General features: G+C 30.3%; 1 protein-coding gene across 1 annotated transcript; it reads right to left on the reverse strand.

Moving 5' to 3' along the window:
• Positions 1–22,545: 22,545 nt before the first annotated feature.
• Positions 22,546–103,851, reverse strand: LOC107436533 (Kruppel-like factor 3). Its single transcript, XM_016048295.3, has 2 exons — positions 103,507–103,851; positions 22,546–26,100 (listed from the first exon to the last, which is right to left on the reverse strand). Exons 1-2 carry the CDS (start codon positions 103,606–103,608, stop codon positions 24,901–24,903), a joined length of 1,302 nt encoding a protein of 433 aa, XP_015903781.1. The 5' UTR covers positions 103,609–103,851; the 3' UTR covers positions 22,546–24,900.
• Positions 103,852–144,179: the final 40,328 nt, after the last annotated feature.

Here is a 144,179-nt window from a genome sequence, read left to right on the forward strand (position 1 = left end):
TAGGATATGAAATCCAGAAAACAGCGTCACTTAGAAATAAACTAAATACAAACAAACATAACAAAGAAAATAAACTATCAACCAGTATTTATGACTACTAATAATGAACTCCGCAGTCTTGTAATTTTGAACCCAATCCTGAAGACAAGGGATCTCCTGTATCAAGTATTGGGAAGAATTTACCTTCGTGGAGGACTTTTTGATGGAACTAAAGCACATTTGCGTTACATGGAGAGGAAAACCACGAAACTCTCCCACGGTTAGCCTGATGACGAGGGGACTCCAATCCATGATCCGTCTACCGCTGAGGATATTTCACATCCGCACTGTGGTCGGAGCGAGCCGAGTGTGGAATTCATATCGACTACCAATCGTTGGGATTTGAACCAGTTTCACCTCTTTGGAAAGCGAACACACTATCCCCTGAGCCACCACTACTCCAAAACATTTATTCAGTAAATGCATTAAACCAGGGATACATTTCCTTACGTTGCAGGGTGGGGGTTGACATTGTATTTTGTAGCGAGCATTATGGGTCGCACTCATATCATGAAGACGCATTTTGGTAAGAGGTCGTTCATGAGTGACGTCATGCTTGAAAGGGGGGAAAGCTTAACAAAAAGTGTAACATCCCACATTTTGTTTAGAATAAAAATGTTTAAAAACAGCAGAAAAAATGTCTTTATACCTATTGTTTCTTCTGTATGTTTTTTTCCTTCATTTTCAACAAAATAAAGTATACATCTAATAACTTTTGTTATATCGTAGTTATAGATAATGTTTTGAATTTATATTTAAACTTCCTCGTGTGTTTTTCTGAACTGTTTATATGTGTTTATATAATATAGCGTGGCATGTGACAAAGGGAGGTAGGGGATGTGGTGCCGTATGACACTTAGTGACAAAGAGGAGTTAAGGAGATAAAAAAATATTGAAAAAACAGCATGAATTATAGACATCTTTAAATTGCTATGAAATTCATAATGTTGCTTACAGCCGCCTTTGACATTCATATTTCAATAATTCTTGTCAATAACAAATTAAATATAAGTATATGCAATTATGGTTTCTCAAATTCATACATAAGCAAGTAGAACAGTAATTATTACATTCCCTTCCAAGTTCCACCAAGGAATCAAATTAGTTACAGGTTTCTCACGCCTTCCTCACTAGTGATAAGATAGATTTCGATAGCACTTTTTATTTTTTTTCCTTCGACAAGACATTAATTTGCTCTCTTTGAGAATAAGGATTTGATATAACCGTTGTTCAACAGCCGACCCAATTTTTGGGTTAACGACCAATAATGTTCAACTCCTTAGCCGTGTAATTTTGAACCCAATCTAGAAGACAAATGGAGCTTCTTTATCAAGTATTGGGAGACCTTCTTGGAAGACTTTTTGATGGAACTAGCAAGCATTTGCGTTACATCGAGAGAAAAACTTTCCAAGTATAGCCTGACTGCAAGGGGGCTCTTATGATTCGTCTAACACTCATATTCTGCATCACTGATACTACTATCTATGGTATTTACGTCAGCACTGTGGTCAGTGCAAGCCGGCTGCGGAATTCGAATCAACCAACCATCACTGGGATACAACCCGGGTCACCTCACTGGGAGGCGAGCGCTCTATCATCTGAGCCACCACTGCTCTGAGAATAAGGATTCTAAAAACATAAATCTTATAGATTGTAATTACGGAACACCTTGCATATTTTTTTCACGAATCCTTATAGGCGTTATATTGAGATAAATTAGCGTTTTTATGCATTCGAGATGGCCATATTATATAGATGACCATATATCGTGAGAGCATATGACATAACACCTTACATTGAAGAAACTGTCGGATATATAGCATAAAGCAAAGTGTACATTTATTGTCAGAAGGTCAATAAACTGTCATTTAAAAATAAGCCTTGGTTAGAATTTTTAATTAAAATGTAAACAATTTTAAAAATTTACGATAGCATTTCTCTACCTGGATTGATGAAATATTCAGCCAATTATCAAATTAAAATGGAAAAAAAAAAGTCAAATCTATAAATATTCAATTAATTCAAATCAAGTCACTGGAAAAGTACTATCCCCAATCGCTAACTGTCAACTTCAGAACTGTCGGTCATTTTTTTTAATTTTCTTATCTGAGGAATATGCCCGAAGCCGTTGATTGCTCACAGATAAGGTTACGAATTTAAGTGGACACGTCAAATTCCTTTCACTTGAGCATATATTTTTTCTCTCGCCAACTGAGCCAACACTTATCCTGCAATTAATGAGACAAAATTGGAAAAATAAATAAAATTACCTCAATCACTACTAGTCAGTACAAGCAATCAGCAGCGGAAAAGACACATGTCTCAAATTTGATCTAGAACACGATTGATTAATTGCTTTTTCGGAAGAATCTGGGTAGAACTCAACCCCCCTGGGGGTGAACATCGTTCAAGTAATTTAGGAAAGTAAATTCATTAAATCTCGAAAAAAAATTTCAGCTCTGTGCTAATACATCTAAACTAATACATTATTAAGATATTTGATGTTGCAAAACAGTTGGATCCTCTAATTTCATTTTTTTGCGAATTGGGTACTTGCACTTCATGAAGACCTTCCCATACCCACACATGTGACCTATGACGTCAGTACCAGCTAATCTTTATCAGTAAAATGGCGTATTGAAGTTGAGCTAAGTTTGTCTACATAAGTTAGAATGTTAATTGACGATAAGTTAATTAAATATAAAGCCGTATCGCACATAGAATTAGTTGAGATACAATTCTTTCTCGTCTGCTTCCTTTAGACAACTTAGATTTATCATTTCTTTTTGTATTTTATTGTAATCGTGATATACTTTTGTTTTGTGTACCTGGCAACTTTGATGCATAATCAGTTTGCTTATGCTCCCCATGGCTTCGTGTATGTCTTGGTGTTAAGTCTCTGCTTAAATATATAGTGAAAGAATATAGAATGTGTCACTTAAGAGAATTTATGGGTTTGGCTTACTCGAAATAGAATGGAAAGAACAGTTGCTAACGTAAACAAATACCACGCTTCAACAACCAATCAGGATCGAGATACCCACACTACGTCACTTGCAGGTAGCCCATTCTTAGTCCCGAGTACTTTAATTTCATATAATACGGTAAAATGAAATTTCGTTTTGCTTATTCGATGTTATTTTCACCTGGGTTTACAAGCTACGTTTTTAGCTAATGCTAAGCATCTAAAGCATATGGAAATGAAAAATAGAATGGAAAAAACAGTTGCTAACGTAAACAAATGCCTCGTTGCAACAACCAATCAGGATCGAGATACCCACGCTACATCACTTGCAGGTTTATGTAACAAGGTAGTTGTAGTTGTAGTTAACTACAAAAATAAAGTAGTTTTTCCGATCACTGTATATATCTTAGTCAAAATAGCTTTATCTTCATAGAAACTGTTATCTCATCAAAAATGTTTAATCTCTACATATCCTAACTTACAGCTCACTCTTATTTGTTGATTAACATTAAAACATCTCAAATAGAACTACGAGATTTTTCTGCATACGAAATCTTCCATTTCCTTCGTATTTATATGGCTTTTTTTATTCTTATTAGAATATTTCTCTATTAATTCATCTTTCCTATTTTCTGTATGAACATTAAAAAATTTCCAAACTGAAAGCATTACTCTTAAATAAAATTTTACCCTAACTAGAACAATTGGGTACTTGCATTTCAAGAAGATCACGATACCCACACACGTGTCCTATGACGTCAATGTCAGCTGAGCGCTTATAAACAAAATGGCGTGTTAAAGTTGAGCTAAGTTTCTACACATAACTAAGAAAGTTAATTAACATGAAGTTAATTAAATACAGCTCCGTATCACACATAGAATTTGTTGAAATATAATTCTTTCTAGTTTTCTTTTTATTTTTATTTTACATCGATTTATTTAGCCCATTGTGCAGCTCTAGTGCGACGTAAATAAACAACAACAACATACTTCGATTTATTATCTGTTTATGTATTTTATTATAACCGTAATATATTTTTGTTTTATGTACCTGGCAACTTCGATGCATAATTAGTTTGTTTATGTTCAACATGGCTTCGTGCCTGTCGTTGTCGTCTCTGTGTAAATATATAGTGAAAGAATTGAAATCTTTGAGAAAGAATCTTTGTGAAAGAATTTAGAATGTGTCACTTAAGGGAATTTATACTTGACGTTCTTTGTTTGCTCGAAATAGAATGGAAAGAGCAGTTGCTTACGTAAACAAATGCTACGTTTCAACAACCAATAGCCTAATATATTGTGTGATTAAAATCACTTCAAAAATATACGGAAAGGAAACAACAGTCGACATGTTTCAAGAGCTTCATAGGTAGGTGCCCATTTTCAAGACATTGCCAGACGTGATTACATTTTCGAGCACTTGTCAGCCATTCATATCTGACAAGTCTTGAAAATGGGTGCCTGTTTTTGAAGCCATCCTCAATTCCGTTATGTTCTATGAAGTTTCTAATCAGGTAATATCTTATCGCTTCAATTTCTTGGAATTAATTATTTAATAACTTAATTTAGTATGAAAATATTAAACGTATCATTTTCAGTTCTATTTTACCACCTTAAAACACCAGTTTTTTCTTGTGGAAAAACGGGGGGGAAATTATAGATTTTTAAAAAAAATTTTTTTTACAGAAAATGAATAAAACAGAAAAGGAATATATAGGTATAGTGTAAGTTATTTTTACTAGAACGGATCTTATTATGGGCATTAGAGATAAAATAACAAGGCAAATTTGCACATGACCGTTGTTTCACACGAGCATGTGCAAGTTTGCCGGTAACTTTAGCCAGCGTCAGATGCGGGCAAATCCATTATGGTGTTGATATCTACTTAACCTAATTTACTATAAATATACTGCTTTAGTCTTTTTTTTTTTTTTTTTTTTTTTTTTTTTTTNTTTTTTTTTTTTTTTTGGAAAAGATACATAACAGTATTTAGGGCCGTGATGGCTCAGGGGATAGAGCGTTCGCCATCCAATGAGGTGAACCGGGTTCGAATCCCTGCGATGGCTGGTCGATATGCATTCCGCATCCGGTTTGCACCGACCACAGTGCTGATATAAATATCCTCCGTGGTAGACGGATCATGGGTTAAAGTCTCCTGGCCGTTTGGCTAACCCGTGGGAGATATTCGTTGTTTTCTTCATCATGTGACGCAAATGCGGGTTAGTTCCATCAAAAAGTCCTCCACGAAAGCAAATTTCTTCCAATACAGGAGTTCCCTTGTCTTCTGAATTGAGTTCTTGGTTACAAGGCTGCGGAGTTGAACATTAGTAGTCGTAAACACAAAAAATTGGGGAGATTGTTCAATGACGGGTAAAAAATAAAATAAGAAATTGTTTTATATCTACGCAACCAAATTTAGTATGAATATACTGCTTTATGTATTTATTAACCTCTTTTGGAGTAGCTACGAAACAGTATTTAGTATGAATGTACTGTTTCACTTACTTATTAGCCTTATTTTTGGAATAGCTGCAGAACAGTATTTAGTATGAATATACTTCTTTATGTACTGATTAGCCTTTTTTGGAATAGCTACAAAACAATATTTAGTATGAATATACTGTTTCACTTGCTTATTAACATTTTTTTGGAATAGCAGCAGAACAGTATTTAGTATGAATATACTTCTTTATGTACTGATTAGCCTTTTTTGGAATAGTTGCAAAACAGAATTTAGTATGAATATACTGCTTTATGTACTTATTAGCCTTTTTTTTGGAATAGCAGCAGAACAGTATTTAGTCTGAATATTGCTGTATGTTTAATTTCATCTTGTTTTTTATTAAAATGGAAGCTTCAGCCTCGAAGCATGAGCCAAGAAAATCAATTTTTAATGTTGAAAATTGAAGCCAATAACAACGAAGCAAAAGGAGCCACCGGCACAAAGATGTCTAATAGAAGGAGGTAGTCAAGGGAGGTAGTAAATTGGAAACCTGGTCACCCTTCAATCTTTTTCTCGACATTCGGTGAGGCTGCTTGATTAATTGCGTGTGCCGTGATTGATCTATATTTCAACTCAGATGCAACCAAAAAAAAAATATGTATATAATGAGTTGAGAGACACAAGTCACTTTCTAAGCGAATTGTTAAACGAATAACAGGCCATTTTCTTAAATGGGTGCAATGAAAAATGGTCGCTTAGTGAGAGATAATTTGGTGTGTTTTTCAACGATACATTGTAGATCGCTTTCTAAGCTATTTTTCTTTAAGTTTGTAATGTAGTAGTTTTTTTTTAAAGTTTTTTTAGCTTTTTTGTTATTAGTGTTTAGAGTAATTGAGTCATATAAATTGAATAATAACTCTTGCTTCTGTCTGACTCGAAAATTGAATCTGGATGATAAATGAGAATTTTACGATCTGCATTGTAATATTACGATCTGCATAAGTACAGCATAGCTGTTTCGTTAATTTGATAAAGTCTTGTAAGCATTTTTTTCTTCTTCTAGTTGAAAAAACGTCCACCATTTTTTAATACTAACTGCTCCGTAATGACTACTCTCAATATATTTATAGAATCTTTGGAAACCAAAATTTTCAATAAGGAAGTCAAATATAAATTTCGTATACTACTTGGAAACTTCGGCTTTCTAAGAATTGTCGATGTCGATTTTTAGGCTTACTGACATGGACCTTGAGATGTCAACAAAGCCGAATTTTTAGATTAGCCTACGGCATAAACATTAGATGTTGAAAATTCATATTTAAGAAAGAAAAAAGTTTTTGTTTTTGTTTTTTAAAAATCTAACTGATGTGTACTCAAGAAGGCCGAGTGAAAAACCCCAAAACCTGTTTGATCGCTGGAGGAAATAGAAAAATTGAAAGGCAATTTTTAAACACACCAAATTTCATCAAACACCTTTCGTCTCACCTTTCTCACTAGTGATTTGATAGATTTCGATATCCTTTTTTGCTTAAAGCTTAGATATTAGTTTGAGAATTTCCCGTCCGTTTTCATACCGCTAATTATTAACATATAAACATTGCCCTTCTATGTAAAAAGTTAATGATTCTAGCAGAAGGATAACAATCAACTGATCTTACCATCTTAGTTTAAAAAAATTCTGGAAGTTAGGTTTAGAAGTAGGTTTTGGGAATTCTGGAAGTTTATATGCAAAACTAGTTTCCTTTTCTTTTCAAAAACAAATAATAATAAATAAATGAAGTAAATAAATAAATACATAAAACAAAACTAAAAAAATAGTGGGAAAAAAAATTGCAGCTATAAAATGAAAATTGCGAGCGAATAGCTAAGTTATATAGATATTCTTTTTGAAAGATATTCTTTTTATATGGATATTTTATTCAATTTCATGTAAATATTCTATTCTATATAGAGTTCCATTTTCTATTCTATATAGATTTCTATATTCTATTCAATATAGATCTATATAGATATTTATATAGATATTCTATAATATAGATATTCTATTCTATTGCGAAGCTCTGTTTTGTTAGTACGATGGAGATTGTTTAAGCAAAATATTTTTTTCAGATTTTAATGACTGAATTCTTTTTCTGTATTTAAATAAATATCTTCTGTACAGAAATGAAAACAGTTTATAATGGGATTTCCAAACAAAATATTTTCAATCATTGTAATTTTTATAATCGCTTCAAATTATTCTTCTACTCTAATCACAATACAACAAAAATGGTAAACTAAACTATTCTGTACTGCGTAATCAAGTAAGCATTCAAATAAACACGCAGTCAAGTAATGTTTTATAATAAAAGAAAGAAAAAAAGGACGTTAGCTACGGGGTAATTGCTTTCAAATAAAACGATCTAAATTTGTTAAAAATCGTGCAATTTGTCACGATCTGAATTTTTTTTTATTCGATCCAGATTGCTAAACAACAGCGAGTTAAAATAAATGAGCATAAATTCCAAAATGTAAAATGAAATTTATAAAAAAAAAATTGATTAATGTAATCTATCATTAATTCGCTCTTCTTTTACGCTAGATATTCAAAAGCGATTGAAATGATTACGATTTTATGATAACACAAAACCGGTTTCCTTTCAACTGCAACAATAGCTTTTCTACATGGATTTTCTAGATTTTTTTTAATATTTTTCCTATTATTATTTCAGAACTCTTTCGAAAGATAAGAAATCTTACATATTTTGAGAAATAATTATTTAAGATAAAATATGTTAGTCTATCAGTCTTTTTTAAGATTTATTTTTTAAATGAATGCCTATTAAATTCCTGAAATTTCTCTAATCTGTTTCTATCACAAACTTCTTAACACCGTGATCTTCCATTTTCAATATTGTTAGATCCGCATTCCTCTCCAATATTCTAAAACTCAAAAATTCTAAATAATTATAAACATAGAATGATTTTTTTATTTATTGGATGATTTAAAATGTTAACAGCAAAAGAAAATATTGATGAAGTTGATTTTTTTTTAATGTTCACCAACTCAATATTTTGCTTGAAATTTGGGTTTACGACTATTAATCTTTAACTCCATAGCCTTGTAATTTTGAACCCGATCCAGAAGACAAGGGGGAATTCGCCTTCGTGGAGGACTTTTTGAAGGAACTAACCCACATTTGCGTTACATGGAGAGGAAAACCACGAAAATCTCACACGTCCAATTAAAATTTGCTTGAACAAATAGAGACAAGTCTTAGTTTTACAGCAAAACCAGAGTGTATTCAGTAAAAAAAATTTCTCAAAGCGTTACCGGGGATTGTTTTTTTCTTTCGCCAATTTTTCGATGCATAGAATAACGCTGAAAATTTTCCACTCTGGTCATCTTTCACGAACCCGAAAGGCCGGATTCGAAAATATAATTCAAAACGAAAGAAGAGAAATAAACCTAATAACATTTTCTGAAACTCTTTGCACTTTAAAAACCCAACTTCTGCAACTGATTTCTGTTCAGTTGTCTGTAGCTTGAAGATCTATTTCTTCAAAAAATCCTTTTGCAATCCATTTGGAACTTTTCCAACTAAAATAGTCTCATTGTTGGATTTCATACTGTATATCTAACTCTTTATTAGGAAATTCAGGAAAATATTACACTCTCTATACGATACGGAAGCGAGAAGTTGAAAGAAGCAATAGACCAAGTTTCAATAAGGTGACGCGGTGGCTTCGCTTTATTGAAACACGTCATTTCTCCATGTCATATTCGGACAAAGTGCGCCATGCCTCTACAGACATACTGTATTTGGCAAAAATATGGATTATAGCGATCGAAAAACGATTAAAACATGCATCATCAAGAGGATTGCTTCCGTTGAGATTTGAGTACCCCGGATAATTGGAAAGTGGTTGGAATCTTGATTAACCATAAATTTTACTTGACCATAATATTGCGATAAATTGGGTTCCTGGAGAAGACGATCACTGATACACTGACGCGTGACCTATGAGCCAGCTGATCGTTTATAAACGAAATGGCGAGTTAAAGTCGAGCTAAGTTTTTCCACAAGTTAAGTAACGTGAAGTTAATTAACTACAACACTCATATATTTTTTCAGAACTAAATTCATTATTAATGTATTTTATTGCAACCACGATATATTTTTGCTTTTTGTACCTGGCAACTTCGATGCATAATTAGAGTGTTTATGTTCTACATGGCTTCGTGTCAGTCTTTGTGTTAAGTAAGATAGGTATAGTATAAGAGTTAAAAATCTTTGTAAGAGAATATAGAATGTGTCATTTAGGAGAATTGACACCTAACGGGCTTAACTTACTCGAAATAGAATGGAAAAAATAGTTTCTATCATAAACAAATACCACGTTTCAACAACCAATCAGGATCGAGTTACCCACACTACGTCACTTGCAGGTATCACGTGATGCTTGGGGACGATAAGGGAAGATTTGAAACTTGTGGTGTTATGCAGCACACATCACCAATTAATATGTAAGTGCTTCGGTTAGTCAGAAAATTCTCTATACACCAAATTGGCGATATAGGTTCAACTTTTAGGTTTCACTAAACGCTGATACTTTGTAACAACTCATCAATCAAAGTGCTTCATTAGAGATTTCGGCGATGTATCATGAACGAACAGGTCAGACACTATAAAGCGAGATAATAGGAAGGTATTAGTAACATTGTATAGCTACAGGACAGTTTAAGAGAGCTCATTTCGAATAATTGAATCTACAAGAAATCTAAAGAAAATGACTCTCGAAATTCTCACTCTTATGTCAGCGGGCGCACAGTGGAAAGAAATGCGTTTAAACGACTTTTGCCAAAATGTCAATAAAATTGACGATGTTAGATACTAAAGTTATCTTTTTATTATCTTTTGATCTATTGCTATCATTTTTATTATGGCAATTTGTTTTTTTAACTACGTAAGTTAATTATTTTTTGTGGATTAAAATTTGATTTTTAAACAAATTTAATGAAGAAAAATTAGATTTTTGAAATTTAATCATTCTTTGCATTTTAGGAAAAATTAAATAATTACCGTGAATGACAGAAATCAACTTTCACCGGTGAATGTCAACAATCAGATCGCTTTGGTGAATGTCCGAAATATTTGTTATATCCGATTTGATATTAATTTATTCGTTGATATTATTATGTTTATTCGATATTTAAATAACTGCTGAGGATAGATTAGTTATATACATCAGTGTTTGAAGTACAGCTTAAATGCATTCTGGGCGCTGGCACTTGACCTTAAAAAAAAAACTTTGAAGGGTATACCGAGCAGTGGCACTGAGCCTTAAAAAACATCAGTGTAAGGCATACCGGGCAATTTATAACGGAAAAAGGCACATAACTAGACCAGTGGCACATAACCGGTACTTTCCTATCTATCCTCAGCAGTTATTCAAATATCGAATAAATATAATAATATCAACGAATAAATTAATATCAAATCGGATATAACAAATATTTCGGACATTCACCAAAGCGATCTGATAGATGACATTCACCTGTGAAAGTCGACATTCTCTGGATTACGGTTATTCCCGGTAGCATATATAAACTGGAGGGGGCTCCTCCTTCTGAACCCTGACCCTCCCCAATCCACAAAGATTTCTATGCATTCTTATATGGTTTACCTAAGCAAACCCTTTTGTTGGCTACTAAATTAAACCTATTTCAAATGTGTTCGATCGTAAAATCATAAAAATCTAAATCTTTTATTAAAATGTTTAAAACTAATTCCTTTGTGAAAAATTAAAATTTTTAGCTTTTTTTCTGAGTTATTAAAATGAAATAAGTAATTGCGAAGTTAATATTTTTGTGCTTTCACGTGGGTGCGAAGGAAAGAAGATATTTACATTAAAAATGAAATAAGAAATTGTTACGTTGCTTTTTTCGTGCTTTCACGTGGGTGCAAAGGAAAGAAGATATTTACATTCATATTAGTATTCAAAAATGCAAATTTCTTATTTTGTAACCTTAAGGAACGCAGCTTTTGAGATTTTTTTTTTTAAGTTAATCTTATTTTAAACGCAATCCAACGAACTTAAAATGAGTTATTTCTAGATTTTACAGAAACATAACATTCATTTCTTTCATTACTTGAGAGAAAAAAAAAAAAAGAACAGTTCTATTTCTCGAAATAGCGAAACAGTACAAAGGAATTTTTCCTGTTGATGGGCATATCGATCGAATGTAATGAATCGATACATGAATTACGTGCTGGCTGCCCTTAGTTACGACTACGCGACCGATCATTGTAGCGCATGCGTAGATTTTAATATGATAAACACAAGCTGCCTGGTGTGTTCAGTGGTTTGCGTGAACAACTAATCGATAATGCAATGAACCATTTATACCTGTACGTTAAACTTCTCCTTTGATTCGCTGCTCGTTTCTGCGGCGCTCGTCGGAGGCCATTCACAGGTCGCGAGACAAGCGAGAAATTTTCTGAGACGGTTCCTGTTATTGGCTGTTTGTGTTTTCTTTTCCAGGAGAAACTGGGATTAAGGGAATTGCGTGATTACAGTAAAAGCTTTTCCTGAAATCTTAATTTTCTAACAGATAGAACGAAAATTGCGCAAACTATACGAAATTTTCGGTTATGAGTTGTTTTTCCATTCCTTCAATTTGAATCGTAGAAAATAAAAACTTCTTGCGTAAAACATTTAAATGCTTAAGTAATATTTAATGTTGAAATAGATAAAATTAAAATTCCAGCGTTGGTGAATGGGACGTCATTAACATTTGTATAACACGTTAATCTTTTTCAGTTTTATTTCATTGTTATAATTCGGATGAATGGATTTAAACAAAATGCATTATTATGCATAGAATATACAGAAGTTTAATAAATATATAACTTTTAAGCCGAAGTTGGAAATCTACTTCTACCAGGGTAATGGGAAAAAATTAGAAAAATAGAAAAGGAAAGAAAATAAATAATACCGGACAAAATGGAATAAATTATAAACAACCCATACGCAAGTTGAGTGATAAATATTATGAGATTTGTTAGAATGGCAACAAATGAAATTTAATACTGTACCAGAAAGTTAAATTTTTTAAGTCCATTTAAAAAAAAAAAAAACTATTTTCAAATCAGTCTTTAAATGATGCATGCACAATAAATAGTTTATAATAAGACTGCTTTTCTGATAAATTTATTTGTGTTCGTTTTACTAACATATACCTATTATTAGATCATATACACCATATCCATGCTAATATGCTATTATAGTGTGTCTATATTATTGCACTAATTCTATGTTATAACGAAGCTCAGGCATTCGGATGGACTAACGAACGCATACTCTCTGAGCACTTTTATTCTCTTATTCTACGTTATAAAGAGAGAGAAAATTTAATGTAAATAAAACTAAAATAAAATCATTCATTAGTTTTTTCAAGGAAACTAAATATAAGTATAAAGAAATTAATCTTAAAAAGTGCAAAAGATGAAAAATTGCAGACAGAAATATTCGCTTTCGCCATTTTTATTTCCTTAGTTTTTGCCTTTAATGGAGAGAAAAAAAAATGTACTAATTTTTATTTAATCAATATTTTTGAAATTTTTTTCCCTGTGCAATTTCCAGTTTATAACTTTTTAAAAATGCTGTAATTTGTTTCAGATTATTGCAGCAATATTCCTATCTTAATAAAAATAAATAAAATAATACAAAATCTCAAAACTTCATGAACGAAAGGAAATCAAGATTCATTGAAAAAGAAACGGAAAACTTCCTGTTGAAGTTAAAATAAAATATTTCAACTTTCTAGTGTTACCCAATTTTATTTCCGGAACAAAACTTTCCTTTCGCAAGAAATCACAAAGAGGTCTCCGAACTCGCTTAAATTCTGTAAACAAAAACTATTTTATTAGTTTACAATTTCTTTCGTTTTATTTCGCCGTTCGGTTTCAACGGAATTAAGTTTCTGGGCATTCTCGTGTTTCTCAGTTTTGAAAAATTTGAACTGAGAGTGTGTCGTTCGTATTGTCTGCACAGTAAAACTGGTATAAGGAAACATTTTTTTTATTTATTTAGAGAGAAATGGGATTAAATGAATAAGACGATAACAAAGGAATAAATAGAGTTAACTTTTGTTACGAGTTTTCATGAAATTAATTATAAATAATATTTATGTTTCTTTTATTTTTGATATAATTAAAAGTAAAGCATTAAGTAAATAAATAAAAGCAAGTAAATTTGTTAATCAGGCAGTCAAACATACATTTTATTCTATTTATTTATTTATTTAGTTTACCAGACTTTTGACACATCTATAATTTTTTCCCCTCATGAATATGATCAAACTTAATTTGAAACAGTAATTGAAGACTGTTATATATTAACAAAATGCTATCAAACTATGGGTTTTTTGTTTTCCGATTATTCTTCTAGGCAACTTTCTTGGTTTAAAAAAAAACTTGTACTTAAATGGCATTAGGAGTACCTATAATCATTTGAATTATCTCTTTTCGGTAAAAGCTTGGGCTTTACTTTTTAAAAGTCCGAAGAACTCGAGACCGGTGGTCAGAAAAACTGCGTTATTTTTGTAGTTTACTACAATTATTTTGTTACAAATGTAGTTAACTGTAACTATTACTTTTTTAAAAGTAGTGACTACAAACTAACTACTATTACACTGCTCTAAAGAGACAAACTTTGCTGGAGATCTCAATTTACAATAGTTTTGAATAAGAAATTGGCTTACATTAAATACAACGGAATAATTTTTTAAAAAAAATTCATGTTTACATGAACCAATTTGTTAATCCAAAACATTTTTTTTCCAATTTGTTAATTGAACCTTTAACTTTTTATGCCTTTTTTAACAGCGAACGTATAATTTAAGAAATGCGAAATTATCAAATGATTGCAATTTTTTTTAATCGTTTATTGCTCTTTTATTTCCTCTAAGAAATTAAGTACATGGAAATTACCTTCCATTTCTATGAAATAATATCGATTTTTCAAGAGTTGTGCATTCGCGTGTGAAAGTGTGACCAAAGTGATTATGTATTTGTTGTAATGGCTAGTTTAAATATTAGTTATACGCGATTCTAGATACATAATTTCTGTTAAGGAACAGCTGCAGCCACAGCGTCGTTTTCATTGCATCCATTGACGAACTTGCGAAGATTTGTACCCGTCAACACTAAACATGCCAACACTTAATCTATACTTATTTCTACCATAGCCGTCAAATGACCGAACTTTATATTTCTTGATTGAATGTATGAAATATGGATGTTAGGAAGGAAATAAACTTTAAAAAAAACTTCATTATATTTTAAAAAAATTGTGTATTGCCAATTTTTATGTATTACAAACACAAAGAATACGTACTTTTTACATGTACTGAGTTTTTCCATTGTACATTTTCAGCAAACATATTTCTTCTAATTATTATTTACATAATTCTTATAATTATTCTAATAATTATAAGAATAATATAAGAATTATAATTATTCTTATAATTATTATTTCTTCTAACAGCTTGTGCTGTCTTGATTGTTTCGACATTTTTCTGGGTAAAAATCAACGATTAGTTAGGAATGAAGTAAAGCTATCGAAATAAATAAAAGCTACTAACCAAAACAATTAATTTTTGTCTCTTTTTCTGACACAAAAAAGCCAATCTAAAACTTTAGATACTTTCATGAAATTTGAATTTACAGTTATTCTGATTGAACTCACTACTCAACAGTCTTTGCAGAAATGTGCAACTCATCGAATGCAATGCGTTGAACATGCATTACATCGTCATTTCTGATCTGATAACCTTATAAAGCAATAAATTGTTGTTCCGGTCAAATGACAGATTGTGTAAGAACTGGGTATTGTTAGAAAAAGTCTTGAAGTCAAATGTGCATAAACGATAAGATGATTTGCGCATTTTCGATGCAAAAGTTCTTAAACGGCCATTTGACCTGTGGTTATGGTATGTTGAGTGTTAAATTTGAAAAATGTGTTGTATTAGAACAGTGATTCTTTTCTAAACTAACGTAAAAAGTAGTTGTTCGGATTCGCTACTAACTATTATTCTTTTTTTTCTTCTACACTACAAACTACGAAAAAAAGTAGCGAGTACAGTAGTTTCACTATTTGTAGATCGCTGCTTTCTCGAAATGTATGAAGGCTTTAAAAAAGAGGCGAGATCAAAATGCGGAGTTACATTATTTGAGATTACCTATTTTCGGATCATGAGATGTGTAATTTTCGCATCTGTTTCGATGAAACTTGCAATTAACTGTATCGGAATCGTCAATAGTATTAGGAGCATCCATATTCATTTGAGTTTTCTCTTTGAGAAAAATTCGGTTTAACTATTTTAGAGTGCAAGCTCGATGACCTTTAACATAAGGCCACTCGAGTCTGCGATTTAATAATATGTAAATGTCAGGATTCTTAAAAGATATCAGGCTGAAAATTCGCAGAAATATAAATTTCACGAAATTACATAGGTTCTGGGTTCGAATCCCAGGCAAGGCATTCTTTCATTCTCTGTATTTGCCCTTACAGTGGGAGCTACGTTGGCCCACTTAATAGTGCTCCTGAAAGAGTAGCCAACAAATCTGCTCTGTAAATGCCAGAATTGACAAAATGTTACTACAGGTGGGTATTGGAAATATTAAAAAAAAAAACTATTTTCTGAAAACAACATTAATTCTGTATCATCTTTAATCTCTATGAAATCCAGACAACCCAGCTTACATATCGAAATTAAATGAACTTTATAGGTCTTAAATTGATCGAAAAAACCTTAATAATATTTTAAGAAATAATAAAATTTATTAAAAACGTAAATTCTGAGGTGCCTTTTCTTAAAGTGACACCTAAATAAGCCACTTAATATTGCCAACTTATTATTGTTCTTATGTTTCTGTAATATTTTTTCTCGTTTGCTCTAACCAACTATCATTTTAGAATTAACCCGACTAATGACTAGCTTATGTAAGCGAGCTTACTCAAACATTTAGAGCTTAATCGTGATATTATTTCAAACCCAAACTTCCGATAGAAAATACTTAAGAAAAGAAAAAATCAGTATATTACGGTAGGATTGTTAAGTATCATTCATTCGATTCCATACCAAAAAAAAGAAAACTTGTGGGTCAACAATCTTATAAATGTCATCTTCAACATCTGACACACGACAGTAGTCAGCAAAAAGCTTTAAATTGATCTCAATGTCCCGCGTGAAATGACAAGTTCAAAGACCAACAAATCTTCAACAGGAGTGACAAAAAGAATCCAAACGATTTTATTTCTCCTTCCGAGCGCATTGAAACGGAATGGAAACGGTCTTTGTTAGTTAAATAGAGATGAAGCCATTTTCTTTTACAGGTATAAGAAGAAGGAAAAAAAACACAAGCAAGAAAGCATTTTCCATTGTTTGAAAAACAGCAAACGATAAGTGGGGCGTGGCGGGTGCTCATCCGATGTAACTGCTTCAGATTGCCCAAGTGCAAGGATGGTAAGTGAAGCATGCACTGGCATAACACTTCCCTCGCTTTCAGCCACGTGCCATTTTTCGAATTCTAAATCTTGTAAATTATTTTCAAATTATGTTTTTAATGTTGATGATACTGATGGGTTTCTATTGAATCTTTGACATTTTGTTTCATTAAATGTCAACCTTAATTGGGTAGTTAACTAAACGTCCCCCAAAATTGGGTATAAAAAAAAAGAAGAAAAAAAGCATTCGAATTAGAATTTATTTTGGAAATAGATAATAACTTTCATTTTTTAATGGAAACAAAATCTGTTTTGAATAATACATATTTTTAATAATTAAAATATGTAAATGCATACAAGGAATGAGGAATAGTGAAGTACTGTCTCCTAACCCCTTTACAATGATTTATTGTTACCATTCTTAGCAAAAACGAATTTAATTCTGTTGAATCTTTGATATTTTGCTTCACTTAGTGATTGAAACGTCCCCCATAATTGGTTACCAAAAAAAAAAAAGCATTCGAATTAGTATTTATTATGGAAGTTTATAGTAACACCTATAATTTTTAAATGGAAATAAAATCTGTTTTAAATAATACAAATTTTCAATAATTAAAATATGCATACATGGAATGAGGAATGGTGAAGTATTGTCTCCTAACCCCTCTACAATTATTCAGTTATCATTTATGCTTACTTCGCAAAAACGAATTGAATTCTATTGAATCTTTTGACATTTTATTTCACTAAAGGATTATAACCTCCCCCTTAATTAGTTACCAAAAAAAGCATTCGAATTAGTATTTATTATGGAAATACCTTTTATTTGTGAATGAAACAAAATCTGTCTTAAATAATACAGACTTTCAATAATCAAAATATGCATGCATGGAATGAGGAATAGCAAAGTATCTCCTAACCCCTTTACAAGGATTCCCTGTTATCACCTATAGATACTTCGAAAAAACACAATTAAAATTCCTCGATTTTTTGTCTACCTGCCATGGCTAATTGAATAATCTGGCAATTTGCAAACTACAGCCATTGTTATTTTGCTATAACCAGAGTTAATTGCAAAACTCCAGCCATTGTTATTTTGCTATAACCAGGGTTAATTGCAAAACTCCAGCATTTTCTAATCAGCCGGACTCTTTTTCTTCCTTATTGCAGTGAGCCTACATATATTCAGGCTGATTAAAAAAAAACATATCAAACGCGAAATTAGCCAGATTTATTTCAGGCTGCTTCGAGTAATTCCATCAGAGTAGTAAAGGTTTATTGCAAATAAGATTCGTAAAAGACTTATTGCGCTGAGTTTCATTCTCTAATTAGACTAAAGGCATAGAAACTTATTGTAATAAGCCTAATAATATCAGAAATTAAATGAAGACTGATTGCATAATATCAGTGCCCTCTGCCAAGAGCTTGATTTTTTTTCTCCAGTCATTCGACAACGTCTATTTAAGTAAAGAGCAGGAACAACATTTTTCCCAATTAATCGATCTATTACATCTTGTTTATAATTTCTTACAAGACACGCATCATTACTTCTTGGCTAGTTGAGGAAGAAAAAAAAAACTTTCTCTCTTATTTTGTCAACGTGGTTACACAGCTTCCTGCAAATGGCGTAATTTTTAGGTTCTTTTTATAAACGGTAATTGATCTTTAAGTAACATCAAGACAGAAGTAAATATCTTCTTTCCAATCTTTATTCGGAAAAAGAATGCCAAAATGAAAAGTTGGCGAGAATTAGAGCGAAAAATAATGTCTCAATGGTAAAATGCTTTCTTCTTTCCATAATACTCGCCATTTTTATTTTCTTTATTGACTCTAGAAGTTCACGTGGGTCAGTGTTTTTTTAGGATCTTTTTGAAAATTGGGCGTCTGTCAGATAACCATTGTTTGCTTTTAAAGGAAGTTCCAGATGAACTTTACAGTAAAAATAGAGGGTAGTCTACTTTTTTTCTTCATAAAGTTCATTTGTATAAGTTTTCTATAATTTTAATCAAGCTACTGAATTTTATTTTTTCTATACCTTTATGCATACAGCCAAATTATTAGACGAACTATAAAATTCTATGTAAAATCTTAATTATCAGGTAATATTATACAGCTTTGTTTTTAAAAGACTGAAAAAGGTTTGCACTTGTTTACTTTCGTGTATCAATTGATTAACATTGTAATGCAATACGTTAAAAATAAATACAAATAGGAAGTAGGTAAAAAAATCTTCTGACTAAACACCCATTATATGTATGTTTGAATATAAAAGTTTTGCATTTTAACTCGTTCAAAACATGTAATTATTAAAACACAACAGTGTGCCTTATTATTTCGCATAATTATTATAATATACTAATATATTACCTGATATAACAAATATTCTATATTCATATAATATCCAATCGTCGACATTATATGATTTATCGTTTAATTTAACCAATTGATACACGAACGTAAATAAGTACAAACCGGTTTCAGTCGCATAAAAACAATAAAGCTGCATAGTATCACCTGATAATTAAGATTTAAAATAAAATCTTATAGAATGTCTAATAATTTAGCCAGGGACTGTATTTGATTAATTAATAGTATCGCAATAAATTAATAGTGATGAATTTAATAAATTTTATGCTTATGGCTTCCAATGATATTATAAATCTTCTATGTTTAATTATTATGACTTATGATTTCTCTGTTCCGAAAGAATTATTCGAGAAAAATGAACGTTTTTTGACCACTCGTAGAGAAATAAATTTGACATTTTTTATTGCATATTTTGTATTAAAAAAAAATTGTTTATCATTTAACCTTTTTCGGACTTGTTAAAATTTACATAGTTGTTATAGTGATCGGGATTGTTCTAGGACTAACAAGTTATGCAAGATAATGAAAAGCAAAATGTTATTCTTTTTTTAAGAAGGAAAACGACTATTAAATTTAAAATATTACACTGTTTGTGAAACCTTAGTTTGAATTTTATGTATACCCAAAGAGTATCAATTTAAGGTAATAGTAAAATGCAATATGCAAATAGGGTGCTGAAAGTAGACAGGATAATAACTGGAACGGTGAAGAAAGAACACTTTGATAAGACAGATGACTTTAGCAATAAAAAAAGCTTCCGTGGCTGAGAGCAGACACGCGACAGTACAGTAAAAACGATTTGGCTGAGAGTAGACAGATGAACAGAACAACGGTAATAAAGCGTTGTTGAATAGGAGACGACTGGAACAGCTAAAAGAAAGTTTCTGTGGCTGAGAGCAGACACACGCCTGGAACGTTTGAGACGATTTGACTGAGAGTAGACACATGAACAGAACTGTAATAAAGCTTTGTTGAGTAGAAGACAAACGACTGGAACTGTTATAAAAAAAAAAAGCTTTTGTGGCTGAGAGCAGACGCACGACTGGAACGTTTAAAACGATTTGTCTGAGTAGACATATGACCAAAACGGTATTGAATATTAGTTGAATAGGAAAAGGTGGACGATTGGAACAGTTACAGAAAAGTTTTGAGGCTGAGAGCTGGCATATTACTGGAAAGGTAGAAAATATTTTACCGTTGAGCGTAGACACGTGATCGAAACGGTAAGAAAACTCTCTTGGCTGACGATTGAGATCGAAACAGCTGGAGAAAAACGGCTGAAAGCAAATATAGAACGTGATATGAGTGATGATCACAAACACAAAAATGAACACACCAGATAGTTTTTACATAATTCATAATTTATAGATAACGTTTGTTTCTACAGCTGTTGAACACATAAGCGAGGACACTATTATTACTTAATACCGTTACATTCAGTTTTTAAACATATATTGACACCAATTTTTTTTTATACACATTCATAAAAACACTGAACAAGTTTACAAGATTTCATGTTTAGTACAATTATACAATGAATATAAATTTTCCGAATTTTTTCGAGTAAAATAAATTGGAACAATAATATACATTTCTATTTTTTTAAAGACTTCATTCATTAGTACTTTGAAAAATTACTATAAGCTGCTTTGTTCTGACACATAATACTATTCAAGTTTATTTTCCTTTTCTTTAAATTAATTTAATTATAAATGTAAAAAAAAGTGTTTTTTAAAGTTCAATGCTGAGCGAGGAAAACCTTCAATTTAATGGAAATTATTAAAATCAATTCTTTTATTAGAATCTGCATAAAGTAGATTACATTTTTTGAAGAGAAATTACTACAGGATTTATGATTTTTTATTTAGATAAAACATATGAACTCATTAGTGCCAAAGTCACAATTTGTATATTAAGAAAACGATCGAAATCAGCTAGAAATTACTTCCCAATAACTGCATTTGTGAAAAGTAACAATTTCGTAATATTTTGAAATTTTAGAAAAACAATACTACCAAAACTAAAATAACATTTAGCATAAAAATATTATCACAGTTATATTTTCTAGGATATTCGGAATTGAAATGTACATTCATTACAAATGTGTGAATTGTATATTGCAATTGAATATAGGCCCTAATGGCTGAATATAAAAATCCCAAACCCTTTACTTTAATTTAATTTTTTAAAAATGAGTCATTATTATCTATCGATATTATTTCGTCATTTACTTTAAAATATATTTTTTTCTTAAATTTTGTCGTCGCCAGTAATGATTAAGCATAGATATGATAATGTAGCAGAGATTTTTTTTCCCTTAGTATTACGTTGATAAAATATATAACGCTGATAAATTATTGATATATTATGTAACGTTGATAAATAGATGTTGAAAAATTGCAACTTTGGCTTTAATGGAGTCATAGAAAATTTATTAGAACTTATCGAGTTAAGCTGAAGTGAACGTATAAGGTTTGAATATAAAATAACAATATTAATACATCTTTCCCTCCTTCCACACCTGCTATAATTTACTTTTTTCTAGAAGATTTAGTTTAAAATTTCTTACAATAATTCTTTTATCTAACTAATGGACCATAAATCAAAATCGCATTTGAAAATTAAGGATCCACATTTAAATAGTAAAAAACATCTTAAGCATGAATAAAATAGTTAAGTTTCTCGATAGTCATTAAAACAATTTTAGTTTCACATTTTTAGCCAGAAAGTTTGTATCGACTCAAAATCTTCTTTTAGTTGTTAAATGAATACAAAAAATCAATAACTCAAAATGATCTATTGCATGCATAATATAAGAAAAAAATACATTGCAAATATAATTGAAATACTCATACAAGTATGGAATACAATTTCAAAAAAAAAAAAAGTCATTATCATTTTCTATTTTATTCGTTTACTCTTAGGGGAATAACCAAAATTTCATACTCTTCAATTCTAAATATATTTACAAAAAACTATGTAAAAAAATTAAAATATTTTTAGATTATAAAACATAATATTTCATTTTTTTTACCTATACATAAAATAACACAAAATATATAAAATCTCTCTTAAAATTTATAATATACAAAAAATATTTTCCATTTACACTCAAAATAATTATAATAAATTTGTAAAAATCTTTATATAAATCTCTTTTATAATTTCTTTATTTTCTTAGGAATGATATTTGGATTGGACTAGACAGTTGACCATCATATAATTCATAAAATAAACATTTTTCTTTTTTTTTTCTTATTTAAATTGACAGACTGTCAGATTTCAGTCAAAAAGTTAAGACATAAAAAAGGAGAACACAATATAGAAGATTTGTCGAGAAGTAATTTTCTTTCTGCATTTTTTATAGAACATCCATTTTGCTTTATACTAATAAAACATTTTAATTTACATTAACATTATTTTTACATTATTTTTATTATTTTTACATTATTTTTATCACCGTGAAGGACGCCTTTATCAATAATTAGGCATAATCATTATTTTTTCAACTTTCTTTAATAATTAGAAAAACCACCGTTTTATATTGTTACAATATTCTCTTCATATTTTTTTAATTTTCGTTTAAAATGTTCAGTATTTAAAAGTTTAAGGAGCATGACGAACAAATATCAGATTATAATTCTTAAGATTATTATTTCTTTAAAAATTTAAGATAATTTTCAAATACGTAAAAACAAAAATATTTTTTTTTTATCTTGAGAATGTGAGATATAATTTTGTTTTGCCCCCCCCCCTCTTCCAAACAAAATGCAACTGGTGCTGATATTTTGAAAGCTGTTTTTGAAAAACTTTTTCACGTTTTTGCTATTTTCCAAAAAATAATGTTAAAACCATGTGATATTTAACATGCATCTTAAATTGTAAACTTCACAAAATCAGGAATTTATAAATACTATTGACAATACAGAATGCTTCAGTTTTTTTCATAAATTAAAAAAAAAATTGACGTTTTGTTCAATTTATTTAGGAAAGGTACTGTAAACAACTATTTTTAACATACATCTTTTTTTAAATGTTAGTAGTAAAAAAGTCTGAAAATGAATAATATTATTTAAGTATAGTTTTCTTTGTAATAAATTTACATTTGTTTAATAAAACATGTTTTCGATTATATCAAAAATTAGTTAAATTTATTTTAAATTTTTTTAATGCTTCATGAAATATACCTGAACTTTTAATACATACTCATGCAAAAAAAAACATCTTCAATAAAGATTAAAAATGCGAAATGAATCCTCTTTAACTTAAAATAAATATATTTTTAATTAAAATAAAAAAAATAATGTACTATATCATTTCTTATCGGGGGTTAAACTGTATGATAAATTTAAATAGTTTTTTTGGTAATGCAATAAAAAATGTGAAAATAGTCTAAATTTCAAAAACGCAATTTATTCAAATGAGCCTTGCATTCAAACAGAAATAAAATTAATATGGTTACAGTAGCGTGAGTGCAGCGTAAAATAATTTAAGAAAAAAGCTGTGAAAAACTTAAACCAAATGAAAATTATGATATTTTTATAATATTTTTTTTATCTATATATGACACTAAATCACCAGCACTAACGTTTGGCTAAATTTGATTTTTAAAAAATATTCAAGGAACTGATAATTACAAATACTTTTTTCTTTCAAATTAGTATCATATTAGCCTTAAACACATATTTCAACCGGAATTTAAAATTTCTCATTTTATTACAAATATTATTGTGTAGTACTTTTATTTTTCTGCTTTCTATTAAAAATATGATTTTATGAGACATTCGGTTTTTATTAATTATTAAAATATGATTTTAAAAGGTATTTCATTAACTAACAGTCTTTACCCAAAAAAAATATTTAATCGAAAACATTAAATAAATAGCTAAGAGAAATAGCGTTATCAAGGAGCTGAAGAGTATAGGGCTTAAATTAAGGCTGTTTTTAGAAAGCAGTTTCACCACGGCAAATAAATGTCAAAATTAGAGCTCATGAAAATCGAATTAAAGCATTACTTTTATTCCACGAATTCTATTTGTATAAAAGAGTCAACTCAACTATTAAAAGACAAAAGTAATAAACTTTGCAGTAACAGAGTAATTTCGCGAAAATATTAGAAAATTAGAACGCAAATGCTTTGCATTTTTCAATTGAAATTTTGGGCAATTTTCAATTAAAAACTGAATTGTCTTCAAATTAAAGTTTTGCACCATTTTCATTAACTGTAAAAGATTCTTTCGATTCTTCGAAAAGTTTAGAAGAGAACAAAACATAACAGAAATTCTTAACTGTTACGAACTCAGCAGTAACGGAGCAATTTCGAAAATATTAGAAAATTAGAACGCGAATACTTTGTTTTTTAAGACATTGTTTTTTTTTAATAGAAATTTTGGGCCATTTTCAATTAGAAGAAACTGAATTTTCTTTAAATTAAAGTTTTGCACCATTTTACTTAACTGTAAAAGATTCTTTCGTTGGAAGTGGACAAAACCTAACAGCAATTCATAACTGTTAACGAACAATTAAAAAAAAAGAAGAAATGCTTTTAAAAAAACAGCCTTAAGTATTGGGAGAGATTCATGTGTAATGGAATTTATACAGCTGTGTGCCTCTTCATGTGTAAAGAGAGATGGTCAGAGCGAGAAAATGCTCTCTCACATAGTCTGCACTGGAAAGGACGGTCACCAGTGTGTTTTCTGTAATGTCGTGTAAGTTCATCCGATCGAGCAAACTTCCACCCGCAACCTTTCCAGTTGCACTGATAAGGTTTCTCACCTGTGTGAGTGCGCAAATGGGCTTTGAGGTGCGAACTTTTAGTATAAGTCTTTGAACAACCTGGATGCGAGCAAGTGTGCGTCGTTATCTTCTTTCTGCCGAAACCTCTTCTGCCCCTCTTGGGTTTGGCCACCATGCTCCCCGGCTGTTGCTGCGACTGCTGATCTCGCATTTCGGGCATACTAGCAAATACAGTCTGATGCGTCGCTGTGAAACCAGTGGGAACCGCAGTGGTGGCACGATTGTTGTTGAGTAACTCCGCTAAATGGGGCGAAGATGGCGGCGTCACCATCCTCAGATGTGGCTGTTGAGGTTGCTGGTGCTGACCGGGATGGGACACCAATGGAGGCCCAAACTGCGTTTGGACTGGGTTTATGAGGTTCGGCGGCGGTACAAAGTTGTCCATCAGCAGGCCATTGGTAGATTTCATGACCAACTGCTGACCCGTCCGCTCGGGCGACGCAGGGGGTGACATTTGACTCGCAATCACAGCATTGGCGCTTGTATTGTATGTCACCCACATGTTGGGGTTCAGTGTTGACGTGTAAGGAGATACTATATGATTTGTGGGAGGTTGGTGTTGGGTAAGTTGCTGTGGAATACAGTTACTTAGTTGGGAGAACCTTTCCTTGCTCTGTTCCATGGGTTCTAGATTAGGCAAAATCGGCTCCATTGGCGAATCAGTTTCATTCACAGTCAAACTATTATTAATTTCTTGCTTTACACTTTCGTCGAAGTCGACGTTGTCGTCGTAAATCACAGTCGATTGCGCGTTATTGCTGGAGGAACCACAGAGTACGAAGTCCATGTAAGCACCGATATCCTCATACCTTCCGGAGGAATTGTTGTCTTCCGGAAGAGGATTGAGAGAGGGTGACGTAATTCGTTTCTGGACATTGTCCAACATGGATAGCTGGTTATTGGGCGGATGGAATTTCATTGCATTCATGGACACTTTCATTTGGTGCTCCTGGGGATGAAGGTCTCCTAAGAGAACACTTTCAATGTCCTGCCACATCTGAAAAATAAATAGAGCAATCAGTATTTATAGAAAATCTGCAAAAACTAAATGTTGACATGGAGGGGGGAAAATATTGATTTCTCAAGTAAAAACTATTTACAATTCGTTTTATATGCCGACCAGATGGCCGAGCGGTCAGCGTACGTGGTTGTAAAGCCAATGGTCGCGGGTTCGAATTCCGCTCAGGGAATGAATGTTTCTCTCTTTGTGTTGTGTGACTAAGGCCCACCCTATAAACAGGTATCTGTAGCAGTGTGGCGTAGTATTTTTGTTCGCCTCTGTGACTTAGATTCACAGGTGCCGACCGGGAAACGTTAAACGAGCAACACTTCCGACATCTTCTGAAATTCAGAGCCTGCCATTAAAAAAGAATTCTTTTTATATCTGGCGACATTCGAGTCTGAGGCACCAATGATTGCAATTTCGTACCAAATGTTTGTGTACGAAAATACTTTTGTATGATATACAACCATAGAAAATTATGCAATGTGAGAATTTAAACCTGTATTTTATTCCTTTGGGAAAGAACAAAAACATTATTTGCAAAATTTGAGTCCCTAGAAATTTGAAAGCCCTAAATCCGGCCTCTTCGGCCTTTGGTTAAATCTAATAAATATCAGGTACCTGTAGATATTTATTGTAAGAAGCTGATATTTAAATAATTCTGTTGTGATAAATGTGAGATAAATGCAGAAAAAAATGTGCATAAAACTCATAGGTTTCATTTATCCTAAAGCAAATCGCAAATCATGTTAAATAAAATATACGAATTTCATACATTCTTTTGTGTCGGTCTTAGATCTTCAACTCGGAATACACTAAAGCAGTTTAATAGTAATCACAAGATATAAATTTAATGACTATTTTGGCATAGATTATACAATTTCAAAACTACACCAAGTAAGTTTTTGAATTTGCGCTAACTAAAAGACAAACATATCCAGGGCAACAACAACAAAAAAAAAGATATTCTAAAGAATATAAAGAAAGGAAGTCTTCAAAGTGTTCTACATATTCAAAATTACATTTATTCTTTTTGAGATATTTGAAGGAATTTGCAACAGAATGGCAAAAAAGTACTGGTGTTCAAAAGATGAGAACTGATAGCAAAAGTCTACTTGCATTCCGTTCTCTTTCATTTGTTCAAAGATTTTCCGATAAAGAATGACAATGCTGTCATAGTTTATAATTCAATGTATATATTAAATCGGATTAAAAGAGATTTAAGTGTCGAAGGTCACAGTTCACCAATTTAATATATGTTCCGTTTTTTTCTTTTTTTTTTCTTTCTTGATCTGGTACCACTTTTACAATCTGACCGCATTACTTTTGCTTGCTAAAAAGATTTGGAGTACTTTCTTGATTGCTTACAAGACGTTGAGTTGAACTATACATTACAATATTAATTACGTTGAGCAAGTTTAATGGGAACAACAATATAAATTAAAATGGTTAGAAAAAATGTCTGTAATTAATGAAGTTGAAATTAATCAAAAGATAGTGAACATTTATAATCCTTCGACTAATTACAATCTTATATGTAATTTAATTTTTTTTTTTCAGGGGAATATATTTTTAATAATTGTTCCCCAAAGATTTAACATTGTATCTAGTTTTTCCTCGTGTAACAAAGAGTATGCAAAGAAACCTGTGCTGTATTCTTTTATCTAGAACAGCAATAGAAAACTCTAAGAGAATTATATGACTTTATTAAGCAAAGTTGAACAATTAAAAAATATTTACATGAAGAATACTCCTGGTACCCGATGTTGCTGATTTAATATCGGAGGTGTTTATTTTTACTTAAGAAAGCTTAAAAGGAAGTATACTCATATATACGATAAAATGAAAACACTATTATAATTCATTATTATTTTAGATATAATAATTTAATTTGTAACTGTTAATTAAACTAATTTTTAATTTTATTAACTTAAATTTTAACTGTTAATTAAAAAATTTTAAATTTTAATAAAAAAATGTTAATGAAATAATTCATTAGACTCAAATAATATGTTTATTTGCCATGGAATTATCCAAAAAGTTGCGCGGATCAAATCACTCAACTTCCTTAAAATTCTTCAATCTAATTAAAATCTCCTTAGATAGGGTATAGATAACGTAAATTGTCACATAAACAATCGCTTTATAAAAGCATGCAAACAGAAACAAAAATATTTTATTTTTTAAGGTATAGTGAATGCTGCTATATATATTGGGGTTTCAGGAGGCTCAATAAAAATTTGATACATATTTTAAATATTTGAAGTAAAATCATTCTTAACTTACAGCCTAAAACAATTTAATCATTGAAAACAGTGACTGATATAAAAGAATTGGTCAGTTACTGAGATCCGTTTTTTGAATCAGACGCAAATTTCCTGCAACCTACAGAAGGTGTTAAATTGTACCCTCAGTTTTCGTTCAAATTTAATCTTGTAGTTAAGATGTATGATGATGTGGTTCAACTATAAGGTTTCTTCAGATTTGAAAGATATTGCGGTTCAGTATGCTCCAAAAATTAAACCAGCGTGAAGCGAAAAATTCCGTTTTTATAAAGAGCATTTTCGAAAGGATTTTCTGTACACAAAATATGTAATTGAACACAAAACTTTATGAATATAATCTTCGCAGTTATTATTATGTGAAAAACAAACCAAATAACTAAATTTTTTGTCATATTTTTTTGGAACAGGATAAAATGGTACAGAAGCTAAAACCGAGAACATCTCTGGAATAGAGTATACAATGCTTAACAAAACATGTTTTCATGAAACTGAACAATTTAAAAAAAATCGAAATAAAGTGACTCCACAAACTTATTATTAAAATTTTGTACTTAAAATAGCCCTCAGATATCGTGTTTTAAAACATGAAATAATTTTATTATCAAATTACTACTATTATTACTTATTCAATAATTTGTAAAGATAATTATTATGTAATTATTGATTACGATTACTTTTAATCACGGATTCAAGTAACTGATCACTTTAAAAAAAATTACGTATGTGCCCGACGATGGTGGTTGTATTCGTCCTTAAAAGGACGCTATACCGTGGAACATACCTTTCATTGCAAATTCTTTTTCACCTACATATGTCATTTAAAAGTATAGGAAAAAAAGCGAGTTAAGGTAAACCAGGATGTTTCATATGCTGAAAATTTTTTTTAAATATATTGAAATAAAATTGCGTTATTTGGAAGAATGAGGCAGAATTGTAATAATCTTTACAAGTAATCTAAAGTTGCATACTTTTATCTCGTTAGGAAATGAAACTCTGTGCAATTATTACAACTGCTCTCTAAACATATTTTGTCAGCGAAAACAATTACGTTATTTCGAAGAATGAGGCAGAATTTGCCAGAATCGTAATAATCTTCACAAGTAATCTAAGCTCCTTTATATTGTGATCTTGTTTGAAAATGAAACTCAGTTCAATTATTAGTACTACTCTCTAAACATATTTTGCAGAAAAATTAATTGCGTTATTTGGAAGAATGAGGCAGAATTTGCCAGAGTTGTAATAATCTTTACAAGTAATCTAAAGTTGTATATTGTCAATTATCTTGTTTGGAAATGAAGCTCGGTTCAATTATTACAACTAGTCTCTAAACATATTTTGCGAGCGTAAGTGATTAATTTATTTTGGAAGAATAAGGCAGAATTTGCCAGAATTGTAATAATCTTTAATAGTAATCTAATGTTGTATATTGTGATCTTGTTAGGAAATTAAACTCAATGCAATTATCACAACTACTCTCTAAACATATTTTGTCAGCGTAAACGATTACTTTAATTGGAAGAATGAGGCAGAATTTGCCAGATTATCATTCATTCAATGAATAATTTAAGGGAATTAATTTTTGTTAATCCCCTCCGCAGAGGATCAAAATTGTGAGAGCATGTCTTCGGATCATCCTCCGGGATGTTTCCCAGACCGTCGCCAATAGCCCATTGTGAAGCTCTAGTGCGACGTAAATTAACAACAACAACAACAACAATTTTTGCTAATCATTAATTTTTTTAATTGAAAAATCAAAAATAACGCGACCTGAAATCTTAAGAAAAAAGTGATGGTAATTAAATTTTGGAAAGAAAACATACCAGCTTCATTAACTATTTATTTTATTCATTTTAAACGCATGTTGTACATTGAACTGCATTAAAATACAGTTCTCGAACAACAGGAAAACTATTTTGCTCTCTCCATTATTACTTCATGAATTTCTACGGTAAAGACAGCATAAATCATAGAGAGGTGTCATGTTTGTTGTTCCAACAATTATTGCCAAAGATATAGCAAATACGATTTTTATTCATGAGATCGTTAGGTACGTCTCATTCTATCGATTCAAGAACAAAAACTAGAGCTCAATCGTAGTCTCCAGTTTATCGAAAGTAGTTATGTTTACGTCCTCATCCTTGTTTAAGATCGGATCATTATTCATTGTGATAAGTTAATGAGTTCTTTTTCAAGTGTTTTTGAAATGAGATAAGTCTGTGATCTTGTTTACTTATACATTTTCCGGGTACTTTCGTTATACAAGTGTCGCTCACTTTTCTTGAAGAATCGGTTTTTTAAATGATTTAAATATTACACTGATTGGGTATTTCGTAGCAGCATTTAACACTAAACATACCAAAAACCGTCAAATGACCGTTTAGAAATTTTGCATCGAAAAAGCGTTTATTATCTTATCGTTTTTGCGCATTTGACTTCATGATTTTTTCTAACAATAATATAAAGTAAATCTTCTATTTTTTTCTCTTTTTTTGTATTTTGTTTGTTTCGAATAATACTTGTTGTATACCTATATCTACCATAATCGGTCATTTGACAGGGAGAACAATTTATTGCTTCTTAAGGTTATCGGTTCAGAAATTAGGATGTAATTGGTGTTCAACGTATTGCAGTTGCACATTTCTGCAAAGACTGTTTCATAGTATGAGTTCAAACTGAATAACTGTGAATTCAAATTTCAAAAAACTACCTAAAATTTTAGATTGGCTTTTTTGTGTCAGAAAAAGTGACAAAAACTAAATGTTTTAGTAAGTAGCTTATATGATTATTTCGATAGCTTTACTTCATTTCTAACTAACTGTTAGTTTGTACCCAGAAAAATGTCGAAACAATCAAGAGAGCACAAGTTCTTAGCAGAAATAATATTAATTATAATAATAATTATACGAATTAGAATTGTTATATATTCTTATAATTACAAGAATAATTATAAGAATTTTAGAAATAATAATAATTAAAAGAAATATGTTTGCGGAAAATGTACAATGGAAATGCACGTTGAGCAATGAATTAAAAATTCTTATTCTTTGTGTTTGCAATACATAAAAACTGGCATATACAATTTTGTTTAATAATAAAGTTTTTTTAGTTTATTTCCTTCCTAACATTCATATTTCATATATTCAATCAAGAAACATAAAGTCCTGCCATTTGACCGGCTATGTTAGAAATAGGTATATGTTAAGTGTTGATATGTTTATTGTTAAATATTACACTGATTGAGTATTTCGTAGCAGTATTTAAGGTATCTTACTAGTGCAAAAACAGGATTTTGGACAAAATTTTCGAAATTGAGTTTATTATAAATGTAAAATTCCTGTAGTCGTAGCTTTATAAAAATACTTTATTTTTGTTTATACTCCATTTGTTTCCAAAATTATAGCAGTTTTTGTGCAAGGTGGTAACATTTTATAGACTTCTGATTTTAAGTCTTTAAATGCGTTAATCTCCACTCAGGCTAAGAGAAAAAAAAAGTAGAGATTCATTTTTTATGCACGTTTTTTAGCAAGTGCGGAGATTTTTAAAAATTTAACAACATTGATCCCTAATTTAGTAGTATATGCATTTGCTTTTAGGATAAAAGTTCAAAACATAGTTGATAGCCTTCTAAATAAAATCCTCAAAGGATTTTTTGTTTAGGGCGATAGAATATTATTACAGTGTTTAACGTATATGCGAAAAATACCTAATTTTTACATAAAAATGGCCATTTTAAAATTTTTTTTTGCTTGTTTTATAAGTTTTTGCTCATAATTAAACATATACACTAATTTTTTTGAAATTTTATATTAATGTTTAAAAAAAATTGTCGAAACTAGTCGAATACCTTAAATTGTGATTAAAGAAGTAATTTTAATTTATGTTAGTTAACCAGTGTTGGAACTATGAGAAACAGAAATTTCAATAGACGAAAAAAAATATTGGCATAACTACCAGAAAATGGTAAAATGTACTGTTTCTCCTGTAGAGATGAGACAGACTCATCCCGAGCCCAAATAATACCCGGGCCTGACGCAGGCTCGTTTACAGAAAAACTTCTTCAGGCGGGATAAAATTTTCATTAAATTTTTTACTACTTTTAAACAAACATTTGATACAACTACTAAGCATAATAAAATCAAAATTTATATTTGGTATAAAAATTCGCAGCGATCTGTTCTTTTGCTTTGTGAGTGTGAGGTTAGCGCTAACTGTAACTGCACTCATTATTTTCTTTTTAAATTTTTCTTTTAGTCATCCTAAATTTCAGATGGTTTAATTTTTGTTTTCGCTTTTCCTTTCACTGGTTAGGGATAGAAAAGTTTTTAATTTACTAATTCCCTTGCTTACACATCAAAAGCCAAGTGACGAGAACATATAATTGGGCTTTTATCCGATGTGTATCTCGGGCTCTGGCTCTAAGCAATCCTATGTATCCCGGACACGGGTGGGCTCTAATTAAAATTCTTTGGGCTCGGACTTCCAAAAGCGAACCCGAGCTCATCTCTAGTCTCTAGCTCTCTGGGAACTTCAAAAAGCTTGGTAATTTTTATCGAAGAGATTTTGTCGTGAATTTAGTAAAATTAACTATAAAATATGTTTTTTTTTTAATTATGTGATAAAATTGGGTCAATGTGGCAATTTTATCATTATACCATAGAGCATGGCATAAGAACCATTTATTCTGTTTAAATTTACTTTTCAGTTTTTTTATTTTTTACTAAATGCGTGGTAATAGGAACCATAATATTGAAAATCAGAATTTAAAGTAAACAGTTACCATGTGAACGGAAAAATTACCAAATCAATGGTTAAGAACCTTATATTTTGGTTTTATATTGCCAGAATTTTTTTTAACATAAAGGTCATTAACATATGTATGGTAATTTTTACTAAAATTTTTTTCCGTGTGCAACGGTATGTGGTAGAAATTTTCATAAAAGTGTGAGCAATGAAGAGTAAAAAATATTAATAGATCCTGGCAAAGTTAGGGGCAGGAATATAAATATATGGTGAAACGGAAATGTTAACATATATTGAAACGGAAATGTTAAGATACATTGGAGAAGAATTGTTAATATATCATGGAGTATTTTGGAGCGAAAAATGTAACTGATGTAAGTGCAGTGTGGAATAGAAATTTCAATATATGTTCCAGGAATTTAGAGCATATAGTATATCAAATGATGTTAGATCTATTAGGAGAAGCATGTCTGATTAATATTAGATTAGGTATTGTAACTGATTGTGGCCTATTTTTCCCCTTTTTAAAAATTACCAACTTTTACAATGTTTATTTTTCTAAATCTGAAGCAAATTTAAATAAATCCTGTGTCTATGACAGGTTGAGGTAGATTTAGCAAAACTTTAAGAAAAATACTTCGTTTGGAAAAGTTTTGAACTCTGCTAAAATGATTTGCTGACGACTGAACAAGTTTGAAGCAATTTTGTACAGATTTGCGCGTTTGTGAGTAAGCTATGTTTTCGTATTACGCAATTTAGTGCTCAATCTTTTTCTTAAAGCTTATAAAAAGCACATAAGCAAATAAAATTCTTGATTCCGGATTTTGCAGTATTTCTTTTTCTATACTTTTTTTAAAAAAAATCTGCTGCAAATTTAAATAAATCATGTGTTTATGACAGGTTGAGGCAGATTAAGCAAATCTTAAAAATAAAAAAAATTATTTCGCCTGGAAAAGTTTTGAACACAGCTCAAATGATTCGATGACGATTGAACAGGCTTGGAGTAATTTTGTACACATTTGTACAGATTTGTGAGTGAGCAGTGCTTCATATTGCACAATTTAGCGTCCAATCTTTTTCTTGAAAGTTATAAAAAAGCGCATAAGCTAACAAAAATTATTTTTTAAACTGATTCAAAATTCTTTTTTGCAAATAATTTGTTTCCCTTAAAAAAATTATCGTTTATTTTTTTGACGTGTTGTTCCATTTTTTTTCTTTAAATGAAATCCTTCAAGCTTTGTTAATAACCGCTTACGATTAATTTTTTTTTTTTAATTTTCTTTAAATCCATTGGGAACTTTTGAGTATTCGGAATACCCTGCATCTCCTATAAGTCCACATGGAACCTCATTTCTTATCGGAAGCATTCATTTAAAAACAAAATGGTTCTCTTAGTCATGTGACATTGAGGACAAGAAGGAATGAAAATGAATGGAAGTGGTTAGAGGAAATGATGACGGGACAGTTATTAAGGTATAATCGATATGAATAAAAGGAAATCGTGACAGTTCTTCCAATTAAATATTTCTTTTTTGTCATAACCTTGGTCTAATTTCATCGGCATTATCAGTTAAACGAATATCCATTTGTATACAAACCTCGTATGTCTTACTAATATTTATGTACAAAAATAATTTGACTGTCACTAATCAACGAACGGAATTAGGCTTAAGATTTCAACAAGATTTTATAGATAAAATTTAAGAAATCCTCTCTGGAATAAATAATAGTCCGTCATCCTAATGGTTATTTAGATGTTAGTTGCAAATGCTTAGTTTAAACTTGAAGGCTGTTTTTTGAAGCTCCATTCGCGGAAGTTAAAGAATTTAGTAGAGAACTTTAAAAGAGAATGAAAAAATTAATTTTTACCTCACAGGTACACCATCTGGTCAGGAAAATTTAACAAGGTATAAAAAAAAAATTTCAAAATATTATAAGCTTTTTCTATAAAAACCAATGAATTTGCAATGTCTTTTTTTTCATCGAGATTTAAATTATTAAAATCCATTAACAATTGGATACTTGCACTTCAAGAAGAAGATCACATATACCCACATTTGTAACCTATGACGTCAGCACCAGCTGATCGTTCGTACGCCAAACGACTTGTTAAAATTGAACTAAGTTTCTCCATTTAAGTTAAATGTTAATTAAAGTAAAGTTAATTAAATACAGCTCCGTATTGCACATCGAATTTATTGAATTATAATTCTTTCTCTTCTACATCTTTAACTTATCTCAAATGTATTATTTGTTTATGCATTTTATCGCAACAGTGATATATTTTTGTTTTGTACACCTGGCAACTTCGATGTTTCGATTCTACATGGCTTCGTGGCTGTTTTTATGTTAAGTTAGAAATATAGGGTGAAAGAAAATAGATTAATGTCACTTAAGAGAATTGATACTTGACGGGCTTGGCTTACTCGAAGTAGAATGTTAAGAACAGTTGCTAGCGTATACAAATGCCGCGTTACAACAACCAATCAGGGTCGAGATACCCCACACTACGTCACTTGCAGATATCTCATTCTCAATTGTAGAATTTTTTTTTCAAGTTTAAACTGTGCAACGTTTGCATACTTCTAAAATTGTCACAACTGCCCAACTTTAAAATTAATAAAACAATTATTGCATATTTTTAAAGATGCCAACCTGCTCCGATTTGCAGATCAATATTTTCTAGTGGTAACAAAATTTATTCTTCTGTGCATGATTCTTGGTTTAGTAAATTCGATTTGGTTTAGTAATTTATCGGGTTTTTGTCCTCCACTACTTTGAAATTATTTAAAGGCTAATATAAAATACCCCTTTGTTGCTGTTATCTCCGACTGAGCTTTTAAAAAGTACGTATAGAACCCGTTATCCGGAAATCAGAAAACCGGAAAACCAAAAAACCGGAAAGAAATTCGATAAATTTTCCCGCCATTTAAAAAAAAAAAATTTTTTTTTCCTCATAAGATTTTAGGATTTTTCTTTCTTTTTTGAAAGATGTTTACCTTACCATCATTTTGGAAATAATCATTAGTGTATTACTCCATCGTTTTTTCTTCTTTTTAAGATTATTTCCAAAAAAATTAATTTTTTCAGTTGGGTTTAACAACGAAAAAAACGGCTTTTTGTAGCGATTCAGAAAACCGGAAAAATCAGTTATCCGGAATAGCGATGGTCCCGATCGTTCCGGATAATCGGTTCCCTACTGTAATAGCAAAACAGAAAATCTACAAATTTTAGTTTATAGAAGCTCTTCATCGTTTTTTTTTTAAATATTTTCTGGAAACTACAACAGTTGGCATCTCTGTATTTTCCTTTTACATTATTTATATATATGTATTTTTTATAGTAATCATAATATAAATGAGCTATCGAAAAACATATTTAAGTAGCCTGAATATAAAGAACAAGAATTTAGTTAGTAATGAAAAAAGAAATTGTGAAGCAATTCAGGAAAGGCTTCGCGTCAATTAAAATAGTAATGAAATGAAACACGTTGATATTCGGTTTTCCCAAATTTAAATTGGGTTTGTTATTTCATTTCATAACCGGTGCTAAAAAGCCGTCCCATTTTTGATTACTAATGCGGAACAATAAATTTATAATTTATTCTCTTTAAACTAACAGTTATTTCACACGTATGTTTCGAAATTATATGGTGTCATTATGAGGTTACTTTCTGATTTGCCACAGTAATGATCTCGAGAAGAAGAAAAAAAATGAAAAGAGTTGCCATGAAGTTTTCAGATCATTGTTATTTACGTTGAATTAAGAAACCGGCTTAAAATACTGTATATATAATCAACAACAACAACAACAGAAAAGTTTATTATAAATCCGTTTGACTCAACGAGCTAACCTGAAATTATACCTCCAAATGACTTATTAATTATTATTTTCCTGTTATTCAAGTATTTGGTTTGATTGACGCACCGGACGTCGTTCGCATATTTTAAACAATTCCCACGCTGATTGGCGAACTTTTTTGAAGTTTTTTGGGGAAATGTATATCAGCTGAAATTGCTGACATTTAATTAAAATTAAAGAAGGAAAAATGCGTCATTGGTTATTGGAAACAGTTTCCTATTGTTCAAACCTCACTGAAAGAAACTGTGTCATTTCATTACGGTTTGCTTGACCTTGCCTGTAGGTAAATGAATAGGTAAATAAATATCTGGTGCGATTATGGAATACCGCTTTCTCACGCCTAAAAAATTACACCAAAAATTAAAAAAAAAAAAACATTTTCATTTTACTGAGAAAGATTGCTAAAACAAGGAAAAAAATTATTATTTTTTGAGAATTTTTTTTTGAAAATTATTATAGAATAGGCCTAATGTGACCAAAAAAAGTATAGGTATAGGGAAAAAAAAAAGAAATGAGAGTCAAGTACTAATAATATAATATACCTTAATATACCTTTTTTCAAGATAATAATAAACAATTTGCTTTTACAAATGCAACAATTAGTTTTTACAGTAAAAGAACATAATTAAAATTTAGAATGACAGATGGAAATGTCGTTATATTGAGCTTGTCGTTATAAACAAATGCACGCAAATGTCGTTATAAACAAATTCACACAAACGTCGTTATAAACAATGTTAAAACAGCAAATAAACAAGTAATATATTAAATTCAATTTTTACTTAGGTCAACAACGAAAAATTTTATTTCAGTTACTTTTTATCAAATAATTAAAACATTTTCTCCCTGATAAGACTAGAATTAATTAATCAAATTTAATTAATGAATTAATGTTTGAAAAAAACTTTATTAACATCACGTGTCATCCACCACAAGTTTAAAAGAATGTAATTGAGCTTAAACGGATGAATAAAAAGTATTTTATTAACGATTGAAAATTTGAACAAGATGTATAAATATATATAGGGAGAATGTGAACTAATTCACTGGACAATACAATATAATTCACTGGATGATGAATTTTACAATATCGGGTTCTTTTAAAATCCTCTGAAGTTCTAAATTATTTCTTATCAATGAACCATTTACCTGTATCCCAACCAAGTATGGGCTCATTGTAAAAAGTTTAAAAAAAATATCTAAAGTAAAATTTTTTAAATTTTTTTTTCTCCAAACCATAAAAAACCGCTCCTGCATTGCATTAGAACTAACTCTTTGTTTATTTTTATGATTATTATAGGATTTATGTGGCGATAGCGAATCAAATTTGACTCTGTAATTTTATTTTCCTTTTATTAAATTCTATCGAAATGTTTAAAATTAATTATCTTGTAAAAACATTTTCACTAATTATTATCTTATCTTATGCTTTCAACTATAAAATATGAAATATCTATAATGTATCAACTATAAAGTGTTTTGTGCTTTCAGCTATTAAGTATGAAATATCTATAATGCATCAAATATAAAGTATCTTATGCTTTCAACTTTTACTTTTTACTATAAAGTATGTTTTTTAAATGAAAATTTTTAACAAGTGTATTCAAATAACAGAATTGTTTTAAATTTTGCATCAGCTATTAATATTTTTAATATCTGTATCAAATTTTTCGACGTGATTTAACACGATTCCATTTTTTTTTATCGGGAACACTGCGCTGAAACGGTTAAGAAAGTGTCAGTGTTTTTATGTACGAATAAAATTTTGGTCTTATTACCTACGCACAAACTAATTGCAGAAAAATAACTGTCTTTATTTATTTATTTTTATCCATCGTTGAACAGCCGACCCAATTTTAGGTTTACGACTACTAATGTTCAACTCAGTAGTCTTGTAATTTTGAACCAATCCAGGAGACAAGGAAACTCCTGGATCAGTATTGATTTGGTATTGATTTGTTATGGGAACATGGGGGACTTTGCGACTTGACAGATTTTATGTGCATCAGTCACCATTTACTACACAGGGAGTTTTCGGCCGGCTGGGATCGAACCCACGAACTCTTGGACATGAGCCCAGAGCCCTACCAACCAGGCTATCCCGGCCAAATAACTGTCTTTGAAGAATTTCCATATCAGTCGACCTGTCAATAGATCAACATTGAAATGGACAAAGTCGAAGGGTAAAACAAGTAGCCACCCCTAAGCCAACCATATTTGTTATTAATTTTGCTTAATTTTTGAAAAAAAAAATTTCTTTTTTAATTTTTGGAAAAAAAAGTAAACAAATCGCCGTCTGGACAATGTTATTTAGGGCGAACAGGTACCGATACGGAGTTCAAAAATAATGAAAAAAAGAGAGAAGATATTGTTATTTTCGAAAAAAATTTCTGGATCGTAAAACACAAACGAAAATGAATAAAAGAAGAAAAAAATTCATATTATTCAAGAAACAACGATGTTACTACAAGAAAATAAGAAAAGTTCGAATTTCAAACATTGGATAAATTACAAATAGAGAGAAAGAAAAAAAAAATAAACCGGATGTAGCAAAGTAGGATAGTTTCGTAATTCTTACAACAATAAAAGGTTTGTCGTCCGATGCGCTACACTGACTACGAAAGTAAATAGCTTCTCAATGACCTTTTGTTTTGGGAGATGGATTCGGTGACAAAAGACCGTAATTAACAGTTGATTTTTGACCAGATAGACTGCTTTACACAAAACGGTAACACGTTTCATAACTTTTTCTTATCTTACATGCGGAGCTCTTTTAAACTACATTAAGTTTGATATCGGTAGATTTTTGTTTTAACAGTCCTACATTTAAAATTTGGTATCTCGAAAACTATTTGTCCGATTTCATTCAAATTTTGTATTTCGCCATTTAAAAGTATGTTTTTTTTTTTTTTTTTTTTTTNTTTTTTTTTTTTTTTTTTTTTTTTTTTTTTTTTTTTTTTTTTTTAATGACGTGAAAATGATTTTTGTTTTGGAAGATGGATTCCGTGACAAGGAGCGTAATTAACAGTTTACTTTAACGAGATGGACTGCTTACACAAAACAGCAGCAACACGTTTCATAACATTTTCTTATCTTACATGCAGATGTTTTACAAGTTTGATATCAGTTGATTTCTTTTTTTTTTGATTGACGCANTTTTTTTTTTTTTTTTTTTTTTTTGTATAGCCGTACATTTAAAATTTGGTATCTCGAAAACTATTTGTCCGATTTTGTTCAAATTTTGTATTTTGCCATTTAGAATTATGTTTTTTGAAAGTGAAGTAAAAATTTGTTTGTTTTACTACTCAAATTTTTTTCACCTAGCATTTAATGTAATGAAGAATAATAAATATTTATTACGAAATATTTTTTGCCCGAAATTATTTTTGGATGAACGAATATTATAACTATTAACTTTACAAATTTTTTTCGATACGGAATTTAAGCATTGTATTTAAAATTTGTTTTTTAAAAAAAATATAAAATTTTCAAGAATTTTGTATTTTGGAACCTTATTGTATTTAGAACCAATGTAAATAAAAAAAAATTGTATTACGAATGTGAATTTTATAAAATATTCTTACTAGCATTAAATATTAGTATTTCAAATAAGTTCAATAAGGTCTTTTTTTGTATTTTTCATGTTGAGAATTTTTTCAGTTTAATAAGCTAGCCTTGTACTAGCATTTTTTTTAAAATTAGGAAGACTGTAAAAGGTACCTCTAAGTACGCTACAACCGATAAGTACGAGTTTTAATAACTTGATGTATAGTAAAAAAAATATGTTTGACAATATCCTGCAATATTTTTCCAATTTAACTAATTTATATTATTTTTACGTTGGACAATATTTCCGTATTCCAAAAGAAACTTATCGTCGCTCTCAATAATAATTATATTCATAAATTATAGTCATGTATAATATTTCCATTATTTTTTAGACGAGTTATGTTACGATTTACGATGATAATCGTGATATTATCGTATATTGTATATTATAATATCGTATACGATTTGTGTTGTTATCGTTCATGATATCGTCAACACAATCGGAATTCGAAATAATCTAATATTAACTCGATCGTTTCAGTAAGGAAAGAGGGAAACTTTTACTAAAATTACAATCTCTGGCCAAATTATTAAACGCACTATAAGATTCTAAGTAAAATCTTTATCATCAGGTGATACTATACAGGTTTATTGGTTTTAAGTGACTGAAACCGGTTTGCAGTTGTTTGCGTTCGTGTATCAATTAATAAAATTAGACTATATATAATATAAATTCGATATCTGGATAAATTAGATAATATATTGCATAAATACAGAATATTTATTATATCAAGCATTATACTAGTATATTATATTAATTAGATCAAATTATTACACGCACTGTAGTGTTTTAATAATGACATGTTTTGCACGAGTTTATAGGCAATACTTTTGTATTCAAACATACATTTAAAGGGTTTTTATTCAGGAGATGTTTTATATACTTCCTATTTGTATTTATGTTTAACGAATTGCATTACAATGTTAATCAATTGATACACGAACGTAAACAAATGCAAACCGGTTTTAGCCGCTCCGAAATAACAAAGCTGTATAGTATTACCTGATAATTATAATTTTACATAGAATCTTATAGTGCGTCTGATAATCTGGCGAGAGACTGTATCTTAATATTTAAAATTAACGAATGATCGCTTCATTTAATGTTCCTATCAATTAAAAATCTTAATGGCATTTTTTGATTGATCTCCCTTGTCGTTTTCTTCTTTTTCGATTGACTCAAAACCAGGGCAACGGAAATGCGACCTACAACTACAGATTGAATGAAAACAGCCACTGACTTCATTTTGCTTTTTTCCTCTTTCTAAAATGTCTTTCAGAGAGAAATAACTTTCACTTCCCTTTTCAAATCTATTATTTCGATAACTTTTTTAACATGTAAAAAATTGGTTTAAAAAGGTTTGAAATTTATGACGAAAATTAATTTTGGAAATATATACTACAGTCGAATGCCGTTAACGTGAAATTAGAGGGACTCTAATAATTATTTCATGTTAACCGGGTTTCTTCATATTTATCATAAAAACCAATTATGGCGCACTATTAATACCGTTTAAGAACTACAGATAGAACGTTCGCCTTCCAATGAGGTAAACCGGGTTCGAATCCCAGCTATGGCTGGCCGATACGATATCCGCATCCGGCTTGCACCGACCACAGTGGTAGACGGATCATGGGTTGATGCCCCCTTGCGGTCAGGCTAACCGTGGGAGGTTCTCCTTTTCTTCCTCTCCATGTAACGCAAATGTGAGTTAGTTCCATCAAAAATTCCTCCGCGAAGGCAAATTCTCCCAACACTTGATCCAGGAGTTCCCTTGTCTCCTGAATTCGTTTTAGAATTGCAAGACTACGGAGTTGAACATTAGTAATCGAAAACCCGAAACATTAGGTCGGCTTTTATAATATTATGTACTACAATAATGAATGTAAACAACATTAAGTATGAAAAAAAATTAAACTACAAAATTTTATCTACTTTATATAACTATTTTATTTTAACTATTTTATTCCTTTGTCCATCTGCTACTTCTAACAAGGGGGGATGAAAAAGCATTCCTCCAATTGAATAATTAGGGGCACTTCAGTCGCATGCTCATTATCTGTGCCCTGAACAGTTTCCTTTCAAGTTAAGTGATAATCAGCTTGAAAATTCCATGTTAAACATGTAAAATACTACGGTAATTGATTACTGGCTCACGGGACTAAACATGCGTAATGTGATATTTCATGTTTAGCGATTTCGAGTTATTGAGGTTCAACTATATTTTAAGAATACTACTTTCGATTGTTAAATTGTATTTGAACTTTGAAATTTGTAAAATCACTTTTAATCATGTAAAATTACCAACGCATGTTTGAACAGCAAATGTTACTTATTAACTTCTGAAGCGCAATTTAAATCTCGAATAAGGGAATCAGGGGGGGGGGCGCAGATTATTTGAAATATCCTATCAAAATATTTACATTGTTAACTTAAACATGATGTTATTTACAAGTTACTTTAAAAAATGTAAGACTCGTTACTTTAAAATATTTACAATGGAAGAAGTGTTACCGTAAAATATTTACAATGTAAGAAGTGCCACCTTAAAATATTTACAATGCAAGAAGTGTCACTTGAAAATATTTACAATGTAAGAAGTGTTACACTTGAAAATATTTATCATAGTATAAAAGCTACTTCGGAATACTTAAGACGTTCTAAAGGATACTTCAAAATAATAAAAATACTTCAAAATATTTGATACTACCTAAATTATTTGATTTGTTACTGGAAATATTTAATATAAAAGTTTCTCTAAAGTAACAAAATGCTGGTTAGATGTTGAAAAATTTCGAAATGAAATTGATAAAACTACATTAAAATGATCAATACGCAATCTTCGTAATCAGCATTAAAAGAATTGAATTGAACAATTAGACAAATTAATCCTTAAATAATGTTTTTGAATTTATGTAGCATTTAATATTGTTATTAAATGAACGTTTTTTCAAGAGTAAAAATTACATTAAGGAAGCATCTTAGAGAAGACATGATTTTTATAAATGAAGAAATAAAGACAAATCTTAATAACATTTTGAATCGTACAGTGCGCAAAATAATAAACGGACCACCCCAAATAACTTTTGATCTAATTATCGGATCTCTACGTTCTGGGACTCATTCGTAATAGTTCGAGATGGCGATGTCAAATATAATGACTAATTAGCGCAAGACGATATTTTAAGTTACGAAATTAGACATAAAAACGTACTTTCTCTAATTATAAGTCGAAAATTTTAAAAAACATATTTTAATTCGATTTCTCGGGTATTATTTGACCTAGAAACTTAAAATTTAATTTTTTAGCCATAAGTGCATATGGCATCAAAAAATTATAACTAATAGTTTTGTCTGAACCGAACACGTTGCAATAAATAAATAAATAAATAACTAAAAGTCTTTAGCATAAACTAACTTAGACTAATAATTTCATTGAAACTTATCAAAATGTCGTTTTTAAAACATATTTAACAAAATTTTGTATTTTTTTTCATGCAATGTTGCAAATGGCAGAAGCGTATACAAAAAATAAAAAATTAAAAAAAATAAAATTTCGAAACGACGGCAATTTTTTTTTTCGTTATAGAAATAAATATCATTATATGAATAATAATAAAATAGGTTTTTGTTAGAATATTCTACCTCAATTGAAAATGGGTTCATGCATAATTATTCCAATCGCTAATTATTATAATGGCCTCATACTATTCATGATTTTCAAACATTTCGCAAAAATATATCCTTTAAGACAAAGAATTTTCTCACAAAAATATGCGAACTACTTTTTTCATATCCTAATTTAAAAATTCAACTATCTGAAAAGAAAACGTTCTTTCAGAAACAAAACTTAAGGTTATAACCTTCTTGAAACCTGAGCGGTGACCCCCAAATTTTCTAAATGTTTTTTTCTAATAGTGGCCTCACACTTTAATGACATAACTTTGCAAACGATCCCCCTTTTTTTCCCCCTCCCTCGCAAAAAGGTATAAAAAAAAGGAGCGAAAGGTGAACTTGTTGATAAAGGTACCTTTTGTGAGTAAGAGAGCGCCTATTGTTAGAGCCCTTGTATAAGACCTCCTGCAAACAAATTAAAAGCAGGCTGTTTACCCACAAAAGAACAGCATTGTAAAGTACCTTGCCTTTAACCCCTGTGCCATTGTTGAGCCAACAATGTACTGAAGCGTGTCATGGGTGAAGCGACGCGTGCGCACTCAATAGGTTTTTTTTTCTTCTCTCTCTGCAAGCTAGCATCTTTTAACGTGGATTGAAGTGTTAATATTGCCATTTCTACATTTTCACTTTCTTTTTCAATTTAAGACTGTTTTTCGTGTTCTCCGTCTAATGAAATAATCCTTTTTAGCGAAGAGAATGCATTTTTTTTTAACTGTTGTGAGTTTGTAATAGCAATTCAGGACTGTTAGATTAAGATATGCCACTGTTAAATTAATTCAATTTTTCGTACTCTCCGTTATGTGAAATAACTCTTTTTTCTTACTAAGAAAAGTAAATTTTTATAACTGTTATGAGTTTGCAACAGCTTTTCACGACTGTAAGGTTAAGATTCGCATATTTTAAACGTAATCCCGCTGTACTATCAGTAAAAATTTTGAAAATGTCAATATGGAGCTAAGATGTAGTTATATAAAAATAAAAAGCATGCCAAGTTAGTTTTTTTTTTAAATATTTTATCCTGTTCTATTTCATATATCTATTTAATATTGCATTTAATAGTCTATTTAATATCTATTCCAACGCTGAGTTGTCTGGTTTCAAGAAAGCTCGCAAAATTGAGAACGTTATTCATTGTTTTTATTAATTTTCGTTTAAGGGGAAACAGCAGAGTAGAAAAAGTATTTTTTTTAAATGAATTTTACAACGATTTTGATAAATTTAACTTAATACATTTTTTTTATCTTATGGTACATATTTTAAACTTCATTTTATCAAGTTACAAATACAAAAATTCAAAACAATTAGTGTTTATATATCAATGTTTATAATTTATTTTTTAAATTATCCATAACTTGCTGTACTCATAGGATAACAAAAAAAATTTTTTTTATCTTATTCAACATATTTTTAACTTCATTTTATCTGAAGTTACAAGTACAAAAATTTAAAAAAAAAAAGCGTTTATATAACACAATGGTTATAATTTTTTTTTAAAATTAGCCATTCTTTGCCGTACTCATAATACAATGAAAAAAATCATCCAATTTTGAGTTTGTTTTGTTTTAAATAAAAAAAAACTACTTTTAAATAATTTTCTTTGTACTCTGAATTTTTAAAAAATCTTTTTTTTTCCCGCAAAAAATTTTGAAAAAAGGATGTCGAAAAATAACATAAAGTTAGTTACATTTTCGTGGATTACTCAAAATCAGTCAACTCATTTAAAAATCCCTACGTGCAACGAAAGTTGACATCGAGTCAAAATATGAAATAAATCGGTTGAAAATTGTACTGGTTAGAGATATAGCAAGCACGAAAAACGTAATTTCGAGTACATTGCGTTTAAAATGTTTGGTGAGAATAAATATATAAGACTTTGAAACTAAAAGTACAGGAGTCCATCAGTACAAGATTGAATGCAAGTCCATGAGATGTTACTTTACTATCACATGGAGTATCACCATCTTCAACGACTGCAGGTCTGCCTTACAGGCCCTCAGCAAAGGTACCTCAAGCCTTATCCTGAATATCATGGAACAACTTGGACAACTTCAGAATTTCCGGAAAAATTGCTTCTTGCAGTGGATTCCCGCCCATGTAAACCTAGAGTTCAATGAAATAGCTGATTCCTTGGCTAAAAATGCCAGAGATCTAAATCAAAATTCATTCCCAAAGACGTTGGCAGATGCAAATGCTTTTGCAAAGTCAAAACTATTCACGCCTTTAAAAATCAAAGCCCACGATCAAATAACTAATCTTGACATCGATAGAAAGACAGCCACTACTCTCATCAGACTAAGAACAAAACATCATAAAAACATGAAAATTTCTACAGATGGGACTAGAAAATATCAAAAATGTGGCAACTGTCTTAATGTGGAACTGACACCATATCATGAAGGCCTGCTGCGGCTGCAGGGCAGTTAAAAACACTTCTTAAACTACCCCACAGAAGAGGATTTGTATTCTTTTAATGCCATAGAAATAACAAAAACTATTCAAGCACACCATGAAATATGATTCAATAGAGGATACGACACCAACCAACCAACTTGAAGAGAGTATTCTTACGACAATGTCAACCTTCATCTATCAAATGGTATCCCAAGATAGACTAGAGTTAACATGTCTTATATAATAGTGAATTGATGTTTTATGTTATTAGTGGTAGTTAAGCCACAAAAATACCGATTCACGTCCGATCCCTGAAGTACAATTGAAGATAAATGTGGAAGAACTGTACTTGTTCATTTTTTAGNAATGTTTATAATTTATTTTTTAAATTATCCATAACTTGCTGTACTCATAGGATAACAAAAAAAATTTTTTTTATCTTATTCAACATATTTTTAACTTCATTTTATCTGAAGTTACAAGTACAAAAATTTAAAAAAAAAAGAAAAAAAAAGCGTTTATATAACCCAATGTTTATAATTTTTTTTAAAATTAGCCATTCTTTGCCGTACTCATAATACAATGAAAAAATCATCCAATTTTGAGTTTGTTTTGATTTAAAGAAAAAAAACTACTTTTAAATAATTTTCTTTGTACTCTGGATTTTTAAAAAATCTTTTTTTCCCCACAAAAAATTTTGAAAAAAGGAATTCGAAAAATAACATGAAGTTAGTTACATTTTCGAGGATTACTAAAAATCAGTCAACTCATTTAAAAATCCCTACGTGCAACGAAAACAAAATTTTCTGTTTACATGGAGTCAAAATATGAAATAAATCGGTTGAAAATTGTACTGGTTAGAGATATAGCAAGTACGAAAAACATAATTTCGAGTACATTGCGTTTAAAATGTTTGGTGAGAATAAATATATAAAACTTTGAAACTAAAAGTACAGGAGTCCATCAGTACAAGATTGAATGCAAGTCCATGAGATGTTACTTTACTTTCACTTGAAGAGAGTATTCTTACGACCATGTCAACCTTCATCTATCAAATGGAAACCAAGATAGAATAGAGTTAACATGTCTTATATACTACTGAATTGGCATTTAATATTAATAGTGGTAGTTACGCCACAAAAATACCGATTCACGCCCGATCCCTGAAGTACAATTGGAGATAAATGTGGAAGAACTGTACTTGTTCATTTTTTAGAAAAATTAAAATTTGATTGCCCTCGGTTGCATTTTGAGGATTACTAAACTTTGACAAATCAAGAATGTGGAAAATCGATTCACCCCGTGAGTTATTACTCAGTGTGCCGTGCTGTTTTGTTCAACACCATGGCGCCTCTCTTGTAAATATCCGTGGGCAAATTAGTTTTTTTTTCTTCACAGAATCAGCATGAACTGATTTTGCCTCTTCCATTAGAAACCACATTAAAAACAACATTTAAAAGGGTCAATTTTTATATTAAATTACGCCTTTCTGTATCACTGAAATGCATGTAGATTCTTAAAAAAAATTTTACTATTAGTAATTAACGCAATTATTAATACAATTTAATTTTATCCCAAAGAATTCCTCTTACAATTTTATAGTATCAACATTATTTTATGAATTTTATATACTGCATTGTGTATTTTGAATGATTTAGTGTTAACATTAATTCAAACAGCATTTTAAAGTACAGTAAAAAGTTAAACAAATAACATTGACCCGTTTTAGTTAAGAGAAATACATTTAATAAGATCGGATATTATTATAATAATAAGAATGATCTTTTTTGTATTAAACAAATATTTGAATAACAGTGATTAAGTACATAATGAAGCACATTTTTTCATAAAATTAAAGCTTTTAGATACTTGAAAAACATCGTGTCACATTCATTAGTTGTAACACCGAAATGCGTATATATTTTTTAAAAAAATTTTATCATTTGCAATTGGCGCAATTTTTTAATTTTATCCCCAAAAATTACTCTTATAATTTTATAGTACCAACATTGTTTTAAGAATTTTATACATGATGTTGCATTGTGTATTTTAAATGATTTAGTGTTTTCATTAATTCAAACAGCATTTTTAAAGTACAGTAAAAGGTGAAACAAATAACATTGGCTCGTTTCAGTTACGGGAAATGCATTAAAAAAGATCAGGTATTGTTATAATAAGAATTATTTTTTGTAGTTAATAAAAATTTGAATAACAATGATTAAGTACATGATGAAGTACATCATTTTTTTCTTATAACCTCAAAGTTCATAGAAACATTCAACACTTAGTTTAATAATTAAACATCAGTATAAGTTAGTGAAGTATTATAATCCTCGCTGCATCTTGATTAATATGTAAGTTGTGAACTTTACACAAAACCCTTCATTTAAAATGTTACGTGATTTCCATTTCTAATTGACTCTCAACACTAATTGATTCTTATAAGGATCATTAATTTAATGAAACTGCTCAGTGAAAATAAAGTTTGTTGCCCGTTTCATGCGAGGCATTTGAAATGGCAGATAAATCTAACCATTTTTTTATGTATTACATTCTTAACTTTATATTTCTTCATATTGTATTTCTTAATATTCTTAAGATGGTATTTCTTAAAATTGTATTTCTTTATGTTCTATTTCTTAAAATTGTATTTCTTAATATTCTATTTCTTAATATTACATTTCTGAANAAAATTGTATTTCTTAAAATTGTATTTCTTAAAATTGTATTTCTTAAAATTGTATTTCTTAAAATTGTATTTCTTAAAATTGTATTTCTTAAAATTGTATTTCTTAATATTACATTTCTTAAAATTGTATTTCTTAATATTACATTTCTGAATATTACATTTCTAAATATTACATTTCTGAATATTACATTTCTTAACATGTATCTTATTATAATATATAATACAAAAATATTTTATAGAAAAACTATATCTTCATGACTTTTATTAATTTTATCCTGATACAATCAAAAATATATTTTATTTTATATCTATCGTTGAGCAACCGACCCAATTTTTTAGGTTTACAACTACTTATGTTCAACTCCGTACCCTTGTAATTTTGAACCCAATCCAGAAGACAAGGGAACTCCTGGATCAAGTATTGGGAGAAACTTGTCTTCGTGGAGGACTGTTTGAGGGAATTAACCGCATTTGCGTTACATGGAGAGGAAAACCACGAAAATCTCCCACGGTTAGCCTGATGGCAATGGGACTCTAACCCATGATCCGTCTAACATTGTGGTCGGTGCAAGCCGGATGCGGAATTCGTATCTCTGGGATTCGAACCCGGTTCACCTCATTGGAAGGCGAAAGCTCTATCGCCTGAGCCATCACGGCTCGTTCAAAAATATATGGAAATTAATGTGGGAAAACTGGATCCTACTTGATCCAGGAGTTCCAATACTTGATCCAGGAGTTCCCTTGTCTTCTGAATCGGGTTCAAAATGACAAGGCTACGGAAGTGAACATTAGTAGTCGTAAACCCAAAAATTGGATCAGCAGTTTGTTGTAAAATAAAATAAATAAGTTTAAGATTCAAAGTTAAATAATACACATTTACGAACCAATGATGTTAACCATAGCAATGGTAAATATGTAAAAAAAAATTTAATTTTACATTAAATCGAAGATGTGTTTTTTAAAAAAACGTGATAAAAAAAAAAGAATTTTATTTAAATATATACATTTTAGCTCCCAATGTTGGGACTATCAACCCCCCTCACCAGTGGGCGTTGAAGACTTAAGGGGGCATTGAAACTTTACAGAGGTTTTAAAAAGAAACAACTTAAAAACAGAAGCATTTTTTTTTTTAATATCGATTGCATTTTAAAATAATTTCAGTTAAAACTGAAAAACCAATACATATCGAACTCTGCATAAATGACCCGCTATAATTTAAGTAATAAAAAGCTACGAAGAAATATAACTTCCTCTATAGAACTAAAACAACTAACTCCCTCTCTCTCTCTCTCTCTCTCTTTTCTTTTTTTTTTCATGCTAGGAAAAATTTCAAGAAATTATGACAAAATTCGTACAACACAGTGCGACGATAAAATGCTTAACTACTAGTTATGTGATGAGTTCACTTTTTCCTTTGATAGTTTTAAACTGAATTTATATTATTTTTTAAGATATAATAGTCCCCCACGAAGGCAGAATTTCTCCCAATACTTGATCCAGGAGTTCCGTTGTCTTCTGGATTGGGTTCAAAATGACAATGATACGGAGCTGAACATTAGTTCTCGTATAACCAAAAATTGGGTCGGCTGTTCATCAACGGTTATGAAATAAAATAAAAATCATTTAAATTTTTGTTATATTTTAATTCCATAAAATGTTTAGACATTTTTTCTTGAAAGATGTTAAAGTAAATTTTTTTCTTACCTCCTAAAGTATTTTAAAAGGCTGTTAACATTTTTAGTAAGATGCATTTTAATTTGTTATAAATTAATATATTTGTAATATAATTTGCTATAAACTATTATTATTGACCGATGTATTTGGGAAATAGTATTTTTATCAATTTTCAATACCCATACTCAATGTTTGAGTAACAATTAAATTAAATAATCAACTTACTAATTATATTAAATAATCAATAAAATATTTTTTTTTAAATTAACATTTCATTTAGTGTAAGTGATGTGATTCTGGAATGCAATCTGGTCTAAAGTGTTAAGCAAAATGGTGAAAGTGGAGCTAAGTTTCTCTCCATAAGTTAGAATGTTAATCAATATAAATCTAATTAAATACAGCTCCGTATCGCTCATCGAATTTGTTGAAATATAGTACTTTCTAGTCTACGTCTTTAACTTAACTTAGATTTATTATTTGTTTATGTATTTTATCGTAATCGTGATATATTTTTGTTTTGTGTACCTGGCAACTTCGATGCATTATTATTAGTTTGTTTATGTTTTGCGTGGTTTCGTGTCTGTCGTTGTGTTACGTAAGAAAATGTATGGCGAACGAACTGAAATCTTCGTGAAATAATCTTTGTGTAAGAATATAGACTGTGTCAATTAAGAGAATTGATTTAAATATTTTACCTTCGATCTATTTTTCTTGTTCTTAAATTTATTTCTATGTTGAAAATAACTGACCACTAATCTTTTTAAACTGTTTTTCTTTCTTTTCTTCATTTATAGTAGAATTTATCATACTTTAATAAACCGGTGTAAATAAAAGTACAACAGAAATACTTTCATATGAAAATATGACATTCATATGAAGAATATGAATACGAATAGAAGTACCAGCTTCTAAGCCATCCTTAAAATGGAAACATACACATAAAAAAAAAAACGATCCTAATAAAGAAATACGCAATATTAAAACTTCAGCAACAACGAAATGGGAAACTAATAAATCCTTCATATTAAAAAATAAAATAAAATGGTTTCTTAGGTCGGTCTCATTGAAAATTACCACCACGCTGCGCCAGATGTGGCCGCCAAAGCGTGAAATTGGCGATCTTCCAACTGAAACTACTTTTCCTTTTTCTTCTGCATCAGAATGATCATCTTTCCCTCGCTCAGCGAATATATTTGTGTGAGGTCTATATCCCTCCCATGGAGAAAGCAATCACCTCTATAGTAATGATCTTAACTGTAATAAAATTTCTTTCCCTAAAATTTATGACACAGAATGAATTTTACATTGAGCGTTAAGAAGTAATTTGTTTTCGCCATCAGTTTCTAATATTTCTCGCGGCATTTCATTTCGTTGAGAGAATTATAAGGATACTCAGAGATATGTTTTAAACTTCTGGCTCTTTCTGCACGCTGACAACACCCGAGGGGGGTAATTATTTGATTTGTTGTCGGATCGTGTTTATTCCGATGAAACATATTTCGTTACTAAGAAATTTTATTATTATTTAAGAAACATAATTTGAAAGCTTCTCACTATAAAACGGATAGTTTTCACTAAAATAGTAATAAAATTGTATCGCAATTTTTGAGAGAAAGATTTTGCGGGGTATACGTGGTGGTGTAAATGAAAACAATAACTGGAGAAGGAGATTTAACTTTGAACTATACAAGATTTATAAACAACCCGATATTATAAAATACATAAAAATAAAAAGAATGAATTGGATCGCCCACGTGATTCGAATGAGCGACGACAACACAATAAAAAAGATACTGTTTTTTAGACCCACTGAAAAAAGAAAGCGGGGAAGGCCGCGGTTGAGATGGGCTCACTCAGTGGAGTCTGATTTTTCTTGCAATTAATGAAAAAAATTGGTGATCAAAGATAAATCGGAAGAAGTCGTGGAGAAATCTTCAGAGGAAGGCATTGACTCACATTGCGCTGTCTGGCCAACTATGATGATGATGATGAGGTATACCTTCCACTTTAAGCGAATACTTTTTACTAATATATGAATACTTTTTACTCTAAAACGAAAAATTTTTGCAAAAATATATATTTCCGCAAAATGGTTATTTTTTTACTTAGATACTTTCGTACTTTCCGTTAGAGTCCCGCAGTTAACTGAACGTAAAGACACGGTTCCCAGTAGAACACCGAAGTCAAACATCACAGTCTGCGGTTAGTAAGCGGGTGGGTGATCACTTTGATCAGGCTGCGTAGGGACCGAGGGTGCGCAGTATCGGTCCTCGTTAAACTGCTCTACCTTAAAGAGCTCGATTTTGCGCGCAGGTCGTCGGGCTACCGTCCCCTCTGCAGAGGATCAAAATTGCAATGGCATGTCTCTGGATCATCCTCAGGGACGCTACCCAGACCGTCGCCAATAGCCCATTGTGCAGCTCAGTGAATCGTAAATAAGGTTCCGACCTACCTTTTCATTAGAAAAGAGGTGATTTGCAATTATACTAAAAAAATACATTCCATTTAAAAAAAGAAGTAAACCGTGTTTTCATTACTTTCAAGCGTATGGCACAATTTAAACGTAAATATTGTTCATTTATATTAAATTAAAGGTGCAATATATTCAATGTAAAGTTTTATTTAGATTACCTCAAAGAGAATTGTAAGAAATTACTTCATTTATACTTAATCATCAGCACAGGTGAGTTAATGAATGAGTGCAAAAATTGTAACAAACAGTAATGTACTCAAATGATACTTACATTTAGCTTTTCACAGAAATTGTCTAGATTTTTTTTTTTTTTTTTTTTTTTTTTTTTTTTTTTTGCTGGAAATTTGCTGCTCTCCGATTTATACAATTCTAGCGAATCTGAAATACCACATTGGACTCTCCTTATTTTATTTTCTCTTTTTCAAGTTTCAGACATAGTTCAATTGCTGGATATCTTTGAAACAGTTCGAGTTTATTTATAAACGTCAAAATTTGGTAACTTAACATCAACAATCTGTTAAGTTACTATAATTTACGTCAGTTTTCGCGTCTTAGTTTTTTGCACGACTTTTCATATTTGGAGAGCGTCACTTTTGAGGGATAAATATAAAACTCAATATTTAATTCGATTTAATATATTTTTTTTTAACTTTTCGATATTTATTGAAAAGCAAGCTTTAATTTTTTTTTTCATTTTGAATTATAATTATCTTTTTAATTGTGCTGTTTTGTTTATCCTAGCTTAAGTACAAAATAATAAGTTTAATTATTAATAATTATTACCGATGCAAGCTTAATTAATAAATATCTTGACTTGCTTTTTAAAACAAGCTTAACTCTTCGTTGAACAGCTGATCTAATTTCAGGTTTATGACTACAATGTTCCCCTCCGTAGCCTTGTAAATTTGAACCCAATCCTGAAGACAAGAGAACTCCCGGATCAAGTATTGGGAAATTTTTTGTCTTCGTAGAGGACATTTTAATTTAACCAACCCGAATTGGCGTTACGTGGAGAGAAAAAGCTCCTACGGTCAGCGTGACAGCATGGGGACTCTAGCCCATGATCCGTTTACCACTGAGGATAATTTACGTCAGCACTGTGATCGGTGTGGAATTCGAATCGTCCCGTCATCGCTTATATTTGACCTCATAGAGAGGCTCTATCCCCTGTGCCATCTAGGTACCTTAATAGTACTGTGACAAAAGTTTTTTTTTTCTTGCTTAAATATTGATTTGAGACTCACGCTAAGCAACAAAGTCTCCAATTGTTTCAGGCTAACAAACCAGATTACCCTGGAATACCTAAAATGCTTGTATTCTTTGTACTTTATTAAAAGGTACTTGTAGATAAAATCAAGTTGACATCGTATCAAGTTAAGTCGTATCAACCAGCCATCCCTGGGATTCGAACCCGGGTTCACCTCATTGGAGCGCGAACGGACTATCCCCTGAGCCTCCACAGCTCTCAAAAGTTCAATTTAGTAAACGCATTCGCATAGGGAGGTAAAAACTATTATTTCAAAATTGTACTATAATAAGAAGATTATTTTGTTTTAAATATTTGAAAGCAAAATCCAAAAATGTTTTTTACTGCTCCGAAATGTTCGAAGAGCTAACAGTTATCACCGTATTTTGTTTCTTCCTTCATCAAAGATATTCCCAACAGCTGAAATTCGCAAGCAATTAATTTTAATTAAGAAAAATATGCAGATAAAATTAAAATAATTATGCAGACATAAATCTTATTTACTATTCTAACATGTTTGCGATAAAAAAAAATCCATATATAATGGTTCCATTGCTGAAAGGAAGTCGTTGAAAATTTCAGCCACGTAATATCCATTAAAGCTTAATTGTTATATTTCTTTTCTCGACGCATTTTTGTGACAAGAAAAAAAGATAGACAAGATATTTGGACATAAATTTTTCAATTGTGTCTGCGCAAGTGATATCTCGGATTGTAAAGTGAGATTGTCCTGATTTACGGTGTGATTTTGCGCAGGAGATTATCATCTTATGCTTTTGATTTACCGAGTTTGTTTAGCAGTTAATTTTAAAAGAATTACTTTGAAAACTGTGTAGAAAGTAAAAGACCATGTAGAAATACATAGTAGTTAATCATTACGCTATGAGAGACATTGATAAGTTTGAAGTAAAGATAACGTTGCTGAAGGCTTCCAGTTTTAATTCTTTTGTTTGGATTAAAACGAAGTCTTTTTAGGACTTAAGAATAAATTTAGTTTAAAAAATAAAATGCAATGAAATTGACAAAAAAAAAAGAATTTTCTAATTACTAACGAAACTAATTATTTGAGCGAAGAATTGTTTAACTATTACACCTTAATATTGTATTTTAAATAGATATTTAGAATAAGAAACACTGAAAGAAAATTTCTACTACTGTAAGCTCATATAATTAATCGAAGAAGCAAATAATATAACAAAATAACGTAGCATAAAAAAATTGGTTAATCCAACCAAATGATAGACTGTTTCACGTTTTTTTCAAAAATATTGAGTAAGGATGTTAGAAATTAGCATACGTTAGCATCAGATAACGTAAGTTAATTGATATTGAGATTAACGTAATAGAATAACGTAACGTAATAATTGAGAATAACGGAAAAAATTCTATAAAATATTTTTTAAGCTATTGCTGACTGACTCTAGCGTATTGATTGATGTTCTAATTGAATTTTTTCCGTTTGTTCGTTCATTTTTTTAAAAATTCAAAATTTTCTTTGAAGAGTGGAAATATCTTGTTAAACTATTTTAAAAAGTATTTTTTACTAATGTGATTGATCACACAATAATTCCAATTATTTGGTAATAAATGCAGCTCAATTCAAAATTATTTTTAATGCACAGATTGAATACAGTCAATCATGAAAAACACCGTAACACATATCTTTTTTTACAAAAATAAAAAAATTATTATATTTGCTACTGTATAATTGTACTGTATTATTGTTCAGCACAATTTTTGTTACTGTATAAAATACTTCTAAATTGTATTAATTGATACTTTAAATTATATTAATTAATTTTAACAATAAATTAAACATAGGTATGTTATAATAAGGACTGCTATTTATTCAGAACGGAAACTGTAAGAAGAAAATTTCATTATTGTTATTTTTTGGCGAAGAATCTACCTCTATTTATAAAGTTATAGAATTTATCGATATATCATCTCTTCCTACTGATAATTCTTTAAAAGAATAGGGAAATCTAACACAGCGTTGTCACAACTACTTACTTCTTCCCTCCCTAGTCAAAATTTTTGATGGTTTTCCATTGATAGACGAACATAATATTGATGGTAACCATCAATATTTTCATCATGAACCATTATATTTTTTGATGGTAACCAACATAAGAATAGAATCTCAGTTTGATGGTTTGTCCATGTTGAACCGTCAGAAATTTCCATCATAGTTTTCTAGAAATCGAATGTTGGAACGATCATGAACAACCATCATCCCAATGCAGGAATTCAGACTGATTTATGATGGTCCAACATTAAAAAAAAAAACGAAAGGGGTTCGATGGTATATTCCTGAGAGCCAACTAGAATTCCCATTAAACCATCATGGAAATGTATAGTTGGAACCATCATGGACCATCACGGATCATCATGGATTGTTGGTCCATGAGAATAAAAACTTCTATTGATGGTTAACAATCATAGTATAAAATTGGCATTTTCCCCCATATAATGATAGAAGCTTGCATATCAAAAACCTGGGGTCTGTTTAGAAGAAATTTGGGTCCGTTCACCGACCCTTCACAAAATATCTTTTCATAAAAACGGACCCTTCACAAAATATTTTAACTTAAAAACGGACCCTTCACAAAATAATTTATAAGTTAAAATATTTTGTGAAGGGTCCGTTTTTANATGGTTTTCCATTGATAGACCAACATAATATTGATGGTAACCATCAATATTTTCATCATGAACCATTATAATTTTTGATGGTAACCAACATGAGAATAGCATCTTGGTTTGATGGTTTGTCCATGCTGAACCGTCAGAAATTTCCATCATAGTTTTCTAGAAATCGAATGTTGGAACGATCATGAACAACCATCATCCCAATGCAGGAATTCAGACTGATTTATGATGGTCCAACATTAAAAAAAAAAAAAAAACGAAAGGGGTTTGATGGTATATTTCTGAGAACCAACTAGAATTCCCATTAAACCATCATGGACCATCACGGATGTTAGTCCATGAGAATAAAAACTTCTCTTGATGGTTAACCATCATAGTATTAAATTATCATTTTCCCCCATATAATGATAGACGCTTGCTAATCAAAAACCATAATAAAAAATATTGGATGTAGGTGACCATCAAATGATGTAGGACAGGACCATCAATGAATCGCACTGAAACTAACATAAACCATCAAAATTTTACTTGGGCTTCATTAAACAACTATGACTGATCATTAATCAACTCAATTCAAAAAGTTTTACAGTATAAATCTTCAAAATAATATTTGCAAAAACAACTATAAAATTATAACCCCAAATGTTAGTAAAACTAATTTTTTTTTTTTAAAAAAAAAGAGTAGTCAAGTTGTAACGATTGTAAACATAAAATTAAAATACTGAACCCAATTAAAAATGGAATACATCAATAGATTCACTTTTTGAAAGACGTTTATTTTTTTTTAATGCTACATCTTTAATTTTTAGTGGTTGCATTATTGAAATATATAAATACACGGAAATATAATAAATGTTTTAAACTTATAGAAAATAATGCAAGAGCTAAGATAATGTAGGAAATGACTAGTTACCTAAGGTTTTTATGATCTTTTGTGATACCACGAAGAAAAAAAAATTATAAAAGTGATTTTATAACAAGAATAAAGTAGAAAATACCAAACTGTGCATAAAAATAACGATAGAAAAGAAATTAAAAGTAATTTTACTTGACATCTTTTCATAATTTTAGGGGAGAACAACACAGTAAAATATTCAAAAATGAAAAAAAGAAAAAGAATTATTGTATTTTTTGATCGTTCATTCTTTTAACATTTTTGTACCGAAATATTAAATTGTTTTCCATAAAAATGTAAAAGTTACATCATCATATGTCGAGCCAGGAAGAGCTGAGACAAGAATGAACAAGTAAACTTGTGGGCTCAGTTCTATAAGTAGATTTTTTCACTCCTATCAAAGCAGTTTAGTTAATTACTGCCATTTTAACTATTTTATTGAAATAAATTGTTTAAATTATGCAATAATAAGAATTAACAATGTCACAATCACTTCCTATGCTATCAGTTCGCAAATACCCATAGTTCTCCCCTAAAATCTTCACTGCCCTTTGGGGGGGGGGGGGATAGTGCCCTCTTTCATAATTTATTGTCTAAGAGAATCAAAAACCACAGTTAAAGTGCCTTAAACTATACTATTTTGCCATACACAATTAAAAGGGCTTTAAAACTGACAAACTTGAATAGGTAAAAAAAAAGTATTAAAATTAGTAATTGGACGAGATTTTTCCAATTAAGAGTTAACAATGTAATAAAATTCACAAAAAATTAAAGAAAAAAAATTGCATTTATTGGTAATTTATACTTTTAGGATTATCATATCAAACTATACAGTACCGATTTTTAACAATGTGAAATTGTAAAAGTTACAGCCTATGTTCAGTGCAACGCAGGACGCGCTATGACATGTTTGAACATGTGAAGTGATTATAAGATTACAAGTAAGTTGATTATTGTATTTTCTAGCACTTATCAAAACATTTTAGTAAATTACTATCATTTTAACTATTTTATTGAAATAATTTGTTTAAGTGAAATAAGGTTTAAAATAACTGAAAGGGGTTTGAATATAAATAATTGATATTGCAACTTATATAACTGTAATAATTTTTAATGAAGTTTGCAAAGAGTTGTTGGCAGTTTTGGAATAATTGGAAATAAATGTAGGCCTAGCATAAAAAGAATATGCTCAATATGAGAATCACAGCTGAATTTCGGCTGTTACTCTGAAAACATATGAGGTGCCACATGAGGGTAGATCGACCCGAAAAAGGGCTAGTCTAGCAATTAGGACTGCGGGAAATGAAGTATCTTATGAACCCGGTATTGATTCATTATAGTTAGTTGCAAAGTTTTATATATTTACATAGATTATTGTTCACAAAAATTTAAACTCAGTTTACTCGAAATTATGTTTCTCGTACTTGCTGTATCTGTAACTAGGACAATTTTCAATCGATTTATTTCATATTTTGACACAATGTTCAAAAAATATATAGTTTTTGTTGCACCATGGGGCACGTTGTTTAACGTTTAATTGGGTTGACTGGTTTTGAGTAATCAACGAAAATGTAACTAATTTTGTTATTTTTCGAATTCTTTTTCATAAAGCCACTATTTTGTCAAAAAATGGTTATTTTTAAAAGAATCCTGCGGGAAGCGAAACTTATGTTCATGCAGTTTTAAAAAAAAATCAAAGCAAATTAATTGGATGATTTTTTTTTATCTGGTTTAATTGAAATTGGCGGATTTTTTTTTTCCGTCGAAGTTTAAACTATGTACAATAATATGAAATTCATTTAAAAAAATACTTTTTATTGGTTTCTACTATTCCCTTAAAAAAAATGATAAAAAGCAATAAATAACGCTCTCAATTTTGCGAGCTTTCTTAAAACCAGGTATTGCAGCGTCCAGACGAAGTTTAAAATATGTACAGTACAGTAAGATAAAAAAAAAATGTATTAAGTTTATCAGAATAGTAGCAAAATTCATTAAAAAATCCCTCTTTTTTACAGACTTCTATTGTATAGTTCCACCTTAATTAAAATTTGGTTAATATCTTTGTACAACTAATACTCTATTGAACTATTTTTGGACTCTTAGTGAATTGACCACGCGATTTTTTCTCTCTCTACACTTTTCCCTCCCCGTTACCATAGTTACGGAAAATTTTGCTTTATAGGCTTCAGTAAGAAGTGAGAATACACTGGCGTGAGTAACGGAGAGGGGAAAAATGTGGAAAGTAAAGCAATCGTGTTACCTTAAGACGCTTATAATATATACATAGAATAATACTTTCATGGAACAGAAAAATCAACGTAAGCATTAACATTCAAAATTGCAATTTCTTTTTTATTTTTGTATGATGAAGCTACATATTAAGAAAAATCATTTCAATATTTTATTTTCACTAGTTTTCTGAAGTTCTATTTGAATCAAACCAAGAGTAAACCATAAAGCTCCAAATACTAAGATTTTTTTTCTCCAAAATATTGAAATGCAAACAAATTACGACATCATTACTCAGAATTAAGCATTACTCGTTATTAGTAATCAGTCAACATTGGTCTGCCTTTTGATATTCTCCCAATATTTTTTCAACATTTAAAACTTCATTTTTCACTTTAGGTTTACATATACTCTTGTGAAGTACTCAATTTTTTTTCTTCTATACTTTTAAATTCCCAATGGATGCTGAACAGAATTTGTCATGAAAATTGTCTCCCGCGGTGTAGCGCCTTTTTTACTATTAATATCTATATATATTAAGGTTATTAATACTGTTTTTTCATGCATGCCTGACTCTTAAAGAGGACGTTATACAATACAGTGAATCCTTCTCATAGAATTCTTTTTCATATACATAGATATTTTAAATTATTAAAAAGATTTGTTCATTATACCTGGAATAAACCATGAAGTTTCAAATGCTAAAAAAACCTTGCTAAAAAATACAAACAACAAGATTTTTTTAGTGTATGATCCAGCATTCTGCATTTATTTTTTTGCATTCTGATATTTTGGAAAAATCATTTTCAGCACTCGAAACTTCATGGTTAACTATAAGCTTACCTATAAGCTAAACTATAAGCTTACCTGAACTCATTCTTTTCTATATTTTAAATTACTTATGTAAGTGAAATAGAATTTGCAATAAAAGGTTTTTATAGCAGTATAGCCCCCTGTTTAGTGTAGGAATGCAGTCAATGCATGTGTGTGCAGTCAAACCCCGCTATAGTGAATCTTCAAGGGACCGAAATTTCGGTTCACTATAACCGGGAGTTCACTATATCCGTTCGGTAAACAATTTTAACTAATGGCTTTAAACTCCCCCTTTTTATTTACAAAAATATTTAAATAAATGACCCATAAAATGAAATACAAAAATGACTGAAAAATTATCTGTAGCAACAAAAATGAGTTAGCTTTTATTTTTTATTGCTCTTCTTGCGTAGAAATAAAATTAGTAATGTTTAACTGATGAGCAATCCTCCACATCAGATATGTTTCCCGACTCTCGGATAATATTTCCTGAATTTATATTATTCCGCTTTTTAAACTTGTTTAACCAGGCATTCGAGCGTCTCACCAAATCGTTCAGCAAATTCATTTGCTTTGATTTGAAGAATTAGTCCAGATACTGGAAGATTGTGGTTTTTTAATGCTGAACCAATTCAATAATGCTATTCAATAATGAAGCAAACAGGAAAAATGTTTATTGCTACATTCCATGCTATAGATGGTTNTTTTTCCGAGGAAATTCTTCGATTTAACTTTTTGAAACCACTAATTATGGACGAAACTATTTACACACACATTTGTCAATTTTAAAATGTAAATATTTATTCTCTGGTGGTTGCAGCAGACAAACCTCAATTTTGTCATTGAACATTTCGTGTGTAAGTTTTAATACCAACATTTTTAAAGTTTTATATCTTAGCAATTAGATATCTGTTGCACATTAATTGTTTAATACATGGGTGCACATTAAAGTTATTGTAGCCCGAATTTTTTAATATGCAATAAAAAATTTTTAGAAATTTACTTCTTATTTTAATTTGTAATTCAATACTTTTGTTTTGTACAACTTGATAAAAATCTGACAGCAATATTTAATGTTCCTTCAAACATAAAAGAATCCTACATAAAATTTTGATAAAGTTGTGGCCCGCCACTTGATTTGTGTTTTTAATTGTGACCCCCGGCCTCATATAAGTTGGAAACCTCTGCTATAGATGGTTCTAAAAATCGGTATGTGTATTTATTTTGAAGTAGAAATTTCAAAATTATTACATACGAAATGAAGAAAATAATCAGTCGAGGACTTAAAAAAAGTTCTTAATATCCAACTTCCTCTCTTTTTTTTGGTTCACTATATCCACAAAAAATAACACTATACGTGTGAAACCAAGCACGGGAGCGAACATTTCGTTTACTATATCCGGAAGTTCACTATAAACCATGTTCACTATAGCGGGATTTGACGTGCAGTCACCCCGGATATAGCGGGAGTTGACGTGAACTCCCGGATATAGTGAACGAAATGTTCGCGCCCGTGCCTTGCTATACAGGTGTCATATTATTTTTTGTGGATATAGTGAATTAAAAGAAGAGAGGAGATTGGATATTATGAACTTTTTTGTGTCTTCGATTGATTTTTTTTCCTTCATGTTTTGATAATTTTGAAATTTCCACATAAAATACGCATACCGATTTTTCAAACCATTTCTTGAATGTAGCCATAAGCATTTCTTCTTGTTTGGTTCTTCTATCTCACTTTCCCATCCCTAAAATGTTTTGTACGCTAGATGAAGAGTTAAAAATATAAACGTTAACACATTTTTTGTTACTACATATTACTTTTTAATCATTTTTGTATGTCTTTTTAAGGGTCATATACTTAAATAATGTGCAATAGGAAGGAGCACTTCGGATGAAATGAGTTAAAATTGTTTGCAGTACGGATATAGTGAAATCCCGGTTATAGCGAACCAAACTTTCGATCCCTTGAAAGTTCACTATAGCGGGGTTTGACTGTATCAACAATTTCTTAACTGTCCAGATTCAGTTTTAAAAAAAAAATCGTAATGCCATGGTAATGAATCATCTGTAATTTTATGGCTGTCGAGAGGTTTTCAATCATTACCTGAAACCGCTTCCTTTCCATTTGTATTAAGGGTAAGAATTTCAGTCAATTGCAATAATGCCTTTTAAAGATATCATTGCCACTGTCCACCTTAAGGCAAGGCGGTTGGAAATCAGATCAGCGGGTTTTCGTTTTTTTCCCTTTCAAACCACTGCACACACGCGTCACCATCTGCATATTAATAAATCTCCAACAGAACCGGTCAACGAAGAGGTCTCGGCTCGAGCATCAATATCGACAGTTTTCATCTCTCTTAAAGAACACAATAACACAATGGAATAAAAAAAAATAATCTGCTCTACTTTCTGACACGCCGGTTATTGGAAACGGCCGCGGATTATCATTCCATTCCCCCCCCCCTTTTTTTTTATTAGCTTTTGGGCAGATTTGATTATGATTGTTTTTGGTGGTAAAATGCACACCTGTAAACTGATGCTGACGTGTTTGGGAATCATTTTCAGCTGTGAGAGGGGGGGGATGAATGGAATAGTTTCACTACTGAAATATGGTGTGTTTCCTCATATTTCGTGGGTTGTTGAACAGTAAAAAAAAAAGTCGATTATACGTGACGAAAAATATGATTGACGCGAAGCAAAAAATAGCAGCTGCATAGTTTGCGTGAAAAATGAGTTGTAAGGAACCATAAAAAAAAAAACTCGTCAAACCCCATTATAGTGAACCGTCAAGAAACCGACATTTTGGTTCACTGTAACCGGAGTTCGCTTAATCCGTACTGCAAATAATTTTAGCTAATTTTTTTCCGAACTGCTCCCTTTTATTACACATTATTTAAATAAATGACCCTACTAAAAGAAATACAGAAATGATTAAACAATGTGCACTAACAAAAAATGTGTTAACTTTTATTTTTCAATACTCTTCGTCTTGCGGACAAAAAAATTTAGGGATGGAAAACTGAGATAGACGAAGCAAACAAGAAAAAATTCTTATGGCTATATTCCATGCTATAGATGGTGTTAAAAATTAGTAGATGTATATTATGTTGAAATTTCAAAATTACCAAAAAACAAAGAAAAAAAATCAGTCGAAGACAGAAAAAAGTTCATAATATGCAACTTCCTCTCTGCTTTTGGTTCACTATATCCACAAAAAAAATATTGTATGCGTATAGCAATTCATGGGAGCGAGCATTTCGTTCGCTATATCTGGGATTTTACTATAAACCGTGTTCACTATAGCAGCGTTGACTGTATAAAAATCCTTAATAGTTTACGAACTTGAACGGCAAAATAAAAATCCTCAGTTTCAGTACTTAAAGTTTGAAGGAAAACTTTATAAATCAATTGGTGCTGTTTTGCTGTATAGAATTGTATGGATTTTCAAACGAACAAAATAGGACAATTATTAAATGGACAGTAAGTGAGATTTTCTAGTTGAAATAAATTAATAATTCTCAATTTTCACTCATCTTTGTGGGTCAAAACAACGAACCGTGGGTAAGCTTTCAAAATATCAGAAAAATCGATCACAAACCCTTTTCATTTTTATGAAACTGGCTTTTTTTTTTTTCTTCTTCATGATGACATATTGCGCCATTTTCACGATTAGATAAAAGAGCAAGTGAATTTTACTAAGTCATGAATGACTGTGCCAATAATTATGAAAATAGCTAATAGATAATAGTTTTGAATATAGCTGTAGCATGTTATGAAGAAAGCATATATGAAAGACGGCACTGCTTTCGAAGAACATACACAGAAATATCGCGTTTCAAAAAAGTTTCAAGCGAAAATAAATAAATGAAATATTAGGCCCCTTGTTTTATTTTATCGGTACAATCATTTTTAATATTCGGGTAAGATTGTTTGTATAATTAAATGCTATATTAAAACTAATGTCGTATGTATTTCATTGTATTATACCTCATTATGCAACTAATTTTAACAATTCTTTTGTATAGACATCTTAAAATAAATGGTAGTTTAAGAAACATCATGGAAATAAATAACATTCATCGGATCAAATTAAATTTACGTTTAAGATTTTCGTTGCATTAAACTAACGTTATTGTGCAATTTTGTAGCATAACTACTCACTTCGAATATTTTGAATGTACGCTTCAGGTCTGGATAAGGGCCTGAAGGGTACCAAGGATGATGGGTAGCCTGGAGTACTACAAATTATTCAGAATTTATTACCTAATCTGATTGCAGAATGCAATATTTTTTTTCTCCTTTTTTTGACGAATGTATTAAAATCAGATTACGCGTGTTTTACAGAAATGATGAAAGAAAATTCTGCCACATTTTCCAAAAAGCTGCAATTTCGTAGAATTTTCTGTTAGCTGTCAATTTTTATAGTAACAGCGTAATATACGTTTTATAGTAACTCATGTATAAAATACAATATATGAAATGCTTATTGATCAGCAGAAGGGGACATTTTTACATTTTTTGTTTCTTTAATTCGACATTTACATTTATTAAGAAGGTCTAAAGCAAACAAAAGCACAGTTTTATTTTCAATTTAACTGTTAGCATTTAGAAGAAAGAAAAATCCTTGAATTTTCAGAAATATCAATACAAATAAATTAGGAATTTTTTTTCGTAGATGTGACAAAAAAAAGAACGTCTGAAAGAATGTTTGGTCAGTGACAAAAGTGAAAATAGAAATAAAAGAAATCAAAGTATGCTTAACGTTTTATAAAAAAATGTGTTAATTTGCTGCAATTCCATAAGCCTCATAAAATTGTAACTGTTTTTTTTTGTACACGAAGAAAAGTATAGTCAAAACTATCAGAACATGGTACCGAGTTTCCAGCTCTATGGTAACACCAAAGCGTTTTGTAATCTTTACCAGATTACTTTGGTAAAATTAACAATAAAATATGGTTTTATATTATGTGATAGAATTGGGTAGTTTTAACAAAGCACTTTGATATGCAAACTATTTATTCGGTTAAATTTTCTTTTGAGTTTTGTGTTTTTTACTAAAAGTGTGGTAATAAGAACTATAATTTTGAAAACCAGATTTCCGGCAAACGTGTTACCATATGAACGGGAAAATTACCAAATTATTTAAATATTGTATATTTTAGTCCTTTTTACAATAAATGTTATTACCATACAGGGCGGTAAATTCACCGGAATTTTTTTTTCTGGGCAATTAGGGGAAATTGGAAAACTAAATTGAGACTAGTAGCAAAAGATGATCATTAAAATCGGCAAGGATAATCATCGAATCAATCAAAGAGATCATCGGCAAAGATAATCGTGAAAAGCGGCAATAAGGAACATCGAAGGCCCTGAATTAAACTCAACATGGTCTTTTTTATTTTTACTCAAATTGTGGATTGCATTTTTATAAATTAAGAAAAATACAAAAATTAGTTTTACTGTCTTGTGATTGGTGTATATTATTTTCCTTTATTCCTGTGTCTAATAAAAATATAGGGCCTCAGCCACAGCCCAGTTGCCTCATACACCCCTATAGCTGCCGAATCTCCTGATTTTCGCGAGAGAGTTTCTTTTATAGGTTAAAAGTTGAAACAAAATGGATTTGTAAATATTTTTTTCTTTGTTTCACGAAGTTGATTTATAATGATTCTTATATTTGCTTAAATTATTTATAAATTTTAAACATATTCTTTAAAAATGTTAAGAGTTTGCATAGTTAAAAGTAATTATTGTTGACAATTGTAAAATAAATTTTTATTATGTATTTAAGCACTCGATCCCAAGATTACATTATAACAATTCTGTTTTCGGGAAAATTTTCTCAGATCTCTAAATTCCCCGGTTTGTAACGAGTTTTCTGCTGTCACAGATTACGCTCAATTAAAAAAAATCAATTACAAAAGAAAAGAAATTATGTACTTTTTTTAGTTCATCACGAATAAAAAATTTAAATTAAAATGAATAAAGTTTTTAAAAAAAACATTGTTTCAATTTGCAAAATAAAATTGAAACATTTTTTCATAATTAAAAACTAAATATTTTGTACAAAATTTTAAAAAAAAAATTTTTACGTTTCCAATGTATATTAAAAAATAGTTAATAGCTGCACTAATAAGTTACGAAAAATGCCATGTAAACCATTCATGTATTTCCATTAATCTTTACCTTCTGTTGGTTATTTTTATACTAACATTTCTCACTGACCACAGTGCTGACGTAAAATAACCTCAGTGGTAGACGAATCATGGAGTTAAAGAGTCCCCTTGCCTTTAGTTTTACCGTGGGAGGTTTTTGTGGTTTTACTCACCATGTAACGCAAATGCGGGTTAGTTCCATCAAAAAGTCCTCCACGAAGGCAAATTTCACCCAGAACTTGATCCAGGAGTTCCCTTGTCTTCTGAATTGGGTTCAAAATTACAAGGCTGCGAAGCAGAACAGTAGTAGTAGTAAAATTGAGTCTGTTGTTCAACGGCGATTATAAAATAAAATACTAAAAAAATTATCTTATTTCATAACCAGCGTTTAACAGTTCAACCCATTTTTGGGTTTACGACAATCATATGTTTCACTGAGTAGCCTTGTAATTTTGAACCCAGGGAATTCCTGGATCAAATATTGGGACGAACAAGCCTTCGTAGAGAACTTTTTGATGGAGTTAACCTATATTTACGTAGAGAAGAAAACCACAGAAAATTTCCTCAGCAAAGGGACTCTAACCCATGAATCGTCTACCATTGATCGTGGTGGATCAGAAGATAGAGCGCTCGCCTTCCAATGAGGTAAACCGGGTTTGAATCCCAGCAATGACTGATCGATTCGAATTCCGCACCCGGATTGCACTAAAAACAGAGCTAACGTAAAATATCCTCAGTGGTAGACTGATCATGGGTTAATGTCCCTTACCATCAGGCTAAACGTGAGAGGTTTTCGTGGTTTTCCTCACCCTGTAACGCAAATGCGGGCTAGATCCATTAAAAAGTCTCCACGAAGGCAAATTTCTCCCGATACCTTAATCAAGCAGTTCCCTCGTCTTCTGAATTGGTTTCAAAATTTCAAGGCTGAAGAGTTGGACACTAGTATTCTTAAACTGAATGTTCAGTCGGCTGCTCAACTGCTGTTATAAAAAATGAAAAGAAAAAAAGAAGCAGTTAGAATATACACTCCTTTTTTCCCCCTCTCCATTGAATCCTTTCTTTAAAGAACAGAGTCAGGAAAGGAAACAACGTTTTATGTTAATGAACGTTAATTAACGAAGCACGAACAGATAAATTCCAATATTAAAACACGATGACAGATAACAATTAAACCCTAATTGTGAAAAAAAACCTTTTCATCTGTATTTTCTAATTAATAAAACTTTCTCCTGTGAGAAAAAGAACTTTGTTAACGGGAGATGAACTCCAAGGACTTGACTAATACAACAAAACTGCTTGTCTTTAAAAATAGAATGCAAAAAAAAAAAAAAAAGAAGCTGAACATTTTTTTAAAAAAAGACCGGCTATTTATCGGACCTTCAGGGTTTGAATTGGAAATCGAAGGCCGAAAATATACAACTAGTAGTCGGACTGGTTTCCTAATATTTCCGGTTGCCTATTACCTTGTGAACATTTTTTTGTTTTGTTTCTTTTTCTTCTATAAATATTATATCGAATTCTTCATTTAATATTTTATGAGTGGTTGTTATTCCATCTTTATGTCGGGCCATAAAAATCTGATTTTCATGGGCCTGAAGTCAGCATTTAGGCTTAATTAACGTCTTTATGTGTAGAGTTGATATTAAATTGTTCTGTGGGTACGAATTACAAAGAACGCTTACGTGTAGTTGCTTACTTTTTTGGGTCGTTAATAGAAGAAAATGAGTGGGTTTATTTTATTTTCATAATTGCGATTTAAATGAGATTATATTTGGTTTAGTGCAACCGTTTATAGTGATAAGTTATTTTCCGATATCTTTTTTATTTTTTATTTTCCTTTTATTATTATTATTGGTATTTTTTTTTTTTTTTTTAGTCATGTTAAATATTATAAGTATGACATTTTCTCAGCAATTATGTTAAAGAAGAAAAGTAATCATTTATTTAAATTGCAGTTTATGAATGGAATTTATTTTTTGTTTATTTTCTATATACATAAAAATCTAATGAAATGGTGTCCGTTTCAAGCCTTCTCATTGGACAAAAAAAATCATGTGATATCTTCATTAGAATAAACAGCTAGAGAGATTTTGAGCTGCCATTAGGAGAAAACTAACAAAAGTTATTAATAAAGCTATAGTAATTGGCACTTTTTTTAAGAACCACAGATTAGTATTTAAGATACGTTAAATTTTTGACTTTGCCTATTAGTTAAAGCCAAAACTGATTGTTGTTTTAGTCATTTTATCACAGGTTTCTTATAATTAAATAATATTTGATAGTGAAAGAAAAATGATCTGAATTCCCAAATGAATACAAATAATGGATTCAGAAATCCATGGATTGATATCCATGGATATAAATTGATGAATAAGTTTTTCATGAAAGGGATTTGGTTACTTGTGTATTATCATACGGAAAAATATTCTTATCCAAGGTAATTTTGAGCTAATAAAGCTACACAACATGAATAAAGCGCAAATAAGAGACCGCAAAATGTGCTTTATTCATGTTATCCATTCATTTTGTGTTTCGAGACTGGGGAAAGTTTTATTTTAAAACCCTTGTTTAACAGCCGACCCAATTTTGGGTTTATGACTACTAATGTTCAACTCCTTAGCCTTGCAATTTTGAGCCTAATCCAGAAGACAAGGGAACTCCTGGATCAAGTATAGGGAGAAATTTATCTTCGTGGAGGACTTTTTTGGATGGAACTAACCCTCATTTGTGTTACATTTAGAGGAAAACTACGAAAACATCCCACGGTTAGCCAGACGGTAATTGGAGTGTAATCCATGATCCGTCTACCACTGATAATGGGTTAGAGTCCAATTACCATCTGGCTGACCGTGGGATGTTTTCGTAGTTTTCCTCTACATGTAACGCAAATGTGGGCTAGTCAATGCTGTGGTCGGTGTAAGCCGGATGCGGAGATTCGAACCCGGTTCACCTAAAGTAGAAGGCGAACGCTCTATCCCCTGAGCCATCATATCTCCCGGGGAAGGTGTGTGAGCTTTTAGCTTTGTGATTCATCTTTTTTTTTCTTATTTGTCTTTCTTTTTTCGCTTTATTTGTATTTATATCACACCGCCTAGCTTTATTTTCAAAATATTTCTTGTTCATACGTTTGAGAGAATTTTAAATTTTGAAGAAGAAAAAAGATCGAGACAATTACTAGGGATAATGTAAAATTGCAAACCGAATAACATTTATCAACATAACTAATTAGGCTTGCAGAGCTAGGCTAAGATTTTTTTTGTCATAAGAATATTCTGGCAAAATGCATTAAACCTATCTTTAGAGTAAATTATAGAATAAATTCTTCGATGTGCCTAACGGTTGTTTCATGCAATGAGTCACGTCAACTGTAGTCAATATAGTAAGCATGTCTATATCGACTACTATGTTGATACTATATCGACTGTCTATATCTATAAGCTATAGTAAGCAAATCACAATTCTGAACTCGCCATATATGCTATGAAGATTAATCAAGGAAGGCATAATTTTCATAGCATATTTAGCAAGTTATCTAGCATATTTGGAATAACATATTTGGAGCAGATACTCCTATTATAATTAAATCTTAATCCAATAAAATCTCAAACTACATCAGGGAGGCTAATCTATATTAATACAATAAAAAATTATGATCTTTTAATTGAATAATTATTAATTTTATTCTACTAATCTGTTTAACCCTTAACAGCTACCCTCCCGATTGTATTGTATATTCAGATTATTTTTACCCGTAGGGTGACTATTTAGGGTTTTTGAAACAAATAATGAATTTCTGCTAGGTGCAGTAGTTAAGTATAAATGACGCAAGTGTAGTTTTTTTTTTTCATTTTTCCAAAAGTTTAACGAAGTAGAAAAAAACATTTAATGAAGCTGAAAACTTATACCAATTTTATCATTTGATTACAACACGCTTTATATTTAAATTTTTAAACACATTTTATTGATTGGCGCTAAATCTTTGCCCAAATCGTATATCTTACACAGTGATAGGAAGTAGCTCATTACAAGTAGCGAAACTACTATAGTCGCTACTTTTTTTTTCGTAGCTTGTGGTGTAGTGTGCTACTTTTTTGGAAAAGTAGTGTAGTGTGCCACTTTTTTTTAAAAAGTGTAGTGAGTAGTGCGATACAAAAAAACAGTAGTTTGTAGCGATTCTTAGCAACTACTTTTGAGGTTAGTTTAGAAAAGAAACACGGTTCGAACGCAACTAATTTTTCAAATTTCATGGGTACAATTTTTTTTCTGGTCCGTTATGAGTTATGGCACAATTCTTCTCGGATCCGTTAAAAATTATGGGTACAATTCTTCCCTGATCCGTTTAGAGTTATGGGTACAATTCTTCTCGGATCCGTTATGAGTTATGGGTACAATTCTACTCTGATGCGTTAAGAGTTATGTGTACAATTCTTCTTGGATCCGTAAAGAGTTATGGGTACAATTCTTCTTGGATCCGTTAACAGTTATGGGTACAATTCTTCTCGGATCCGTTATGAGTACAATTCTTCTCTGATTCGTGAAGAGTTATGGGAACAATTCTTCTCGGATCCGTTAAGAGTTATGGGTACAATTCTTCTCGGATCCGTTAAGAGTTAAGGGTACAATTATTCTCGGATCCGTAAAGAGTTATGGATACAATTCTTCTCGGATCCGTTAATGGATGCAGTGAAAATGACCCTGTGGCTGTAGCTCAGCGTCAGAAATTACGTATTTTGAAACCACGTATAACTGATATCTAACTTAGCTACTACGAAAAAAAGATAATTAATCATTTAGGTCACGCTTTCACATGCAAGTGCAAGCAAACTCGTGAAACATTGATGTTATTTCGAAGGATGGGAACGTATTTTGGATATACTTAATTTATTCGAGGAAATAAAAAAACGTTAAACAATTGAAAAAGTAAAAGTATTTGATAATTTCGCATTTCTTAAATTAAAAATTTGTTGTCGAAAAAGTTGAAGGTTAAATTAACAAATTAGTAAACAATGTTTTGGAATAACCAACTGGTTCATGTCAATATGAAAAAATATTTCTTAATTATGCTCTTATATTTAATGTAAACTAATTTCTTATTCAAAACTATTTTGAACATAGATGTAAACTAAGCTCTCCAGTAAAGTTTGTCTCTTTAAGGTAAAGTAGTTACTATACGAAAATTATACATTTGAACATTGAGTTAAAAATACCTAAAAATTCTTATTAAAACTTCTTGAATTTAATTTTATTAAATGTTTAAAATAAACTCGAATGTTGAAACAATAAAAGAGGAACGCGGAACAAGAAGTTATTAAATCTTCAAAAAAGGCAGTTTATTTACTAATTCTCTAGCACTTGTTTGTAACATTACGATAAAAAAAAATTTTTTTTAAAAAAACTATCTCACTCTTAATAATAATACAAAACAATGTGAATAAAACATACACAAAAAAAATATAGGAACAGTTTTATGTCCATACTTGCGTTTTATTCGCGTTGTTTTACTTCATTTTATGAAGCTAAGTATACCTTATCGTTATTTAGATATATCTTATTCGTTTATAGAAAAAAGAGAAATCGAATAAAAAATTTATCCAATTTGCAGATCTTTGAACAGTGAAATTCGATAATTAAAGTACTAAAATACTTAATCCAGGTTGTGTCAAAAATGCTGTTTATTTTGCTTTAAATAAATCTCCAGCTGTTAAGCAGTTTGAATAACTGACTAATAAAAATAGCTTATAACTTAAAACTTATCTAATAAAAATAAAATCTAATTTAAAAAAAAAATGTACATAAACAAACATAAATTGTAACTAGACAAATACATTATTATTCACACAAATTACAAATGATTACCGATTTGATGAAAAGTCTTTTTCTAAATTTTTTTTAACATGTGACTGTTTTTTTTTTTAAGCTTCGTTAAATTGATATAATTATTTTTTTTTTAAATTTTGTTAAATTGGGGTATTGTTTTTTTTCTTTTTAATTTTTTTGAACAGCAGCAGATAAAATGAGTTACTATTTATTGAAAAAAAAGAGAAGGATTTGACTTTTAAATTACTGATAGATATGGCTTAATGTGTGGCAACCATTAAAATCATAAAACGAACGCGCATAATTATGCAGATGGATAATACTCAACCAAAAAAAAAAAAAATTCCTAAATCTTTAGACACAATGAACGTGTGTTATAACCTTTCTTATAAAAACATGCGAAGAGAGGGTATTTCGAACAATCAGATTAGAAGATGCCATTTTCGGCCTTGAAATAATTGCTCACAGGCGCTAGCCTTGAACCCAAAGATGTTCTTCTAGAAACAAAAGGCAGAGGAGAAATCGGATCGATTTTTTTTTCTCCTCGTTAATTTCGGTTTTTAATTTTTTTTTATTAATGTTATTTTTCCTTTCAGCTGCGCATTAAATATAAAAGAATGGAAAGTGGTGGGGGATTCTGATTGTTTCAGCTGCTTTTTAATCGTTTATTTCTTTTTAATTTAGAAACTGAAACGGCTATTGAGTTCGAGTTTCATGGCTAAATTGCAGAGAATTCTTTTTTATCTGTTGCATTGTGTATTCAACCAGAAGAAACTTCCAGACAGTTTAATAACTCGCCAAATTATATTTAACAGTTTTTTTTTATTACGTATATTCGTGTATTCGTTTTTTCAGTTTATTATGTTCGAGTTTTAGGCGACTATGAACGATGTGTTTGAAAAGTATAAATTCCATTTACTTTTTTGCGAACTCAAATTTTATTTTCTAGATTGTCTACTCATCCGGGAAAAAAACCTCGGAGTAATTTAATAGCTTGATAATTTGTATTTCATTATTTTTTTTTTTACATACATTCCTATGAGTTAAGTTAGTATTTATATTTTAAGCTATATATTATAATACCGTTTGAAGACGTGTGAAATATTAAGTTAGTAATACTGACATGTGTGAAAAATATATTTTTTTAGGTATGATTAGTTAATTTCAAATGGATCGGTTTTTCGCCTTGGACTATCGCACTATTTCATTTTTTGGGGATATTTCCGTATTGTGATCCGTCGCTCCAACTACAATCACCAAGGTGCCAAATAAATTTTAAACTTTCAAATTTTTTTTTTAAAAATTTCTAGATGATTGCCCGGGGTGGTTACGAGTTATACCTTTCAGTTGATCCCTTTCTGTGATTTTTTAATTATAATTTTTTTAAAAAGTTTTTCGCAGGTCGCTGCCCGGAAGTTGCCAATACTTGGCGTTTTACTTTGCCACAGATCACGATACGGAAATCTCTTCCATTTTTTAAATACAAAGTGCTATTGGGCTGTTTAGAAAGTAATTTCATTTTCTTGTCATTTTATGAAAATGAAAGGCAATTTTCTTATAGTTAATTAATATTTTATTGAATCATAAATTCTGATCTTTGAACAATCTTTCTGTCAGTAGCATGACTCTAAGCTCATAAAAATTTTGTATCTTTTTTGCAAAAAAACTGATCCAAGTTATTTTTTCCTCTTTATTTGAAGTAAAGGCATTATCGTCTAAAAATTGTTGTAGGGATGTTGTTTTTTACAACCCATTTCTCGTCTCCAAAGGGATGATGCAAACATTGATAATTTTCTTGACTTTAGAGAAGCATAATCATAGACGCGACGACACAAATTTCTTTCTGCAAGAACACGAGGAACTCATATATCAAGATTAAACGTTAGGTTTTTCAAATAATCATTGTGGCATAACTACCACTACGATTATTAATATCAATTCACTGGTATATAAGACATTCAATTAGATAGATTAAGATTGGCATAGTCGAATGCTCTTCCATCAAAATCATGAAGGGTCGATTTCGATAAATTAAATTTCTCAGCTATCTCACGAGTTGTTTGTTATAAGCAAATTCGCATTAAATAATGCCTTTTTTGTGTCTTCATCAGCTGAAGTGCATCTTAATCGAAATTTTGCTAACCAGTCTAGGTATTGACCCATTGCCTTTTTACAGAGCCGTGATAGTTCAAATAGTCAGTGCTTTCCAACTGGCGGCCCGCGGGACACATCCGGGCAGCGAAACCTTTTTTGCGGCCCGCGAACTAAAATATATTAGTTGTCATTTTTGTGCGAACAATTTTCGTAAAAAAATCTATTATGGGTTTAAAATACTTTTCTTTCGTTAAAAAAAAAAACCCTAATTTCTTCGTTTCTGAGAAATTTAACACACAAACGGCGCAAAAAAATTTATTTCTCAGGTTTTGCATCCAAGAAAATATTTATTATTATTTGTAATTCAATACTTTTGTTTTGTACTACTTGATCAAAATCTGACAGTAATATTTAATGTTCCTTCAAACATAAAAGAGTCCTATATAAAATTTTGATAAAGTTGCGGCCCGCCATTTGACGGTTGTTTTTAATGGCGGCCCCCGGCCTCATGTAAGTTGGAAACACTTGAGATAGATAGAGCGTACGCCTTACAATGAGGTGAATTGGGTTTGAATCCCGGCGATGGCTGGTCGATACGAATTCCGCATCCGGCTTCCACCGACCNATTCAACCAGAAGAAACTTCCAGACAGTTTAATAACTCGCCAAATTATATTTAACAGTTTTTTTTTATTACGTATATTCGTGTGTTCGTTTTTTCAGTTTATTATGTTCGAGTTTTAGGCGACTATGAACGATGTGTTTGAAAAGTATAAATTCCATTTACTTTTTTGCTAACTCAAATTTTATTTTCTAGATCGTCTATTCATCCGGGGAAAAAACCTCGGAGTAATTTAATAGCTTGATAATTTGTATTTCATTATTTTTTTTTTACATACATTCCTATGAGTTAAGTTAGTATTTATATTTTAAGCTATATATTATAATACCGTTTGAAGACGTGTGAAATATTAAGTTAGTAATACTGACATGTGTGAAAAATATATTTTTTCTTAGGTATGATTAGCTAATTTCAAATGAATCGGTTTTTCGCCTTGGACTATCGCACTATTTCATTTTTTGGGGATATTTCCGTATCGTGATCCGTCGCTCCAACTACAATCACCTAGGTGCCAAATAGATTTTAAACTTGCAAATTTAAAAAAAAAAAAACTCGTAGATGTTTGCCCGGGGGTGGTTACGAGTTATACTTTTCAAGTTAATCCATTTCTGTGTTGTTTTTTTTTTTCGGGTCGGTGCCCGGAAGTTACCAATACTTGGCAATTACTGTGCCACAGATCACGATACGGAAATCTCTCCCCTTTTTTTAATACGAAGTACTATTGTGTTGTTTAGAAAGTAATTTCATTTTCTTGTAATTTTATGAATATGAAAGGCGATTTTCTTACAGTTAATTAATATTTTATTCAATCATAAATTCTGATCCTTTAACAATCTTTCTGTCAGTAGTATGATTCCACCTCGCAAGAAACTTTTGTTTGCAAAAAACTGATCCAAGTGATTTTTGGCCTCTTTATTTCAAGTAAAGGTTTTATCATCTAAAAATTGTTGCCGAGACTGGAACATTGTTTTTGACAACCCATTTCTCGTCTCCAGGGAATGATATTCGCTGCAAAAATTAATAATTTTTTTGACGTTAGAGAAGCAAAATCATAGACGTCAAAGCGACGCCACAAATTTCTTTCTGTAAGAACACGAGGAACTCATCTATCAAGCTTTGAGATTAAGCGTTAGGCTTTTGAAATTATCATTGTGGCGTAACTACCACTACGATTATTAAATATCAATTCACTAGTATATAAGAAATGCTGGCTCAATTCAATCCTGAGGTACAGTTAGATCAGAGGTTACCAACTGTGCATCCGGCCCGTGAAGTCTTTTTATGTGGCCCGCGAACTAAAATATATTAGTTGTCATTTTTTTGAGGACAATTTTCGTAAAAATCTATATGGGATTACAATGATTTGAAAAAAAAACTTATTTCTTCGTTTCGGTGAAATTTAACATACCAACGGTGAAAAAAAAAATATTTCTCAGGTTTTGTATACAAGAAAATATTTAATCAAATGCAAAATTAATCGTGTATGTTACTCTTTTTATTTCTTTTTTTTTGTGAATATAATTTAGCATGTGCGTATCTGACAGTAGTATTTAATGTTCCTTCTAATATAAAGAGTCCTGTATAAAATTTTGAAAAAGTTGCGGCCAGCCATTTGACTAGTGTTTTTAATTGCGGGCCCCCGGCCTCATGCAAATTGGAAATCCCTGCTTTAGATAGATGAAGGTTGGGATTGTCGAATGCTCTTCCCTCAAAATCATGAAAGGTCGAATTCGATAAATTAAATTTCTAAGTTATCACACAAGTTGTTATTAACAGATTCGCATTAATTAATGCCTTTATTGTGTCTTCATCAGCTTAAACTGGCGTAGTGCATCTTAATGGAAAATTTGCAAACCAATCTTGGTACTGACCCATTGCCAATACACTTTTACAGAGCCGTGATAGTTCAGATAGATAGAGCGTTCGTCTTACAATAAGGTGAATCGGGTTCGAATCCCGGCGATGGCTGGTCGATACGAATTCCGCATCCAGTTCACACCGACCACAGTGATGACGTGAAAAATCCTCAGTGATAGACGGATCATGGGTTAGTCCCCTTGCCGTCAAGCTAACCGTGGAAGGTTCTCGTGGTCTTCCTCTCCATGAAACGCAAATGAGGGTTAATTCCATCGAAAAGGCCTCCACGAAGACAAATTTCTCCCAATATTTAATCCAGGAGTTCCTTTGTCTTCTGTATTGGATTCAAAATGACAAGGCTATGGAGTTGAACATTAGTAGTCGTAAACCTAAAGAATTGGGTCGGCAGTTCAACGACGGATATAAAGTAAAATACACTTTTACAATACACATAAAAAAATATTTTTGCTTGAATAGCATTTTTGCGCTTGCCGTTGTAAAAGAGTAAAATGTGTCGAAAATTTTGCTTTTTCACTTTCAATATTTGATACGGACACCAGCCGTAAGCTACTGCCTAGGATCAATCAAACTTTTTCACAAGCAAACCTTGCTATACCAGCCCTCAAAATGTATAATGATAATGAGGCTTGAAAAAAGTTGGCTGCGAAAAAATGTATTTAAATCCTCTGTTGGGAAATGAAATTACTTTACGAACAATCCAATAAATTATTTCAAAAATTTGAACATTTTCACGTTGTTTTAGATTTAAGTCAAAAAAAAAATTTAAATTTAATGGAAGCGTACAGCGTAAGCCTTTTGATATCAGCTGTCAAAGTATATAATGATTATGTGGCTGAAATATGAAGTTGGCTGCGAAAAAATGCATTTAATTCCTCTGTCTGGAAAATGAAATTACTTTACGAGCAATCCAATAGATTATTCCAAAAATTTGAACATTTTCACGCTATTTTAGATTTAAATCCACACAAAAAATTTGAAATTTATATATAATGGATGCGTATAGTGTCTTTATTTCAGAAGAAAAAAACGGGAAAATTGCGAATGATTTGTTATCTATCAAAGTTATATAAATATTTTTTTTAAAATACAAAAATATTAAAATTGAAACAGTCTAAAATTAATTTGAAGAAAAAGTGAAATTTTACATTTTGTCATAAGAGTAAGAAGCTGTAAAATATTAAACTTTTACTGCGATTTTTACATCGAAAAATCGTCATTAGCATCTATTTAAATAACTAATTCAAAATTTAAACCAGGTTAAAATTAAAATATTCCATTGTTGGACGTTACGCAAGAAATTCAGAATTCTTCTGCTAGTGTTAAACTAAACTAATATATAGTATTCAAGTAATTAAACTAATAAACCCTTTCATTTTTGACTTATAATATTGTATTTAAGAGTTGTTTTTAGAATATATAAGTTAAAATATATTTGAAAAAAAAAAAGTACTCTAAGAGATTTAAAAAAACATTCTTATTAGTCTTTATATCCATGGAGAAAGCTTGAATCGGTTTTCTAAATCCATCTTTTTCATTATGGTTATCTATACTGTTAAAAATTCCCGGACACGTTGCACCAAAAATTGGTATTCATTTGCTGGCTACATAAAATGGAGCTCAATTTCACCCTATTTTGGTATTTTCATGAGCTTCAAATATCAGTAGAAGGGTGCACCGAAAGTAGGTGTTTTGATAAAAACAAAAAGCCATTATTAGATATTTTTAAAGCACCCAAATGCTGGACAACTTTTCTTATTTACCGTAACAAAACTATTTCTTGTAAGTAAGTTATTTTGTGACATACCTTTAACGATTTTATATCGCCAACCAAATTAAAATAAATGAACTTTAATGAATGCAAACAAAATATTAAGAGACATAAATAAGTTGCCAACATGCATGAGTCGTGTCGTCCCAATATACCGAAGACACAGTTGTAAAAAAAAACATGGCGTCGTTAGCAAGTTTACAGTCACAGTTTTGTGTCTTTTACCAAATTTTGCTGCACCATGGACATATTTCCAATTTACGGTGTAACTAAAATAAAATAATATCTCATTTAATTAAACTTTGGGAAAATGAGAAGTTTTGCACAAAATACTGCTCAAAGATTTATCGAGTTTCTTTACAGTGTAGAACAGTACAGTGTTTTTAAAATATAATGCGCGTAATTTATGCTCGAAATAGTAAAATATTTAAAATTTCGTGATTGTTTTTGTTAATCAGTTTGGTTATACAGTTGGACCTCTGTTTAACGAAGTCGCAGAATCCCGATAATAAGTTGGTTATAAGGAAAATTCATTCAATAGGAAACCATTTTTTGAAATACTTAAACAACACAAAGCAAGTTTTAAATTCTTAAAACCTAGACATAATTAAAATAGCAATTGATTCACCGTTATTTTGTAAATTAGTATCTACTATTTATTTTATAAATCTAAACCATGAAAAACAACTGCATGGAAAGCAAGAATAGAGCAAAACACTACCCAGTGTTACGCTATCATACTACATACAATTTCAACCAAAAAAAAAAATGCTAAATTTATGATTAAAATTATATCTGCATTTATTATAAAATTAATTTTCAGCATACATTACCATGTGCGTTCTTAAGTTTAATTGCTACTGATAAAAATCCGTTAATTTTGTCTCAGTTTTTCGTTAGAAATGCAGACAAAAGTAAAGGGTTACTGCTTTCTCGAAAATCAATTTGTCCCATAAAATGCGTTAACAAGTTTGAAATATTTTAGGAAATAGGGAAAGTGAATCTCAAAGAATAGTTCGTTAAAAAGAAATTTTACTTCGCTTTTTTTGAAAGTTATTTTACGAAGAAATTTTCAAAATGTTCTTGGTTTCTTGAGAAAAAACGCAACATAGAGAAATTCGCAAAATGGAAGTTCGTTAAATAGAAGTCTGACTGTAATTAAAAAAAAGTTTTCGTTAAAATAGCACGAAACAGAGCTCCAGCTGCAATATAGCATTGAAATGACTTGTAAGCATTCTCATTATGATCGAACTATTATTTAAACGACATGTGTCATTATATTTTTGTTCTAGAAAATAAAAGAGAAATTGTCGCCTGATTCACGTCATTTTAGTAATTGCTAAGAGTCAATCTCTAATTAGTATTTCAGTCAATATTTGTCCTTCAGTTCAAATAAAGATCGGGTTCTGCTTTTCAAGGTGACATAATAGTAGGGTCTGATCATGAATACCGTGTGACAGTGTCATTATTTTTCTAAATTTAATAGGTAAACGCTTAAAACAGACATTTTGTTAAAATTTAGGAATGTAATGTTGCCTTTTTATAACAATTTTAAGACTATCTAAAGATGACATTTGCTTATATTAAGTGGGGGAAAGTATTCTACCTGAGACCAATTTTATTATTTTTTCTTCTTTGCACTTTATACTTCTTACCATGAATAGCCGAAATCAAGAGAATGCCGACTTTCACCATTGAACGTCAACAATCACATAGTTGCTTTGGTGTATGTCAGAAATATTTGTTTTATCCGATTTGATCTTAATTTATCACTTGATATTTTTACATTTATTCGATATTTTAATAACTGCAGAGGATAGATTAGGAGTGCAAAGGTGCATACATCAGTGTGCATACAGGGCAAAGACGCTTGACCTTAAAACATTGATGTAGGGCATACCGGGTAAATGTATCCCGGGCAGTGGCACTGAACCTTAAAAAAACATCGATGTAGGGCAGGGATGGCGAACCAATGGCACCCGTGCTATATATGGCACGAGGCACAATATTTTGGGCACGCCACCGATCACAATTGTTATTACACAATGAATTGCTATTACACAAATGTTATTACACTATGAAGCATATGTAACAATTAAATTAAAATTCACAAAAACAAACAAAATAATAAACAATTATTAATAAAAAATTAACAATTAATACTAAAAAAAACAAGCAAACAATAAACAACTAGCAAAAAAAAAATTAACAGTCCTGCTTAAACTAACATTTTACAACCTAACATAAGTTATTTGTCATCGAATCTGCAACAACAGAAGTCACATTGATGTTACTTTAAGACATGTCAAAATGTATTTATTTTCAATGTAAATAAAGAGTTTTGAGTTGATAGTGTTAAGTATTATTATTTTCCCATTAATTAAATCCCATTATTAAATTATTTGACGGCACATTTATGACCTCATTAAGCAATTTTTTTAGAAAAAATGGCACGTTGGTGTATAAAGGTTCGCCACCCCTGATGGGTATACTGGGCAGTGGCACTTGACTAGACCTAGTATATATTTCGGACATTTCCCAAAGCGACTATGTGAAAGTCAACCACCACCTATTTCTGTCATTTACAGTAACATACTCAATTAATAAAGCTAATTGCCGGAAATACGTTATACGTTTATCCATAAATATAGATATATCTTTTTCGTAACCGAATTCTGTCATACGCTTCAGAATTATTATTATTTTTAGTTTTAAAATTAAAAAAAAGTGGTCCAAGGTAGAAGAGCAAGTAATTATTTCTTTATATTTATTTCAGTTATGTTTTAAAATGTAAAGTACGGTAGGGTTTTATTTTAAAATCTAGTGAAGAAGCTAAAACTGTCGCCAACATTTAGGTGATGTTATTGTTGCAGGTATGAACTACAAATACCGAATGCAGATATTCGCTATTAGGGGATGTTTTATCCTTTTCCACTCTCCCTTATTGCTTGATAGAAGGGGGGAAAACACTTCCAACATATAAAGGGAGCTTAATATCAGAAGTCACTAAACATTTCGAACAATTCTACTTCAAAACATTTTAAATAATTGATCAAAGTTGATATTTTAATAAAAGTCTGCATTCTAATAAAAGCAATATGAAATAGATATTCTAATAAAACTTTTAGATTTAAATCAAAAGATAATAATTTAAATTAAAAAAAACTGATTTAAATTTAATTAAATCGTTTTTTTAAATTTAATAAATATAGAACACTAAAACAGATTTTTTAAGATAATTACTTTTTTAGTGTCGAAGGCTTTTTACAAACTATGCAAAATTGATAAAATGTTAAAGGTGAGCTGACAAACCCTGATCCGTCTACCACTGAGAATTTTTACATCAGCACTTTGGTTGGTGTGAGCCGGGTGTAGAACTCGCATCGACCAGCCCTCGCTGGGATTCGAACCCGGTTCACCTCATTTCAAAACGAACGCTTTATCCCCTTAGCCACTACCGCTCAAACTTTGTATGAAATTTTAGAACCATTGTTGAACAGCCGACCCAATTATTGATTTACGACTCCTAATTTTCAACTGCGTAGACTTGTCATTTTGAACCCAATCCAGAAGACAAGGGGACTCCTGGATCAAGCCTTGTTAGAAATTTACCTTCGTGGAGAACAAACCCGCATTTGCGTTACATGGAGAGGCAGACCACGAGAATCTCCCACGGTTAGCCTGTCTGCTAGGGGACTCTAACCCATGATCCGTCTACCACTGAGAATATTTTACGTCAGCATTGTGGTCGGTGGAAGCTTCATGCGGAATTCATATCGAACTCTGGGATCTCTGGGATCGAACCCGGGTCACCTCATTGGGAGGCGAGTGCTCTATCCCATAAGCCATTGAGGCTAACTTCAATAAATTACAAAATTTTAATTTTTTCACTGATAACAGAAATGCTTTTTTACCTTAAACTAAAAAGCGAAAATTTTTTATGCTGAATATCCTCTTTTATGCTGAATATCCGTTTTTCAATAACTACAGTCAAATCAAATCCTAGTGTTACTTGCTTTGTAATAAAATAGTTGTATTTTATATTTAAACCAATTTATTTGTTCCAGTGTTAGATAATGAATTTCTATACATAAGTCGCCCTTACTTGTAAAATAGTAGTAATTACTAAAATTGAAAAGAAAAAACAAATCCTTTTGATTCATTTACACAAGATAGCAAGATAATTTACAAAATTCTTTTTAAGTTGTTTCTCTCAAAAGTATAAAGAACTTCAATTGAATGAAGAAGTTGAATTAGTGTAAATTGAGTTTCTTCTTCAAAGTGAATTTAGTTCTTTCATTAAATGTGTACAAAGCCTAACCTAATTTCGTTTCTATTTTTATTTTTTACTATAATTTAGAAATATTTTACTTTCAAATCACAATTTTAAAAGAAACTTTAATTTTTCTTTAATTGCAAAAAATTATTTAATTGAAAAATGTTTTAAAATATTTCTTTAAAATTATTTTTTCTACAAGAGGGGAATATAATATTTTATAAAATGTTACATTTTATTTAATCATGAATTAAATTTTTTTTAAAAAAAATTTAGGCGAGAGCTCTGTTCCTTCGTCAAATGGCTCCCCAGTTATATTGTGCATTTTGTACAAATGTAGCTGACAACTAACTGTAACAACAAATACTTTCTATTGCGTCATGGGCATAGGTTTCCAACCTTTTTTGGACCACACCCATTTTTCAAGTCAGAAAATTTTGTAAGTCAATTCGACTAATTCTGCTGATCACTGATAATTTACGACAACGCACCACCCTTAATTTCTAGTCTTGTTGTATTTTCTGTATTACAAGTTAAAATGAAAATTAATAAAATAATGTTTGAAGAAAAAATTTGTAAATAAAATATAAAATCGTAATCTTTTTTCGTATTCGAAGATTTCTCTTCACCTTTGATAATTTTAATGTAATTAACTTTTACATAAATAGTTTAAAATATGCAATTTGTTAAATATATAAATAATTCAGTATTATTAATTTAATATAAATAATTTAAAATATTTAAAAAAAATTAAACATTTTAAAACAAATAGCATGTTATTAGGATTTGATTACATACTGATTTACAAAATATAAATAAAGAAATAAAATAATAAAACGTAGAACTTTCAAAAACTAAAAACTGACACTAACAAATATTTGAAATCGAACGAATAAGTTCTGTTAGATTTAGAAGTTATACTTATTTTATAAATAAGACATTTTGAAGCATTACAAGTTTTTTTTATGGGAAAAAATTGAAAAGTTAATATTTATAAAATTAAACATAAGTTTTTTTTTTCGATCTAATTTTTATAAAACTTAAAACTATTTTTTTCGAAATTTTTCCATCTGGTAAAACTGATTTTAAAAATATGAATAAATAAATAAAATAATAAAAAGTAGGACTTTCAAAAACTAAAAACTGACACTAACAAATATTTGAAATCAAGCGAATTAAGTTCTGTTAAATTTAGGAGTTATACTTAATTTATAAATAAAACATTTTGAAGCATTTCAAGTTTTTTAAGGGAAAAAATTGAAAAGTTAATATTTAAAAAATTACAAGCTTTTTTTTCTTCATATAACTTAAAACGATTTTTTTTCTCCAAATTCTTCCACTGGTAAAACTGATTTTCAAAATGTAAATAGATAAGTAAATAGAAAGTGGAACTTTGGAAAAATTGACCCTAACAAATATTTGAAATTAAACGAATAAGTTCTGTTGAATTTCGAAGTTACACTTATTTTATAAATAAAACATTTTGAAGCATTTTTAGTTTTCTAAGGGGCGGGACAGATGGCCGAGCGGATAGCGCGCCTGACTGCGTAGCCAATGGCTGCGGGTTCGAATCCCGCTCTGGGCATGGATGTTTCTCTCTCTTGTGTTGTCGTCCCGCAGTGGACTCATCGTTAAGACACGGTTCCCAGCAGATCACCGAAGTCAAGCATCAGTGGCTGCGGTCAGTGTGCGGGTGGGTGACCCACTTGGATCAGTCTGCGTAGGGACCGAGGGTGTGCGGTATTGGTCCTCGTTAAACTGTGCTACCGTAAAGTGCTCGACTTCGCGTGCAGGTCGTTGGGCTGCCGAAGCGGGGGTGCCATCCCCTCTGCAGAGGATCAAAATTGTGATGGCATGTCTTCGGATCATCCTCAGGGATGTTTCCCAGACCGTCGCCAATAGCCCATTGTGCAGCTCTAGTGCGACGTAAATGAACTACAACTACAACAACTACAACTCTCTTGTGTTGTCCTCTGTTGTGTGTGATAAGTGAACGTGGCCCCCACCCTATGAACGGGTTTGTGGCAGTGTTGCTTGGGCTATGTTACTCGCCTCCGTGACTTTCGTTCACAGGTGCTCACTGGGTAACGCGAAATGAGTAACAATTCTTACATCTTCTAAGGCGAAACGAATAAAGTTCAGTGTCTGTCATTCGAAAAAAGAAAGTTTTCTAAGGGGAAAAAATTATACAGTTAATATTTATAAAATATATAGACAGTATTTCATTTATTTTCCTGGATCACAAACAGTTGGTTGGGTACTATAAGTCATCCGTATTATTATTTATGATATTTCACGTTCTAGGACTTGATTATAAGGTACAATTATCTTATAAGAGAAAAATGGCCCTTAAGAGATAAGTTTACTCGAATCGTCTTTCAAGGGCAATGCCAAATACAAACAAACATCTTGAGCGTGAGAGGACTGGAGAGAAAACTACTTTTGAATTACAGTAAAAATTTGTTCTAACGACAATTCAAAATGGAAGATTGTACCGCCATTATTTAAAAAAAACTTCTTTGTAAGCAAATACACATGTTTAAAATAGTAAAACTGTGAAAAATAAAGTATGCTTTTAATCTCATTGATACCAATGAATGTTACTTTAAATTTAATAAAAAAACATTGAATGTTGTTTACAATTTAATAAAAACATTGAATGTTGCTTTAAATTTAAGTGATAATATTGAATGTTTTCAACTTAATTGATGACATTGCATGTTGTTTTCAATTTTATTGATAACATTGAATGTAGTTTACAATATAATAAAGAACAATAAATGTTAGTTTGAATTTTATTGTTAACATTGAATGTTGTTTTGAATTTAAGTGATAACAATGAATGTAGCTTTCAATTTCAACAACGTTCAATTCATCAACGTTCAACGTTCAATTGATAACATTGAACGTTGCTTTTAATTTCATTGATAATATTGAATGTTGCTTAGATAGCATTGAATGTTATTTTCAATTAAGTGTCAATAAAAATCATACGTCAATAAAAAGTACATTTTTTTTGAACGTGTGGCAGAATTCCTGAGTAGAATTTTTATTTAGTGAGAAAGAAAATAACTTGGCAGGTGACGACCCACACGTTTTTACTTACAAACACAAGATGTTAAGACTGTAAGAAAAGACATGATCTTCGTTTCTAGTTTTCGCTATGGTGCGAGAAATAAAAAATATCTTTTCTTCGGTGCTTTTAGGTATAATATTGCTCACTTAAACAGCAAAAAAAAAACGTATTTTGTACAAAAACAAATTTCCGTTATTGTGGAAGTCTAGTAATTCGTTATAAACATAAAATTTTATATCTTTAATTTTAGAATTTCGACAATGACTTTAAACATTTTCATAATATGTCGCTAGATCGAATTTTTACAGCACGAATAATTTGTTTGAAACCTTTTCTTTTCTAGAATACTAAAACGGACTATTTTATTTACTTGGAAAATTTAATTATTGACAACGAAAGAAAAGATGTAAGGCTTGACTTTAAACACAAATCCCGAACCATTGACAAAATGGAAAATAAAACACAACTCTAAAACGCGTTTAAAAAACCAACATGAGGAACAAAAAGTGGTAAAAGACATAAATTTTTGTCGATAGTTGCACTAGATCATGTGAATAAACATATTTCATGTGACATATAATCCTCGAAAAGTATTTTAAAAAAACGTCAAAACGTAACAAAAAATGCATTTAAATGCGTATAAAAAAACAAAATGAGGAACAAAAGGAGGTACAAAACAATTTTTTTTCCATAGTTGCACTAGATCATGAAAAAAAAACATATTTTATGTGACTTAAGGTGCTCGAAAAGTATTAAAAAATTTTGTAACATATTGCTTAGTGCGCAAAAGACCTCTCTAGAAACATATCCCTCACTAAGTAACGTGATCTTAGGTTGATCGTAGAGACTTATGTACACATAGCTGAAAAACTGTTAATTTGCACGTTGCCTAGATAATCTTCGGATTAATTAGGACACTCTTTTAAAGTGTGAAATCTAGGATCTTTCGTAATTTACCTAGGTGATGTGCACATTAAGGGCTTCCATATCATTAAAGTTCAAAAAATTTTCTCATTTTATCGACTACTTTTTTGATTTTTTTTCTTTGATTCTTGAGATATTGAAAAATAAATAAATGTCATTACGCTAATTTCCTTAACTGGTAGAATATTTTAAACAGTCATATTCCTTTTATTGTAATTTTTAAAGTGATGGATTCTGTTAACTAATGTGTTGATTGTTTTATTGTAATAACTAATTTAATTTTCGCTATCTAAAAAAAACCATTAGGTTACTTAAAGCGTGCAGACACTTTACTATTATTTCAGCGAAGATGTTATTTTTTACTTTAACGAGTGTAGGTAATGTGCAGATTTTCTAGGTAGTTTGCAGATGACCTAGGTAATTTACGAAAGGAATTTTTTTTTTGCACTTTATCGGATTACCCTACTTAACCTGCACATTATTCAAATAATCTGGAGAGGGACTGATTTCTACACTTAAGGTAAGCGATTACTTAATAAGTTTAAAGCTATTGTTTTATTGTAATAACTTGATTTTTTTTTGGATAGCAAAAAACAAATAACATTATATTAATTTAAGCGTCCAAGACACTTTATTGTTTTTTCAGCGAAGATCTTATTTTTATTTTAACGAGTGTAAGTAATGTGCAGATTGCTTAGGTAGTTTGCAGATGACCTAGGTAATTTGAGAACTGAAACAATTTTTTGCACTTTAACTGGTCACACTACTTAATCGGCACATCATTCAAATAATCTGTAGAAGGACTGATTTTTGCACTTAAGTGATTCCTTTATAAATTTAAAGCTATTGTATCTACCATTTTTTTTTTTTTTGATAAAAATAAACCGTTCAAGTAACTTCCGAGTGGTCCATTTCGTCTGTTATGCAAACTTGTTCGCCTGCAGGGACAATGGATTGTTTTCTGTCTCAAAATTCAATTGACCAACAAGAGCACGAGTTGAATGCAAGGGGCGTGGAGAAAAGTCCATAACAGCAGCAAAATTTTGCAACGAAACTTGTGTACTTTTTTTTTTCCTTCCCCGTTCCACAACTTGCATAATTGCAAATGAAGTTGTTCCCTGGAGGTGCGAATGAGTTTGGAAAAACGAAGCTATCGAGATCAACCTGTATTTCCTCCGGGGGCATCGATGTCTGATCAAGACTATCTTTCATTATGTAGAGCAAAGAGAAACCAAGAACCTATTTTTTATCTTTCTTTCTTTTTTGCAATAACTGGGGCAAGTAATTGCGTGCGATGCTTGCGTCCGTAAATCATTAAAGTTGTAAATGAGATGTTTTGTTGGAATTGGATAGCTGAAATATATTTATTGGGAAAAAGTTTTTTTTTTCCGTCACTTAAACGTTGCCTTATTTACCCCGTACTCTATTCTTTTATGAGGGGTCGTTTAGATATAATGCAAGCATGTTTTAGTCAATTTTGAACCCATTTCGTCCTTGTCGGCCAAAAAAAAAAAAAATAATAAATTTGCAAATAATTAATCCGCTTTTATGCTTCATAAGAAAAAAAAACAGTGTTCCTCGTATGTTTTGCTTTTTGTTTAATTGTATTAATCTAGATTTAGAAACCTTGTTATGTCAAAAAAATATTTTTCCATTTGACATTATGTATTCACCTAATGTTAATTTGAATTCCCATGTCGAAGAGTTTCTTCTCAAAACCTTATTAAGTCGAATTTTTTCGAAATAGAAATTGAATTTTTTTTTTTTTTTTGGAAAACCACGAAATCAGTTTATTATAAGCCATTTATTTCTTATTTAATGCATAATTATTTTGCCTTAATTTCAAAAATAAAATTATCATTGTTGTATTTAGACTTATTCTCAACTATGTTAATTTAAATTCCCATGTCGAAAAGTTTCCTCTCAAAACCTTGCTAAGTCAAATTTTTTTCGAAATAGAAATTGAAATTTTTTTTGGAAAAGCCACTAAGTCAGTTTATTATAATCCAATTATTTCTTATTTAATGCATTATTATTTTGCCTCAATTTCAAAAATAAAATTATCATTGTTGTATTTAGACTTATTGTCAACTATGTTAATTTGAATTCCCATGTCGAAAAGTTTCTTCTAAAAACCTTGCTAAGTCGAATTTTTTTTTAAATAGAAGTAAAAAAGTTTTTGGAAAAACCACTAAGTCAATTTATTATAATCCAATTATTTCTTATTTAATGCATAATTATTTTGTCTTACATTCAAAAATAAAATTATCATTGTATTTAAACTTATAGTCAAGTCAACTATCATTGCATACATATTTAATAGTAGTTATTCTTATGTTTAGTGACTCTACTTTTTACAACATATTTAGTTCTGAACTTGTAATCTTGAAAACTCGCTATCTCTAAATTTTTCAGCCTCCCTTCAACTTTGAGATATCGAGAGTATGCTGTATATTCTAATAAAAGATGTAAATTTTCACAAAACAGAATTTAAGTAATAATTAACTTCGAAATTTTTTTTAATAGAATGTTCTTTATGAATTTTTACCTTTTCTTTCTGTAGTCACAGACTTCCTAAAAAAGAAAAAGTTTTCCTAATTTTTCTTTCTCGAAACTTAACTTTTATTTGAAAGTTTTCAAACGTTCATGATTTTTTTTTTCATTTAAAAAAACTTGAATTATTAGGGATTTTAGTCTCTTACGTAAACATTGCTTTAACCTCTCTTGTCAGCAAATTACAAACATTAATTCCCTTAAATGTTTGCGCAATCCCCTAATCTCGGAGTATAAGGAAACATATCTCACTTTATTTAAAATAGAAATATGTCAACTAATTTTATTTTAATCATTATTCAATTACTTAAGTTTATTTTTATTATTTTGCTTTACAATCACTGAATAAGCAAAATACGAAAGTAATTGTAGTTAACTTAATCGCGTAACCATACTTTAAAACTTACTTTTTGTATTTTATGTACTTTTCTGTTTTTCTTGATTTTAATAAACATTTACCCGTATGCCCTAAATTGGGGCAGGTCGGGGTAAATATTTCACACTTAAAAACTTAATTGACTTCAAAAAATTTGAAGTTAGTAGCCATACATTTTGAAGCCAATGCAAATTTTAATCAAGTATATCTTACCACTTCAGGATAATTTATTTAATCTCGTAATTATTTACAGCAATTGATATTTCATAACTTTTCATACTTCAAACGTTAAGAAAACTGTATGGTCAAAACTGCTAGAATATGATAAAATTTACCGTGTTTATGGCTCTATGAGACTACTAAAAAGCTCGATGATTTTTACTGAAGTGATTTGATAATGATTTTGGAAAAATGAACAGTAAAATATGGTTTTGAAAAAATTTGATGAATACAGTAAAATTCAGTTGTTTTATGGCAGTCACGAAAAAACTGGGTAATTTTTACTAAAAAGTGTTGGTAATGATTTTGGTTAAATTAACGAAAAAATATGGTTTTATTTTTCACGTAATAAAAATTTGGCAAATGTTGAGAAATTTGTTAATTTTATTACAGTACCTTACAGCATAGTATAAAAACCATTTGTTCGGTTGAATTTGCTTTTCAGTAATGTATTTTTTACAACCTGTGTGGTAATAAGAACTATAATTTTGAAAGCAAGAATTCCAGGTTTTAAAATTTAAAGATTCCGGTATTATGCATTAATTTTCACTTTATTTGAAATTTTCATTACTTAAATTTTAAATAAAATTTTCAATTTATTAAAAATTATCTAAATTCAAATATGTATGTAAAAAATATAGTTTCTTGTAATCTTATAAAATAGCAGCACATGATTGTCACAATAAGAATGATTAAAATCAAACGTTAAGTAAATCGTTTAAAAAAATCTCTAATATTTCACCATCTTATGATTTACGATATCTTAACCGTCTTACATTATGTGTCATAAGATATAAGTTTTTTATAATCTATTGTCCCAATTTAAATCAATTAAGGAATTCAAACTATTTGAATGTGAAAATAAACACATATGAATTCTTCTGTTGAACGTAAGATTTTTTAAAAAAATGGAGAAAGATAATTTTCAATTTTTAAATAAATCTTAATTTTTAACTAGTTAATAACGAGTAAAAGGAAAAAGAAATGTTTCCCCATGTTCGCAAGACTTGATAGAGTATACGTACTAAATAGTACGTACGCGTACTATTTAGTACGAGATGTAATATGATAGCAACGAATGGAGTCAACGAATAGCACTGATCGCGTTCGTGTCACGGAGTTCAGCCACTGTAGTCGGCTTATATCATATATGTGTGTATTGAGAAACTGATCCTAATTTAAATCAATTAAGGAATTAAAACTATTTGAAAGTGAGAATAAACACATATGAATTCTTCTATTGAACGTAAGATTTTTTAAAAAAAATGGAGAAAGAGAATTTTCAATTTTTAAATAAATCTTATTTTTTAACTTGTTAAGAGCGAGTGAAAAGAAAAAGATACCTTTCTTCATGTTCGCAAGTATACGTACTAAATTGTACGTATACTTAAATGAAATGCAATATGATAGAACCGAATGTAGTCACCCAATAGCACCGAATGGAGATACCGAATAGCGCCGATCACGTTCTTCTCACAGAGTTCAGCGGCTGGAGTCAGAAAAGCTTATTTCATATTGCGTGTGCCTTGAGAAACTGACAATGTTCCTAAAATTTTTTGTAGTATTATATTTAATGTTTTGAACGTAAAAAGAAGGAAAAAATAAGCAGTGGGGCTAGCATAATTGCTCTTGGAACATATAATGACAATACTTTAAATCTCTTCCGTGATTTTCAATATTCTCTTTTTTTTTTAATTAAAAACTCTTAAGCCTAGTTTGTTTTCAAAAACACTGAATAAAATTATTTCATATCATCTTCATGTAATTTAGTATCTTTTTCCATTTCTCTTTTCTCATGCATCGACAAATATCATTTGATAAATTAAATTTAAAATGCTCCCGATTTCTTATACCCATTAAAAACACATCTTAAATTATTCAGAGAAAAGCTATAATTTTGAAAGATTATATATTGCATACAATCTTATGTAAAGCAGGCTTAAAAATATCATAACCCTTATAGGAAAGAAATTAAAAAAAAGGAGATGCTTTGTGATATGCTGTAAAATAAAGCTAGCTGAAACGCCACAATAGATTTAAGTTTCGATTTTTTTAATTAAGAACCTTCATTGGTATTTAAACGCATAATGAAAGAATAACAATCTAAGGGTGTATTTTTTTTTCTTCTTAATCTTATAACAACAAACCACAAATATTTAATTTTAAATCTCTTGTGTATTTTCTTATCAATTATAAATAAATAGTTCAGATTCATTCACGTTATTATTTTTTTTTAAATTATAAATTACTCCAATATTTGTTTTGTTCGAAGAAAAGTGTTTTGTGTTCGGACTCACGGATAATTATAGCGGAAACCACAGAAAAACAAATCATTCCATTCATTGCCATCAAATTGTAAGAATAACCTTAAATTCAGATCATTTCATAAAAATATGGCATTTATTTTATTTCGCTATTTGCATGAAATTGATTGAATGTTTTGAATTTATAAAAGATAACAATCCTTAAATCACATTCTTTTATGAGAATTTGAATACATACCGTATTAAATTATTATTTTCTAAAGGCGAAGTTCGAAATTTATTTTTCTACTTATTAACTTCTAAACACTCACATCCAGCAAAGTATAATTAATAAAAGTTATCATTGCTATATATTTAAAAGTCTGAAATTATAATCACGGTAACTTAAAAGTTATTCGTAACTTAAACCATTATCATATGCACTAAAAAATGCTTTATTTTTAATAATTATATAGTTTTTGCTTAAACTCATAATCTCGTAATATGTTACAGTTACGAGAAACCACCTTTGTCTTCATTTATATACGTAAATATAGTTTTTTTTTTTAAATGTTATTTAGGGGAAGTAAAAGATATGTATACAAAAGTTGTTTTGTAAGGAAACTGATTCGGTTTGAATCGAACAATTTATCTTGAGCAAAAATCGAAACGTCCTACCTCCCTTTCAGAAAAAGATGTTGAACTTTTTCAACTTGTTTACGTCCATCGAAAGCATTTTTTTTTTCTTCTTCGTTCGGAAACTCAGCATGGTTAGAGATAAAACCAGAAAAAAAAGATATAAAGGATTAAGTATCAAGAAAAAACGTGACTGATTTTAGTCAGGCTAGTTTATTTCGTTTTACCAGTCCCATTTTTTTGTATTATAATTAATCATGCGAGTTGTGCGGAAATAAAATCAGTAACTACCCACACGAATTGTCAATGACGCAAAACGACTTTAAAATACATCGTTTTTGCTTTTTATTGTTTTTTGTTGTAATCTTTCGGTTTTAATTACACATAAATCAATTTCGTTGCGATCAATTACTGTCCCTCTTCATACGAAGATTAATAATAATAATTATTAAATCAAGATGATGTTCGTACTAAACAAAATTAATTATTAAATCAAGGTAATGTTCGTACTACACAAATATTAATTATTAAATCAAGGTGATGTTTGTACTACGCAAAGATTAATAATTATTAAATCAAGATTGTGTTTGTATAACACAATGATTAATAATTATTAAATCAAGATGAAGTTCGTACCACACAAAGATAAACAAAAACCGAGATGATGTTTTTACTACGCAAAGATTATTAATTATTAAGTCAATATGATGTTCGTATTATTACGAAGATTAATAAGTCAAGGTGGTGTTCTTACTACAATATAAATAAATAAGAAATGACTTATACTGTCATTCGGTCATTTTAACTATGATTTACCAGTGCTAATAGAGACATTTCGAATTTTTGTAGGAATTGTGCGTACTTTTTACCTATTTTATTATTTCTTAAAGTTAATAGTGTGCGCTTAACTTCGTGAGCATGAGCATTTACTTCAAAACTTAACATACGGAAGATTCATACGAGAATGATACATAAAACTGCGAAATCTCACTGACAAGGCCGACAAATACTTAATAAAAATCTGCGATCCTCACCAATCCACCAGGATAACAGGAGCTTGTCCTGGTAAAATTATTAGGGTCAAAATTTCAACAAATTGTTTTTTATGCTTCATGTATTTAAATTAAATATAAAACACACTTTTGGAACTTAAATAAAACTGCACACATTCTTTATACTTCTTCAGTTTTTTATACCATTTACTGATTATACAAAATTTTTTCACTAATATTCTACGAAACATTTAATAAATATTAACAAATTTTGAATTATATTTATTTAAACTATCCAAAGTTTATTTCATCTTAACCATCTGTTGTTACTAGCCTTTGAAAATTCTTTTAATATTTCAAAATAATTTTTTTTTAATACCTGAAATTATCTTGTGCACCTAAAAACCCTTTTGCACACAGTTATAAAAATCGTTTCTCCAAATGTTGGCTTTTATTCGATCCTCATTTATCCAATTCACACAGTTATAAAAATCGTTTCTTTAAAGATTGGTTTATATTCGATCCTCATTTATCCAATTCACACAGTTATAAAAATTGTTTCTTTAAAGATAGGTTTATATTCGATCCTCATTTATCCAATTCACACAGTTATAAAAATCGTTTCTTTAAAGATAGGTTTATATTCGATCCTCATTTATCCAATTCACACAGTTATAAAAATCATTTCACCAAAGATTGGTTTACATTCGATCCTCATTTATCCAATTCTATCTCGAAAATTCTTTATAAAATTATTTTTTTTTAATTACTTAATATTGGGCGAAACAATTTTCAAATATTTTATACTATTCAGTTTAAAATTGTTGACATTAATTAAAATGTTAAATGACAAAAGGCAAAATTTGAACGACATCGAACAAATAGTTTCAATGTTATTCAATTTATAAAAAAACATGCATTTAAAATTTTGATTTCCAGCAAACTATTCGATTGATTGCTTTCTAACTTTGTATATTGTAATTTAAAATTGTCCACACGAAAAAGTTCATATTTTAAGGTATGCATATTTAAAGCGATGCTTCCTAACGATTGATGTTAAGTCCTAGGGCGAAAAGTCTGATCATTAGATCACAAGCTATTCAAGTTGTTCACTTTTTTGCGCACTGTACTCGTTACTAAGTCAAACCAATTTGAAATGCGTTCAGGCGTAAAATCTTAAGAATTTAAATGAGATATTAAAGTTTTAAAAACTGATTCATGTTTAAAAATTTAAAATTTTAGTCAATAACAAGTTATCGAAGTTTTTACAAAGCAATTCTTTTTTTAATGTTAAGTCTCTCATAAAACTGTTGTCAACGCTTTCTTTTGCTCTTCGAGCTTTGCTGTTTTACTGTACTTCAAAAGTGTAACAGCACGACTAATACATATTTTTCAATGATTAAAAATTTAATTATCATTGAATCTGTATAAGTATATATAAAACATTATAAGCTCGTTGCTTGTTGAAATGAATTATTCGCTTTTAACCTTTTAATTATAGCTCCGTTTATTTCAGATTTTCTTCGTCCACGCGAGAAAAGGATTTTCATTCCAAAATTTTTAGATATGTTCGTTTACGCTTTCATAATTATGACAGCTCACATGCTTGATATTTAAATTCTTTATCGCAAACTCAAAAAAAAATGACTTTTTTGCCACCGTAGAAGAGATGCATAGAGATGAAAATTTCCACTGGTGATTAAAAATCAACTGGATTGCTACCTAAACTTTCCCTATAATGAATTAAAAAACAAGCTCTTATTGTTAAACCCCTTTTTGGTGGTTTAAAGCCCACCCGTCTTCAGAGTATTGGAGACTGGCTTATTGGAAAAATAAAGGCAACCGCTACTTACTGCAGGCAACAGCTCTAATAAAAAAAAATTTCTTTTTTTTTACGAAATAGCTTTAATATGATGCAAAACTGCGAAATCCTACTTGAAAACAAGTTTTCATAGGATCTATAACACAGTATAATAATTCATTCGCTCAAAATACGTTCTTATTTTTCGCTTGAGATCGAGTTATCTTTTTGTGAATGAATAAATTTACTATTAATACACTAAAAATTCTGTTGTAATACGTATCCATATTTGATGTTGAAAAAATCTAAAAACTGTGTGAATGGTTACTTTATTTCAAGTTAATACCAAATCTAGCGTCCCAACACTTGTAAAGCTTGTAGTTAAACTCTTAACATCAATAACAGATACAGTTGACACCGATCTGCGACTAGTTAGCATAGAAGGTTTATAAGATAACAATNATGTTATATCTATATATAACCGTCGTTGAACAGCCGACCCAATTTTTGGGTTTACGACTACCAATGTTCAACTCCTTAGCCTTGTAATTTTGAACTCAATGCAGAAGACAAGGGAACTCCTGGATCAAATACTGAGAGAAATTTGGCCTCATTGAGGACTTTTTGATGGAACAAACTAGCATTTGCGTTACATGGAGAGGAAGACCACGAAAAGCTCTCACTGTTAGTCTGACTGGAAAGGGGCTCCAACCCATGATCCGTTTACCACTGAGGATAATTTATGTCAGCACTGAGATCGGTGCGAGCTGGGTGCGAAATTCGTATCAACCAGCTATCGCTAGAATTCGAACCCGGTTCTCCGTCTTGGGAGGCAAGCGCTCTATCCCCTGAGCCACCACGGCTCGACATAGGAGGTTGTGTTTTTTAGGACACCTCCCTAAAATTTTCTTAAATTTCGGAGAATGATATACATTTAAACTGATTAACTAAATTCTCGTGTGAAATGATAGCAGGGCATGTTGAAAATTTATAACAAATACTGTTGGACTATTATTAGAAATTTAAATGCAAATAACAGTGCAATTTCAAGACGGTGGCCAAGATAACTGTTTTTATTTTTTTAATATGCAGTAAAATATGAATTCTTCTTGTCCTACTTTACTTAATTGCCCAACTGGTCATATCCTTTTTAATATCAAGTAAGTTTCAATCCTCTGTCCTGATTGATAAAAAAATATTGATGGTCAATTATTTGTCAATTAATTTCAATTCTCTTCTCCGTAGTAATTTCAAGATTTTTAAATCTTTTTTCATACGACAAACTACTTACATAAAATAATATAAAATGCATTTATGTTTTTAGTTGTAAAATAAAGATAAATATGTTCTCATAAAATTTACAGAAATCTGTCAATTGTATAAAATAAATTTTATAATATTTACGATTCATTTCGGTTTATGTTGTGGGATTCATATTAATATTCTGTTGTGCGTTAGGGTGAATGTTTGATAAACAAACACATTTTATTTTAAGCAGTATTGTATATACATACATCCTAAATTTATGATTCTTGTTGTAGCTAGTAAGGTTGGTTAAAAGTAACTTTAAGTATAGTAACTTTTAAGTAGTAGTAACCTAAGTAAAAGTAACATTTTAGTAAGGTAAAAAGCAATTTTACGAATTCTTTAAAATATCATATCTTAATGCTATTGAATAACAGACATCGTGGCGGTTACGATAAACGAAAAAGTGTAAAAGAACATTCTAGCAATTTAACTACTCCAGGAATGGTTAGTTTTGGTGTAGTGGAGCACCACATTAGTATAAAGTAGTTACCACCATTTTTGGTGTTAAGTTACGCGAGCTTATTTAACAGTGTACTTAAATGGAAACAATTCTAAGATACTTTTTTTTTAAAGCAAATTTAATTTACAATGGTATGTCAATAAACATTCAGACAGGATTTCTTTTCTTTGCGTAAGTATAATATTTTCGTGTAGTTTAATGGCCCTGAAAAGAAATGGTGTAGATATTTAAATGCATTTATCGCGATACGGAATTTAATAGTCTCTTTTTTCATGTGACTCAGTTGATTTTACCCAGTGATCGGAAAAACTATTATTTTTGTAGTTTAATACAAGGAATCATGGTTAGTAGTTTAACACAAGTTTAATCATGGAATTCGAACTAATAAAAAAAATAGCTCACGCACGCAACAATTAGAAACTAAAATTCGCTTAAAAATGAAGAGCTACGTTGGCTAAAATATTTTTAATATGATAAAATATTTTTTATTCGTTACAGCAACTTTCAATGCGAATGGAAATTTTACATTTTCACTTCACCGTTACTTCATTTTGAAGAAATCTATTTTTATCTATTAAATTTGAGAAAGTTGATAAACTTCCTTCTTTAAAACACCGCTATATAAGATAAAAATCTAATCACTATATTTTTTTTTATTGGTAGTATTCCATTGGCTATATTTTACCCCCAATATCTTGAAAGCATAATTACAGTCACACATCTAAGATTAAAATCTAAAAATTACTTTCCAAGAAGAATATTATCTTTTGGATGTCAGAACTAGAAAATCCAGTTTTAATTTCAACTAAATATCGGTATAAGACGAAATAACAATAGGATCCTGTGATTACGCTGCAGATTTGGGCTATTTTTACGTCCTACCTATCGACGGTAATCAGACGATCGGCGTGCCGACTAAGTGATGGCGAGCGTTCGGCCTCTTGCTCTTTATTCGAGCGAGCAGGAAGAGAGTTGGGGGGGGGGGGGAATTGCGAGTATTGTTTTGTTTGCAACTATTTTACTTGATACATAACCATGTTTTCGGAAAACGCCGGAGGATTATTGTTTCTATTTTAAACAGTAATTTTTCTTTTTTTTTACGTTCGAAAACTTTAACAATAGAAATGAGAATTTCAATTTTAGCGTAACGTGTCGTAACTACCCTATTGTAAGAATTGGTAAGAAAGTTACTAATGATTCTGTTATTTTCAACAGTTTCAGAATTCAATGGGTAGTTTGTTTTTTAAGTAGTAATAAAAATAAATACGCGATTCGATTATTATGTTTGAATTCGTTTTGTTGAAGGAAAATGAACGATTTTTTTTTTATTTGTTTATAAAAATATATTTCGAATTTTATGATGTTGAATTCTATTCTATGGACTGATGATATTCTGTAGTTAAATGATAATATAGGAAATAATCTCACAAAAGTGTTATAGTATTAGTTTTAAAATAATATGAAAAATGTTAATACACATTTGTACTATTATGAATAATTTCTTAACTAAAACTATGATGATTTTAAAAGAAATTTAAGTCTGATAACGAATTTTTTTAACAGGATTTTATTTTAATTTTCGTAAAAATGGAGTTTTTGCGATATATTTTATTGTAAAAACTTATTTCATAAAATATTTTATTCTTGAATAGGATTCTTAACAAAACATTGTTTCTTAAAAACGTGATATTTTTCATTTTCAAAATGGAAAATTTCAAACTTAAATTATTATTTTGTAAAACTAAGTCGATGACGTCATAATTCCAAAACCTAACCCTATTTTCTCGAAGTCTCAAAACCGTGAGTATATATTCAGAAAAAAAACTTTGGTTTGATACCAGCTCGAAAAGGCATATAAATCGTTTAATAATGTCTGTGGATTATAAGTTTTAGCAATCAAATGTTTAATAGTGGTCAACTTTTATTCGAAAACTTAAGTAAAAGTTAAACAGCAATAATATTTTTAATGTTAAGTCATAAAAAGTAATAAAATAAATAAAATAATAATAAAAATAGTCATGCTCCAATCATTTGTAACTTAAATTATTATTAAAAAATTAAAAGCACTGAAGAGCCAAACTATAAATAAATAAAAAGACATTTTTATAATAAGGTTAGCTAAATTTTAAGTAAGAGCAAAAATATTTTGACTGATCAGCTATATAAAATTTTATTGAATTTTGTTTCTCAAATTACATATTAAAGAAAATCTGCACAATATTTGTGAATGCTCATGAATAAGTATAATGATTCGTATTAGTTAGTATGTATTGTCGGCCTAAGTAACGTTTAAAATTGATTGAATTTTAGTTATAAAATTTTTTATTTTTTTAGATTAAAGTCGAATGAAAATAACAATGCTTTTAAACTGACTAGCAATTCTATTAAACATATATGACACATAAATAACAGGTATCATTATTAAACACAAATGATACCTCCTTAACCTTATAAGCAGGCATAATATAGATACATTAAATTTATTAAATATCATTTTAGTTATAAAAAATTATGTTTTCACTATTTTATCAAACGATTGCTTAAAGTAAATATAAAAACCTTTCTTTTCTGGAAAATGAGAAAAAAAGGCCAAAAAATTAAATTTTGTTAATATTAAATAAATTTTTCAATTTATTAATATTATAAACACTATATAAGTCACCATTTTATTCGAAAACGCATTCTCATGTTGAAATTGATTAAATACAAAGTTAGTAAAAATACAAGTTACAGATTCGAATTATTTTCCCAATTTATTGCTTCTATGATTTTGTAATAACTTTTGCATTTATAATAATAACTATTATTCTTACTGTCGGTAATAATTTAAGAATATAAATTAACGATCTACGATAATAAAAATCATCAAAATAAACGATAGTTTGGCTAAAAATATATATATATAAAAAATATTTAATGGTAAAAATATCTGCAAAAAGCTTAAAAAAATTTAAAATAAATAATTTACTGAAATTGCAATAGTTGTATTAACTTTTTATAAAAAGTACCACTTAACCGAAATTAAAGAAAGAATAACCAAAATGCAGGAAATGGAGAATTAAAAAAGAATTAAGAGAGAAATTAGAAAAATAAGAATTAGAGAATTAGAGAATTAAAATTATAAAATTAAAATTATAAATTAAAAAGGAAATTACATTTTGTTTCTACAGTATATGATCTAAAAATAGATTTTTTTAGACTACTATCGTATACATAGGGCAGTATAGTATACATAGGGCTAAAATTTTGTACCTGAATATAAAAAAATTACTTTTTCTTAAAAAGTTTGGAATGGTATTATTATATTATTCCTGAAAAAAAAATTTAAAACATTTTCATTTTCTAGGACAAAGCCTTTTTTTAAAAAAAAAAAAAAATTATTTTACTACTATAAGTACGCAAGTTCTCATTTTTCTGTTCTGAAATTTAAATTTTGATTTAATTATTTAGAGGAACACTTTCTTTTTTATAGTAAGCATTTAGGCACGAATAATGCTTTTAAATATTTTCGTTTGATTATTTTTGTGCAAAATTACGTAAGAAAATTATTATAGAAAGCTCTTAATATTTGATTTTAACCAATTGATAATGAATTTCAAAGAAATATTTTTCAAGACTGACACATTCCAAGAAGAAACTCTTTTTGACATTTTTTATTATGTACTTATGAAAAAGAAAATTATGATGTTGATAGCAACTTTGTAGACATTGGGGAAAATTTATAAAACAATTAGTAATAAATACTTAAAAGGATTCATGATAAAATTGTTTCACCGTAAAGATGGAAATCAATAGTCTTTTTCTAATGGAAAAAATTGTTTATTATGTTAAAAGACTGTTTATTCTGTAATAAAAAACTAAATGCTATTTTTTATTTATTTTATTTTATTTATTTTTTGTTGCTAAACCTAGTGAAATGTTTCTAGAACTATTTTAAAAGTTATTTTGTCTTTTAAATTCAAAAAACTTTATGTAAAACAGAAAAGGAATTCTTTAATTTTTGTGAATTTTAATAAATGCAAATGCTGAAATAAGTAAATAACAATATATGAATTTTAAAAAATCCAAATAATATCATAATATCTTAAACAAAAAAAAATCGTATATAGAGAGAAGGAGCGATATGGTTTTAAAAAATCATAGTGTATTTATAGCAACTTTGTAGATATTGGTGAAAAATTCTAAAATGAATTGTAATAAATACTTAAAAGGATTCATGTTATTGTTTCACTGTAAAGAAAGAAATCAATAGTCTTTTTCTAAAATTAAAAAAGGCAACATTAAACCTGTGAAATTTTTACAGAATTATTTAAATAGTTATTTTAGTTTTTTAAATTCAAAAACAACTTTATGTAAAACAATAAAGGAATTCTTTAATTTTTGAGTTGTCATAAACGCAAATGCAATAACAAGTCAATAACAATAAATAAATTTCAAAAAAATCCAAATAATATCTTCAGAAAAAAATCGTATATATAGAGAAAGAGCGATGTGGTTAAGAATAAATGATTGCAACTTTGTAGATATAGGGGAAAAATTCTAAAATGATTTGTAATGAAGTACTTAAAAGGATTCATGATAAAATAGTTTCACTGTAAAGAAAGAAAGCAGCAATTTTTTTCTAAAAAAAAAATAATAAAAAAAACAACATTGTTTATTATGTAATAAAAAAATTAAATGCTAATTTTATTTATTTTTTTCTTATTAATTTATTTATTAATTTAATTTTTGTTTTTTCTACACTTGTGAAGAAATTTTAAATTTACAGAATTATTTTAAAAGTTATTACGGTTTTTTTTAATTCAAACATTTATGTAAAACATTAAAGGAATTTTTTAATTTCAGTGGATTTTCATAAACGCTGACATAAATAAATAACAATAAATAAATTTTTTTTTTAAAAATCGAAATAATATCTTCAGAAAAAAAAAAAGAGGCGTATAGGCTTCAGAGGGAGAGAGATAACTTACATCCTGGAATTCCACCATATCCGTCGTCATCATGAGATTTTTGAAAGGTACTCCACCGTTCACAACTAAAGATGCTAAATTTGTACACTCAGTACTGGACATTCCTTCAAAAGTACGCACTACAACGATACACCTTCTCCCATGTGAGGTCCATATTAACAACGATAATAATCCTCTGTTGAATAACTTTTTATTTACACCTCTGCCACTGAGAAGTGGCGCAAAGAATAAAACTCCCACACATAATAGAAATGACCAGTGTCCACATGCACATTAGGGTCCGCCGGTCGGGACGGACACACCTGTACTTGTGCATACTATCCATCTGACTACCTACCTTTCATTACCCGCCGGTCCAAAAGTAGGCCGCCCCCTAGCGGTCGGTCGCCGGACAGGTAAGAGAACCGTTATGACCAATCACTTATAGAAAAAATATAACTCTTGTTTCCTGCCCTAACACATTCTATGCGTTCAATTCTTTAACAGAGACGGTAAGGATAGTCCAAAAAACGCGGTTCGTTTTGCGTTAGGGATATTTCAGTTTCAGTATTAATGATTTAATCTTTTTATCAAAATCAAAAAGTATGTTGTAGGCGATTTGGAATTATATTGAGTGAGTTTTCAAAAAAAAAAAATTATTTAAGCTTCAATTGCTTCTAATGTACGCGTAAACACATCTAATCATCAAATTGCGTCATCTTTTAACAATATAAAATCGCATGATAACACTTCTGTACTTCTAATAACACGCGCCAAAAATTTGAGCGTAATTAATGTAAAATGTACATTTACGATTAAACAATAGGTTTTCGTTTCACACTTTTAAAATTCTACAGCTACTTAAAAATACTCAAAAGTGTTTTTTTTCTTCTTCTAAATGTAAAGCAATGTTTTAAATAACGTCAAAAGGTTGGCTGTTTATTAAAAATAACGCATTTTGTAAAAGATTGGAAAAAATTCAATTTAAAAAAAAAGTTCTAGAATTAAAGAAAAAAAAATCATTTTTTCGTAATAAAAATTAAAGTAATTTCATTCGAAATTCAATATATCTGAATTAAATTATATTAAATTAAAATGTTCTAAGTCTTATTCTAAAATTCATTCTAACACTATATTCTTATTCTAAGAGTCAGCTTTAAGATTGGATTACGAAATAATTCCTATGCACATGTGTTCAATAAAAAAGGAAAAACGTTTAAAAAGCTCTTCAATTTGGCTTTGACTTATCGCAAATATGTATACTTAACTTTCACTTTCGATTTGTGAGCAAAATCCATAGAATTAATAATTTTTTTTTGCACCTACACCATCACATATGTACCAGTTAGTTATTTTAATTTTTCTATACATATGTTTGTTATCTGTCACAGCAATATCTTATATAAAAACATAAATCCTCATTTTAGATTTTTTTTGCATTATTTATAAAAACAAAAAATTTTTTTCAATGAAAATTGTAAAAATCTTTTATTTAATGCTAATTTCATGCAAAATTTAATTTAATAAAAGAAAAGGTTTTTATTTATATAATGGCGGATAATTTTTTTTTTTAAATTTTAACGCATACAATTTTTTGCACTAACTACATAACTAACTACATTTAAACTACATAATTTTAAATGAAAAAAAATATAAAATTTCAGCAAAATCGGCCGAATAGTTTGGGTAATAAAATTTAAAATCATTGTAAATGTATAAAATCATTCTTTAAATTATATAAAATATGAAAATACATAAAATCATTATCAAAATCATTATTAAATATTCATTATAAATAATATTACAGTCATTATAAATTTTCATTTCTCAAAGTACTATTCATTATATTTCGTTTAAATTTTGATTTTTTTAGTTAAAATTATTCTATGTAAATATTTTTGTCCCTTGAAATTTCTCAACGATAATTTAAAAATAATAAAAAATATTAAAATCTGTTGTTTTTTTTTTACATTCAATTGTGTTTGGACAGACTAATTTTACAATTCTGCTCAATAAATTTGAGACTCTGATAAAATATTCTAGAGATTAACATAGTTAAGAGAGTTCTTAATCTTAATTTCACTTGATACGCATTTTTCTGTACCTCAAAAATTATTTATGTGAATTAAAATATGTTTGCACACATTTAAAATATTGTAACCGTAAATATTGCATCTAGTACACAATACTCCGGTCATTAGATTAAAAGTTATTAAGGTATTTCGTTTTTTTGTTTTACGCATGCGCTAAAACTAAGGACATTAAGAAAGAAAAATGGCATTTTTTAAAAAAAAAATGTTGGCTCATGATTAATTTCAATGAATAGAACAATTTTACAGATGCATGCGATCTAACTCGATCATTACTCGCTAGAAATCGAAGATATATTTATTACATTGAAAAATTTCTATTTTCCATTAATCAAAGAATCCAAATGTGAATTATAAATGTTCAATTTATATGCAAATAGTTGTCCTCGAGATTTGAATATCATTTAAGAATCTTTGCATTTCAATAGTCGCAATTTCCTTGAAACTGAATTGAATCGAATTTCATCGGCGATTAATCATAATGATAAAAACAAAGTTTAAGAATTTACATAAATGACAATCATTCTATCTTCGATAGCATCTTCTGTAATATATGTATACTTTAAGAGTGTTAGTAAAGATTTTGGTTAGAAATCAATCCACATTTTACTGTTAAAGTGTGAAATCCGTTCTTTTCAGAGAATAACTAGGTAATTCATGCAATAAGTCAGTTAAAGTAAATAAAATTATTCAATTCTATGATTTGACTAGGTATTCTATAGAATAACGATTACAAAATAGCAAAACGTATACCTAGGCAAAATAGTATACGTAGTTTATAAAAACCCTTAAGCACAGATTCCTTTAAAAAAAAGTTTTTTTCTATTTTAAAATTTAAAAAAAAAATATGATAAAAGGTTGTTTCCAACTTTTAATTTTAAAAAAAATAATAAATTAACTCTTTACTTGAAGTTTTGAATAGAAAAGCAGGAAAAGTTAGTACATTTATTTTGAGTAAAACTCTGTCTATTAATGTAAGAAATTTTGACTAATTTAAGGATTTATAGAGCGAAAGAAACTAGGAACTTGATACTATCATTTTTAATTTTTAATATCTATCATTTTTATACTATCATATGTATACTATCATTTTTAATTTGAAAAATACATTTTTCTTCACGTTTCCATTAATCACTGCTTTAAATTGTTTTTCTTAAAGTATATTTTACTTTCGTGTTTTTAAAAAAAATTCTATTTAGACTTTGGAAATAAACAATGTTCAAAAGAATATTTTTCAATTTTTTTATATCTAGTTTTTTTTCTTTTAAAAGAGAATTTTTTTTTACCATTATTACCGAGCATAGTATGCTCTTTTAATGCAAAAAACTGAGTATAAATTTAATTTGATCTCAAAGGGTTAATAATAGGCGTGATGGCTAGTTTCGTAATGGCTAGTTTAAATATTACTTATACGTGATTCTAAATGTACATAATTTTTGTTACAGCTCAGCTGCAACCACAGACGCTGTGGTTTGCATTACATCCATTGACGAACTTGCGAAAATTTGTACCCATTAACACTAAACATACCAACACTTAATTTATACCTATTTCTAACATAGCCGGTAAAATGACTGGACTTTATATTTCTTGATTGAATGTATGAAATATGGATGTTAGGAAGGAAATAAACTAAAAACAACTTTATTATATTTAAACAAAATTGTATATTGCCAATTTTTATGTGTTACAAACACAAAGAATACGCATTTTTTACATACACAGGGTGTTTCCATTCTATATTTTCCGCAAACATATTTCTTCGAATTATTATTATTTCTATAATTCTTATAATTATTCTAATGATTATAAGAATAATATAAGAATTATAATTATTCTAATAATTATTATTATTTCTTCAAAGAACTTGTGCAATCTTGATTGTTTCGACAATTTTCTGGGTAAATACTAACAGTTAAATTAGAAATCAAATGAGATGAGAAAGAATGATTCTCGGAAAAACCCATCAAAGACCAAGTTTTTAAAATGCCCGGAACTAATTAATTAAATCCTAACTCTATAAAATTTTCTAAAGATTGTTTATTTATAAATTGTGTCTTTTCGGTATTCAAAGCTAGGAAAATAGGATTGATAAAAACTTTATATTTTCTTGGCTTTTTACCTAAACTTTGAAATAAATGTTTACTTAAAATACGAAATATAAACTTTTTTTTAAAAAAATTATTTGATGTTTGCTTATTATTCTACTAAACGTTGTGTCACTTTACAGAATTTATTATACAAAGAGTTAAAAGTAAACACGTATATAAGTTTATCCTAGGAAACTATGTAATTAAAACGTTTAAATAAATAAACATACCGTTTATTTTTCTGCGTTCTAGAAAAATAAATTTTAAAAACTCATTACGCTATAACCCTTTAATGGACCATTTAATTCCAGTAAATGTAAATTAAAATATTTTCGGAATTGAAATTGATATGAGAAAAAAATACTAATTTAGCCTATGAGATAAAATTAATTTAAATTTAAAGCCATTCTTTTGCGATAAGTATATTTAGCACTCGCTGTTCATTAGGTTCTTGTAAAGAAAGCAAGCAAGTTACTGACTTTTATTTTATTTATAAAACAAATTTTGTTAATACTACAAACTGCAATAGGAATTATTCTTATTATAGTTATTTAAATGTTTTTTTTAAAACTGTTATATGGCCACTAATTTCATTCAAAAGTGTTTCATCAGAACTAAAGTTATTAACAAATGAAAAGCCAAATTAAAAATGGTTAAATAATTTACAATGGACATTTAAAATTGGCGGTAAGTATGCATACCACGGCCTTAGAAAGGGTTAAAATAATATTGTTTTACGGTAATTAAGATTAAATAGAAGAAAACCATCGTTCTTTATAAAATATTCGAATGTTCAACAATAGTACCAATATTTTTAAAAGATTATTTGACTGCCAAAAAAGGGGATTTTTTGACTGTTGGTCTCAGTTGGAAGGAGAACACACAAAGTTGACCGAATTTAGGGATATTTTATTTTATTTTATAACCGTCGTTGAACAGCCGACCCAATTTTTGGGTTTACGACAACTAACGTTCAACTACGTTGCCTTGTAATTTTGAACCCAAACCAGATCTCCTGGGTCAAGTATAGGGAGAAATTTGCCTTCGTGGAGGACTTTTTGAAGGAACTAACCCGCATTTGCGTTACATCGAGGGGAAGATCACGAGAACCTCCCACGGTTAGACTGAGGGACTCTAACACATGATCCGTTTACCACTGAGGTTATTTCACGTCAGCACTGTGGTCAGTTCAAGCTGGATGCAGAATTCGTATCTACTGGGATTCGAGCCCGGTTTACTTCATTGGAAGGCTATGATGCTGAAAAGTGCTTGATTTTTTTCCCTTTTCGAAAATGGGATTTTTTTTTCTTTACCTTGTCGATTTTCGTCCCGTATTATGCAATAGCATGCTTTTCACATCAACGTTTTCACAGTTCATTTAATCACGCCAATGAAAGCGCCAATCTTTTTACATGTCTGATGAAATACTTGCGAGTCCGCATGTTCGTCTACTGGGCTGGAAGGTTCGATGATATTCTTGTACTCCCCATGTGCAACTCTGCTGTATTTTGCGAGATATTCTCCATTTCAGGCTTCATTTTCCAACCTCTGATATCGCACCGAAAAACCTGTTCACCTTTTTATAATGGCTAATCAGGAAAAGAGTCATATGTCAAAAGCTAGTTATTTCATCATGATCATGTAAAGTCGTCGAAAATTATTTTGCATTTTGTTAATGTAGACAGTGCTTAAAGATATTTTTTGAGTGCTTAAAAAGTACTTAAAAGGTGCTTATTTTTTGTTGATTGATTTTTCTACGCATCCTGTAGAAGATGAGTTGTAGATCGGAATATCGTGAAGCGTGGGCGAGAGATCGAAGCATTGAGAAGGGCAAGCGAAAGATCTGAAAAGAATAAGTGAGAGATCAGAACATAGAGAAGTGTAGGTGAGGGATCGGAACATTAAAATGATCTTTCTCCTCTCTCTCTCTCTATATATATATATACACACACACACACACAGGATATGTATATANACGCCTTTAACTATTTATTCGATCCTGATTTACGTAATATTTCAATTTTTTTTGACATTTCATTCCTAAAATATAAATGAATCAAATTGATTTTGTTCTTTTCTTGACTATTTATTATGTAAGCAGTGATTAGATACGCATCGGTAACAAAATAGCGCTATTTTTAGCAAGCTAAGAGGGCACGCCCACTGTTCGCTGCACTCACCAACCCCCATGATTTTTTCACATTCATATTTATTTCTTATTTCATATTTTCCAGAAAGACATTTTATTAATATAACATATAATTATTATGTTTCTATATCACAACATTTTGTTAATAATCGTAATAAAATGTATGACTTCTTGGATTTGAAAACTATTTAATTGTAATAGAAAAAAAAATGTTAATGCAAAACATAATAAAAACAAAACAAGTGAGAAGGAATTTAGCAAGCTCTGAGATTTAAATCGTCTTTCAGTTCAAACGGGAACTTTTTTTTTTGAATTTTTTATTTATTTATTTATTTTTCTTGAATGAAGCGTTTTTATATTTTAAAGGGCTCCTTCCATTTCTCGAATTGCTCATAAACTTTCTCGATTGCTTCTTATTCCTATTATTTATTTCAAATTTAATATTTTTCAAGAAAGCAAATATTATTTGAATAAAATATATAATTATTATAATTTTATTTTAAGTCTATTCTGTTAATAACTGTAATGAAATTACCTGAATTTGAAAAATCAAGGAAACGAAATAATGGACACAATAAGAAGAAGCTTACTTTAGTAAAATTTATCGATATTATTATATATATATATATAATCTTTAAACATACAGTAGTTAGGAATCACTAATCTTACTTATAATATTTTTTATTTTTTCTCCTCATCACATATTCAATAATATTTCAGTCCTCATTTATGATTTTTAAGCGGAAATTTCTTAATTATCTAAGATTATTTTCCTAATTTGGCTATAATTCGTAAATCGTTCTTTAATTTGATCAGACATTATATATAAATGATATGAGTATAAGTACAAATAATGCAAACGCGTGATAAATTAGGGAAAAGAAATTGTCCATTTTTTTCCCAACTTTATCTGATAGCTAGTCGAGATAGACATTGAATTTATTCGCGCCTTTTTATGACCATAAATGAAATTCAAAACAGTATTCAAAGGAAAAAGAATTTTTAAAAGAAATTACAGTCAGAAGATCACGTGGATGCATAGAGTGTGGCATTCCTTTTCTACCTGATAAAGGTGTCTTGCCATATGAAAAAGATTTACGGCCAATATCATTCTTTCGATTTGATCATAATAACTACTAGACCATTTTATTGATAAAATCCAGAGTGGCATATCTAATAAATTATAAATGTTCATAGAGCAAGTAAACGCTTTGCAAGTTGAAGAAAACAAAACCAATTATTTTTATCATCCAACTAAACAAAATCAGTATGAATAATGTGATTTAGAAAAAGTTTAGTTTTGCTTGATTTAGAACTAGCTATTAAGCAGCTCTTTCTTAGAGGGTGGTCCGAATATGTAACTGATTTTTTTCTTCTCCATCCTAAATCCAGAACTTAATACTTGTTTTAGAATAATAGGGTGAGACAATTTATCATTGATTAATATCTTTCGTGTTACTTTTTTTTCTTCTTCCCTTTATTCTGCATTCTAATATTGAATCACACAGGTAATGTATTGAAATTTCCATAAAATTAGTTATTTCTTTTCTTTCTTCTTTTTAAGTCTTTTTTTTTTAAAGATGTAACTTTTTTTGCATTTTGCGTGGTTACTGAATCAGACATAAAACTTGTGCGTTTTATTACCCATAAAATGTTTTATTGAAGCAGTTAAACTTTAAGAAGTGGGTGTGATTTGGAGAAACTGTTTTAAAGTAACAAAATTAAAGGCCATCAAAACAGTGCCGTAAAGAATACTTAATTAAAATAAATGCAGTGAGTCTACCACTACAAATACATACAATTCCAATTCACTAGTATGTAAGCCATGTTAACTATACTATACCCACATTGGTGACCCGAACGTGATGTGAACATGACAGTAACTCCCAGTTCGCTATGAACACTCCTATCTTGACAGTAACGCCCACTTCAATCTGAACACGCCTACTTCGATGGATGGTTCACATTGAATGGTTGACTTGCTACTTGTGACTGCGACATTATCTACCTCCTAGCCCCGTTCCTACTCAGTCAAGATCACACACAACGTCGGCCTGTGTACACTGCGACTGCTAATGGCAACGCAGGAGTGACCACGAACGTGAATTTAATACAGCTGTCGCGATTAGCATTTGAAAAAGCCCGGTGATCATATTACTGCTCTCCCGGCTTCTCGCAAAACAGCAATGAATCAACTAATGGTATCCGTTCTTCGAATTCTATCATACCTGTAATTCTGGTGGGGGAGTACTGTAGTGCGTCTACCACTACAAATATATAATTCCAATTACTAGTACATAAGTTATGTTTACTCGATTCTATGTGGAGGGTACCTTTTCATAGATGAAGTTTGACAGTGTCGTCAACTCACTTTCAAAACAATGAAATTTAAGGAAAATTAGTATAAATACTAGTACTTGCAATTTACTCCTAATGAAGAAAGCTGTACGCCTTTAGCTATTTATTCGATCCTGATTTACGTAATATTTCAATTTTTTTTGACATTTCATTCCTAAAATATAAATGAATCAAATTGATTTTGTTCTTTTCTTGACTATTTATTATGTAAGCAGTGATTAGATACGCATCGGTAACAAAATAGCGCTATTTTTAGCAAGCTAAGAGGGCACGCCCACTGTTCGCTGCACTCACCAACCCCCATGATTTTTTCACATTCATATTTATTTCTTATTTCATATTTTCCAGAAAGACATTTTATTAATATAACATATAATTATTATGTTTCTATATCACAACATTTTGTTAATAATCGTAATAAAATGTATGACTTCTTGGATTTGAAAACTATTTAATTGTAATAGAAAAAAAAATGTTAATGCAAAACATAATAAAAACAAAACAAGTGAGAAGGAATTTAGCAAGCTCTGAGATTTAAATCGTCTTTCAGTTCAAACGGGAACTTTTTTTTTTGAATTTTTTATTTATTTATTTATTTTTCTTGAATGAAGCGTTTTTATATTTTAAAGGGCTCCTTCCATTTCTCGAATTGCTCATAAACTTTCTCGATTGCTTCTTATTCCTATTATTTATTTCAAATTTAATATTTTTCAAGAAAGCAAATATTATTTGAATAAAATATATAATTATTATAATTTTATTTTAAGTCTATTCTGTTAATAACTGTAATGAAATTACCTGAATTTGAAAAATCAAGGAAACGAAATAATGGACACAATAAGAAGAAGCTTACTTTAGTAAAATTTATCGATATTATATTCATAACCGGACTCCGAGTGAATTTGATCAATATTGGCATTATTTGTATGTAATATTTACGAATAATAAGTCAAAACATACCTTGCACAAAGTAGCACCCAAGTGGGGCTACTTTGTGCAGCGATAGGAATTCAGTTTAATAATCATGTTTTTAGTAAAATATTGATATAAAATTGTTAAAAAAGTTAATTGTTGACATTTTTAAAGACAAAAACATCAAGATATGTAAAGATATTAGTTTGAAAATAATTTTCAGCGTTAAAAAACCATTTTTTTTAAAGAATTTTTTCTTAAAAAGAATGTTTATTTCAAAACATTTGAGTTTAAACAAAAGGAAACCATATACATTTTTAAACATTGAAATGGATGAAATTTTAAAAATAATAATTATTACATATTCATTAACATTTATAATATTGTTAAATTTGAACATAACATCCTTGAATGAACATGACAGAACTTGCTCTTCAGTTTCTGTCAAAATCACCTGATGTCCTATAAAATATATTTTTATGTGTTAAATCGTTTGATTAATTCATTAGAAAAATCTTTGTAGAAGAAAAATAATAGTTTACCAGGAAGTTTCACGTGTTTCTTGTGAATTTTATTAGAGATAGTATTTCTGTGGATTTTGTACTTCCGAGAAGCTTCTGCAATCGACATACCACCAGCAACTGCTTGCAAACATTGTTGCAGCTTTTCTAAAGTGTAATCACGGTAGTTTCTCGTTCCAGGTATTTTTTTATAACGTCTGACCATTTTTCTGTCGAAAAAAAAAACGAATGAAACTTTGCACAAAGTAGCCCCAAAGTGCATTTTTTTTCATTTTCCGTTTATTTGTTATTAATTTTCAAATTTTTTTAACGCTAACATGATATAATTGTTTATTAATATATAAATAAAAAATTTTGCACTTACGACAATTGTTTTATCAACGTCTTTGCATTTCACAGCTAAAGTTTCCACGCACACTTTTCGACATCCGACATCCTCGGAAAGTTGTTGACATTGGATGAACGAAACACACTCTGAGATTGTTTTAAAATTCGAAAAAATTTGTGTAGTAATAGAAGAGACTTCTATCTTCAGATTCCACGCATTTTTAACGTGAAATAAGCATAATACTGAATAGCAGCACGTGAAAAGTGCCAAATTCGAATTTGCACAAAGTAGCCCCCGCTGCACAAAGTAGCCCCGAATGACGGTAACTAACTTAAAAATTAATTGAGAAAAATTAAATCGGTCTGGTTGGTAGGGCACTGGGCCCATGTCGAAGAGGTCGTGGGTTCGATCCTAGCCGGCGGAAGACTCCCTGCTTAGTAAATGGTGACTGATGCACGTTAAATCTGTCGAGTCACAATGTTCTCTATGTTCCCAGAACAAATCATATCTCTGGTGGTACTGATCCAGGAGTTACCTTGTCTTCTGAAATGGTTTAAAATTACAAGGCTACGGAGTTGAACATAAATAGTAGTAAACCCAAAATTGGGTCGGCAGTTCAACGACGGTTATAAAATAAAATAAAAAATAAAAAGAGGTAGAAGGGAAAATGTGTGATGAGCGACATCGTTTAATTATTTGCGTTTAAAAATTCTTAAAAATGAGACAATTATTTTTTTTATTTATATTTTAAGAAATAACAAAAAATTGAATCTGAAAATGTTGAGTTTGTCACCTTTTTAATACGAAGAATGAACTAGAATATCACCAAATACCTTTTTAATAACCTTTTGCTTAAAAAATTAATTAGTTTCTCATTTAGAAAGTCTTTCATTAAGAAAACATTTTTAATATTAAAAAAAGCGAAACAGTGTGAATTGCTAAAAAGATGCACTTAACTGAATATGACTCGTTGAAATGAACATTTTCTTTAAAACGAAACAACCTCAATTTCGCAACTTATCTAGCAATAACTTTTCCTACACCATAAACTAAAACTGAGCGAGGCTTTATTTATTTTTCGATGCTCAAAATACAAAAATGAGGAAAAATCGACGTGACCCGTTTAAGTTGTACGAATTGCAAGATTGTACAATGGTATTTGGCACTTAAAGCACCCCCACATGGCCAAGTGAAGTGACCCATAGTAAATGGAACTTTTTTTTTCTTGATCTTTTCAGGGCCTCATACGAACCTCCCGTAATTTGTTCTTGACTTACTTCTTTTTCTTTTTTTCAATTCCTACAATTAGTTCACACTCCCTCTCTATCTTGTTCAAATGTTCAATCGTTAATAAAATACTTTTTTTTCATCTATCTACTCAAGTTCAAATAAATGTTTTTGAACTTGTGGTGTATTCACATATTTTAAAGATAACATCAGTGATAATTTCTAACTTATAGCTCCATTTGAACAAAAATATAGTCTGTGGCGCACATTTAAATAATTAATTATTTTATATTCGCTATGTCAGATAAATTCAATTCGCGATCGCAACGCTTGTGCACGCTCTCTAGCTGAGCCTGAAAATATCAGACATTTATTTATTAAGTTTTCATTTAGTTCTATCATAATCATTGGCAGAGTAAGACGCCATTTTCTTAGCAGCTAATAAGAAGCAAAATTTCCCTAAGGAAAAGGCAAAAGAACTTGAAAAAACTCTTCGGAACATTGGTAAATCTTTCAGAAACGGAACACGGCAAACATTTGAGGAAAAATTTCTTAAAAATTTTTAACTTCTATTATCAACAAACATGCAACTGATAACTTCCGATTTCGGGATCGCATACTGTTACAGATGTGTGTATTACGGTAAAATACATTTTTTTGCCTTCAATTCATTAGAAATTAAAGTGAAGTCAACATTTCATTCTTTATTCTAATGTGATATTCCAATAAATGTGATTTTAGAACATGCAGAACTGCAATAGTTGTAGTATATTCTTCTCTTTTATAGAATTGTGTACATTTGTGTATTTATATAATTCGGAAAACAACTATAAAGAATCAAGTGAATTACTCAAAACAGTATCATTTGTGCTGATTATTAATAAATTTTTTTCCGTTTTCTTGGTAAGTATTTCTTAGTTTTGAAAGAATAATTTCAACTAGTATAATTTTTTATTTTCTAATTTGATGATAATTCTCTAGAGAATGGTTTTCTACGTCCAGTTAAGAATAATAAAAAAAAAAAACACGAAAGTTTTTTTTATTTTAATTTGAATTTTATTTTAATTTTTAGAATCTTTTTTTTCGTAAGTATTCTTTATTTTGCGTTTCTTAGTTTATATATAATTATTTTTATTGACACTTAAAATTTTTTGATAAAAATTGTTGTCAAAAAACTTGTTTTGCAGAATTAAATGGTACTTGAATATTATACGAGAGAAGTGTAAATACTCGAATGTGGTGATACTTCATTAATACTTTTGGAACTGGGTTGCTAGATACAAAATGTACTAATCTAGGTACTGTGTTTATATTTTTTACCACCCACTAAAATGGAATAGTACGGAAATGTATGCAGCTGCTTAGAATAATAATCGCAGCATATGAGTAACGAACGCATTTGAAAAAATTAAACTTACTTTAACTAGTTAAATCTCGATTTCATTAACTATGCTCAGTGCACGTGCCTAATAACGAATATTGTATTACCCAGTTTCACCCCAAGTTGCGTTCAAAGAATATAGAAAGAAGAAGTTTAGCTCGTGTTACGCTTGATTAGTTAGTCGCGCTAGAATGCTTAACTCGAATGCGTAACTGCTCGATGCGATATGCTATACCAGAAACAGGGCCAGCAACTTACTTACAGGGCGAGCAACGTACTCAGATATAGCGAAGCACCATATGTACCCTGATCCAGAGCATGCGCATAAGAAACAAAGGGATAGTCAGGAGGTATAGTTCGTTTACCAGGAGTTGGCACTTGACTCCGCCTTCATCACGTGGTATCCGACGATATTATTTCGCTATTTTCGGGAGAAGGCTGTGAACAATCCTGAACAAGGTTGCTATTTGGCGATCGTATGACGAAATATTTATTTTGCAATTTTTATGTGCATTTTTTAGCATTAAATATTTCATAAATTTAATCACATTTCTTTCTTTTAAGCGAATAGTATGTCCTTTTTGAGACATTTTGCTGCAATATATTTAATTAGCTAGAGTAGCGAAAGATATAATAGCAGATGATAAAGTGAAGCAAGTGACTGAAAAAGAATTCACTGTTTACGTTTGGAGAGCAGTAAGGGTTGTCACAATTTCAAGCGCGGGGACGTTTCTCCCTATATTCCCCGTCCTTAAATGAACTCTTCGTCCGAGGAGGTGGAGCCAACTCCTGATGAACGAACTATACCTCAGAACCGGTTGCTCTAGAACTCTGCATGCCTGGCTACATATGGCTTGTCTACGGTAAGAACTCCCCCCGCCACCCCAAGTTTGAGGCCATCTGCTGCTATGGAAACAAGAATAGCGCATTTCAGAGAGGGTAACCTCTCTTCTCTACGACTGGCTCAGTAAACCGAAAAAAAAGATTCCCTTTCTCTCGCAGATCAAAACCTGTCCTGAGCAGCGACTCTTCACCCCTGCTTGAAATAGTTATACCTTGTTACCATAGTCACCGCCACTGCTCCAGACAAATGGCTTGGGAGTTCTTACTTTAGACAGACTATTCAGTGTCTGCTGTTAACCGCCATTTTATTCTTTCTACCTCAAAATATGTTAGCAGAGTAAATCAACATGGATGATATAAATGTATTTTCAATGAAATATTTTAATGAATAGTACAGTACTCTTTATAAATAGTGCAAAAATGCAGAACCAACCAATAATGAATAAAAGAACTTTTCATTTCCTCTCCAATCCTTTCCTGAAAACCCATTTCAAAAAGTTCTTCTGGTGTGCCCCTTAATGTTGCTTTTTCCTTTATATACATGGACCGCACCAAACGTTAGATTGACTGGTTTTCATTGTGTCTATCGAAGCTAGCCTTCTTCCTCTGTGTAGATATTTTCTCATTTAATCCTTTGTTACAATCACTTAGCCAAAAGTTTTTTTACACACTGTACAACCACTGTTTTTGTTTTTAAAAATTTTTGATTATTACTTTAAAATTTTAAGTCGCCTTATTTTGTTATTCCAAATTATATTTGATTAACAAACCCGTAGTATCCGAATTACTGAAATAAATTTTTTATTTATTTCAGCATTCTTTAAACAGCATAAATTACTATAAAAACGATAGCATAACCATAAACCTTCTAGTCCAAAACGCGCTGTAAAATGTCGATCAACCTTACATCCATTTGTGAAGATATAAAAATGTTGATAGCCAAAGCTATAATTTATTTTTTTAAACAGTAAAGAGCGTTCTACATTAGTCAAAACTGCCATCAACACAAGGGAAAGAAGAAGAAAAAAAGGCTGGGCACCGATCGATTTCTTAGACAAAAAGCGTGTATATTAGACTGCAAGAACCTGCGCAAATCGCAAAGCTATATCTCATGAAAAACCCACCTGGGCATTTCTATCTCTATAATCATGGTTAATGTGTTTTTAAAACTCTTTTTTTTTTTTTTTTACTTTTTGGAGGGCTCAAATAGTTTTACCTAACTTCGCCAAGCGCTTCGATGTTTTGAAAAAATTCTGAATGTAAAAGTAATGTTTGATATGAAATGTCAGGATGTTAATGGGCTTGACCTTAATGGCGTGGAATAATGTACTTTTTGTTCGTACAAGTTGGCGAGAATAATTCATAATTTTTACATTTTTTAAAGAAAAGAAAACTTTTACGGGCAATTAGTGAAATTATTTCAGTGAATTTATTGCAATATATTCATTTCTTCTTGATATAATTATGTTTAATAGATAATTTGTATCTACTGACAAGGTGTTTTTGAAAGGAAATACATTTGTGCAGTAAATTCAGTATTTTCAGAAACAGACACGAAATATAATATGTACGTTAATAAACCAGCAAGTGCAAAGTAATGATTTTCCTTGCAAGGGCAATTTTGCTTCAAGTTTTAAGTACTCTCTGAGTACTTAAAACTTCAGTATTTATCCGCTGTCCGGAGCAAGGTGGCATCTCTGTAGGTCTCGGTCTACTCAGGGACTAATATATTTTATTTTATAAGCGTCGTTGATCAGCCAACCCAATTTCGGGTTTACGACTACTAATGTTCAACTAATGTAGCCTTGCAATATTGAACCCAATCCAGAGGACAAGGGAACTCCTAGAGCAGGTATTGGAAGAAATTGACTTCGTGGCGGACTTTTTTCATGGAGCTAATTCGCATTTTGTTACATGGAGACGAAAACATCCAACGGTTAGCCTGACGACAAGGAGACTCTAACACATGATCCGTCTTCCTCTGAGGATATTTTACGACAGCACTGTGATCGGTGCGAGCCGGGTGCGGAAAGCGAAGCGACCAGCCATTGCTCGGATTTGAACCTGGTTCTCCTCATTGGAAGGAGAACGCTGTGTCCCCTGTGGTTTACTATTTATTTGAGTCTCCGTTCAGCACCCCTTTTTTCTCATTTCTAATTACCTTTTTTTTAAACTGATTGTTTTTTAAGAGAGCAACCATTTTTTTGATACTATATTTCGATTTGATAATTTTATGTAAAAACATTTTAACATTGTAACTAATCATGATAAAATGAACAATCGACTTAGATTTGATTAAAAAAAATTTTTTTGAACTCTACTTAGAAAAATAGGAATACAAAATGTGTAAGATAATAAGAAGAAATAAATAGTAATTTTACTCGTTAACGAAATTTTTATCATTGTAACAGTTAAAATAAGAAACGATTTTCTTGAATTGTACTTCAATAAATATAATTCAATTCAATCAATATTAGTGCTAATATTTACATCTGGCAACATTTAATCTCTCTTACTCTTTCCCCCCCCCCCCTTCAACTGAAACACAAGTTTTTAAAATCAGGATATCGAGAGAGCGAAATAAATTTTCCTACAGAAATGAATAAATAATCATGTAAAGTAAAAACTAATAAAAAGTCGTAAAAAAAGTACTTAAAATCTAATAGCGCAGTAATTTTCGAACAAAGAGGAATTTCAAAAAAAAACTTGTTAAATTCACAAATATAAATGGGCCTTTAAGTACATTAAATTTCAATTTTGTAGTTGCCGCAGTTCGGCCTGCATGTTATTGTTTACTACAAGTTTAGTAGTTAATGATTTTCAAATAAATTATCAAATCTTGATTTTTTTTCTTATTTATTTAAGCGTGCATTTTTCTATACTCGTTCGAAATTTCGAGTTTTTAATTGAAATAGTTTAAGTAGTAAAACGAAATAGTTTAAGTTGTGAAACAAAATATATAATTGAAGTAGTAAAACAAAATTAAAAGTAGACCAAAATAGCGGCATTTGTGTAACAACTTATATCATCATCTATATTGAATGGATTAACTAATCTTAATCGATTTATTCTTCAAAAAAATGTTATACATTTCTAATGGAAATTAAATTTAGAGCATTCGAATTTAAAATTTAGGTTAAAATAACATCAATTAGAGATAATTGTATTTCCTTCTTGTAAATAATAACATCCTTATTTACCAAAATTTTTTACCATATACTCGCAATATGAAATATTTGTTTGAAATATGATTATAAAAATTAAAAATTTTCGAATTAGTCTCAGTATTGCCTAGAATTATCCTTTAGATTAATATAAACAAAAATCGAAACAAACCTGTTTTTATGGAAATAAAATATTGATACTGTTCTTTTTTCTTAATGCAAAACTTTAAAAACCGAATTGTGTTTGGAAATAATTAATTCAGTTAAAACTCCTTCTGAAATCATTTGTGTGAATTATTTTAATAATATTTTATAATTTTTTACGGTATATTAACTTTAAATCTATCTTTGTATCGAATTAATAGTAGTAATTTTCATTTTCATGTAATGTTGATCTGTAATGCTTATCTGTTGTATTACAATCAATTTTAATGTCGTTTCTTTGAGTATGTATGCGTAAATTGTTAAAAAAGACCTATTAAATGTTACCTTTTTTTTTTATCCTTTTGAGTTTGAATAAACTTAATTTCAACTGAAAATTAATTTATTTCCACATTTTTATTCTTTTTTTTAAAAGAATGCAAACGATTTATTTTATTTAAAATTGAAACGATTAACTTTTGGTATCTTTTGAAGCTTTTGAAATTGGTATTATGCTGAATTTTGTTTTAAAATTAATATTTAAAAATTGCATAAATTTTAATTATAATGAAAATTTTGTTTTTTCTTGTGATATATATATTAAAGAATACAATTATTTTCTAATTGAATATGATCCATAATTCTGAGGTATTATTTTAATGAATGAAAAATATTATTTTAAAGAATTATTTTAATGAATAAAAAAATATTCCAAAGATCTGATTCTCAATTTATAAGTGTGGAATTTAATCGAACAAGTTTAGTGCTGATTAAACTTTTCATTCGTTTTACTTCTCCCAATACTTCGCGCATCCGCAGTTTTTATTTCCTTTAAAATAGCCATTAAATCACTAAACAAAGTGCTTTGTTCTAAGTCACAAATGTGTCCCCATATATCCGCCCTTAATACTATGCGCAAAACCTACTTTTTTACTAATAACACTGAGCTCTATGTAGTATGGTATGGTGCTGTTTCCTTTTTCTGATATAATTTTTTTATGCGGATTACAAATTTAAAAACTATTTTGCTCTGTCACGGCACGTTTTGAAAATATTTTTTATTTTGAGCAACAGTACTTGCTAAAAATAAAAAAAATAGTCCAGTAGTTCTGAAAACTATTGCAAGGTTATGGAGATTACGCAGTTGCTGTGAATAAAAACATTTTTATTATTTTGTTAAAATGAACTTGAATAAAATGCGTTTTTTAATTTTCTTAGGACGAAATAAACAAGCTCCATTGAAATTTCGAATCACAGCTTAAAGTGATCGTTTTTTCACTCTTTCGATTTCACACCGATTTCTTCACAAATCCATGTGGTTTTTCAGCAATCACTGTTATCGGTATTTCAGAAAACCATGTAGAAATCGGTATTTTAAATAGGACTTTATCACAAATGAATTTCGAATACCGCATTTGGATAAAAACTTTTTGATGCACCCTTTCGATTTGCTCTGTTTTTGTCCTAAATTCTAAGTGTTTTTTTAACCATTTTTTTGGTGGTTATACTTTTTATATTTTATTTTATATCCGTCGTTGAACAGCCGACCCAATTTTGGGTTTACGACTACAAATCCGTATCCTTGTAATTTTGAACCCAATCCAGAAGACAAGAGAACTCCTGGAACAAGTATTGGGAGAAATGTGCCTTCATACAGGACTTTTTGATGAAACTAATACGCATTTACGTTACGTGGAGTGGAAAGCCACGAAAACCTCTAATGGTTAGCCTGGCTGCAAGGGGACTCTAACCCATGATCCGTCTACCACTGAGGATATTTTGACGACAGCACTGTGGTCGGTACGAGCCGGGTGCGGAATTCGTATCGACCACCCATCGCTGAAATTCGAACCTACCTCACCTCATTGGAAGGCGAATGCTCTATCCCCTGAACCACCGCGGCTCCATGGAAGGTATATTATTATTATAATATATCCGTCGTTTGACAACCGACCAATTTTGGGTTTACGACACTAATGTTCAGCTCCGTAGCCTTGTAATTTTGAACCAACCCAGAAGACAAAGAAGCTCTTAGATCAGTACTCCCAGAGGTATTGATTTGTTATGAGAACATGGAGGACTTTGCGACTCGACAAATTTAACGTGCATCAGTCACCATTTACTACACGATCAGTCTTCGGCCGCAGGAGATCGAACCCACGACCTCTTGGACAACCAACCAGGCTATCCCGGCCTCCTGGTGGTTACACTAAAGAACTTCTACTTACTAATGTCTAAAATATCTATATATTTATTACAAGACGAAAGTATTATGACTCATGAATCTCGAATCGCGCATATGATTAATCACCTATGGATTTTAAACTTAATTTATTAAATTTTCATTGATTTCATCATTCATTTATTGATTCATGTGGTTTTCAGCTAATATTACTACAGATCTACATAGTTTGTCGAAATTCTAATACATTATAATCAGATATTATCACGCAAGAGAATTTCGAATCGTGTATTTAAATAATATCTGTTTATACGCGTTCGATTTGTACTGATTTTGCTGGTGTTACATTGTTTTCGAACTCCTTTTTTCTGTTATACCCATGGATTTCTACTTAATTTTAAGTTCGCGATATTTTTTAAATCTAAACTTTTACGAATCGACACCTAACGATTCGACCACGTTCGTTCAATTTTGTTCTACACAGTTATTGTTATTGTTAATTTATGTCGCACTAGAGCTGCACAATGGGCTATTGGCGACGGTCTGGGAAGCATCCCGGAGGATGATCCGAAGACATGCCATCACAATTTTGATCCTCTGCGGAGGGGATGGCACCCCCGCTTCGGTAGCCCGACGACCTGCGCGCGAAGTCAAGCACTATACTATAGCACAGTTTAACGAGGACCCATACCGCACACCCTCGGTCCCTACGCAGATTGATCCAAGTGGTCACTCACACGCACACTGACAGTAGCCAGTGATGCTTGACTTCGGTGATCTGCTGGGAGCCGTGTCTTAACGATCAGTCCACTGCGGGACTTTGTTCGACACAGATTTCATAGTATGTCTAGGTAGTTTTTCATCAGTTACAGATTTCACCATGCTATTACCCATTGGCAAAATGGGTGTTGTTTTGGGTTTGATGGCGTGCGCACCTTATTTGGACGTCATCACACTTTTCAACTGTGTTCAAGAGTAATAGTAGACAGTGCGCATGCGTCGTCATTGAATGTGGTGCAATGGTGACCGGTGCTGTTTGATAATTTTTTTTTAGAATTTTTTTTTCTTCTTTTTTTCAACCAGCAGTCATTTTCAATGCATTTACATAATAATAATTGAAAGTATTTTTATATTCTTTTTATTGTTAACTTATAATGACTGTCTTGAAGGTGATTATAATATAAATAGGAATGATGAAGAAGGAAAAGTATTTTGTGAAACACGTACACATAGGCAGGAGATGAAAACCGACGACAGGATGACCAACATCAAATGGAGACAGTTTTTGCAACCCACGATATGAAATGTTGTGGCGTTTATCGGAATCAATCCAGTAAAGCATTTGACCAATGAGTAACCAGTGGTCGTAATAAAGGGATCACAATTTTTTCCTTATTTGTTATTTTTTTTAAAAAAATCATTTTTCATACAATATTCGAGAATGAGTTAAATAGAATCCAAAAATGTTTCCTCACGAAATATTTATGTTAACCGCATTAACTTGTTTGTAACATTTAGCCAAACAGAACTTAGGAATTTACAAATTGTATATTCCTAATATATTGTACTTTTACAAATTGTTTATTCATACTATATTGGTGAATAAGTAGAATAGAGCCTAGAAATGTTTCCTGCCAAAAATTTTATTCATATACTACAGTCCCTGGCCAAAGTATTAGAACCAGTGTAAGATTCTATGTAAAATCTTAATTATCACGTGATACTATACAGCTTTATTGTTTTGAGGCGACTGAAACCGGTTTGTACTTGTTTACGTTCGTGTATCGTATTGGTTAAATTAGACGATATATAATATAAATTCAACTACTGGATAAATTAGACGATCTATTATATAAATATAGAGTATTTATTTTATCAGGTATTATATTAGTATATTATAATAATTAGACCAAATTACGCACTGTAATTTTTTTAATAATGACATGTTTTGCATGATTTTATAGGCAATACTTTTATATTTAAACATACATGCAATGGGGCTTTATCCAGGAGATTTTTTTATACTAGTGGGCTGCGCCCCCTGCTCGCTAACGCTCACCAACCCCGGAAATTGCAACGCAATCTTATATGGTTTGCTACGCAAACCAAGCTCGTTTCGCTCGCTACTAACTTAGGTACATTGCAAATGCGCAAAATTCTAAGAATTCAAAACAATCATTCAAATCGATATAACAACTTTTTTTTTTTAAATTCCATCTTTTTAGTAAATACTAAGTCATTAAAGTAAATTTGAATTCAAATAAAGACGCATCGGCTGAGACTCATTTTTCAATGAATAACTAATAACAATAATAAAACAAATAAATTCGTGATATAAATCAAAAATCGTCAAATAAATTCATAATATATAAATTCGTGAAGAAAAGTAATTTTTAAAAAAAAGATTCGTAATATATATTTTCGACAAAATACTAAAATAGAGATCTATCGACAAAGACTACTCACTTCTGCCTACCTTAATAGTATGAGATTGCCGCAGCTGAATTGTTATTTCAATTTCCGTTTTTAAAAGCGGTTCCGCAGTGGACTGATCGTTAAGACACGGTTCCCAGCAGATTACCGAAGTCAATCATCACTGGTTGCGGTCGGTGTGCGGGTGGGTGACCACTTGGATCAGTCTGCGTAGGGACCGAGGGTGTGCGGTATGGGTCCTCGTTAAACTGTGCTACCGTAAAGTGCTCGACTTCGCGAGCAGGTCGTCGGGCTACCGAAGCGGGGGTGCCATCCCCTCCGCAGAGGATCAAAATTGTGATGGCATGTCTTCGGATCATCCTCCGGGATGTTTCCCAGACCGTCGCCAATAGCCCATTGTGCAGCTCTAGTGCGACATAAATTAACAACAACAACGACAATTTTAAAAGCGCTATATATTGAGCTACCTCAAGCTAGATTTGCCATGTGACATTTTTACCGACAATCATTGGTCGATTTTCTAGCGTTGCCATTCGGAGAGTTGTAATGAGACTTTTTTTTGTTGCCGTGTAAGAGAAATATATATATAGATATACTTCCTATTTGTATTTATTTTTAACGTTTTGCACTACAAATGTTAACTAATTGATACAAGAGCAAGTGCAAACCGGTTTCAGCCGCTTAAAAGCAATAAAACTGTATAATATCACCTGATAATTAAGATTTTACAAAGAATCTTATAGTGCGTCTTATCATTTGGCCAGGCACTGTAAAACCTCTTCTTCTTCCCTTTCTTCTTTATAATCAGTTATATAAGATTCTTAAGAAAAAAAATACGAATGTTGTTTTTTAGTGTTAAATGCGGGTTAAGGCCTAAATAGAAATACCAAATCATTATTGATGATGAAAGCGCCTTCATGATTGGGTCAGAACTTCCTTACAGATCACGTAAACATACACCATTCATCAAAGTAATAAATAAGTTATTAAATTAATAAATGAATTTTTGACTGGATTATTTTTCCTACAATCAAAATATTTCTTTTTTGAAAACAGATGCCACGAAATTCTATCGATCACGACTTACCATGAATGATAACAGTTTAATTGTCAAATCACGGAATTAATGGGTTTTATCTGTATTTTTTTCCATGAAGTCTAATCCACGAAAGACTTCGTGACTTAATCTGTATCGATCCGCGAGACCACGATTAAGCACATTTATGCGGAGTGATTGAGGTGAAGCGAACGTTATTAGTCTGCGGAAGGAAATCATTCCGTGGACCCCCTTCCATAATCCATCAAAGGTGCCGAATGTGCATTCCCCCCCCCTCTATGGGATGAATTTAATCTCTCCATATCTACCGCATCTGAATGGAGTCAGATGCTTGGTTCACGATATGAATATCCCCCCCCTAAAATATACATACCTGTACACAGTGCCCCGGCAAATAAACTTAAATAACCTTTGATTTAGTGATCGGATTTTCTTATTATAAGCCTCGATTTTAATGATTCTAAGACTTGATCTTAAATACATTAATTATGTGTATACTATCTTTTAAGTTATGAAACCAGACAATAGAATCTAGGAATAAACATACATTTATTTTTTCAATAAATTTAGATTATTTGGAGTCATTGATGAAATGTACACACCTATACACAGTGCCGGCAAAAAACTTAAATAACCTTTGATTTAGTGATCGGATTTTCTTATTACAACCCTCGATTTTAATGATTCTAAGACTTGATCTTAAATACATTAATTATGTGTATACTATATTTTAAGTTATGAAACCAGACAATAGAATCTAGGAATAAACATACATTTATTAATTCAATAAATTTGGATTATTTGGAGTCATTGATGAAATGTACACACCTATTCACAGTGCCGGCAAAAAACTTAAATAACCTTTGATTTAGTGATCGGATTTTCTTATTATAACCCTCGATTTTAATGATTCTAAGATTTGTTCTTAAATACATTAATTATGTGTATACTATATTTTAAGTTATGAAACCAGACAATAGAATCTCGGAATAAACATACATTTATTAATTCAATAAATTGGGATTTTTGTTCCTAAAAAATATGGACCACCATGTGGAAAATATGTTCCCGATAATTTAGGTAGGAAAGCGATCGAAAATTTGGATCTCTTTGGCGTAATTAACCATTTTAAAGAAGTATTGTTCTAAATTTTTATTTCTCGAGAACTGTTCGACAGATTTCCATCAAATTTCATCATTTAAAATTAAATTGTTGTAAACATTTTTCGACCATTAGTAAATTAAATAATGTAAGGAAATTAAATAATAAAAATAAATTTGTTAAATAAAAAGAGTGAAAGACTTCAACAATTGTGATCTTGAAGTAAGACTTTTAAGAGACAAATTCTGTTTTCACCTCCATTGTTATTCTAAAATTTAAAGCTTAGAGAAAATTGAATTCTGGTAGGCCATGATGTTTCAAATGCTGAAAATACTTTTTTCGAAAGATGCAAACTAATATTGACAGAATTATATTATGAGTAATCTGACACGAAAATTGTTGGAGTTGTTTTCTAAGTCGCTAATAATTACTTTAGGAATATTTTTGCAGCATTTAATTCAATGAAATCTCTTCTATGATGAGCCATTTTCTTACAGCTTAAAATACTTCCAATTTTCTTTCAAAGCTAGAGGATACAATGCTTGAAAATTTTCAAAAAAGTTTAAGTGTAATTTAGTAACTAAGTTCCACAAAATATTTTTAGGGAATAAACTAAACAAAAAGAATTGTCCAAAACTTGAATCCCCGAATCAGAATTAATGCAGTGTAGTTGCACATTTTTTTAAAAAAAAATTTATTGTTTCATACGTAGGGGCACGAGCTAAGCATTCGTCACCTCGCCAAATGCGATAAAATCATAAATTTGGCGAATAAAATTGTGTTTTGGCGAAAGTATTGGCCAATGATTTTTTCCACTGGAAAGAAATTAAAATTACTTCAAAAGGAATTTTTCTAAGCAAATCAGTATTTTTTATTCGATTACAGTAATTTTTGGTAGAGGCTCTACATAACCAATTAGAATTGGGTCCAAATTATATAAGCCTGAAAGAAACTACCGTGAAATAGTTTTCTATGGGGAAAAAAATTAATCATAAAAAATTGTTCAGATTTGCATTTGCCGAAGACTTGCGAAAATTGGCGAATACTTTTGATATTCGGCTAATTTACTGGCTAATATTTTGAAATCCTTAGCACGATCCTGTACATGCATGTACAAACTTGTTTGCTCATTACGAAGACGGTTTCTAAGCCCTTGTCAAATAGAATAACACTGGCTCAAATTAGAGAGGAAAATCACAAAGACGCATTGAGGGTTGCAGCGGTATTCGAACCCGTTACCTCCACGCACCATTGTGCTGCTCTAGTGCGACGTAAATAAAGTTCCTACCTGTCTACCTAACAACGATCAGCAGATAATTGTTAGTATCTTTCCATGGTGTTGCAGATAAATATAGGGATTTCTGCTATGGGACAATTAAATAAAGATTTATTTAGTTATTAAGTGGACGAGAAATTTAGAATTTTTTCCTTTTAAACGCTCGTTATGCTAAAACGCGCCATTTTGTAGTTAATAAAAAAAAATTATTTTCAAGAAAGTCGAAAATATTTTATTCCTCTCTGTTTATGAAATAACTTAAAAATGTTCATTGCCTGTTTTTGTTAAACATGTTTAAAAGCTCCATTTAAGGAGACAGTTAACAAAGCATTCATTGAACTCTTGTTCAAACTTATGTTTCCTTTTTACCCATTTTATCGCGTGTTCCAATTCTTTGTAGAAAAATCCAAAAGCGAACAAAACTTAATTCTTTGTGTTACACATCACGGCGAACCTAATAAAGAATTAAGTTATTATAGAGAACGTAAATAATCGTGACTTTCATTAAAACACGATTGTTTTCTTCCGAAGAATCTTCCTCGTTCGGAAAATGTGTGTTTTTACTCGTAAAACTGAATTTTATCACATTAATATCTGCAAATCGATTATTTATACGAAATCTTCCTCTTCGATGAAAAATATTATTATTTTGTTCTGTTCTAAAATATATGCTCCGTTAAATGTGTCGTGAATTAGGCATTAAAAATAATGCCTATTTAGATCGAAGCGATGTTTTTCTTCTTTTATAGAAATTATCGCCGATTTTGATCATCAGTGTATGATCAGTATCTCCCACAAATATTAGATTTAATCAAAAATTTATTTAGCTTTATTCCTAAATGGATGCAATTTAATAATCACATACTTAAGGAAAACAGCGCCTTTTATCTCTACCTTCTTTTATGTTTTTGACATAGGGTTAGCCAAATTGTCTCTAATATTATTTTGTTTTCCTCAATATTATTTATATTGTCCTGTTCTCCAATATTATCTTTAACTTGGTATTGTATTAATTGGTTTTAACGGACTTATAAGAACGACCGGACTTATAGGAAATACTATGTCCAAATACGTATTTCGAATTCTTGACTATTTTTTATAATGGAACATTTTTTGATGATTCCCTTTCAGGTCTCCAAAACAATTGTGAAATAATAAGATTAAATTAAAATAATTTTCTCATATTATCAGTTATTTTTTAAATTAATTTAAACTGAATTTTTTGCAAATAAAAAGAAAATAAACATTTTAAATAGAAGTCAAACAGCTTATATAAAAACTAAAATTCAAAAATAAAACTTATTGTTAGTGTAAACTNAAAATAATAAGATTAAATTAAAATAATTTTATCATATTATCAGTTATTTTTTAAATTAATTTAAACTGAATTTTTTTGCAAATAAAAAGAAAATAAACATTTTAAATAGAAGTCAAACAGCTTATATAAAAACTAAAATTTAAAAATAAAACTTATTGTTAGTATAAACTTTCATCTTATCAAATAGTTTTATATGCCTTAGAATAAATTTTTAAAACAAACTCTAATAACTTTACTTATATAATTTTTTTGATTTATGCACAATGTAAGTGTATATTGTAATTACATATATTTAAATATACGCATGTATTTATGCAATACTTGTAATTATGTACTTGTATACATTGTATGTACATGCGTACATTGTGCATATAACTATTTTTTTGTACATTCATACATTACATGCGCATAAGTATTAACTAAGTATGTAGTTATACAAGTACATACGTACGTTGTACATAAGTGCATACTTTGAGTGTACATATATCGATGTTCATATAAATGTACATGCATACATTTATGTATTTTATTTGCGCAACTATGTACATATATTGTACTTTTAAACAACATTCTTACATATTGTACTTAAATACGCATAATTTTATATACATACGTACATTGTATATACGTGCTATTATCGTAAATTTATACAATGTATGTACTTAAGTGACGCCCGGCGGCTGAGCGGTAGGGATTCGCGCTGTCGTGCCACAGGTACTTGGTTCGATCCTCGGGCCGGGCAAGGCTGACTCAGCCTTTCATCCCTTCAGTGGGTCGATAAATAAGTACCAAGCATGCTTGGGAACTAAACACTGGGGGTTCCGCGTTCGGCTGACCACCTAACCGGGACATCTGTTCCTGCACCCCAGAGCCCAAGGTCAAGAAAACTGAGATGGGCACAGTAGGCCTTGGCTCTCTATGGGCTGTCGTGCCGCTGAGTTTAGTTATGTATACGGAGATACAAAACATTGCATTTTCTTACAAACTAACATACATGCGTACATGTATCATAAATGCATAATTATATGAACTAAGCATATGCGTATTGCATTAAGTATATTACAATATAATTATGTTTATTGTATTACAATATAATTATGTTGCATACATTGTATTTATTGGAATCACAAATTGTACGTTCATGCGTGCGTACATTCTATGTACATAAAAATATGTAAACTCATACATACTTACATAATGAATTTGCATACAGTACACAATCGTAATAACTTGTAATCTTATAGCTTGATTACAAATAATCACAATTACATGTAATCATATATTTTGATTACTTGTAATCATAATTACCCGTAATCGTTTTTGTTGTGATTACTTGTAATAGAAATTACTTGGAATCATGATTACAGTTGTATTCAAAATTCTGGTTACAGCTGTAATCAAGATTACAAGAAATTGATTACTGTAATCAATATTGTAATCATGATTACAGCTGTAATCAAACTTTGTAATCATGATTACAAGTAATTGATTACTGTAGTTAAAAAATGTAATCGATTACATTTTCGCTCTACATTGATGTAATCAAAAATTTTTATTACTTGTAATCGTGATTACAAGTAATTGATTACAAAGCTGTAATTATCTGTAATCAATTACAGTTGAAATCGATTACTGTAATCGACGGCCAACTCTGGTATAAAGTACATTTTTAAAAAATCAGAAAACTTTAAATTGTAATGTATTTAAGAATTGTGACACAGATTAAAAGTTATTATCTTAATCCCCCGGGATTACATTCTATAGAATTTTTCATAAATCTTTAAATAAATTATTAAATAGAATTTTTCATGAATCATTAATTTTTTCATAAATCAATAAATAAATTATAAAATATATATTTTATACAAAAATCAAACAATTAAGAATTAAACAATTGAAATTAAAACTTGATTTCGTGCGATAATTTGGCATTTGTAATAAAATAAGAAAAGATATTTCCTTAAATTATTGAAACATATTTTAGAACGTTTGTACTGCGCATACAAACTGCGCGATAGAACCTCTTTGTTTTCCTCATTCTTACTTAACTCAATCATTTGGAATTGACCGACAAGTCTAAATAAAAACAATTTACACGATATGGCAATTTGATGAAGATTATATATAATCGATCTGCATAATATCTTCATCAATCTCATTCAATAATTTTTTTTCAGACGAAAATAACTTTTATTGGAATGTTTGGTACGGAATAGCTTTTCAGAATCTTAATACCCCAGAAAAAGAAAAAATAGATAAAGTAGTTCCGATTCATTTCTATTAGTATGATGCATTCAATGGAGATCAATCAATAAACTAATTTAACTGTCAAAAAGAATTAAGGCTTCTTTTTACAGACAAAGGTAATAGAGTTCTAAGTTGGGCAGAAATTGTCTCTGCATTTTAAATGTTTTGTTTAAAACGATTATTGCGATTGGAGGATGCCAATCATGTGATCCCACTCGATCGATGCGCTGAAAGGATCTAGTTCGTGGAGATGTAACTGCGCAGATCTTGAAATGTAATGTATTTGAGAATTTAGCTTGTTTCTATCATAGCTGCTGACATTTTGAATTAGTTATCTCCGAAAATCGTTTGCTTCTCATTTATGATACTGTAGTTCTATTTAACGTATGAGAAAGATTGAAGTACGACACCAAAATTTATGTAACATTCCAAAAGTAATTACAATAATAATACGATGTTTTTAAAACTCAGTAGTTTTCTAAATTTTTTTTTATGAAACAGGAGTAGAGTTTTATCCTTTCATTTAAATCTGGACGAAGGCTTTTTATTGTTAGGGAAAAATAACCGAAATTCATAAAAATAGCGGAAACTCAAAAGTGCAAAACATTTAATATTTATGTTAAGATTCCAAATAATAAATTTAAATATTTGAGAACTTTGGTAAATGTAATTAACTACAGAATTACACCGTTTTACGAAAGTCTTACACTAAATCGGTTTTAGGCGGAACAAAACTAGTTTTCTCATTTTTATTCAAATCGATTTAGTTTTACAAATTTTTTTTTCTTTAGTTTGTCTAATAATTTTTGTGTGGAAGTGGTCTAATTCGATAGGCAATATTTTTTGCTCGAAGGATTTAGGAAACAATGAGTTAATTATTATTCTAGATATGGATCTAAGTGAAAATGCATTTGATTTCGCATTAGCATTAGATTTATTTTATCATTTGATTTCGTTTTTTAAACTTCTCTTATGAGTATTGCTCTTTTTCTAATGAATAAACTAATGAATTTAAATAGATTTCGTAATTTACGACTACTAATGTTCATCTCCGTAGCCTTCTCATTTTGATCCAATCGAGAAGACAAGGAAACTCATTGATCAGTACCCCCTTCCCCCAGAGGTATTGATTTGTTATGGGAATACGGAGGACTTTGTTACTCGACAGATTCAAGTGCATCAGTCACCATTTACTACACGGGGAATCTTCGGCCGGTGGGGATTGAACCCACGACCTCTTGGACATGAGCCCAGTGTCCTACCAACCAGATTATCCCGGCTAAGATGGTTAGTGTTTAAAAAAAATAAGTGAAATTAAGTGCGAAATTCCTTGCTTAGTTGTTAAATTTGGGTTGAATATTGAAAAAGAGCATTTTTTGCTGTGCCTACTTTTTAAAGGATTTTTTGAGCTCTATTTAAAATAAGAAGCTCCTCGATGACTTGCAATTCATGGTATCTTGCACAGAGCTGGACATCCAAATTTGGACATCCTTCCTCGTCAGGAATTAAAAGAAATGGCGATTGATGATAAATTTTCTTGGTCGATAATAAGCAATAAATTCTATTTGTAATGATTAGGAAACAATTAAAACTTGTCTTTTCATCACAGCTTCAATTACAGTTGTGCATTATATATCTAGTGGACAGGTGGTCAAAATTTAGAATAGCTATTAATTTCATGTGATGATAAAATTGAATTAAAATTTTTGTAGATAGGTTGTTTTAACTGATGCTGTCACGAGATTGAAAGCTCCGTTCAATGATTTGATCACTCGGGGATGGTCCACTTCATTTGAAGAGCTATTTTAGCTAAGCTGCCTTGTATATGATTAATAGTTTAGAGAAGTATCGTGTAGTATGTATAGCTTATTGGAGCAAATTCTTGCCGTGTAGATAAGTCCGTTAATGTAGAGTGTAATCACTGAAATACTCTATTTCATTAAAAAAAAAGCATTTAAAAGTTTTATAATTTATAAGAATCTGAAACCATATTTTGTATAATCCTAAGCGAAGATTAATCAAAAGATAAATTATTTCTTACAAAGTTGTGTACTTAATTTTTTCCGACCCAATTTAGGGTTTACAACTACTCATGTTCAACTTCGTACCCTTGTTATTTTGAACCCAATCCAGAAGACAGTTGAACTCCTGGATCAAGTATTGGGAGAAATTTGCTTTGGATGAGGACTTTTTGATGGAACTAACCAGCATTTGCGTTATGGAGAGGAAGACCAAGNGTATTTTTGTTTGTTTGTTTATTTCTAACATTTAAGAAGTGCAAAATTTTGAATCCTTTGAAAATCAAGCTATAATGATAAAAGTTAAGTATCACAATTTTCAATAAGTATGTTGTTACAATATTTCTGTATGAATGAATATCCTTCTATAAGAATACGTGTATATAGTAGCAAAATCAATAGCAATCATTTACAACATTCATTTATAAAGGCAATTAAGTGAAAATAATATATTGTCCGCTATATGCCATAAATTAAAAAAAACAATAGGTTTTTGACGGTTTTTACCGGTAAAAACACGGTTTTTACTACTGTCATGTCAAAAACCTGTTTTTGACGGCAAAAACCCAACCCTGATTTTGTATAATCATAAGTGAAGATTAATCGTAAGAAAAAAATAAATTATTTTTAACAAAGTTGTGTACTTAATTTTTTCCGACCCAATTTAGGGTTTACAACTACTCATGTTCAACTTCGTACCCTTGTTATTTTGAACCCAATCCAGAAGACAATTGAACTCCTGGATCAAGTATTGGGAGAAATTTGCTTTGTATGAGGACTTTTTGATGGAACTAACCAGCATTTGCGTTATGGAGAGGAAGACCAAGACAACCTTCCATGGTTAGGATGGCAAAGTGATTCTAATCCATGATCCGTCTACCACGGAGGATATTTCATGACAGCACTGTGGTCGGTGCAAGCCGGACGCTGATACGTATCGACCAGCCATTGCTTGGATTCGAACCCGGTTCACCTCATTGGAAGGCGAATGCTTTATCACCTGAGCCATCGCGGCTCAGAAACGAAAGTTTGTGCATACTATTTGGGGATAGCACTTATCGACCATATCAACCTTCATCTACGAAAAGGTAATCTAACACAGAATCAAGCTAACATGCCTTATATACTAGTGAATCAGAATTATATTTATATTGTGGTTGACACACTACAGTACTCCCTAACCAGAATTTTATCTGCGATAGAAATTCGATGAAAGGATTCCACTAGTTGATTCATTGCGACTTTTTGAGAAGCCGGGAGAGCTGTATCAAGATTACCGCACTTTTGAGTTCTGATCGTGAAAGCTGTATTAAGTTCTCGATCGTGCTCACTCCTGTGTTGTCATTAACAGGCCTACTTTGCGTAAGAACGAGACTGAGTGGAAACAGAACGAAGAGTTGGATAATGTCGCAGTCACAAGTAGAAACCATCCATCAAAGTAGGTGTTATCAAATCGAAGTGGGAGTTTCTGTCAAGGTAGGCATGTTCACATCATGTCCGGGTCACCCATGTGGGGATGGTAGTTATACACCATGTCAACCTTCATCTGTGATAAGGTACCCCAACGCAGAATCGAAACATGCCTTAGATACTAGTGAATAGGAATTGTATTTTTACAGTGGTAAACACACTACAACTTCAACATTAAAGAAACTGTTCAAATGTAATGTGAACGAAAGCTGAGGAAACTATAGTTAAAATTCTTTTAAACGTGAAAAAAAAACTTATTTGACAGGATGATTTCTCTTATGATTACTCATATTACGAAGTAAAATGTGAAGAAATAAAATTCAAAATTAAATAAGCTAGGCCTGAACCTTCACGATTCGTGATACGTTAAAGCAAAAAAAAAAAGGCCATTAAATTTTGTGCTACAATTCGTGGAGTATATTTCGAGTGAAATTTAAAATGTAAAGCTTTAACCCCAGAAAATTTAAACTAATCAGTTTTATGTAATCGATAGATCAAATTTAATCGATCCCATTAACTATCTATCCATCATGAAGAAGTGAAGTCTTTTTTTTAATCTGACCTAATCATGTCAGGCCAAACCGTACTTCCTGTTAGTGATTCCTTAAATTTCAACGTAGGCTCATTTTTTTTTTAAAAAAATTATGCAAAACTGATGGACAGGCATTTATTATGAAATAACGAAGCAGGCGCACTGCTTGTTATAACTGTACTAAATACTGTGCTACAATTTTTAAATTTATAGAAGGAAAAAAAACTGCGTTGCACAAGTTGTGTTTCATTATTTGTAATTATGTATTTGTTTTTTTTTTAATTCGAGCTATAAGTTCTCACTCTCTCTACATCTTGTTCAAATTTTCAATCGTTTATAAAATACAGTAGGGAACCGATTATCCGGAACCGATCATCGCTATTCCGGATAACTGATTTTTCCGGTTTTCTGAATCGCTACAAAAAGTTTTCTGAATCGCTACAAAAAGCCGTTTTTTTATTGTTAAACCCAGCTAAAAAAATTTTTTTTGGAAATAATCTTAAAAAGAAGAAAAAACGATGAAGTAATACACTAATGATTATTTCCAAAATGATGGTAAGATAAACATCTTCCAAAAATGAAAGAAAAATCCTAAAATCTTATGAAGAAAAAAAAATTTTTTTTTAAATGGCGGGGAACTTTATCGAATTTTGTTCCGGTTTTTTGGTTTTCCGGTTTTCTGATTTCCGGATAACGGGTTCTGTACTGTACTTTTTTATTCATCCACTCAAGTGCAAATACATTTTTTAAATGTAATACATTTTTTAATGTTAATACAGTTTTTTTCAAATATGAAATCATTAATTAAATTTAATTAATTAATTTTAGTTTTTAAAAAGTTATTTAATAAAATGTAACTAAAATAAATTTTTCTTTTGTTGATTTAAGTAGGAATTGACTTTAATTTTCTTTTTTTTTTATATTGTTAAATATATGTCTTACTTTGTTTTTGGATGATTTACGTTTCGTTCTGCACATTTTATTTAGCTGATGGCATAATTCAAATAAAATCCTTTTTTTTTTTTCATTTGGTTAATTCTTATCTAACCATTATTTTCCAAAATATAGGCGTAGCCAATATTGAATGAAGAAAAAAAATTATCAAGTTTCAAATTAGTTTTTTTTAAATAAATGTATTTATTAGCTAAAGAATGAAAGCACTTTACTACAACTTATTATATTATTAAAAAAAAATAATTATAAACTTCGACTTTCTAGTTCAATTGTCTTTTTTTTATTTATTTATTTATTCAGAAATTGTTAACAGGTGTTCCATAATTGACGGATGATTCAAAAAATTAATGGAAGGAAAAGGGAATGAGACAGAATCACGAAATAAAAATTTGTTCAGGCAACAAAAATCTAAATTTCAAAATTAGTTACATCAACGGAAGATAATAAATTGAATAGTTTCCCAATTTTCAGTAACAATTCGTTACATTTTTATTGCAGGCAGCAGATGGCAAAAGTTTTCTATTTTTTAAAACCGTTTTATTATTTTTATGTTTTTGAAATGAGTGTTAACACTAAATGTGGTGTGTACATCTTATAACCGTCTGACCCAATGTTGGGTTTACGACTATAAATGTTCAACTACATAGCCTTGTAATTTTAAACCCAATCCAGAAAACAAGCGGACTCCTGGATTAAGTATTAGGAAAAATTAGCCTTCGGGGAGGACTTTTTAATGGAACTAACCCGCATTTGCGTTACATGGTGAGGAAAACCATGAAAACCTCCCACGGTTAACCTGACGACAAGGGACCGGTATGCCTTACATAAGTGGCTTTTAACGTTCAGTGCCACTGCGCGGCATGCATTTGCCCAGTGTGCCCAACAGAAATGTTTTAAGGTCAAGTGCCCCTTCCCCGTTGTGCTTTTAACCGGTACTCCGAATCTATCTACAGCAGATATTAAAATATCGAATAAATATAATAATATTAACGAATAAATTAATATCAAATCGGATATAACAAATATTCCGGCATTCACCATTGTTGACATTCACCGGTGAAAGTCGACATTCTCTTGATTTTGGTCATTGACGGTAACATATTCATTTAAAGCGAATGCTATCTTCTTTACATATTAAAAAAAAAAGAAGAAAAAAACTTTGCATTTCAAAGCAAAATGTTTTTTTAATATAACTGCATGATCATTACACGATAATATTAGAAATATGTTTATTCTTAAAAAATGATTTATATATATTTTTTTAATTGAGGTGGAAACGTTTTCTCTTTTCCACCACTTTCTGGCCAGAGAAATAAACCAAAATATTTGCCTTGAAAATTCATGCAACTAATTAGTATATTAGGTTGGGCATTTTCCTCACAAAATTTTTATTAATTCATCGCAACGTTTATTAAATATCGTTTTAAGCTTCGTTATTAATTATTAATTAATTTTTGTTATTTCTTCATTTTGCCGGCGGAAGTTAAATCAGCTATTTATTTTTTTAAAATTTATTTTCAAAAAAAAATTTATTTGTCGCTTTTTTTTTTTCAACGCCAGTGCTTGATGATTCCATTTTTCCTCGTTAATTATTTAGTTGACCAATTTTTTGTTTTGGAATTGAAGTTATCATTTGCTTTTGTTATTTATTTCTAGATATAAACTGTTTTACGTAATTTTAAGAAAATAACTAAACAACTATTTTTATTCTATATATATAAATAATTTTTTTTCAAATGAAAATGAAAGTAAGAATTTGAATTGGACAAGATTCAGAACAACGACGAAAATGAATTCGGAGTTTTTAAGATTAATAATAATGATGAGAAAAAAGAAAAGTTAAATACGCATTTTCTTCGACATATGACTCGCGCACGCGATTTGAAATTAATAGAAATTGTCACTCATTCACCCCCCCTCCCCCCAACACGATAGATCGCGTGACATTCTGTGTCGTAATCCTGGTCCTAACATCGCGTGTTAACGACGATAACCTTTCGGTTTCGCTTACGAGGGGGGGTTCTGTCGCTTGGCGAGAACATACTATGAACAATCCCGATTTTTTTTTTTTTTTAAATCGAAGGGGATTGAGAGACCTGTTTTCAAGCTCGGAAATATTCCTACTCAACCCCCCTGCATAAGAGCTATTTATAAGTCACGGAAATTCTTAAGCACTCCCCCCTCCCCTCGCTATCAAGGGTTCGAGTACATAAGGGATCACTGATTTCGCGTGCTCTTTTTGGAACGTTTTTTTTTCATTCCCAGTTATTGAGTTTCGGCAGTTGAAGATTGATACAACGCATGTCAAAGTTTGCGGCGTGTTTTGGTGATTTTTTTTCCGTGATGCGGTCACCGCAAAATTTGATTTGGGTGGTATTGCCTGCAAATATGACGGTCGTTCCGTAATAAAAGTGACATTTAATCAGTTGTTTTTTTTTTCATGCAAAACATCTGACTTATTCCCAATGATTGTGTTTCGGGTGCTTTTGTAAGAAACTAATTAAGAGAAAATGTTTAATAATTTCTTGTGACAGTTTTACACAATGGGTAATTACTTTATCCATAAATAGAACAGAAACGAAGAAAGTATTTAAGAAATTCGAACGTTCTGTATGGCAATGTGAAAAGTGTAGATTTTGCTGAACTCAAATTCTGCGTATTATAATGTACAGTATATTATGTACATTATTGCAATTGTTATTATTGTTTATAATTTTGCAGTTGTTATAAGTTTTTAATTTATAAATTTTAGTACAATATAATGCTGTATTATGCAATCGAAAGATCTCGTCTACTGTCAATTACCAAAGCTTACTTATTTTTGTACTCCTACGCTTACTCTCAACCATCAAGGCTCCTTTATTATTCCAGTCATATGTTTACTCTCAACCACCAAAGCTCCTTTATTATTTCAGTCATATGCTTAATACAACATACTCTGAAATACTACTGTTAAGATCTTGTTTTTAAAATATCTAAAATACAAAATTAAATTTTAAAATGTGTTTTTTAATGTCATTGCGTTTTATTTTCTTTAAAAAATAGTTTTATTTAATTTTTTTATAACCGTCGTTGAACAGTAGTCGACCCAATTTTTGAGTTTACGACTACTAATGTTCAACTACGTAACCTTTTCATTTTGAACCTAGTCCAGAAGACGAGGGAACTCCTGGATCAAGTATTGAAAAAATTTGCCTTCGTGGAGGTCTATTTGATGGAACTCACCCGCATTTGCGTTACATGGAGAGGAAGACCACGAAAACCTCCAATGGTTAGCCTGACAACAAGGGCACTCTAACCCATGATCCGTTCAACCACTGAGGATAATTTATGTCATCACTGTTGTCGGTGCAAGCCGGATGCGGAATTCGTATCGACCAGCCATCGCCAGGTTCATCAGTCATTGGAAAGCAAGCGCTCTATCCTCTGAGGCATCGCGGCTCTTAAAAAGAAAAAAGGAGAAAAAAAATTGTGCATCCAACCAAAATTAATTCCGACTTGCAACTATGTGTTAACTAATTGACCGCACAGGATTATAGTGTCTCAAAAATAAAGTCACTTCATAAGGAATCAGAATTGCATAGCGGCGCATAACGTGACGTATGGGCTGCTATGCAATTCTCAATGATATAGCATACGTTATTGTACAACACTAGGTGGTGCCCGGCATCTCACTACTGCAATGCTACAAAATACCACTATGTTCCTCTTAGGCTCGCCTCTTCACTTAATATGCTTTCTGAAAAGTCATCATTCAGTTACCAGTAGGAATGCGTGTCTTTTGGAATAAGAATCCTCCAATGGGAAGAGTGTATGGACGGTTGACTGAATGTAAACAGCAACAAGCTTCCTAAAAACTGAAAAAAATTTGGAAAACTTTCAGCCGCTTATGTTATGCTTACGAGGCGATGTATGAACCAGGCATAATATTCTGGGAAGTTATATTACTGTGATTTGTGTTTAAATTTACGCTTAATTTTACAATTCATAAGAGTTTTCTGCAATTTATCAATTCTGACAAGCCCTGATCCTAAAACAAATTTAACAAAATTAATATCACAGCATAAATAAAGTGCAAGCCATGTTTTGGAGTGTTATCCCTTACTTGACTATATTTGTATAAAATAGCACCATTGGTTATTTTTTGGGTTGCATCATAGCAAGCTATTTGACTTACGCTTACACTTGGGGCTGATCCATTGACTATAACCCCAGAATTGTTTTTTATTATCTTAAATGAATCATAATTTTCTTTAAAGAAAAACTTTAAAAAAATTATTACAGTTTGTTATTCTACACTCTAAAAACTGTACCTCTTAAATAAAAGGCACAAGCTAAATGTACCCTTTATTTTCTCGCGTTAGAGGCACATAACTAATGTGCCTTTAAAAATGAGAGGCACCACAAGAAATGAAAGGCACCAAAGCAAACGCGAGTCAATGCGCGGTACGAAAGGATTTTACCGGTTCCCTGTGCCTCTCAAATGGGCTTCCCTTTTTTTTCTTCGGTACGATGTAACGGAGAAGAAGCGCATGCGCACATCAATGAAATATTTTATGACGAAATACAAATAATAAAAGCAGACGATAAAATTAGAACACCAGAAAGTTGTTGATTTTTTAGAATTAGTTTTGTGTGGAATTTGAGTTTTCATATTACCCGTTACGGGTTTATCTAGTTTGTTTTATGATATTTTATCTATCCCGTTACGGGTGAGTTTTCATATATCCCGCTACGGGCACTTTTTCTAGTTTCCTTTATAAGATTTAACTATCCCGTTACGGGTACTTTATATTTGTTATTGTATTTGTTGTGGTGTGAAATAAATGTTTTTATAAAAAAACTGAACAGTTCTTTAATATAGCTTGATACGCTACAGCTATGTATTAATTGGTGGCAGCGGTGGGATCCGTTCCAGAAATGTTTTATTAAGTTTTTGAAAGAATTGGTGACAAATATTATTGTTATTAAGGATTTCCTACTTTAGAAAAAATTAGTGAATGAGATGTTTAAAATTGATGCCAAGAAGTGTGGAATTCGACGGTACTTCGAACTCTTTGAACAGAAAGCGAAGAGATTTAGTGTGAATTTCGATCTTTGGTTTTCGTGTGCTTTACAGCTTATTCCTGCTGAAAGGTCAGAAATTTATGATGATAATTATTATTACTTTAAAGAAAATCTCATTGCCAATTTTCAGTATGATCCACAAGCTATTCCGTGTAATAACGATCGCCAGAAAGAACATTTTAATGAGAAATGGAATTCGCCAAGTATTGTGAAGAAATTTAGATCTGAACGTGAATGTTTCTATTGTGGTGAAATAGGACATTTTAAGAAATACTGTAGACATCGAAATTCGGATTATAGAAAAGAGAATTATATCCGATTGTTGTAATCAAGTTTAAGCACGAAAGTAATTTTTATTTTAATAATATTTATAAAACAAATGCATGTTTAATGATTGGGGCAAAAATGCAGAATTTCACGTTTTTTAAAATACAATAAAAAAAAAAAAATTCTGAAACAAGCTTTCCAAAAAAATTGCAGAAGGCTTTTCATATATTCTGAGCTCAAATAAAATCATCGATTAAATAATATTAATTACGTTACTTCTAAAAAAATTGAAAGCTAATGTTCCCAAAATGGGAATGATGGCGCCTAACGGATTAATATGTTTCGCCAAAATCTGGATTTTAAAAAAAATCATTTCAATGGAAAGAAATCTTTTATTTTACACTTGTTAAGTCATTTGTTTAAGCATATTTCATGTTATAAAATATCCAAGTTGTCAAAATCTACATCTATCATTTTAAAATATTCTATGTTTTTCCAAATTTGTGCAACTGTATACATCATATTGCAACTGTTACTAAATTATGTAAAATTGTTCTTTATGTGTGAAAATAAAAGATATTAGATTTCATGATATTTAGTGTTTAATTTTTGATCCTTATAAAACTATTTTATGAAATCTCTAAATATTTAAAAAATATCTAAATTTATAATAAATTTCCATTTTGAGGATGCTTTTTGGAAAAGAAAAAAAATCCATGAATTATATTGACTTGGCTTAACAGAAATAAATATTATCTTTTTGTACCTATATCTGATTAGAAAAGCATCATTGTAGTTGTTGAAGTATCATTAAACGCTACATAATTAAAGAAATGGTATAAATTTACATATTTTATAATTGTCTATGAAAAAGCCTTAGATGGAATCCCTTGAAATGATCACTTTCAAGTGGCCAATATTCAAAGAATTGAGAAATATTTTTCATTAAGAATTATTATAATTAATATCTTGGTAATAGTGTAAACCAAACAGAAAGTCCCTTTTTATATAAAGTGCTAGCAAATTACAAATAGGTAAAAAAAAATGTGTTCAAATCTGGTAAATAACAGGTTTTGGTACCACTAAATGCTTGTTTCAATGAGCGGTACATAAAAGCAAAATCTAAGGTACAATGTACCTTCCAAGTTAAGAGGTACATCTGATTTTGCCTCTGAAATCAGAGGTACATTGTGCCTTTCATTTTTAAAGGTACGTTGTGCCCTTAAAATTCAGAGGCACAAATGATTCAAATGTGCCTCTGAAATCAGAGGTACAGTTTTTAGAGTGTAAAGAGTGCTGAAAAGAAAGAAGAAAAAAAAGGTATCGAATGTTAAATTTTGGTGATTACCACAACTTACCAACGAATAAAAGGGTTTTTTCTCCGACTAGTATAATGACCTCACTACGCTATCTAAACTGTAGAACAGTGTTTCCCAAAGTGTGGTACGCGTACCCCTAGGGGTACAGGGACAGTTTAGAGGGGGCACGTGTTCTTATGCGAAATAACTTACAACAAACAAAAATTTCAGGAAATTTTATTTAAAAACAAAGCTAACCATGAAAATTTA

This window comes from Parasteatoda tepidariorum, chromosome 3, assembly GCF_043381705.1.
Source record: "Parasteatoda tepidariorum isolate YZ-2023 chromosome 3, CAS_Ptep_4.0, whole genome shotgun sequence".
Taxonomy (NCBI): domain Eukaryota; kingdom Metazoa; phylum Arthropoda; class Arachnida; order Araneae; family Theridiidae; genus Parasteatoda; species Parasteatoda tepidariorum.

Bases quoted from the DNA above. Each gene is read 5' to 3' on its own strand.
- LOC107436533 (XM_016048295.3), bottom strand. From the start codon at position 103,608: ATGTCCAGTACTGAGTGTACAAATTTAGCATCTTTAGTTGTGAACGGT. The intron at 26,101-103,506 runs GTAAGTTATCTC...TTTATTTTTCAG, and splicing joins ATATGGTGGAATTCCAGGAT to ATGTGGCAGGACATTGAAAG.